General features: G+C 39.8%; 9 protein-coding genes and 3 long non-coding RNA genes across 23 annotated transcripts; 7 read left to right on the top strand and 5 right to left on the bottom strand.

Annotated features, from left to right (window-relative positions):
* Positions 1–7,913: 7,913 nt before the first annotated feature.
* Positions 7,914–15,761, bottom strand: LOC139633223 (uncharacterized). The gene is made up of 4 exons (XR_011693707.1): positions 15,629–15,761; positions 11,365–11,450; positions 10,325–10,458; positions 7,914–9,078 (listed from the first exon to the last, which is right to left on the bottom strand). It is a non-coding gene; the product is annotated as an uncharacterized lncRNA (long non-coding RNA).
* On the top strand, positions 9,390–16,475 carry nt5c1ab (5'-nucleotidase, cytosolic IAb). The gene is made up of 6 exons (XM_071498757.1): positions 9,390–10,187; positions 11,377–11,544; positions 11,862–11,991; positions 14,489–14,611; positions 14,783–14,967; positions 15,536–16,475. Exons 1-6 carry the CDS (start codon positions 10,038–10,040, stop codon positions 15,905–15,907), a joined length of 1,128 nt encoding a protein of 375 aa, XP_071354858.1. The 5' UTR covers positions 9,390–10,037; the 3' UTR covers positions 15,908–16,475.
* Positions 16,476–18,587: 2,112 nt separating this feature from the next.
* On the bottom strand, positions 18,588–21,365 carry LOC139633205 (uncharacterized). The gene is made up of 5 exons (XR_011693703.1): positions 21,201–21,365; positions 20,195–20,290; positions 20,041–20,064; positions 19,757–19,918; positions 18,588–19,538 (listed from the first exon to the last, which is right to left on the bottom strand). It is a non-coding gene; the product is annotated as an uncharacterized lncRNA (long non-coding RNA).
* Positions 21,366–21,621: 256 nt separating this feature from the next.
* Positions 21,622–31,347, top strand: LOC139633222 (cytosolic 5'-nucleotidase 1A-like). 2 transcript variants are annotated; one of them, XR_011693706.1, is made up of 6 exons: positions 21,622–24,696; positions 25,874–25,983; positions 26,144–26,261; positions 28,069–28,197; positions 28,346–28,493; positions 29,746–31,347. XR_011693706.1 is itself a non-coding variant. In XM_071498759.1 (5 exons), exons 2-5 carry the CDS (start codon positions 25,951–25,953, stop codon positions 28,441–28,443), a joined length of 378 nt encoding a protein of 125 aa, XP_071354860.1. In that variant the 5' UTR covers positions 21,622–24,696; positions 25,874–25,950; the 3' UTR covers positions 28,444–29,727. The 2 variants fall into 2 exon arrangements, 1 of the variants encoding a protein (XP_071354860.1); XM_071498759.1 differs by lacking the exon at positions 29,746–31,347 and having other exon boundaries at positions 28,346–29,727.
* A 10,075-nt stretch (positions 31,348–41,422) lies between these two features.
* LOC139632920 (cytosolic 5'-nucleotidase 1A-like) lies at positions 41,423–48,807 on the top strand. Of its 4 annotated transcripts, XM_071498205.1 has the most exons (7): positions 41,423–41,588; positions 42,264–42,354; positions 43,069–43,170; positions 43,539–43,659; positions 45,367–45,495; positions 46,528–46,712; positions 48,057–48,807. In XM_071498205.1, the coding sequence occupies exons 2-7, from the start codon at positions 42,337–42,339 to the stop codon at positions 48,369–48,371; spliced, it is 870 nt and encodes a 289-aa protein (XP_071354306.1). In that variant the 5' UTR covers positions 41,423–41,588; positions 42,264–42,336; the 3' UTR covers positions 48,372–48,807. The 4 variants fall into 4 exon arrangements, with proteins under 4 accessions (XP_071354306.1, XP_071354305.1, XP_071354304.1 ...); XM_071498204.1 differs by lacking the exon at positions 42,264–42,354 and having other exon boundaries at positions 43,072–43,170; XM_071498203.1 differs by lacking the exon at positions 42,264–42,354.
* A 2,107-nt stretch (positions 48,808–50,914) lies between these two features.
* Positions 50,915–56,029, top strand: LOC139633448 (cytosolic 5'-nucleotidase 1A-like). Its single transcript, XM_071499163.1, has 6 exons — positions 50,915–51,116; positions 51,887–51,988; positions 52,148–52,268; positions 52,793–52,921; positions 54,341–54,525; positions 55,347–56,029. The coding sequence occupies exons 1-6, from the start codon at positions 51,060–51,062 to the stop codon at positions 55,641–55,643; spliced, it is 891 nt and encodes a 296-aa protein (XP_071355264.1). The 5' UTR covers positions 50,915–51,059; the 3' UTR covers positions 55,644–56,029.
* A 1,428-nt stretch (positions 56,030–57,457) lies between these two features.
* On the top strand, positions 57,458–60,283 carry LOC139633452 (interferon alpha-inducible protein 27-like protein 2A). The gene is made up of 4 exons (XM_071499167.1): positions 57,458–57,584; positions 57,672–57,695; positions 58,817–58,984; positions 59,725–60,283. The coding sequence occupies exons 1-4, from the start codon at positions 57,572–57,574 to the stop codon at positions 59,826–59,828; spliced, it is 309 nt and encodes a 102-aa protein (XP_071355268.1). The 5' UTR covers positions 57,458–57,571; the 3' UTR covers positions 59,829–60,283.
* Positions 60,284–62,703: 2,420 nt separating this feature from the next.
* LOC139633453 (uncharacterized) lies at positions 62,704–63,203 on the top strand. Its single transcript, XR_011693739.1, has 2 exons — positions 62,704–62,866; positions 62,902–63,203. It is a non-coding gene; the product is annotated as an uncharacterized lncRNA (long non-coding RNA).
* On the bottom strand, positions 63,027–64,478 carry LOC139633450 (interferon alpha-inducible protein 27-like protein 2A). 2 transcript variants are annotated; one of them, XM_071499166.1, is made up of 4 exons: positions 64,343–64,478; positions 64,033–64,056; positions 63,718–63,888; positions 63,027–63,482 (listed from the first exon to the last, which is right to left on the bottom strand). In XM_071499166.1, the coding sequence occupies exons 1-4, from the start codon at positions 64,350–64,352 to the stop codon at positions 63,397–63,399; spliced, it is 291 nt and encodes a 96-aa protein (XP_071355267.1). In that variant the 5' UTR covers positions 64,353–64,478; the 3' UTR covers positions 63,027–63,396. The 2 variants fall into 2 exon arrangements, with proteins under 2 accessions (XP_071355267.1, XP_071355266.1); XM_071499165.1 differs by having other exon boundaries at positions 63,339–63,503.
* A 560-nt stretch (positions 64,479–65,038) lies between these two features.
* On the bottom strand, positions 65,039–70,290 carry LOC139633449 (interferon alpha-inducible protein 27-like protein 1). Its single transcript, XM_071499164.1, has 9 exons — positions 70,153–70,290; positions 68,481–68,504; positions 68,251–68,403; positions 67,713–67,742; positions 67,373–67,534; positions 66,045–67,274; positions 65,862–65,891; positions 65,584–65,745; positions 65,039–65,341 (listed from the first exon to the last, which is right to left on the bottom strand). The coding sequence occupies exons 1-6, from the start codon at positions 70,160–70,162 to the stop codon at positions 67,159–67,161; spliced, it is 495 nt and encodes a 164-aa protein (XP_071355265.1). The 5' UTR covers positions 70,163–70,290; the 3' UTR covers positions 65,039–65,341; positions 65,584–65,745; positions 65,862–65,891; positions 66,045–67,158.
* Positions 70,291–70,747: 457 nt separating this feature from the next.
* Positions 70,748–76,822, top strand: LOC139633447 (galectin-8-like). 3 transcript variants are annotated; one of them, XM_071499162.1, is made up of 9 exons: positions 70,748–70,862; positions 71,297–71,585; positions 71,883–71,971; positions 72,821–73,031; positions 73,163–73,282; positions 73,403–73,429; positions 74,723–74,811; positions 74,966–75,131; positions 75,285–76,821. In XM_071499162.1, the coding sequence occupies exons 2-9, from the start codon at positions 71,547–71,549 to the stop codon at positions 75,432–75,434; spliced, it is 891 nt and encodes a 296-aa protein (XP_071355263.1). In that variant the 5' UTR covers positions 70,748–70,862; positions 71,297–71,546; the 3' UTR covers positions 75,435–76,821. The 3 variants fall into 3 exon arrangements, with proteins under 3 accessions (XP_071355263.1, XP_071355262.1, XP_071355261.1); XM_071499161.1 differs by lacking the exon at positions 70,748–70,862 and having other exon boundaries at positions 71,025–71,585; XM_071499160.1 differs by lacking the exons at positions 70,748–70,862; positions 71,297–71,585 and adding an exon at positions 71,614–71,756 and having other exon boundaries at positions 71,788–71,971; positions 75,285–76,822.
* A 406-nt stretch (positions 76,823–77,228) lies between these two features.
* LOC139633445 (palmitoyltransferase ZDHHC14-like) lies at positions 77,229–120,289 on the bottom strand. Of its 5 annotated transcripts, XM_071499159.1 has the most exons (11): positions 119,672–120,289; positions 118,731–119,025; positions 105,485–105,645; positions 93,570–93,722; positions 89,475–89,612; positions 88,326–88,374; positions 86,550–86,652; positions 86,265–86,374; positions 83,610–83,715; positions 79,168–79,190; positions 77,229–78,420 (listed from the first exon to the last, which is right to left on the bottom strand). In XM_071499159.1, the coding sequence occupies exons 2-11, from the start codon at positions 118,970–118,972 to the stop codon at positions 78,369–78,371; spliced, it is 1,137 nt and encodes a 378-aa protein (XP_071355260.1). In that variant the 5' UTR covers positions 118,973–119,025; positions 119,672–120,289; the 3' UTR covers positions 77,229–78,368. The 5 variants fall into 5 exon arrangements, with proteins under 5 accessions (XP_071355260.1, XP_071355255.1, XP_071355257.1 ...); XM_071499154.1 differs by lacking the exon at positions 79,168–79,190 and having other exon boundaries at positions 77,229–78,465; positions 119,672–120,287; XM_071499156.1 differs by lacking the exon at positions 79,168–79,190 and having other exon boundaries at positions 77,229–78,465; positions 120,004–120,287.
* Positions 120,290–122,795: the final 2,506 nt, after the last annotated feature.

Genomic DNA, 122,795 nt, shown 5'->3' with positions numbered 1-122,795 from the left:
GATTGTTTGACCCCCTACATGCAGCTGTTGTCCCCAGAGAGCTACTTGTGAGAGTAGAAGAACACGGTCTATAGTAAAGGCAGATTTTTAATTTAATTTTTTTATTTTTAGTTTTGATAGATTAATGGTTTAGATTTAAATGAATATTAAATGAAAGTTTCTTATGCTGGACTGTGAAACATTTTAACCCTACCACGCCTCCATCAGGCAACATGAGTTCAGATTTGAGCAGGACAGCATGTTTCTGTTCACCCACCTTTGTGTGATTTATTCCACATAAAACTGAGCTGAATGCCTAACATGAAGAAAATTCCTGCATATGTGATGCTGCCTTATCAATGTCCTCATCAGCAAGTCTCTGCAAGTCTGGATGAGTCAGGTATGAGCTCCAGTCATTTGTTTAATAAACTCAAAACAAGCATTTGCTTCAAGTACGGCCTGACAGACGAGCCAGGCACACCCTGAACTCCAACCGTCTCACACCTCGCCGGCCTTTGTTATGGCTGAGACAAGCTGGAGTTTCACCTGCCTGTGTTCACTCTCTAGGCCCCATTTTCAGCCCTGAGGACACTATTCTCTGGCACAGCTGAATATGTCCGCATCAAATCAGCATTTGATCTCAGCAGGGTCAGTTGAAAGAGTTAAATGAACCCATCTACACACAATAGACATTAGAAACTCTTTACAACAATAATGACTTTGCTACATTTAATTAAGAAATCTCTTATGTTTCAGTGCTAGGTGATTTTTAGTCATCATACTTCCTATTTCCTTGACTGAGAACAAGGAATCAGCATATCAGCTCATACAAGCCTGTGTGAACTTGTGATGAAACAGCAAAGACTTCTTTGACTGACATCAGCTGCGGCTGCTGCGTCGTTTGTACTTCAGGAAGTGGAAACAAAAATCAGATATCAGGTCTTGGATCAGATAGGAGCAACCCGTCTGATACCTTTCCTGTTACCTTCCAACCACAAACTTCATCTGAAGTGATGTACAAGAGTAGGAAATTAGTCACCCATTGAATGATATATCCCAGGTTCAAAGACTATTTGCTGAAGTTGGTGGTTCATTTTAAGACCACACAACTAACCAACACCAACATACAAAGAGTTGAGACCACAGTCTGTTTCTGGAGATGCAAATGAAAATATTGCTAGCCTTTGGGGAGAGATCATATCTCGATGTTCTTTCTTTTTGAGGACCTAAAATGACAGGCTTGTTTTGAACAAGAAATTGTGGTAGAATTGCGTCAACACAAACACTTGGAATTAAAAGACCCCCCAACTTCCATTAGAAATCCGAATGAGGTTTTCAGTGGTTCACCATAAACACTCAGTGGTTAAGGTGCTCATACGTTTAAAAAAGCAGGGTTTTTCCTAAAGGAAACAATGAGGTAAGAGAATCTCTTTGTCCTGTGGGATGCTGTGTTCTGCTTTGACGGTTAACTTGCCAGACCAGATTCTCTGCTCTCAAGTTCATGCAACACCCACACAGAGCATATCTCCAGTGCATGTGTGATCCCTTTCACACACGTGCTCATACCATGGCCATTTCCTTTTAGAGCATATGTGTTTTATTCCCTCACATCTGCAAGCTGCATTTATTTTCTGTAGTAAAGTAAACCCTTTAGTCCCAAACAGCTGCAACCTGTTATGGTCCCCATTGCTAAATATCTGGTGTGTGTGAGTGGAGATCCGTGCACGGCTGTGTCATAGAGTTCTGTGAATTCCTGGAGTAAAAGACAACATGTGACCACTTTACTGGTGGGCAGACAGAAGTGTGTGATGTGTGCGATCAGGGTGGGACTGTGGAGAATTGATGATTTGGCTGGGTGGAGAGTAGCCTCTCTCTGATTTATCCATCTTCTGTCTTCACACACACTCACACGCTCGTCTTATATAAAAACAATCATTAATCTTTCCTTTTCTGTTTGAGTATATCTGCACTTCTTCTCTCTGACTCCAGGATACGCAATGGCAGCTATAGCGTGCTTTGCTGCTTGGGAAATGCTTTGATTGAATGGTTAGCATGATTAATAGGATAATTGGATGATTAATTTTAATTGTTTAAATTATGTTTAACGGAGCTGTGTAACTGGCTGAGCTCTCTGGAAGCTTAAAACAACACTGACACCTGCAGAGATAACATACTGAAAAATGTAATTCACTTTATCATATATAGCTGTGTGATAAACAACAAATAGTTTCCCAAAGAGTGAGAATAGTCAGTGTTTGTGCATGTGTTACCTTTGTCATACATCACACCAGAACAATGGCTCAATCTGTAAACATTTGCAGAGAAACACAAAAGCAGATGAGCACGTCTTATCTTTGGCAAGTTGCCCTGACAAGAGATGTTACCAGTCATACTCGCCGCTCTGGCATTTCTTGCTGATAAACCACCGCTGAGGTCAAACTAGTGCAGATTTATGGTTTCGAAAAGTCGCTGTCTGTGAGAAGTGCAGCTTACCTTAAAGGGCTTTTAATTGAGCAACTTATAAAGTGCATATGTGTTTCTGGAAAGTGGGAGGATAAAGTTTCGCAACTGTTAACATCCCCTTGCTGTCAGTGTGATGAACCTCTTACCTCTGCACTTTAAAAGAGAAAAAAACACACAGACACACAGACACATTGAGCAATGTTTCCACCATGTTAACTGGTTGTGTTCTGACTGGCCTGGTTTGTATGGTGTGTGTATATTGCGTGTTTACACAGAGGGGCAGAGGAGGAAGCGGACCATAAACGCACCACACTGGTTTGTGATTCTAAGAGCATGGTTGAACTGGCTGCTTATCCCTGACCTACATGTGGGGGAATATAGGACATATAATACAGGCGGAAGAGAAACAGGCTTATCTTAGGATAACCTTATGATCTCCTGTGGGAGAATGAGCTGTTGTGGAATTGAATAATCTCCCATTAGGAGGCTTGGTTCAGGTTTGTGTGGAGCGCTTTTGGGCGGTTACATGTTATGAGGGAATTGTAGTCATCTGGAGAGAGGAGAAGTGGACTCACTGTCATCTCTTTCTTACTCAACACTCAATACACACCCTTCCCCTTATTCTATTTTTCAAGAGGATGACGGTCAAGGAAGATGGGGAGAACACAAGCGGGAACAGACGCAGATACACACATCTGTTTGTGAGGGCGCACACACACACACACACACACACACACACATAAATAGTTGCAGAAACTTTCCCTGGTCCCAGTCCTTCATCTCTCTGCCTACTGACCCACATTCCAGCCTGGTTGTGTCACTGGAGCTCAGCCGGGGCTGTGGCGGCCACTGTCCATCTGATCCTAATGAGGCTGCGAGCCCACCACAGACAAACCACATGAGTATGCTGGCATTCATCATATTCTTTTACTCCCTTTTACTCCTTGTTTTCCTGTCTCTCTGTCTTTCCTACTGTTTCCCTATCTTTCTCGCTATGCCCCTTCTTCTCTGGCTGTCCCCCTCAGAATCAGACTGCTGGCTCCTGCCCTCCCCTCAGGTACTTATCTCCAGCATTTGCTGATCTAGGTCAGTCTTCTGAGCTCAGTTTCTCTGCCTCTCTGTGTTGCTCACCCTCCCCATCCTAAGGCCACAGTTACATAACAGTGATGATTCAATTGGAACAGGCTGTATATGTTCCTCTCTCTGGATACATCTGGCCCCAGCTGACTGGTGTCAACCCAGTGTTTTGCTTTAAACCTCAGCCTGTCCAACAAACTGGTCCGCCTTAAAACCAAATAAACACACTGGGAGTCATTAGCTCTTCTGCAGCACCTGTTGTCCAACACAAAGGAGTGTGTTGTGCTGTTGTTTTTTTTTTTGCCCTTTCCACAAGCACCTTCTTTATCCTCCCTGACTAACAGTGATCTTGTCTGCTGTAGGTTAGTAGTATCTGAGATAAATTTGGGAGGGTTAGCTTGCCTGTCTAATCTGGAGCTAATCCTAATCCCGTTAGTGTAAACACCGCTGCCATCTGGGCCCAGACACACCACAGCTCTGATTATAATGAACCCATCAAAAGGTCTTCAGACCATCACACTGCGTGAGCTGTCAGTGGCTCGCGCTAAACTCTCTGACCTCAGCTTATGACACAATCATGCTGAAGATGAACAGTCCAGCAGTTAGTGAGTAAACAAACAGATGCATAGCCAATACTGTACATGAGATGATGATGATGATACAGCAGGCAATTAAGATGGGCGACTAGAAAAAAAAGCCCCTCATATTTTGTATTAGCACATATGAAGACAAACATGAGTAATCTGTTTCTATAGGGTCTTTGGTCACTGCAGATGTAAGAGGGAGCATTAGCTGTTGGTGATGTAACCATGGTGCTGGTTAATGGATAAACAGGAGGAGAGAGGAGGGGGGGACCTCAACAGTGACAACTGCTGTGCTACCCTCACCCTGGCAACCCCCCCCCCCCCGCCAACACCACCCCTCCCAGCCAAACACACACATACAGAGTGGGTGAGGGAGGGTGAGGTGGCTTGTAAGTGAGTCATTAAAGCTGACAGTGTGCTCCCAGTCAGTATCTTTAGATGCGCATTAATCTCTTGTTTTTGTTTTCTTATTCTATTTTTTTTATCATACCAGGAATATAAGTATGAAATCTGGTTATTGATATTGCTGTATAAATAATTCATTATTCAGTCTCTGATTATCTGACTCTGTGCTAACAGTCCAGGCATTGTTGGTTGGTTTTGTACGGCCTGAGTTACTTTAACAGGTGAGGATGAACCCACTTTAGTTTCTGGCTGCATGGATGCTCTGAACTTATCTCTCTGCTGGGTTTGGCCTCTCCATCAGAAGATGAAAGCAACATGCAATAAAACTCATGTTTGAAGTTTCGCTAAACACAATTTAATATAAACAATTGATCAAATGTGTAATGTGAAAGGGGTTGTTGTACTGATGAAACAAAAAAAAAAACACCCCACTCTGCAGTTCCCCTCAGCTCCATGGATCAATTTGGTGTCCCTTAGCTCATTGTTTTGGTTTCCCGACCCACAACTCTAAAAAAGTACTCTACAAACCTACCACACACAACACAAGAAACAGACAAAGTTAGCAACTATCTGGTGAACATAGTGAGCCAGAGTTTTGGTGGAGGAATTGGTGGAGACCAAAACTGTGCTACAAGAATAAAAAGGGATACTGGGATTACATTCTTCAGGTGGACACAAACACAACTCCACATGAATAATAGTTTTACTCTATGTTAGTAAGTAGTATTACTCCTGCTTGATATGTAATTTTTTTTAAAGTTTCACTTGATGTGATTATTTAATAATATGTCTAACCACTCTGCAACTCAGGTTGAAGATGCCCTTGCACATATGACAGACAGGAATAAAAACCTTGATAAGATGTTTATATTCCGCAGTATCTTGGTTACGATTAGGATACCCCATACGCTTCTCAAAACTGGCAGCAGGGCCTCTCTGGATTTCTGAAGCCAAAAAAACATGATGTTTATATGAACCCACACATAACTTGAACATTTGAAAAGCAAGATTAAAACTGGGATACCAATAAATGCCCCATTTGACAAAGAATTTGACATCTTCCCAGACTGCTTTTAAGTAGAATCAGCTTCTACATTTGAAATTATATTTTTAAACTTTTGTATGATTTCATAATAAAGTGATGCAGTCTACCCAGAGGCACTAATGGAAGTTAGCTGATCCCACTGATCTAAGAAATACATTGAAACTTGTTGCCTCTGTTGGGGGTTTTGTCTGCTGAGTAGCAGTTTAAAGCAGAGCCACTGGTGCTCTCACAATGAACTGCCAGCTTTGTCAGCCAGCAGATGTTCCATTGTTTGGCTCGGCGGTGTAAGGTTGCTTCAGTTGAAGTTGGGACACTTGCTGCATCTTTTGAATTTAGCCCCATTGAGTGCCGTCACCACCAACCCCCGCCTCCTTCTGTCCCCCAAGCTACTCAGAGAGGGGCTTTACCCCTCCCCCCTATCCCCTTTAGCCCCCTGCAGACCTCATAGTTGTTGCCCCACCACCACCACAACTATATCCCCCCCTACTCTTTGTCTCTCCCTCAGTCAGGCCTTCACTAATCGGCACCCCCCACTACACACACACACACACATACACACACACACACATAGAGTGAGAGAGAAAGAGAGAGAGAAAGAGAGAGAGACATCAAAAGCCAATTTATTGACCAATTACTGCAGTGTGAGAGAGTATATGGAGAGTGCATTTGCATCAATATACATTTAAATGGTAAAATGCAGATTAACACACACACACACACACACACACACACACACACACAGTGTGTTATCAGGCTGACTGTTATCAGATGGAGAATGTATAGTGTATAGATGCCTCTGTTTGTCCTGCATGGTTACAATTCCTTCTTTTCAGCCTTGCGTCTGAATGTCGCTGCTGTTGTGGTCAAGGCCTGAGTCACCACCACTGTGGAGCTTATGTAATAATCAGTGCCCTGCTTTCCTCTTCCTTGCTATAAGCCTGTGTGTGAAACAGAGAGTGAGTGAGAGGCTGTTATAGTGCCTAGGAAACACACAGGCAGAACACACTTCCTGTTTTTGTGTTGAACCCAATGGAGGCAGGAAGTGAGAGGAACCGCTGTTCTGCTCTTTCTGCCGTCTGACAGATGAATTCTGCCAGATGAAAATGTGCTAATGCTCAGTCAGCTGCCACCCCCTTACTTACATTACAGATTTAGGCTATGGGATGGGGTGAATCTAAACTATTGCCTCTCTGAAAGCCAATAACAACAAATCCAATTATGCCACTTGAGTGCAATGTGGACGCTGTTAATGGTCTGTGATATGACTCCAGCAGATGACCTTCAGATGTGTCTTTTACCTTGGGGATGATCAATTGCCAGCCCTTATCTCAGCAAGAAGAGGAAGAAAGGCTTCTATTTGTGTGTGACATAAACACATGAGTGGGAGTGGGTGTGAGCTTTATCCATGGAAAATGAGGAAGGGTTCAAGCCAAAACCAAGCAGAACCACAGTAAAGACAAAGAATGTGGTGGTGGCAAACATGCCTGAGTGGTTGCTTTGAAGGACTGATTAAGGTTATAATAGTCATCCGCCTTGCCTCAAGCCTTCAGGCTGTGTGTTTGGGGGGTGGGGCCTGATAAGGGGTAGAAGGGTAGTCCAGGCTGTTACCCTCTTTGTTCTGGCCCGCTCCACTCATGCCTGCTTTTGTCTCCACCCACAGTCTACCACTGAGAGAGCATTATCTCTCTATCCGTCTCGCGCCAAAACAGGGAGGGGGCGTGTTGCATTTTGGTCCTGCTTTCTTTCTTTCTGTCCCTTTTCCAAGGTACATTTTGTATCTGACATGTTTCCAGGGCAACTGCAGGTACAGAGTAGGTGTACAAAAGCTCCTTGAGTCCAGCCAATGCAGTCCCTCTCTCCCTCTTTCGCTCTATTTCTGTGTCTCTTTCTTTCTAGCATTTCCCGCCACTCCAGGTTGCAAAGAGAGGGGAGGGGAGTGGTGTCACAGCCGGTATGAAGAAAGGCTGGCTCCTCTGAGCCTCGCGCCAAATGCCGGCGTTATTCAAATCAGCTCAGTGGGTGCGGCCCAACTGTCTTCATGTCCTGTTAACCCCCTCAGAGCTGCAGACTCGAACACAAAGGCGGACACAAGTGTAGGCTAAGGGCTTTGCAAGATAAATGGAAAATATATTGCTGCTGTTCCACAGATAAAGCAGAATGTGAAGTCTTTACTTCCACAAAACAGATTAAAACAATGTTATTAATGTGACTTGTTTTTTTTTGTTCCATAAGCTCTTATTAGACAGGAAATGCAGTATTTTATGTAATGTGAAGCTTTATAGTCTCAAATTTTACCAACCTTTCTTTCATGAAATAAAATGTTTGTCATTCATTCTTTAAACTTTGAAAAATATTGGCTTTATTCTACTAAAATCAGAAGTTTTGGGACATAATAATACATATTAGTTGCCACAGACAATGAAAGTTCCTACAAACAGGACAGCTACAGTTTCAGCATTCAAAGATTCAAAATATTCAGCCTTTCAGATCAACTTCCTCTCTCAAACAAGCAGAGTTTCTCTTTCACATCCTCTTTGTCTACAGCGCCTCGAGGAATGAATGAGGCAGGGAAGTATTCAGGAGCACCCTGGACAGCTGGGAGGCTGGCTTATCCTTTACTACGCTCTAGTGGCTGTGAGCATGAAATGCAAGAAATAAGTGACACAGCTTTCAATGCCAGCACGCTACTGAGAGACTTCAAATAATGAAGCAACTCAACTGGGAAGTGTAAATCATAATTAAATTAAATGTGTTGAAAAAATACACTCCAGGTCTCAGATTTGCTCCTATATCTAGATCATTGTTGGGACACACTATGAAGTGTGCAAGTTTAAGTTTGAATGATGTCTAGTACATCTAAACACAACAGAAAGACATAAGAGAAAATATATTGCATGCATTTACAGTTCCTAAGGGTCCAGACAATAAAAGACCTTTAGCTGTGCTCAGGTAATCAATAAAGGCTCTTTGCGTCTGGTCTCTGGAGAACCTGGAGGAGAGTGTGTGGGCATAGCCAGACACATTATTATCATTAGTCGGTTAGACTGGCACAATTGCAAATGGCACTTTGTGTTGTTGGTGTCATGTGTGCTGCCTCTAGGAGTATTGGATAGATGGGGTTAATTGACCCTTGCTGGCTGTCTGATGTCAGCAGTCAGTGTTTGCTACCTCAGGCTGTGTTTGTCATCCCTGTGTTCCTTGAGTCCCTGCAAGGATGTCTGCTCAGCATCATCCTCCCAGAAACCCTCTGTAGCTGGTAAATTGCCTGTTTGTTGCAATAAACTCATAGCTAATTTTATTAATGAGGCATTTATGCTCTTCAAAGCAAAACACATGCTTTCATCTTTGTTCCCTGCATCACCTGTCTGTTTCTCTGATTGATGCCATATTTGGAGGGCTATATATGCAGTCTGGTGTCCCCACAGCCAATCAGATCCTAGATATGGAAGTCCCAGGCAGTCTGACTCCCTGGCCGTTGCCTGGCAACTGGGAGTGCTGCTTCATATTTCAGTCCAGGGAACGATCCTGCAGGGGTTTACACGAGGAAGAGGCAAAAAGAAATTATCATTACATGCACAGGGGCAAGCAAATGACCCAGGGTGGACTCCATTTCCCACACTGCTGAGCAGTAATATGAAATATATATATATATATATATATATATATATATATATATAGGAGAAAGAGAAGGAGAAGGTATCCACAGCCAAAGCCAAGAAGAAGGAGAAGGAAAAGAAAGAAAGAAAGAAAAAGAAAGAAAGAAAGAAAAAATAAGATAAATTCCTGCTTTTGTAGAAATAACATCTAGAAGAAAAAGAATAACTTCTTCACTGCAAATGATCTATTAATGCACTATATGATTAAAATAGCTTTTCTTCTATATTCAAAGATACCGAGCTCCACCTCTCTATTGGGAGAACTGACGCATGAATACATTTCAAGCATCATGACACAGTGGTGCTTTGAGTGTGCCTGTTCTGCAACAACCAGTTGTCACTTACATTGAATTACATGCTCTGCTGCTGCTCCAGGGAATTAGACACTGAAAGAGTTAAAAAAAAAAGGGGGAGGATGCAAAATGGCTTGAAGTCAATAGTGTGTGTGAGGGAGAGGAAGGCAAGCACAGAGCAGCTGAACATAGCTGATTGTAGTATTGGTGATGCCAGAGACAGAACAGCTTGAATTTAGCATTTTCCTGAATCTCTCTCCATCTCTCTTTCACTCTGCAACATCTCACTCCTGCTCTGCCTTTTTTTAGAGCATTCAGCTGAGTGCCTCTGCAGCTGCGGTCAAATTGATCTCATCTCCTGCGTGCATCAGGATTGAATTCAAATGGTGAATGCGCAAGAGTGAGTAAGGACTTTGTTGGGAACTCCTGCCAAAGAGAGAGAGAGAGACGAGAAAAGAGAGCCATCAGTGGACACACTGAGAGACAGTGTGGTCCAGAGAGAGGGAGAGAGAGAGAGGTGAGCTGAGGAGGTAAGATGAGTCTAAACACCGGTCAAACTCTGACCGTCAGTGGACAGGACTTAACCAGAAATGGCAGCAGCAGCGGCAGCAGCAGCGGTCGAGCCCCCTGGGAAGATGCTAGGATGGTTTTGAAGCCCTCCACCCCCTCCAGGAAACCTAAACCAGTGAGTATCTCTGCAGCCTTCCTCATATCACATCCATGTATAGGTAGTTTCTACGTTAAGTATCAGAGTTGTTGACAGCAAAGTGTTACAGTACATAATCTTGTCATTATGTTAGAGCTGAATTATGTTGCTCTTACTTGCTGGTAACAGCCTGTCAAATCACAGTTGTCCTCAGGACCTATTTCACAGTAGCCAGGACTGATGTCACATGATGAGTGGCAGATGAGAGAAGACAGGCACACTGGCCTCTCAACTTTATCCGTGTGTAGCCCTGGTAAAAAAAATAGCAGGAGGGTCATTTACAGGTCCACTAGTGAGAGCTGCATCGTTTGAAGCCCTCAGTTAACTGAAAGGAAAGTTGAAGAGAGAGATGTAGTCGGGTGAAACAGGATACAGAGGCTCAGTGAGGCATTATTGTGTTGGCTGAAAACTGAGCAACAGATAGAGGAGTCTTATTTCAGATCAGGTGGATAGTTCTCCGTGGCCTCGCTTGGATTTCTTACCTGGAGAGGATGCATCAAAATACAATAATAATGGACACAGCAACTTCCATTTCAAGCACTTGCAAGATGCAGGGAAATGTCTTAGTTGTAAGTCTGGTGCAAATATGTCATAAACTGATTGTCTGTTTCTAATTAATGGTAGTAATTTTTCACATAGTCTCACTGGGTTTCACGTTGAAATATCTTACAATTTTTGTGTTTTTAAATCTAAAATCACGGTAATAATCAAAATCAAAAGTTTAGCTCACTCATAACCAATTAAAAAGTAACTTCTGTGTGCTGTCCCAGCCTCCAAAGAGTTAACAGGTGTCAGCCCAGTATGTGGGCCTGCACTATCAGAGTCTTCCAGAGGAAACTATTTCATATCACACTGTCGCTTCTATTCTGAAACAGCAGCTCACTCAGTGTACCTACTGTTGTTAGAAATGTTGGGGATTGGCAATAAAGTCTTTCATCATTCTCATGCTACTATGATATGAATAATGTACTCTGTCCTTGCAGGCAGAAAGTTACAACTCTGACCCTGATTTCAAAACATCTGCTCAAATCAAGTCCATTTGTGTTTATATAGCACCAAATCACAACAGAAGTTATATTCTCTCATTCATATAAGACAATCCTCTGTGTTTGTGAAGGAGCAAGGCAAGGCTGCATTTACATGAAACATTTTTAACCTCATCTTCCAGCCCAAACCGGAGAATGCCATCACCATCGCTGTGTCGTCCCGAGTCCTCTTCAACATGGAGAAGGAGCAGCAGATCTACGAACAGCAAGGCATGGAGGATTACATCAAGTATCAGGTGGAGCATGAAACAGAGCCTTTCAGCCCCGGACCTGCCTTCTCCTTTGTCAAGGTCAGAGACTATGTGGATGGTGAGGGGGAGAAACACATACACACTATATCAAACCAGATACGGAGTGATTCCCTGGTGTCAGTATCATGTGCTGGGTCGTGTGTCTGGAGGCGATGGATGAGTAATAACCATTAAAACCCCAACCTACTCAAACGCTCACACACACTTCCATCCCCACTGCAGTGATACAGTATTATCTTCTTTTTTTACACACACACACACACACACACACACACACACACACACACACACATATATATATATATATATATATATATATATACAGAGCTCAAATCTGTGTCTGGATTTGTTCCCAGGCTCTGGAAGCTGTGAACACTCGACTGAGGGAGCTTTACCCTGAGAGCGAGGAGCTCTTTGATGTTGTGCTCATGACCAACAACCACGCATACGTCGGCCTAAGACTCATCAATACCATCAATCATCACCGTGAGTTACCAATGCATGTGAATGATAAAAACTTTCTTTAAAGAGATACTCATGAAATAATCTTTTGTCTGGTGGACATCCTCCAGCATCACTTGCTTTATCTTTTTAGCTTCTTCTTTAAAACCACAATATGTAGAATTTAAATGTGGCTGTAGCATCTTTCAAATTATTTGCTGGTAACTTTCCTGCCCTAAAGAATGACTGTATAGATTATCTGTGCAATCAGCTTATTACAACCCATTGTAATGTTTTATTGTTAGGGCGCCCTGTAGCAGCTGTAGTAATTATGATGGGAGCAAAGCAGAAAGTCAGGTGAGGTAGTATAAAAATCTGCATTGAGAGAAGGCTGTGGTGGATGAGTCAACAAAACATATGACTCTGACACCTGGACCACTGTTGGTTTCCCCTTTTAAAGCAATAGTCATTGTTGTGTATCCCAACCAAAACAATTTCATTAATGTAACCATGACCATGAGGTCCAGTGCACTTATATACTCATATGGTCATTTAATGACTTGTTGCTTTGGTGGCACAACTTTTTGTTTGTAGAAATATGATACAATCCTGGTGAAATTTGGTGAAGTCCACTGTTTGTGTTTCTCCTATTATCTGCCACAGTGTGTTTTTGATAATACCACTTGATGGTGCTAAAGTTGGAAATTTTCAAACCCTGCATATGTGGCACATGGACAGATTGACCACTAACCCTTTAGAAAAGGGTTACAGAATATTTGAACCAAAATTAATTCATTAATATGTAAACAGCTGTCCATTGATGTATCAAACTAAAAATTTTTCTTATAAATGCTTTGACATTTTGGAGACACATAGTTTTTATAGATCATAGCCTAAACACAAAACAACAGACTTAAGGTAATAGTTTGACATTTTACAAAATATACTTATTCCCCTTCTTGCCAACAGTTGGGTGGGAAAACTGAATAAAGCTGAAGCTAACATAGAGTTAGCTTTCCACAAAGACAGGGTATGGGGGGGAAACAGACTGGCTCTGTCAAAAGGTCAAAACTGAAGTGTGTAAGCTTTTATCTAGAGTTGTATGCTGATAGCTTAAGTTACCTTAGGGAGCCAGCTGTTTTCCAGCTAGCTGTTTCCTCCTGCTTCCAGTCTTTATGCTAAGCCAACAAGCTGCTGGACCTTGCATTATATTATATTTCATGACCTGTTCTTCACCATTTACATCTACAGCAGGAAGTGAATGGGTATGGAGCTTAGGGATTTGAGAAGTCAGACAATAACTAAAGCTACAGGCTGATACATTGTAGGTTTTGGTCTTTTCATGGGATTTGATGACAATAAGAAAAATCCTTTACTGGTACAGCTGAATTAATCTGTTGAGTGCTTGATGGCTGTTGACACTGATCAGTTTTCAGGCTGGAGAGTCAATGAAACATTGATACGGCTTAAGGTCTGTCCTGCTGAGGAGGTTATTTCAGGTCAGCATTGTTACCCTTCCTCATGGCTTTTCAGACCACTAACAAGGCTTTAAACTGTAATAGATATAAGCATGCAGTATGTGTAGATACAACAGTGTAAATTATGCAAAGTATGGAAAGTTTGCAGACGAGTGAGTGATCTACCACAGGTCCATGTACTGACACACATACAAACAGACTGAGGGTGGGCTGGTCAGTCTGTAGATTCTCTAGCTGCTTTCCACATCTGGTCCTCTTGATTCCCACACTGTGAATGACTTTATGACCCAGTGTCCCTTCCCAGGTCACACAGACACACAAGTGTGGACATGAAGTCTACTCAAGACATCACAGAATCCTCTGTTGACCCACTCAGAGGAAGAAATAAAAAGACACAGTCAGAGAGAAAGAGGAAAAGAAAGGAACTGTCTGTAATCTATGAACGTTTTGTCCTGTCCTGCTCTGCCATTCCACCAAAGCTATTTCCTTAGTGAAGCCCCACGTTTTGACAGACTTCCACTCAGTTTAAGGGGTCACTCTCATCCCTGTGGATGAACACGGACTGCGGGTGCTTATGGTGGGATTTTTCTCATGGTCCACACACCACATTATGTCCCCCAGGGATAAGTGGGTGGGAGTTTGGAATCTGTGGCCCTGGTTCCTCACAGGGGTTTGGCAGTCCCTCACCCTGCTTTCACTGATGTAGTCAGAGACAAGCTCTCAGGCTGTCTCCTTTCAGTCTTCCCTGCTCTGCCCCCTAAAGCCACACAACATCACAGTATTTGATGCAAAAATAGGTAGTTCTGCACTGATTCTTTATTATTGTTGTCATTTGCTGAAATAGCAGAAATTTTAACTTCCTGGTATTTAAATTTTATTCAGCATAATTGTGACAATTTTTACCTTTAGCGTTATTTAACTTAAGCTTTCCTTGCTCTTCATACAGACACCTCAGTAATTCATATAAACGTCTTCACCAAAAACATTTTATGTGATTATTGGCTGACTCTTGCATAAATTCAGTTTTATGGACACTAACAGCTTTTGATTCCTTCTCTCTGCAGAGCTGTTCATCGAACGCTTCTGTATGACTGGGGGAAACAGCCCCATAGGCTACTTGAAGGCCTACCACACTAACCTTTACCTGTCTGCTGACCCACTCAAGGTTCGAGAAGCTTTGGAGGAAGGTCAGTACAAAGAGTGAGGAGCTACATGTTACTGAGAAGTTAGTCGTTGTCTCTGCTATGATGTGCTCATATGTACCTAATCTTCAAAAGTAAATTCAACAGATAAGACTTAAAGTCAACACACAGTGCAAAATGTGTGTCCATGTGTGTGAAATATTGTGTGTACACCAGGTATAGCAGCAGCAACCATGTTCACCCCAGAGAAGATGAAGGAAGTGTCAGACACTCAGCTACGTGTTGCCTTTGATGGCGACGCCGTCCTCTTCTCTGATGAGTCTGAGCGCATTTTCAAGGCCCATGGACTGGACAAGTTCTTTGAGCATGAGAAGGCCCATGAGAACAAGCCCCTGGACCATGTACAGTATACACACAGCGACAATTATCAGTATCACAGTGCATTCGGTACATTCAATTAAAGGATAGTTCTGGTTTCCTGAAATGTGCCTCTTACTCTTGTACTTGTGGCCCTTGTTTGTGGCACTAAAACAACCATATTAAGTACAGTAGGTCAAAGATAGAAAAAGAAGTTGGTCTGTAAACTCTAACGGGCGTTCACAAAAGACAGTTTGGGGGACCATTTTATGATTGCCTTTGTTTTCACCATATACATTCTGGGTTCTGTCTGACCACGTTTTTCATCCATCTGACTCCATTTTGTGATGTCATGTTATTTCTAGATCTCAGGAACTGGCTTGGTAATTACAGTGTTATTAAACCTATAGGATTTGATTGCTAACACTATGAAATAATATTTAAGTTATAAAACCCAGCTGGTAAACTCTCCATATAGAGCACAGTTTGGTATGTACTTTGGCTTTCCGTCTAGATTCTCGATTTTAATGTGTAATAAACAGTATATACATGTAGAAACTACCAAACTGAGACTGAAGGCTTAATGTCCTGCATCTTTCCATCTTTCTGCAGGGGCCACTGAAGGGCTTCCTGGAAGCTTTGGGAAAACTGCAGAAGAAGTTTTATGGCAAAGGCCAGCGCATGGACTGCCCCATCCGGACTTACCTGGTGACAGCTCGCAGCGCAGCCAGCTCTGGTACCAGAGCCCTAAAAACTCTGCGCTCGTGGGGTCTGGAGATCGATGAGGCTCTCTTTCTGGCAGGGGCTCCCAAGGGCCCCATGCTGGAGAAGATCAGGCCGCATATTTTCTTTGATGACCAGATGTTTCATGTGGAGGGGGCAGCAGAAATGGGGACAGTGGCGTGTCATGTACCCTATGGGATAGCTCAGCGAGTTACCAAGAAAGGAATAATGGATAAAGAGATTTCTTCAGGACCCAAGTAGCCTGGACAACATGGTGCAGGTCAAAAAATTAAAGGGACATTTACTTTGGCTTTCAGGGACTAAGAATGTTGTAACTACTGAAAAATGTAATCTATCCCTAACCCTATGATAGCATGTCCTGAGTTGGGTTGAAAATGCAATAAAACCCAGGGCATGCAATGTGACCAGTATATTGTAAGATAATGTCATCTCATTATCCAATTTTCTTTCATTAACAGTTTATGACATTTTAATCCATTCAGAGGGTTATTTCATCCTCCTGTTGTTACAGCCATAGTTCATAAAAACATACTAATTTCTAATGAGGAATACTTTATAAATTATTGTAAGTAATAACTTCATTGACCGAAGCTTTATAGCTCAGTTGTTAAGCTTACCTTATGAAAAAGTGGTACTCTGTGCTGTTTGTGTTCAAAATTTTCATGTGCAGCAGGAAATTTACCTCATACTCCAGCAGCATCCTGTATTATTTTCTGCACTGATATATTTTTACCCACAAAAAGTTTAATCCTTTGAAAAACAAACGTTATCACAATAAAGTATTATTAAAATAAAACAGAACTAAATATTTTAAAAAAATCTACAAATTCTAAACAATATTTATTTAAATGCCAGGTTGCTGAGGAAACGTCTGCAGCTGAGTGAAGACTATACTTTGGAGTCAGATGCAGTCTTGATGTGTGAAAATGTGCTTTACAGCTTAACTGAAGATATTCACTCAGACACTTTATGCAGAATCTCTATTAGGGTTTATACTTTTATCACTTTACTGCTTGCGTCTTTAAAAGTTTTTGAAACTGGTGCCTTTTTCTCACTGTTGTTTTATAGATTTTTTTTTCTTGCCAGTCTTGCATGTTGTTGGTAAATGTATGTTGTACATGTGGTTGTTTGATCAGTGTATATGAATGTATTTTAAGATTACAAATTAAGAATAGTGGTAAAAGTGGAATATTTTACTTATAAAATACATTTATTTATAATTTCTTCCTGTTCAAGACAATAAAGATACGTTTTGACATATTTCACATTTATTGTTATCCATGATGTGCAATTTTCATTTCTGCCACTTGTCCCTAAAGTGCCCAAAGTTCAGTGTCTTCCTTGTTGCCTGCCTATTTGTCTTTTTTCTTTTCTTTGCCAGGTTTATTGTTGTTGGTGTTGTTGTTGCTCTACTGTTCTGTGTGTGAGTGTGAAGCAAGTTTCTACTTAATGAGACTATTGGGTAAATCTGGGCCAACTATGAACTGTGGACTGTTATGCAATCAAGTTTTTCTTTTCCAAGATTGAAGTAAAATCTATTTAAAAAAAACTTAGTGTCCTGTCTTCCTGTTTTCCCCCCATTAAGAAACAAACTGGCTATTATTCATTAGGTTCCAGATAGTTTCAACCTCTTACTCTCAATCAAGAATTAAAATGAAAATCCTTTATAATAATAGTAGTAGCATAAAAAAAAAAAGGGCTTTACCTCACAGAGAGAGCAGCAACTGAACTCTGGTCTTTCCATAGTGAAAAAAAAGAACACTGATGGTGGATAAAGTTATTCTTCCTCTTCACATCAGGGGGAGACAGAGACCAACTAATTTGTCAAACAGCTGATTACAATCATCCTCAACATCACAGGCACACCAGGATGATTAACTTTGTGACTGTGCAAATATTTTTTGCAATAGTCAAGATTAATTACTAAATAGGAAATTGATATGTTAAATGACCAGCACAGTATTCTCCAGACAGTAGTTTCAATACACAACAGTAATTAGAGTCTGGTCACTTCTGTTTTGTCACACTCTTATTACAGCTTATACTTGGAACATGTCGTATTCAATATCAAACAATTTCAAATATTTCTTAGATGAATGTTTGCTGATAAAAGTATTGTTGTTGTTTGCATTTACATCAGTGCTGCTCATGAGTTTCAGTTTGTCAGAAATTATCCTTGTGGTTGTGGATGTATTGTTGTCTTCATACCACAGTGATGAAAGAACTGAAAACATAATATAATGCTAGACCTGCCAATGTGTGCTTATATATATATCACAGGCAAACACTTTAGTTTAGCTGAATCTCATCTCAGACACAGCTCTTGTGAATTATTTCTTTGACAACAGTGTTCCTTCATTTTGATTTGCAAATGTGTGCTGTTAATAACAGTGGGTTGAGAAAGCATTCCAGGTGTCTTCAAATTTTAGTCGGCAAGGAGTGTTTGCTCTAAAATATATTAAAGGTTCTGTGAACAAGATTAAATAAGATTTTAAACAATAATGTAGCAGTGAACAACTATTTTCTACGTAAAAACACTGAACAGAGGCCTGAAGTGTGGCCGATGAAGCATTTGTTTTGGTCTGAGATGCTGGTGGCAGTGATGACCCTTTACCGAACCTTTAAAGCATGGAGAATAATTTTCATCCTCTGCAAGGCAAGTTTATCCATGTTACACCTGTAAGAATATGAGTGCATGTTACCTCATCAGCTGTTGAATGAGCCAACAATGGTGAAACATGAATGAAGCAGATGATGCACGTGTAACTTACATAAGTACTCTGCCTGAACTAATAATACTTTATAATTGCAACAATGACAAAGTATAAATACCACTTTTAGTCCATGGTTTTGATCCTCATTCCCTTTATTTAATTATATCATCATTCAAATGCAGCAGATGATACCACTGGATGAATAGTTAACAATCAATGGCAGCATTCATCTAATAACATAATTATTACTTTAGTATTTGTTATATCATTACAACACAGTCAAAGGAAATGCTAATATTGCTAAAACAGTTTTCAAAGGATTTCACAATAAAAGAAAATCTAAATGTGGATATTTTCTCCTTGGTCACATATGTTGTGACGTGTATGTGACTGGTACAGGATTAAAACATGAGTTACCATTTAGTATTCTGTTTTTGTATTTATATATTATATGTCTTTTGTACAGGTTTTGGACTGTTTTGTTTTTGTGTATTTATTACACTTGGTTACTGTAAAATGTTCTGTACTGTAAAAGTACAGTACTGACACTATCAGCTGTTTTGTAAATTTTCTTGAATTCGTCTTGGTTTCTGTCTCCTCTCAGTGTTTTGGGCATGGACAATGTGGGTCATTATTATTTCTTCCCTCCCTGGATCGACAGCATCCACTCAAAACACACAAGAACAAATGCTCTTTTAATGTTGATAAACCAGTTGACAGTAATCAAACACATAAACCTAAATGAAAGAATATAGAAAATGAGACTTTTGTTCTATTTTTCATTAAAGTAATTTTGACCTGTATCTTATATCTCATCTTATATGTCTTATGACATCTTTGGAAGAGTTATATGATCAAAATCTAGACCCACCATGATCCCATATTGTTTCAGTTTCAGTAACCATCTAGACTTACACGATTGAATCCTGTCAGTGTTAAATCAAAAGCTTTGAGCAAAGATTTCCTTAGGCTTCATTTTGTCTTTGCAGCTGAATGTGAAAGTGACAGTAGTTTCTTTACTTGTGTCATCTTCAAGTCAAGTGAGAAGATGCATATTCATGTTGTAAATCTTCAGTCTGTTACAGTTTTGTTACAAATGGATGATATCATCCATCCTACTGCTTCTTCACCAGTGGTTGAAAATTCACCAGCTGCACCTGCAATGAGACATTGTATTACATTTGAGAATTTGCAACAGACCATTACCCTTAAGGTTAAAAATATGTGTGTGTGTGTGTGTGTGTGTGTGTGTGTGTGTGTGTGTGTGTGTATACATATATACATACATACATATGTATATATATTTCCAAATATAAAATATATTTTTTTTTTTCATAGACATCAAGATCAAAAATAAATACAATTATTAGTTTACCTATTGACTGACAGAATCCCACAAGACTTGCTAAAATTCCTGTATTAGTGACTGCAGCAAAGGACATTATTTTGGCAGCAAGGGAATCTGCTACTAGTCCAGCTGGGGTGAAACCAATGACGAGCAGAATAGCAGGAGTCAGAGTCACAGTCACAGCACCTCCTGGACAGGAACAGAACAGAAGAAACTTTGTTTCCATGATGAGAGTACAAAATTTAGGGGATTGTGGTATTTAAAGATATTAAATAGGCTATGTGTTGTGGTGATTCAGATCGAAATCTTACCTGCACCCACAACGGCGGTCTTACCTGTTAATAACACACAAAAGAAAATAAAATTTTTTTTCCTAGAGTAAATACTGTATATTTGCAAATTAATGCATTTGCTAATTAATACGAAGAAATTGTTCTAACTGTTGTATAAGAAAATTATACTCACATATTTCTTCCCTGTAATTCCATAAAATATCCCACAATGCCATCAGTAAATCCCATATCATATATGATCCAGTGGAAATCCATGACAGAGCAGCAACTGCAGTGAGGTTACATTACATTATATTATATTTGAGCATTCACAACACACCATCAGCCTCATTTTACACTTGCCTCTTTGTATGGAAAACTTTTGTTCCACAATCTAAAATGACTTCACTTTATCTGCAGAGTTCACCTTGAATCCACGATGCTAAAATCTACTGATCAATCCCCAAATCCTGGTGTAGTTATCGAAACAGGCCTTTCGACATTCAACAGCTACATGAATTACATACTCAGCCTACTACCTCTTTAAAAACATAGCAAGAATTAAAGTATTTCTGTCTAAAGAAGAAACACAAAAACTTGTTCATGTATTACAATAGTGTAATGTGTCTTCAGAGGCAAAAAACCAATGAGTTGCAGCCAGAGTCCTCACTAAACCACTGCACTGGCTTCCTGTGCATCGAAGGATGGATTTTAAAATCCTATTATTTGCCTAACACACTAAACGGTTCGCATGATCTGGCCTAGAAACATTCCTCTTTTATTTGTAGGTTATGAAGCATCCACACCCCTCAGATCATCTGGGACAGATTTACTCATTGTTTCCAGAACTGAATTGCCTTGTGTATGAATAGTGCCTTAAAACTAAACCTGCCTTGCAGAGGATGAAAAATTATTTTACATCCTGTCAAGGTTCTGTAGACTATCGTCACTGCCACTAGATGTTGCACTAGAGACCAACAGCATCTCAGACCAAAACAAATGCTTCACACATCTTTACATAGAAAATAGCTGTTTAAAATCTCTTTAATCTTGTATACAGAACCTTTGATATATTTTGGAGACCCACCAACTAAAATTTGAAGACATTATTAATGCTCCCTCGACAAATTGTTATTGCCAGCACACATTTGCTAATCAATATGAAGGAATAGTATTGTCAAAGAAATAATTATACTCACAAAGTCCTGCCATGTCAGCTCTGGGAGGGAGAAGAAACTTAACTGAGTTAAAAGGAATGTTTCCATCTTATAACCATGCATGGGCAGGTCAACAGTAGGATCAAGTTTTCAAAGTTTTCATCACAATGGTATGAAGATAACATCCTGTTTCTCCAAGAATCATTTCTGAGAAACTGAAACGCAGAGCAACAATAACTTAAATATAAATATTGTATTTTTCAATATTTTAATAATAGTACAATAATAAAAAATAAATAAATAAAATACAACAAAATTAAAAGAATAAGATACAAAAATGAATAATAAAATAAACAGGAACTTTATGTAAAATCAATGCATGCATTCCAGTAAAGGTATGTTTTTAGGAGAGATTTAAAAGAAAACACTGACTCAGACAGTCTTATCTCCACAGGCAGGTCATTCCAGGGTCTCGGGACTCTGATGACAAAAGCCTTTTGATGTGATTGTATATCCTGGTTCCTGTTAAAAGTCTAGCAGCTGAGTTTTGTACAGCCTTGAGTTGTTTTGAAGCTTTTGATTGATACTTGAGAAAATGTTGTTGCAGTAATCAAGGTATGGGGAGATAAAACCATGTAAAATTGTTTGTGCATCACTCAAATTTAAAATTGATTTTGTCCTTACAATGTTTCCAAGGTGACAAAAGCATGAATGTATAAGCTTAGTGATGTGTTGGTCAAAACTTAAATTGTTCAATCAAACAGGACACCAAGATTTCTAGCAATAGGCTTTACATATTGAGATAAGTAACTAGTAGATAGCAATATTTGAGTGTTGATCTTTTGGGGCCCTTTTACCAGAATTTCAGTTTTATTAGAATTAAGCTGTAGAATATTTTAACGACATACTGTTTTTGATTTCTGAGAGGCATGCATGTAGGGAGCTCAGCATACTGAGGTCAGTGGACTTAACAGGAAGGTAAAACAGCGTGTCATCTGCATAATAAGCATGCACAAAGAAAACAGGATTGGACCAAGCACAGACCCCTGAGGCACACCATGCTTGATGTGTCTGAGGATTCCATAAATATAAAAATTCCCATCCAGTGCTGCAGTCTATTGTGATCAAGTGTATAAAAAGCTGTGCTTAAGTCCAATAGCACAAGAATTGAGCACAAGCCTGCATCAGTGTGCATTAAAAGGTCATTTATGACTTTTAGAAGAGCAGTCTTGGTGCTGTGGTACTTGCGAAAACCCAATTGAAACTTTTTAAAGATGTAATTTTCCAACACAGCAAGAAACTGATTTGAGAAAATTTTACACCTAAGTTTTACAATTAAAATCTACAGCCACCATGATCACATATTTTTACATTTTCAGTTTCAGTAACCATCTAGACTTACACCACTTTGTCCTGTCAGTGTCCAAATAAAGGTTCACTGAGTAAATGAATTGCAGAATTTATGTATAACGTGCTGCTAATTGTTTTGGGTGGAGGAAACATTAGAAGTATCTTCAAGCTTCAGATGATGTGGAGCGTTTGCTCCAAAATAAATGAGGGCAGAGAATAACTTTTTGTCCTCTGTACATTATACTGAAGTCATTTTAAAGTTTGGAACAAAAACTTTACTTACAAACAGTCAAAAGCATCAGAAACTGTCTCTATTTTGCATTTGCATTGGAAGTTGAATTGCTTTACTCAAGGTTTTAGCACTCTACCAAGCACTGTTCAAATCATCATCTGTAATCTCTATGTTGAGTTCTCTTTCACATGTTTCCTTTCAGTGAGAAATACTTGTAATGTCAAAGACACAGACATTAAACTTCACAGGTTTAGTTCAACTCAAATTAAAGGGAGGAGTCCAAAGGTGGGTTCGGTCCGACCCACGAGTACGGAGTGTTATAACTAATGTAATAATGGAGTAACACCTACATTAATTTGTGAGTACTCATGGTTCAGACTCATGGGTCAGAACATCAATATGTTGACGGGCGTCACAGCTGCTGTGAACCAATCACAAGATGGTCTCTAGTTTGTATTTATGTTATTGTTTGTTTAAGTTTCAGTTTTTCAGAAATGATTCTTGTAGTTGTTGAAACAAACTGTTGTCGTCATACCTTTTTGACCAGAACAACATTTTCTGGTTCTCTGTGGCTGAGGTACATAATGTTGTGATGCTGGTTATCCTGGTACTCCATTGTACACTTTGTACGCAGGATGTAGGTGGAGAGGACATTGATAGTACATCAAACATACATGACAACTGTCATGTGAGTATTAATGTGCACTGAATATTATTATTAAAAGACTTTTTTTGAAAATCCTGATGTCTCTAATTTGTCTCTAATTTGTAGTGTAGGAGCTAATTATAGATTCCTCAATAGCCACTTCTTAGTTTTGTAGGAAGAAGCTTTACTTTGCTTGAGCACAACAAAGGTAAGTTATGGTAACCACGAGGTAATAAGGAATAATATGTTCTCAGTATGACGCACTGCAGGGAGGCACAAGAATGGTCAGATAATCATGAGGTACAGTACAACGATGTGCTACTTGTAATAGTTTAAGTAATTAGAAATTAGGAGTCAATACTAGTTTGTGTCTCTCAGCAGCTGCTTCAGAAATGACTCATGAAGTAGTCAGTGTGTTGATACTTAGGAATTAATCATTACCTAAATGCTTCATTAATATAGTACCCCCCAGGAATTTGTTTCATCAGATATTCTCCCATTTCACTCAATATTCTTGTTTTATTCAGTATGTTCAGAATTTCACGTTTTTCTTCAAGGTGCTGCTCTGCCATGTGAAGTTGATTACACCAAAGAGCCAGTTCAAAGTTGCCTCAAAAGGATGGTTACTCAATTATTTGTAGCCTGATTTTTTAAATTGTATTAGATGATTGTTCATTATTTTATACATATTAAGTCTTCTGGGGGTAGCATGGTGGTGCAGTGATGAGCAAGAAGGTTCACAGCAATAAGGTTCTGGGTTCAAAACCTGGGCCTGGGGCCTCTTGTTTGCAGATCCTCCCCCTGTCTGCGTGGGTTCCCTCTGGGTACACCCCCATGACCCTGTACAGACAAGCGATATAGATACTGGATGGATGAATGAGTCAAATGGGATAAATAAAACATAGGTAAAGATAGCATTGGTACATCTCTTAGCTTGAGGAGCTGCTGTTCCAATAATAGATTCAGGTGTCAGGTTAATTTACTTCATGCTGCATCATCACTGGCTCATACATCAGGTTACACAACATATTAAGAAGTAATACTCATTGCAGTACAAAGGGATTACAGGTTCAAGCTTGATCAACCAGTATTACATGTCTAAATATGCTTGAATTGATTCCAGTTAGTAATTAAATCAAGAAGGTTGAAGGGAGAGGTGAGAGTATAAAGAAGGGACTCTGTGGAGCTCAGAGAGCTGAACAGCTGAGATGAGCTGTAAAAGAAATCAGTGTTTGACCAGCCCTGGGAAGAACATGAAGGGAAGTCACAGCAGTGAAGAAAATGCTACGATGGAGCAGATACCAAAACGAGTGAGTTACAGTCTTACACAACACTGATTTACAGCTTTGTCCTTTTACCATAAGGACATAATTAATGAATGCATTGATATTATCAAGATGTGTCTATTACTTGATTCATTTAAGTTTAAATTTTAACTAAATTATTTCATGTACAAAAATACAGAATAAGGAAATGTGTGGGTTGTTTTGTGCGCTGATGATTATTTTTTGTTGTATATATATTACTTTTGTCAAATTTTAGTCAAATTCAAAGTCAATTCTGAGTTTGAGAGATCAAAAACTAAAGACATTTTCATTCACAACACAACATTTGCCATTTATGATTTCAGGAAAACATGCTGTGTCTCATGCTTCAAGTCACTGTAGACTTTTTTCTGTATAAAAACAAAGACCACATTCTTTCCCTAAGCTTAAGTGCTGTCAGTGCCTAATCATAACCATCAGAAGTCCAGTAACGCCGTTATTTCTGCAAGTGGATATTGTTTTGCAAAATCATACAGACACTGAGGACTTCTGCTGGCTCACAAGCAAAAATTATGTCAAGCTTGGTACACTAGCTTTAACTCCAACTATAGAAAACACACTCCCGCCAACATCTGAGCATGGCTACCTAATCTATCTGTCTCTCACCAAGCACAAGGAGTCTGTGGAAAAACAAATCAAAAAAACAAACCTTGGACCTTATAACATTTTAGTCATATTCAGCATAAATGCAGAATGTACTTTCTTTCTGTTTTTCATAAACATTATGAATAACCTTGCAAACATCCTGCTATCGACCACACTTTTTTTTTTTTTTTAATATCACAACCAGCATCTGCTGTACTGGACCACTGGTGGTTCAAAATGTATCTATTACATGTCTTCACACAGGAGCAAAATAAGAAGTAAAAAAGTTATTTAATCAATCAGCCAATGAGACCAGGGTAAAAAATATATAACATATATTCTATCAAGAGGTAAAGAATTTTACCATACTTTTGGATAATTTACCACAATGTTTCATTTTCACAGTTTATGTTCAAAATAATTAAATGATTTCTCAAAATGTGCATGAAAAATAACCCAATTAAATCAAAAACACTTATGTTTGGAACAAGTCAAAATGTTATTAAGAATAACTATAAAATAAGTCACTTCAAATTGACATTATTGTTAAAATATCAAACATTTGTTCATTCTCCAGCAGAAGCAAGAGATTCCCATCACCATTGCAATGTCATCAGAATCCTCTTCAAGGAGCAGCAGGAGAGCAGCATCTTTATGAGCCCTGGGCCTGCAGTCTGCTTTATCAAGGTGAGATATGGAAAAATAACTAAGGAACATACACAGGAATAGTTAAACACATAAGTAGTTACAAATAGAGTCACACACACACACAAACACGCACTTTAATTCCCAATGCAGTTATTCAGTCAATTGTGTTTTTTAATGTCATGAATTCTGTTGTGTTCAGGCTCTAAGGGCAGTGAATGCCAAGCTCAAAATGCATTACCCTGAGAGTGAGGAGCTCTTTAAGGTCGTACTCATCCATGACAACTCAGACTTGACAAGCAGAATCAGTAAAAACCACAGTGAGTACCTGTTACACCAAAACAATTTTGTCAGTACCTTTCTCATGCAAATATGATTGATAAGCAACCCATTTATTCAAATGGTATTTGAATAAGTGCCAGATATGTAGGTACCAACACAATGGTCCACTGTGGCAATGATTGAAATAAGCAATGTTTAAAACTAAAATAAATAAATAAATAAATAAAATAAATAGATCAATAGAAAAATGTCATTATGTCAAGGACATGGTTGTAAACCCTCACAGCAAGGTTCATGTCTCCTGAATGGCAGAGATATTATTTGATTTATTTTAGAAATCCATGTGAGATCCAACTTTTGTGAGTCTTCATCTGAAGAAATTGGGCAGGCAAACATTTGGCAAAGGTTGTCTAAGCAGCAGCAAAAAACACTTTCAGATACTCCAAAGCTGCAGCAGCACCAATTAGGATCATATGAGAAGTTTCCATGTCTTGAGTCAATTGATGCCAATGGTTTTGGGCTTCCTCCTTTCTCAAAACCATGTACCAAGTTTGATCTGGATACATATAAGCTCTTGCTTGATAAGCTCTTGATACGACCTCCTTTCCTGCATGGTAGCTTCACTGTCATTTTTGATTGGCTGTGATGGACAACACTTTCAAAATTCAAAAATATATCTGATAAATTTTGTAAGGCTTATTATGAAGATTATTTGTTCAAATTTAAGCGAAGATTGGACAAAACTTGTCCAAGGAGTAGCAAAAAAAAAAAAAAAAAGAACCAAAAAACAGTTTTTGATAAAATCCAAAATGGCACCTTGCCATGTCTCAGCCTTGGGTCCTTCTATGTTATTACTAGACACAAAAATTTGGATTTTAAGGAAAACACATAAATCACAGTTTTTCTTACTGCACTGCCCCCTAGAAGTCAAAGGGTCACAAATTTCTTGAGCCCCCTACTGATCAGGTCCAAATCCATGTAAGCAGTTTAGTTTTCTATTCATTCATTTTCATTTATTTCAAGTGTGGAATGAGCTCATTTCCTGTTTAGTGGTTGCGCCACCATTTCTGAACAGCTTTGACATACAAATTCAAATTGACACAGCAGCACAAAAGCGTATCAGCGCAAAGGAAATAGAATAAGATTTGCAATAGATTCTGAGATAAATACAATAAAATAGAGATACTATGTACCATATCAATATGCTTAGGACAAAATTTTTCAGAGGAGTAGAAATCCAATATAGCAGAAAATGTTCTCTTTCTTTATTCCAGTTGAAAAATCCTCCTATTCTCCTTTCCTCCCATTTCAATCCATCCTCGTTGGAATGATCTCAAAATTCTCTCGAACTATCGTCCAGGAAATTTGATGTTTGGTTTAAAGGGCTCCTCATTCCCTACACTGGTGGCCCTGGTTGTCCCAGGGCAGGCAGAGTTGCCGCAAGTGGTCTGCTGTTTCCCAGAGCCCCTGCTGCTGCTCTCTCCTGGAGTGACTGGCTGTGCTTCTGCTGCTCTTAACATTAGGTTGAACCTTAGCTGCTGGAGGAACATGTCTACAACTCTGCTTAAACCCATTCTATGCACAGTTTTTTGTTTTTAGATTTTACACCCTGGGCACGTTGCCAATCTTTCTTTCATGTATGCCCCACAACATCTCACAAATGTAAATTGTAATGCCTTTATATTATAATCAATGAACAGCATTGAGAAAAAAAAATTGTCTTTCATAAGTATCTGTAATGTAGGCATGAAATGATGCATCTGTAGTTTAAAAGTATCAGCTAAAACAAAACATCATTTGGGCAATTGATTGATCAGTGGGCTTGTCATTCTTTCTTAATTGCAGACCTGGAAGACATCATTACTCCCTTGTGTGTGAGTGAAGAGAATCTCATACATGAATTACAGGAAAACAATACTCATCTATACCTGTCAGCTCCACCAGGATTGACAGTCCAGAAAGTGATGAGCGAAGGTAAGTGTAGAGAGAGGACTAAATAAATGAGAGAAACTGAGAAATCTGTTTTGGTATTTGCTAAATGTTCTCAAGCTGATGCACAACTATCTTTCAGTAGTTGTAATTTGACTCTGTCTATATATATGAACTAATGTTCCTGTATCAGGTATAGCAGCAGCTATCATGTTCAGGAGACTCAGCTGCGTGTCGTCTTTGATGGTGATGATGTCCTCTTCTTCACCAACCGTGTTAAAGGGGGACTGAAGGGGTTCGTGGACAATGAGAACAAAAGGGTCGACGAGCCAATGACTGAGGTATGTGGATAGTGGTTTTCACTTTTTTCCATAATGATTATTATCTTTACATCATCACAAAAATCACAAAAAAGTGTTACACAAAAAAAACATCATTAAGACAATTACATTAACAACTTTACCTATGATTAACAGTAACTATACCCACAGTGCATTGCCTTTCCTTCTCTCTGAGGAAATTCTGAGGCCCACAAGCTGCTAGCTCCATATACAGACAGGTGACAAATTAAAGGAAAAACCTGAAAAATAAGTGGAGAAACAGGATGACAATGCCCCTGTCCACAGGGCATGAGGGGTCACTGAATGGGTTGATGACTATGAAACTGATTTGAATCAAACGCCCCGTGTTAGACAGCGCTTTCCACCACCATCGTTAAAACACCAAATGAGTATCTTTTGGAAGAATGGTGTTAATTCCTCCAGTAGAGTTCAGACTGAAGCTGTTCTGGTAGCACATCCTGGCTGTCTGTTTTTCCTTCAATCTGTCACCTGTCTGTGTATTTGGATATGATTTAGATGTTGAAATATACTATATTATCATTTAACTGGAGAGATCGCATACACCTTAACTTCCTGTCTTACTCACTGCTCTCTCCATCTCCCGCTCATCTTACTCTCTCCCTGTGGTTTCAATACAACAGTGTGAACATAATCATAGTACTCAAATGTCTTACTTTACTGTTAAGATGAGCATTTGTGTTAGAACAAACCTGAGTTGAATCAGAGAAGAAAAACACAGAAGCCACTTTGAGTTCTTAATATGTACTGGTCTGTTACAATGTACTGTTTCATTTTTCTCCCAAGTTGGATCGCCCAGCTCTCTATTGCACTTCTAACTTTTTCCTCTTTCATCATGCAAATCAATGACTAGTGCACAGAATATGACGATGTGATAATCCTGGGGGAATGCTGATGGTGGCTACTTTTACTTTGTTCCAAGCTATTAGACGACCTGGACTGCCAAAGAGGAGATCGGGGTGGTGGAGGCAGCTGAATCAGCAAATTCAGCAAATGTAGATGGCATACAGTATCGGCAGATAGATAGATAGATAGATAGATAGATAGATAGATAGAATACAGAGTTAGTTAATTGGATAGGGATCATTTTTGATAGATAGAAAACTAATTTATAATGGTTGTATAATGAGGTGAATTAACTATAAGGGTAAGATGTTCTTAAGATTGATTGAATTATGCACCAGCTAAACCTCCTTTAAGCTTTTTTTATTATTTCTTTTCATTTCCCCATCAGATGGCCTCAAGTCTCAGTGAGGGCAGATCAGATACTAGAGGTGGAAACTTCAAAGCACATTGGTGACCAGACAGTGACACACTGTATCATGGCTGAGCTAACAATGATGCTTTCACTCAGTAGCGAGGAGCTCCACTGCAAAATGTGACCTCTACAAACTGGATATACTGTTTTACAGTGGAGGAGGAAAGTTTATGTTGAACTTTTTTTTAAAAGCCTACATATACGACCAAACATGAACTGCATAGAGTCCTATTTTACTCTCTGTTATTCTCTCTTCTTTCCCACAGGGACCATTTAAGGACTTCCTGGAGTCTTTAGGAAGGTTGCAGAAGAAGTTTAAGGAAAAGGAAAAGTTTAAGGAAAAGGACTGCCCCATTCGGACCTACCTGGTGACATCCCGCGATGCAGGCAATGCAGGCTATAGAGCCCTAAACACTCTGAAGACATGGGGTCTGGAGATTGATGAGGCCCACTTTCTGAAAGGGTCATCCAAAGGCCCCCTGCTTAAGCTGATCGGCCCCCACATCTTTTTCGATGACGGTGAGGATCATGTCGAGGGCGCAACGAAGGAGGGCGTGGTCGCATGTCAAGTGCCAAAACAAAACCGTACCTAACCATGTGGTCACAGGGTGCAGCTAATGCACATTTTAACTGAAAGTACAAAAATAACAGTCAATGAAATACTGAATCATCATTTCAGAATCATCATGTTTTTGTTTTTAAAATTGTTTTTTTTTTCTTGCTGTCAGTTCAGTGTGTCTACTAATTTTTCCTAAAATGCCAAAACAATAAGATTTTACTTGAGTAGAAAAACTTGAAACTTATTCTGTGGTTGTGGAATCTGTGTCTACAGTCATGGTGGTGGTCTGCTTCATTTATTATTTAATCTAGTGTTTGGTGCTGCTACTGTTCAGTGTACAAATGTAAGGCAGGTCATTCTTGAATAAGATAATGATTTGTACAATGCACTATGGACTGTTATGCGATAAAGTTTTTTTTTTAAGATTAACGTCATAATTACTTTGTCATACTATACTATATTTAAACTAGGCTAACTCCAATGTTTCCCCCTGGAGGAAACAGGTAGATTATCATCCATTGGCTTATGAAGTAAAGATACTTTTATGCGTAATTTTACATAATTGTAGTCCTGAAATGTAAAGCCAATGACTGGTTGTTTAGTAAGTCAGGTGGATGCATATCAGGAGATGCATTGTAAAAATGCTTCATATAACCAGGTACTTGCCTGTATATGCCGAGGTTTTGAGATTTCTTTCTGTCAAATTTCTGCCTCCACCCCAATACAATGGAGGTGACTGAATCTCCACACAAGATACTCTACCTTTCATTAGGGGTGTTTTTTTTTCAGTAGAAAGTACATCTTTAAATGGTGTGCCCCCAGAGCAAACAGAGAAAATACGCTTTTGAGTAACTTGGATGAATTAACCCTTTAAATGGACGGAGAGGAGACAGGCTGAGGTGTGTTTGAGGGGAAAAAAGTTCACCTCTGTGAAGCGCAGTGAAGTCCCAGAACACAGTATAACAACTACTGACATACATCAGCACAAATGTGATTTGTTTGTAAAATAAAGAATAAATAACGACAGTAAAAGAAAAATCTGTTAAATCTGTTGCTATGTAATGTTGTAGAGCACCACTCCAGAGATTTAGAGTCTCTCTCTCTCTCTCTCTCTCTCTGTCTCTCTCTGTCAAATTCAAATCAGAAACACATACTGGCAAAGCAGTACAGAAAATGGGCACTAGTGATTAATATTCATTCATTAGCCAAGAGAAAATTAAGCCTGAGGAAGTTTTAGTGGTGGATGGGTGTCAAAGCTTTTGATTCAACACTCACAGGACTCAGTGGTGTCTTTGTGTTGTGTACATTTTGTGCTATATCCACCATATGTGGGTGAAGTTGGCACTGGGAGTACATTTAAATACCCTGTTAGGGAGTTGCTGTTCCAATCATAAAGCATTCCTGCTTTGGGCAGGGCACCTACGTCAGCTGCACTCACATCACCTGGGTGAGTGGGAACAGGGGACCATAGGTTTCGTTTCAGCTAAAACAGCAACAGGCTCTCAGGCTGTCTCATGGCTGTATTTAAATACTGGGTATGTGAGCACGGAGAGTCAGAGACAAGCAAACAGGTAAAAGGCTGAAACCAAATGACACTGGGCAGAAAGTAAATAGGACACGAAGATGTCAGTTGTTTACAGCTGTTCCACAACAGCTTTCAACTCCTCAGTTTGCATATTAACCATCGGTCCAACCATATACTAGGTTTTGACCCTAGTCTTGTTATCCAGGAGCATCATCTCCATTATCTGAATGAAAAGCTAATAAGCAACATTTCATAGTATATACAAAGTTGGCTTTACTATACAGAGAGACCAGCAAGTGAACTTTGAACTTTCTCAAGAGAAAATAAAAAGGATGAACATTGATGGTGGATAAAATGAGTCTTCCTCTTCACATCAGGGGGAGACAGAGACCAATTTGCATTCAAGCAAATTTGTCAAACGGCTGATTACAACAGTGTCAACATCAGATAAAGACCAGGAAACTGAGTAACCTTGTGACTGTGTAAGTATTTTTGTTATAGTCAAATTTAATAATTGTGTGTGTGCGCGTGTGTGTGTTGTCATAGCGAAATGTGTTTCCACATGGAGAACACTGTAGCAGTAAGTACCGCAGAGGTGGTTGTGCGTACTTTGGCAGGTGTTTATATGTCTGTGGACAGATGTTGACACTACGACAGTTTTGCAAAAATTAGATAGAAAGATACAGTCATGAAACTTAACGAGTGTGTAGTTGCGATCAAATTAAGGACTGAGTTTGATGATGAGTGTGGTCCACAACATCAACACATTGACGGGCGTCACAGCTGATGTGAGGTGATGGTCTCTGGTTTGCATTAATGTCATTGTTGCTATAAGTTTCAGTTTCTCAGAAATGATTCTTGTCTCAAGATGCAGTCATGCTGTTGTCCTCACACCTTTATTATGCAACAGTTGAAAACATAATATTACTTAGACCTGCCCATACATTGTTATACACACACTTACCACACACAAACACTTTCCTTGTGCTCAGTTGAGTCACATTTCAGACACAGCTCCTCACTCCTATTGTCAAATATCATTATAAATATGCCTGGGGGCCAATGTTCAACTGTCATTTGGCCAGATGCCTTTAAAACAATAATTCTTTAAACCAAAACATATGTTTTAATGGTGCTAACAATACTTTGCCATTTGCATTTTCTTGTCATCAGAACAAGGTTTTCTGCTTCACTGTGGCCTAAGTACACTATTGTACTGCTGGTTATCCTGGTACTCCATAGCATTGATAGTACATTAAAATAACAGATAGTTTCTCTTTCTCTTAATCTGTTACTCAGTATGCTGTTCCAAGAATGGACTGAGGTGTCAGGGGATTGACTTGACTTGTTTATTCAATTTATGCCTCACTATCACTGACTCATACATCAGGTGACTGGTTATCACCTATAGCAACATGTTCATACAGAAGTAACATTCATCAACCACTGTAGTGTGTCTACACAAGTTTGAATCTTAAATTGATTCAGTAATCCAACGCAAGAGAGAGGAGAGTATAAAATAGCCGTCAAGTGACACAGTGTTTGACCGGCCCTGGGAAGAACATGAAAAGAAGTCGCAGCAGTGAAGAAAATGCTACGATGGCACAGAAACAAAAACAAGTGAGTTACATTCTTATACAGCACTTATTTACAGCTCCCTTTACCGTTCTTAAAGCTTCAGGAGCCAACCTTTTTTATTTTTTTTGCTGAATCTGTCACTATATTCTGACGGTAGTACATGAAGCAGGTAATATTGGAAAAAATCCGGCTCCTCAGGCTTCACCTTCAACATGTAATTTGAGGAAATCCACCGCTCTCGGTTCAATACCGCCAACCAGACCCAGTGGGAGTGTTGGCTGACTGACAGCTCTTGCACACACTGCAGACAGGTTTACCCCCCACCTCCCTCACACACGCTGCCAGAAGCGCCTACTACGCGGCTCACGCTCGTTCCCGTCTGTCAGTGAACAGAAGCGGCTGAGGGGATGTACACTTCCTCTGAGGCCTGTGCCTCGGTCTCAAAACTTTATCCACATCAACAGGTCAAAATGTCACATTTATCAAAGTGCCAGTGAGTAAAACGCTGCAGTGAATGCTAACTATTACTTATCGCTAGCCTAGGCTATGTAAACAAGCTGTACTTTCAGAAACATCGCAACCTTACTTTTATCCCAAAGTTGACTATTGCTAAATAAGCAGTAACACTGAGTCTTACCTAAAGTATAAAGTCAATAGCTAAAGTTATCTGAGAGTAGTATAGGCTAGTTCTTACTTCCGTGTGTTCCGCACTTTCTGGCGTCTCGGTATGCTGTGGATACTGTGCTCGTGCACCCAAGCAAAGATGCATGCACGCTCCCAGGTGTGCACGACCTCCTCTGTAGTCGGGGGGGGGGGGGCTGAAACTTGTGTCTGTTCAAATTTTCCCAAGCCAATCGACTGCTGGTTTAAAAGGGAGTTTTTCCTCCCCCCCTGTTGCCAAGTGCTTGCGCTTTGTGGGGACTGTTGGGTTTTTCTCTATAATACAGTAAGGACTCGACCTTATCCTGTAAAGTACCTTGAGCTAATGTATATTATGGTTTGGCGCTATACAAATAAAATTGAATTGCATTAATTGAATTAGGTGTCCTCGTTACTTCCTTGCAGATGAACATATCTGGCAAATGAAATGCATTCAGAATTTTTCTTGTCAGCAATATAAGCAAGTCCTTTTAATACTCAAAGCTCCAGAACCAATCACTTTTCAATAATATAACAAATATAAGAGTAATGATTATAATATTATATGGATGCTACCAGATTTCTAATTGCTAATGTTTCTCCAGTGGCATCATCTGTGTAAGTGCTGTTGTATCTGTGTTAAGATAATCATTCATAATTTAATGTACTTAAATAATTTAGATAAAATGTTAAATAAGTAAATTCATGTTAATTTCACAAAGTATTTAATAAGTTTGTTTCTATCGGTGCTGTTGTGTTTCGGCCCGGAACCAATGTTTATTACTTGTGTGCCGCCACGGCAGACTTAATCGATGCAGCACTGTGATGCTAGACTACTAAGCATGGCCTAAAGCGTGTCAAGAACCTCTCTTCATGACCAGCGGCTAACGAGGTATTTTTCTTTGTGTTAGTGATGCATTTTGTTTATGTTTACACAACGCAACATTTATGATTTTATTTACTTCGTGTACAATCTTTGCTGTGAGCTGATATATTTGTATATTTGTATTAACAGTTCTCACGGCATGATGGCATAGATGCACAAGGCATAAGGGAATAAATGCAGAAGGCATAACGACATGAACGATGAAGAAGAAACAAAAATAAATGCCAGTAAGAACAGAACCGTGTGTGTGTCGTGACGAGAGCTATAATCTGCTTGATCTAAATGTGGAGATGTTAAAATAAAGGCAAAGAGGATCAAAATTGTGCTAATAAAATTGTAATTTACATTTTCTGGCTTTGGAACAAGGTTTTCTGGTCCCTGTGGCTTAAAGGATCTACTTTTACGTTTTGCTATCACTACCTTGCCAACATTAGCATTAACAGCTGTTTACTTAACCATCAATAAGAAACATTGTGAGTTCAGCATCAAACTTCATTCCTTTACTCACCAAGAGCTGTCTCCAGTGGTGGAAAGCAACATACTTGTATTTCTTTCACTTCTTTTCTAGTGCTGACGTTAACATGCTAACCAAAGATGCACTTGAAGATGCAGTGATCTTGGCACTTGTTGCTCTGGAATCCACATGTTGCACTTCAGCTAAAAACAGCAACAGGCTTTCATGCTACCAGCATATGTCATATGTCAGCTGCCATGGCTAACAAAGTAGTGGCGACAGGGAAACTGATGGCTGTTTTGCAGACAGGAAATAAAAGTAATTCTTACATATTTAAACCTAATTTATATCCACTAGCGTCATCTGCTTCATCTGAATGAAAAGAAAAACGAAAAGCTGATAAGCAACAGCTAACAGTATGTACAGTAAAAGGTGGGCTTTCCAACAAAGAGACCAGCAAGTGAAATATGGGCTTTTCCAAGAGAAAATAAATAAGGATGGATATTGATAATGGCCAACATTATTCTTCCTCTTGACATCAGAGGGAGATCAACATCACAAAAAGACCATGCTCTTTGTATTGCTCTTCCTGATTCAATAAGGATTTCTCTATGTGTATTTTGTACAACTGTCATGTGAGTATTAATATGCACTAAAAATTGATGATTAAAAGATTTTTTGAAAATCCTGATCTAATTTTTTTTCTCTAATTTGTAATTTAGGAGTAATTGAATTCTAAATTCCTCAATAGCCACTTCTTAGTTTTGTAGGAAGAAGCTTTACTTAGCTTGAGCACAACAAAGGTAAGTTATGGTAACCACGAGGTAATAAGGAATAATATGTTCTCAGTATGACGCACTGCAGGGAGGCACAAGAATGGTCAGATAATCATGAGGTACAGTACAACGATGTGCTACTTGTAATATTTTAAGTAATTAGAAATTAGGAGTCATTACTAGTTTTGTGTCTCTCAGCAGCTGCTTCAGAAATGACTCATAAAGTAGTCAGTGTGTTGATACTTAGGAATTAATCATTACCTAAATGCTTCATTAATATAGTACCCCCCAGGAATTTGTTTCATCAGATATTCTCCCATTTCACTCAATATTCTTGTTTTATTCAGTATGTTCAGAATTTCATGTTTTTCTTCAAGGTGCTGCTCTGCCATGTGAAGTTGATCACCAAATGGGGGCAGCATGGTGGTGCAGTGGTTAGTGCTGTCGCCTCACAGCAAGAAGGTTCTGGGTTTGAACCCCTGGTGCCTTTCTGTGTGGATGTTCCCCCTGTGTCTGCGTGGGTTCCTCTGGGTACTTCCTCCCACAGTCCAAAGACACAGTCTAGGTTGACTTGACTCTTAATTGCCCATAAGTGTGGTTGTTTGTCTCTATATGTCAGCCCTGTGACAGCCCTGGTGACCTGTCCAGGGTGTACCCCCCCCCTTGCCCAGTGTCAGCTGGGATTGGCTCCCCGCTGAACCACACAGTTCAGATAAGCGGTATAGAAAATGGATAGATGGATGAGTCTAATGGATGAGTCAAAGGGGATAAAACATAGGTAAAGATAGCATTGGTACATCTCTTAGGTTGAGGAGCTGCTGTTCCAATAATAGACTCAGGTGTCAGGTGATTGTTTTGTAAATTTACTTCATGCTGCATCATCACTGTGAAGAACATGAAGGGAAGTCACAGCAGTGAAGAAAATGCTACGATGGGGCAGATACGAAAACAAGTGAGTTACAGTTTTACACAACACTGATTTACAGTTTTGTCCTTTTACCATGTTTAATCAAATTTTGTGTGCTAATGATTATTTTTAGTTGCTGTTGGCAGAGTTAATTTTGGTATTTGAGTCTTTTAATTACAATATATCTTACTTTTGTCAAACTGCATGAGATTGATGGTCAAAATAAAGATGAAAAGGACTGCCCCATTGGGACCTACCAGGGGACATCCTGTGATGCGGGCAATGCAGGCTATAGAGCCCTAAACACACTGAAGACATGGGGTCTGGAGATTGATGAGACCTACTTTCTGAAAGGGTCACCCAAAGGCCCCCTGCTTAAGCTGATCCTTAAGCTGCAAATGTTCAGTGTACAAATGTAAGGCAGGTTGTTATTGAATAAGATCATGATTATGCACTGTGGACTGTTATGCAATAGAGTTTTTCTTTTTTAAGATTAATGTCATAATAACTATGTCATACTATACTGTATTTAAACTAGGCTATTGCTAATATTTTCCCCCTGAGGATAGAGGCAGATTATCATCCATTGGGTTATGACATAAAGATACTTTATGCGTAATTTTACTTAATTGTAGTCCTGAAATGTAAAGCCAATGACTGGTGGTTTAGTAGCTCAGGTGGATGCATATCAGGAGATGCATTTTAAAAATGCTTCATATAACCACATACTTTTGCCTGTATATGTATATATGTTTTGAGATTTCTTTGTCACAGCTCTGCTGTGACCCCCAGCTCTTCTCCAGTTCTCCCTGTGTCTGTCTTTTTCCCTCCCTTGTGTCTCCTCCCCTTCCTCTGTGTGTGTATGTGGCTCACTTTCCACAGGGGCATGGTGCAGCACTGGTAGTCCAACACGCCTGCATTCCATTAATCATCAAGCTCATCTGAAAAACCCTGGTCATCCTCACACTTGTTCCCAGATTGTTTCCGCCATCAACATGTCACCTGCTCCAGTGCTGCTTCACCAGCAGCTGCCATGTCACTTACCTGCTGCTTCCACGCTGCCACTCATCACCAGCCTCAAGATTCCCCTGCGTCCACCGCGCCAACACCACCCTCGTCAGCCACGCCATCCACCAATCTGCATTCACCTTCTCCCCTGCTGGGCTGCCCATTCCCCTTTACAACCCCCAAAGACTCACCTTTATTACCACAGCCAGAAAACATTAAATCCTCTTACAACCCTCATTCTGTGTCTGACTCTGCATCTGCTCTGGGGTCCAACAGAAACCTAAGGTCAAACGTACCATTCTTTCTGTCAAATTTCTGCCTCCACCCCAATACAATGGAGTTGACTGAATCTCCACACAAGATACTCTACCTTTCATTAGGAGTGTTTCTTCAGTAGAAAGCACATCTTTAAATGGTGTCCCCCCAGAGCAAACAGAGAAAATACACTTTTGTACGCTTTCTGTTAAATCTGTGTAATGTTGTGGAATAGCACTCCAGAGATTTAGAGTTGCACGGTCACAAAGTTAGTGGAGTCAGAGGAAAAGGACTTAAAAAGAAAAACCGATGTGGCAGAGGCCAGGTTCACTGACCCTTTTATGAGTCAACCTCCAAATTGCAACTGTTTTGTGTGGAGTTTGCATGTTCTTACTAATTTGTCTCAAGGGGCTTCACAATCTGAACAGTCCTCGATTCACCCTGGTTGTTGAGTCTGTGGTCCACTGATGCAGCAGTCCACTGGGATTTGGCCAGTGTGAGTCTGTTGCTTGGAGCACACTGGGCAATGCCTAGATGCTAGTTGTTAAAGCTAAATAAAACAATCATGACAAACATAGCATTATTTATTTACATTTAATAATCAGAGCATGCACAGTAATCACTCAAAATCAGGAGGTTGTGGCTTGAAACAACTGTTTGCAGCTCTCTCTCTCTCTCTCAGTCAAATTAATTGTTAATATGACAAAGTAGACCCTGAACTGTTGAGCAGTCGAAATCCCATATCAGACAAGAATGGGACAACATTTCACCTTCAAAACTCCAGCAACTGATCTCCTCAGCTCCCAAACGTTTAGAGAGTGTTGTTAAAAGGAGAGGTGATGCAACACAGAGGTAAACATGACCCTGTCCCAACTTTTTTGAAACGTGTTGCTGACATCAAATTCAAATTGAGCATTTATTTTTCATAAAACTATAAAATCTCTCAGTTTCAACATTTGATATGTTGTCTTCGTTCTATTTTCAGTTAAATATGGGTTAACATGATCTGCAAAACATCACATTCTGTTGTTATTTACATTTTAGACAGTGTCCCAACTTTTTTGGAAACAGGGTTGTAAATAAGGATGGCGATTGATAGTGGCATTATTCTTCCTCTTCACATCAGGGGGAGACCAATGTGCATTCAAGCCAATTTGTGAAACAGCTGATTAAAATATCTTCAACACCACATAAAGACCAAGGAATTGGTTGTCACTGTGCAGTTATTTTTGCAATACTCAAATTTAATAGCTAAAATAATGTGATATTATGTTTATTGACCAACGCAGTATTCCTCACAGAGAACTTCTTTTTTTTGTCACACTCTACACTTGGAACATGTAGATGTAGTAACTTCAACTATGTTTTACATGAAAGTTTGCTGATTTCAAAGAGTGCTCTCGTCAAAAAGTAATTTGTTGTTGTTACCAGCTGTGACAGTGTGGCTTGTTCTCACCTCGTGAGTCTATGTGTGCGTCTGTTTGTCTGTGTGTGACATTATGATAAAATGTAGTTCAGGACACAATTACTGTAGCAGGAACAACTACAGAGGTCGTTTTGAGTACTTTGGCAGGTGTCACAACATTAACAGGATACAGACATTAAACTTCACAGGTTTAGTTCAACTCAAATTAAATGGAGGAGATCAAAGGTGGGTTCGGTCCGACCCATGAGTACGAAGTGTAATAACTAATGTAATAATGGAGTAACACCTACATTATTTTGTGAGTACTCATGGTTCAGACTCATGGGTCAGAACATCAATATGTTGACGGGCGTCACAGCTGCTGTGAACCAATCACAAGATGGTCTCTAGTTTGTATTTATGTTATTGTTTGTTTAAGTTTCAGTTTTTCAGAAATGATTCTTGTAGTTGTTGAAACAAACTGTTGTCGTCATACCTTTTTGACCAGAACAACATTTTCTGGTTCTCTGTGGCTGAGGTACATAATGTTGTGATGCTGGTTATCCTGGTACTCCATTGTACACTTTGTACGCAGGAAGTAGGTGGAGAGGACATTGATAGTGCATCAAACAGGCAGTTCAGTTTCTCTTTCTCTCACTCTGCTTCAAACAGCAAACTACTCAGTCTGCTGTATAAAGCATTATTAGATCATTGTTAGTTATTATGATTGTTGTGTGGTTTTCACAACTCAGTAAAAGCCTTGTTGTGTGCCTGTGGTATGTGGCCTATCATCCTTTGTTCGTAATGCTCCTCCTGATTCAATAAGGATTTCTCTTGTGTATTTTGTTCAACATCATCACTGGCTCATACATCAGGTGACACAACATATTAAGTGGTAATACTCATTGTATTATAAAGGGATTACAGATTCAAGCTTGATCAACCAGTATTATATGTCTAAATGTGCGTGAATTGATTCCAGTTAGTAATTAAATTGATATAATTTTAAAATGTATATTATTTAATTAATTTATTTTTAATTTTTATTTTAACTAAATCATTTAATGTAAAGGAACAGAATAAGGAAATGTGTGGGGTTAATTTTGGTATTTGAGTCTTTTAATTACAACATATTTTACTTTTGTCAAACGGCATGAGATTGATGGTCAAAATAAAGATGAAAAGAGGACTGCCAAAATAATTAAATTTTTTTGATTAGAAAAATTTGAAATTAGGATGAACTGTGAACTCTCAACTGTCATTTGGCCAGATGCCTTTAAAACAATAATTCTTTAAAACAAAACATATGTTTTAATGGTGCTAACAATACTTTGTCATTTGCATTTTCTTCTCATCAGAACAAAGTTTTATGCTTCGCTGTGGCCTAAATACACTATTGTACTGCTGCTACTATCCTGGTACTCCATTGTGCACCACGTGCACAGTGTGTAGGTGAGGACAGCATTGATAGTACATTAAAATAACAGGTAGTTTCTCTTTCTGTTTTATACATCAAACTACTCAGTATGCTGTTCCTGAACGGACTGAGGTGTCAGGGGAATGGCTTGATTTGTTTATTCAATTAATGCCTCACTATCACTCACTCATACATCAGGTGACTGGTTATCACCTATAGTAACATGTTCATACAGAAGTAACATTCATCAACCACTGTAGTGTGTCTACACAAGTTTGAGTCAACGCGAGAGAGAGGAGAGAGTATAAAAGAGCCGTCAAGAGACACAGTGTTTGAGCTGTCCTGGGACAAACATGAAAAGAAGTCGCAGCAGTGAAGAAAATACTAAGATGGCACCGAAACAAAAACAGGTGAGTTACTTGTACAGCACTTATTTACAGCTCCTTTACCATGCTTAATCATATAGTTTTTAAACACATCTGGATTTTAAATTTAAATTTGAAAAAGTTTTTGAATACAAAAGTAAAAAAAAAAAAAAGATAGTTAGACAGAGTAAGGAAATGTGTGTCTTTTTGTGTGCTGATGATTTCTTTTAGTGATTCATTATTGTTGCTGCCTGCTGTATTAATTTTCTTATTTTTTTTATTTTGAGTTTCAATCTCAGTACATAGGCTAGGGATTAGTTTTTGTCAAATTTTTGTAATTAGATTATTTTTTTGAGTCCACAAAGCTAAAGATATTTTTGTCTGGTCAAATGTTAAAATGAATAAATTTAAAATAAACTTGCTGAGTCTCATTCTTCTCAAATCACTGCAAAATAAGGGCTACATTCTTTCGACTGCTTTCAGTTCAATCTTGAACGTTCACTTGTTATAATTAAAAATGAAAAGTGCTCTGAGGAGGTATTCTTTAGTCTCCATTTTGTTATGGAGTCAGTCAACATTTTAGAGATTTTTAGATGGGCCATGAGCTGGAAAAGGTTGGGAACCACTGAAGCAGGGTTAACCTACAAAATTAGTGGTCTGAGGATGAGAGTGGCCTGGGCTGGTGAGATTCCCGGACTGAATCAATCCCCTTTTACACAGGTCAAAAAGACCCACTAACATTTGGCTTTGTCAGCAATAAGAAGGGAACAATAGACGTTCACTCCTGGATCAAATGTTTCAAAATGTTGTGGTAACTTGGTGCATTAGCTTTAACTCCAGCTATAGAGAGGTGTTACATTAACTAAGCAATTCAATCAGAAAAGAAAAAACACACATGAGCCAATATCTCAGCTTGGCAACTTTAGACGACTCTTTTCTCATCAAGCACAAGAATCCTCTAGAAAACATATGAAACCTTGTCATGATTCAGACAGAGCATGTAAGTTGTGCTGCCATCAGCTGATTACCTATCCTCTGTTTCTTTCATGCTTCACCATCACTGGCTCATAAATCATCGGTTTGGCTACCAGCTGATGAGTAACATCCAGTAATTTTCTCATCATTGTTGTGATTACTATCATCAATTAATAAAACACCAATTGCAGTAATTAACATTGAGTTAACAGGTTAAAGATTTATCTATAACACACCCTCACACAAGAAGCAAGTTAAGGCATAAAAAAGCTATTTCATCTCCATCAATCAGCCAATGAGACCAGTGTAAAACTAATATATACTGAATAGAGTGTACAAGAATAACACCTTTACCATACTTTTGAATAATAATTTGCCAACTTTCATGTGCACAATTTGTGGTCAAAATAATTTAATGATTTGTCATGAATATGCATGAAAATTACCCAACTAAATTAAAAATATTAATAAAAGTGATTGTGTGAAATAAGTCACTTTAAAGTGGAATTATTGTTAAAATGTCAAACACTTGTCTCTTCTGATTCTCCAGCAGGAGATTCCCATCACCATTGCGATGTCATCAGAAATCCTCTTCAAGAAGGAGGAGAGCAGCAGCTCAATGAGCCCTGGGCCTGCCTTCTCCTTTGTCAAGGTCAGATGTAGTAAAACAACGAAGGAACATACACAGGAACAGTTAAGCACATACATAGTTACAAACAGAGCTACACACACACACACACACACACACACACACACACACACACACACACACACACACACATAGATGCATAGATCAAATCCAACTGCAAATAGTGATTTCTCAAGAAGAGTTATTAATTGTATTGTTGAGAATATACAGTATGACACGCAAAGCATCAACACAAACATGTACTCACACAAACACATGCAGAGTAATAAAGAGAGCAAGTATATATGCACACACACACACACACACACACTCACACCTACGGAGTTACTCAGTCAGTTGTGTTTTCTGATGTCATGTATTGTTGTGTTCAGGCTCTGAAGGCAGTGAACGCTAGACTTACAAACCTTCGCCCTGAGAGTCAGGAGCTCTTTCAGGTCAAACTCATCTGTGACAAATCAACAGACTTGTCAGACCAGTTCATCACAACCCATGGTGAGTTACTGATACAGCAAAACAACTTTGGCAGCATATATTTTTCATGCATTCAAGTACCTATGTCTGATAAGCAAACCATTTATTTAAATAGTCATTTGAATATATTTTACTGATTGGAGCTCAGTGTTTGTTGATATGTTAAGTCAGAAAGGCATCAACCAGCAATGTATGAATGAAATGTATCTAGAGGAGAGTTCATGTAGAAGTAATTAGACCATGAGGCTCAGAATAAAAATGTTACAATGAGTGATTACTTACCACTGAGATGAAAACATCTTTATGTGTATATAATTAATAAACAGCACAATGTGACTTTCATATGTATCTGTAATGCAGCATGAAATAAAATCAGCTAAAACAGAACAGACTCTGGATGACATCACCCTGGCCTCCAGTGCTACAGTCAGAAACCTTGGTGTCATTTTTGACCAGGACTTGTCCTTTACTTCACATATAAAGCAAGTCTCTAGGATAGCCTTCTTCCACCTGCGCAATATTGCAAAAATCAGACCCATTCTATGTCTAAAGGATGCTGAAAAGCTAGTTCATGCATTTGTTACCTCAAGACTGGACTACTGTAATTCTTTATTGTCAGGATGTCCCAAAAATTCAGTAAAAAGCCTCCAATTGGTCCAAAATGCGGCAGCACGAGTAGTGACAGGAACTAGGAAACGAGATCACATCTCTCCTGTGTTAGCGTCTCTGCATTGGCTCCCTGTAAAATCCAGGATAGAATTTAAAATCCTCCTCCTCACCTACAAAGCCATTAATGGTCAGGCACCATCGTATCTTGGAGAGCTTATAGTTCCCTATTTTCCCAATAGGACACTTCGCTCTCTAAATGCAGGTCAACTTGTGGTTCCCAGAGTTTGTAAGAGCAGAATGGGGGGCAGAGCCTTCAGCTATCAGGCTCCTCTCCTGTGGAACCAGCTCCCAGTGTGGGTTCGGGAGGCAGACACCCTCTCTACCTTTAAGATCAGGCTTAAAACTGTCTTGTTTAGTAAAGCTTATAGTTAGGGCTGGCTCGGGTATGTCCTGACCCATCCCTTAGTTATGCCGCTATAGAGCTAGACTGCTGGGGGATTCCCATGATGCACTGGGCTCTCTCTCTCTCTCTCTCTCTCCCTCTCTCTCTCTCGATGACTTCATGCCATTAACTTTGTATTTTTTTTCTCTCCCGTAGTTTGTGCTTCTCCTCTCTCTCCCTCTCTCTGTCCTCATTCTGCAGGTCTCTCTGCCTCTGGAGCAGCAGGATCCGGATCCACCACTACTCATCTTTACTATTAACCACTGTTATCTGTCATTATTATTGATAACACCATTACCTACACAGCTGTTCCTGGTCTCTCTCTCTCTCTCTCTTTTCTCCTCTCTCCTCCCCCCACCCCCCCTTTTTTATCTTCTCCTAAACCCAACCGGTCGAGGCAGATGGCCGCCCACCCTGAGCCTGGTTCTGTTGGAGGTTTCTTCCTGTTAAAAGGGAGTTTTTCCTCCCCCCTGTCGCCAAGCGCTTGCTCTTTGTGGGAACTGTTGGGTTTTTCTCTGTAACAAAGTAAGGTCTTGACCTTATCCTGTAAAGTGCCTTGAGATAATGTATATTATGATTTGGCGCTATACAAATAAAATTTAATTGAATTGAATTGAATTGAACATTATTTGGGCAACTGATTGTTCAGTGGGCTTGTCATTCTTCTTTGTTTGCAGACCTGAAAGACATAATTACTTCCATGACTGTCAGTGAGGAGCATCTTATAGAGAAGTTACAGGAAAACAAAACCATTCTATACCTGTCGGCTCCACCCGGGACAAGGGTTCCAGAAGTGATGAAGGGAGGTAAGTGTAATGAGGGTAGTAAATAAGACAGAAACTATCATGGTGTTTTTATGTGTTTGAGAGCTGATACACAACCATCACCACTGATAACCTGAACAATAAAGTTCATTCTGTGTTCTGTTGAAGAGAACACGGAGGTGTTCACCCAGAGAGTTGCCCCCTTTCAGAGGGGGACACACTGTCATACATGAGACTGTTTTTTACAGGGTGACAGAGCTCTCAGGGTGTCTTACAGCACCGGGTGTGCCAGGCCTTGACGACGCAGTGGGCCTGATCACGAGAATTAATGATCCCTTCTAAGTGTTGGCAGCGTCAGATCCAGACTGACTGCCTTCCCTCCCTTGCCCCCTTCACTTAACAGATCAGCAGAGGCTTCCCTCTTGATACATCAGGGAGAGGCTTCACTGTCAGGGACAGCCACAATGTAAATTAACTCAAACAGCTCAGTGCATACCCCAGCCTGTTCCTAACAAAGCCTCAAGGAATGCTTTGGGCCTCTAGCGTCTTATTTCAGACTTTATTGAAGGGAACTGCTAGCCATCATGTGGAGGGGGCTTACCTTAGAAACAGGTGAGGCGAATCAGACCTGGTTGGCGTGTGGTGCAGAGTTGTGGAAAAATCAGTAAGATTAAATCTCTCATCAAATTTTAAACCTTTTATTCATAAAAAGAGTCGTCCATCCATTTATATTTAATGTATTTAGCTCAGCTAAATTTATCATCAAGTGAATATAAGAGTATATGAGAAACTTAAAGATAAAATTGTGACATATGGATATGGTGACATGAGTCCATAAGCAAACAAAATAAAACTTGACTTATTCTTAAGTAACTACATAACTTGGATATAAAGAAGAGAAAAAAAAATCATTTTCTTTATTTACACCATCTTGACTCCAGAGTAAAAGCAGTGATATGGATTTGGTTGGGATGGTGAAGAGAGCTGAAATTTCACACTCTTTTCCTTTTGCAACTTTCAACACTATAGCTGTGTATGACTGTGTATTCATATGAACTAATGTCCCTTCATCAGGTGTAGCAGCTGCTGTCATGCTCACCCCAGAGAACACCATGGAAGTGCCGGAGACTCCGCTGCGTGTTGTCTTCGACGGTGATGCCGTCATCTTCTCTGATGAGTCTGAGCTGGTTTACCAAAAAAAACAACTAAAAGGGTTCTTGGACAATGAGAGAGAAAAGGTCAACGAGCCATTGCCCAAAGTATGTGGACAGTGATCTTCACTTTTTTCCACTGTGATTATTATCTTTGCATCATCATTAAAACTAAAGTTTTACAGCAACAAACATCATACGATATAACTAGATTAACAACAACAACTTTACTTATGATTAATCTGACCTATACCTTCATTACCTTTTTCTCCCTGAAAACAATCATAGTGTTCAGGCATTCAAGCTGCTGACACCATATATATTATATATGATTGTAATGTTCATATATACAATATGTCTATTAACTGGTGTTAGAGTATACACCTTAAACCTCTCATCCTAGTCACCTGTTGTGGTCTTCATCTCTGAGTCATCTTACTATCTGCATGTTTTCAACACAACAGTGTGATCATAATCACAGTACTCAATAACTTGATACTGTTAAGATGAATATTTGTGTTAGAACAAGCTTTAGTGTGAAAGAAAGAACAGCAGCCACCTTGAATTATTAACATGTGTTGGTCTGTTTGAATACACAATTTTAAAATATCAATTATTATTTTGTCTCTGTTTTATTATTTATTCACTGACATTTTTTCAGTTTTCATCCAAGTTGGATTGCCCTGTTATCTATTGTACTTCTATCTTTAGTGGCTACTTCTACCTTGTTCCAAGCTCTAATGAAACTTGGACTGCCAAAGAGGGGATTGGGGCATTGGAGGCAGCTGCTTGATGGTTTACAGTATTGTTAGAGTGATAGTGAGAAGTGTCAGGTTACAGATAATACAAAGGAATAACTGGGTCACTTATAGTAATGCATACATACATGAGCGACAATGAGGACAGAGTGGCAATTACATTGACAGGAGCTTCAGAAAAGAAATTTATTATCATCTGTAATGGTTGTATAACAAAGTGAATTAACTATAAGGTGAGAAATTTTTATGTTTTATTATGCACCTTTTTTTTCATTTCCCCACCAGGGGGCCTCAAGTCTCAGTGAGGGCAGATCAGATAGTAGAGGTGGAAACTGCAAAGCACATTGGTGACCAGACAGTGACACACTGTATCATGGCTGAGCTAACAATGATGCTTTCACTCAGTAGCGAGGAGCTCCACAGCAAAATGTGACTGATTTGGTCAGTGACGGTCAGTGCAGTTTGAAGATTTGTCGCCCCCTGTACTGAAAATCAGACACCCTCAAATCCTCCTGCAGGCCCGTCCTACATAACTATAAAGGACCTCTACAAACTGGATATACTGTTTTACAGTGGAGGAGGAAAGTTTATGTTGAACCTTGGTTGAACACATTTTAAAGCCTACATATACGACCAAACATGAACTGCATAGAGTCCTATTTTACTCTCTGTTATTCTCTCTTCTTTCCCACAGGGACCATTTAAGGACTTCCTGGAGGCTTTAGGAAGGTTGCAGAAGAAGTTTAAGGAAAAGGAAAAGTTTAAGGAAAAGGACTGCCCCATTCGGACCTACCTGGTGACATCCCGCAATGCAGGCAATGCAGGCTATAGAGCCCTAAACACTCTGAAGACATGGGGTCTGGAGATTGATGAGGCCTACTTTCTGAATGGGTCACCCAAAGGCCCCCTGCTTAAGCTGATCGGCCCCCACATCTTTTTTGATGACCAGATGCGTCATGTTCAGACTGTAATGAATGAGGGTGTTGTGGCATGTCATGTGAAATACTGACAGAGTTCCTAAGCCATAAATTAAATTTTAATTTGTTTTTTGTTTTTTTTCTGGCTACTGCTTTCTGCATATACTTTTCATTTGTAGTGTGTAGGTGGTGTTAACTATGTATTGCCTGTGCCTGGTGCTGTCTTAACTTAGCAAATTTAAGGCAATGTGGGAAACAACAGAATTCAGAGATGTTTTTCACTAAGATCAACTGCAAAATTAATTTCCAGTAAATGTCCATAATATGCCAAAATGAGAAGATTTTACTTGAGTAGTCTGTGGTTATGAAAGCTGTGTCTACAGTCATGGTGGTGGTCTGTCTCTTTCATTATTTAATCTAGTGTTTGTGCTGCTACTGTTCAGTGTGCAAATGTAAGGCCGGTTGTCATTGAGTAAGATAATGATTGTTATTGTGGATTGTTATACAATAAAGGTTTACTTAATTGTAGTCCTGAAATGTTTAGCCAATGAGTGGTGGTTTAGTGGCTCAGGTGGATGCGATTTTCTGCATCTTAAATTGCTTCATCTAACTGGATATTTTTGCCTGTATATGCCGAGGTTTTGAGATGTCTTCAGTAGAAAGCAGTTTTTTAAACAGTGTTCCCCTGAAAACAGAGAAAATATGGTTCTGAGTAATTTGGGTGAATTAACCTTTAAATGGACAGAGAGGAGCATGCACAATAATCACTCAAAATCAGCAAGTGGTGGCATGAAACAGCTCTCTCTCTCTCTCTCTCTCTCTCTCTCTCTCTCTCTCTCTTTCTCACTCAATCAATCAAATTCAAATAAGGTTTATTGATTTGACAGATCAGAAACACATACTGCCAAAGCGGTACAGAAAATGTGCACTAGTGATTAATATTCATTCATTAGCCAAGAGAAAATTAAGCCTGAGGAAGTTTTAGTGGTGGATGGGTGTCAAAGCTTTTGATTCAACACTCACAGGACTCAGTGGTGTCTTTGTGTTGTGTACATTTTGTACTATATTCACCATATGTGGGTGAAGATGGCATTGGGAGTACATTTAAATACCCTGTTAGGGAGTTGCTGTTCCAATCATAAAGCATTCCTGCTTCGGGCAGGGCACCTACGTCAGCTGCAATCACATCACCTGGGTGAGTGGGAACAGGGGACCATAGGTTTCGTTTCAGCTAAAACAGCAACAGGCTCTCAGGCTGTCTCATGGCTGTATTTAAATACTGGGTATGTGAGCACGCAGAGTCAGAGACAAGCAAACAGGTAAAAGGCTGAAACCAAATGACACTGGGCAGAAAGTAAATAGGACACGAAGATGTCAGTTGTTTACAGCTGTTCCACAACAGCTTTCAACTCCTCAGTTTGCATATTAACCATCGGTCCAACCATATACTAGGTTTTGACCCTAGTCTTGTTATCCAGTAGCATCATCTCCATTATGTGAATGAAAAGCTAATAAGCAACATTTCATAGTATATAAAAAGTTGTCTTTACTATACAGAGAGACCAGCAAGTGAACTTTGAACTTTCTCAAGAGAAAATAAAAAGGATGAATATTGATGGTGGATAAAATGAGTCTTCCTCTTCACATCAGGGGGAGACAGAGACCAATTTGCATTCAAGCAAATTTGACAAACAGCTGATTACAACAGTGTCAACATCACATAAAGACCAGGAAACTGAGTAACTTTGTGAGTATTTTTGAAATAGTCAAATTTAATAACTGTGTGTGTGCGTGTGTGTGTTGTCATAGCGAAATGTGTTTCCACATGGAAAACACTGTAGCAGTAAGTACCGCAGAGGTGGTTGTGCGTACTTTGGCAGGTGTTTATATGTCTGTGGACAGATGTTGACACTATGACAGTTTTGCAAAAATTGAGAGATACAGTCATGAAACTTAACAAGTGTGTAGTTGCGATCAAATTAAGGACTGAGTTTGATGATGAGTGTGGTCCACAGCATCAACACATTGATGGGCGTCACAGCTGATGTGAACCCATCACAAGATGGTCTCTGGTTTGCATTAATGTCGTTGTTGCTATAAGTTTCAGTTTCTCAGAAATGATTCTTGTCTCAAGATGCAGTCATGCTGTTGTCCTCATACCTTTATTATGAAACAGCTGAAAACATAATATTACTTAGAGCTGCCCATACATTGTTATACACACACTTACCACATACAAACCCTTTCCTTGTGCCTGGGGACCAATGTTCAACTGTCATTTGGCCAGATGCCTTTAAAACAATAATTCTTTAAAACAAAACATATGTTTTAATGGTGCTAACAATACTTTGTCATTTGCATTTTCTTGTCATCAGAACAAGGTTTTCTGCTTCGCTGTGGCCTAAATATACTATTGTACCGCTGGTTATCCTGGTACTCCATTGTGCACCACGTGCACAGTGTGTAGGTGAGGACAGCATTGATAGTACATTAAAATAACAGGTAGTTTCTCTTTCTCTGAATCTGTTACTCAGTATGCTGTTCCAAGAATGGACTGAGGTGTCAGGGGATTGACTTGACTTGTTTATTCAATTTATGCCTCACTATCACTGACTCATACATCAGATGACTGGTTATCACCTATAGCAACATGTTCATACAGAAGTAACATTCATCAACCACTGTAGAGTGTCTACACAAGTTTGAGTCAACGCGAGAGAGAGGAGAGAGTATAAAAGAGCCGTCAAGAGACACAGTGTTTGAGCTGTCCTGGGACAAACATGAAAAGAAGTCGCAGCAGTGAAGAAAATACTAAGATGGCACCGAAACAAAAAAAGGTGAGTTACAGTCTTGTGCAGCACTTATTTACAGCTCCTTTACCATGCTTAATCATATAGTCTTTAAGCACATTTCGATTTTAAGTTTAAATTTTAATTTATAGTTATTGTATGTAAAAGTTTAAAAAAAAGATAGTTAGACAGAGTAAGGAAATGTGTGTCTTTTTGTGTGCTGATGATTTCTTTTAGTGATTCATTATTGTTGCTGCCTGCTGTATTAATTTTGTCTTTTTTATTTTGAGTTTCAATCTCAGTACATAGGCTAGGGATTAGTTTTTGTCAAATTTTAGTAAAATAAACTTGCTGAGTCTCATTCTTCTCAAATCACTGCAAAATAAGGGCTACATTCTTTTGTCTGCTTTCAGTTCAATCTTGAACACTCACTCGTTATGATTAAAAATGAAAAAGTGCTCTGAGGAGGTATTCTTTAGTCTCCATTTTGTTATGGAGTCAGTCAACATTTTAGAGATTTTGAGGTGGGCCATGAGCTGGAAAAGGTTGGGAACCGCTGAAGCAGGGTTAACCTACAAAATTAGTGGTCTGAGGATGAGGGTGGCCTGGGCTGGTGAGATTCCCGGACTGAATTAATCCCCTTTTACACAGGTCAAAAAGACCCACTAACATTTGCACAATTTGTGGTCAAAATAATTTAATGATTTGTCTTGAATATGCATGAAAATTACCCAACTAAATTAAAAATATTAAAATAAATAACTTTAAAGTGGAATTATTGTTAAAATGTCAAACACTTGTTTCTTCTGATTCTCCAGCGGGAGATTCCCATCACCATTGCGATGTCATCAGAAATCCTCTTCAAGAAGGAGGAGAGCAGCAGCTCAATGAGCCCTGGGCCTGCCTTCTCCTTTGTCAAGGTCAGATGTAGTAAAACAACGAAGGAACATACACAGGAACAGTTAAGCACATACATAGTTACAAACAGAGCTACACACACACACACACACACACACACTCACACCTACGGAGTTACTCAGTCAGTTGTGTTTTCTGATGTCATGTATTGTTGTGTTCAGGCTCTGAAGGCAGTGAACACTAGACTTACAAACCTTCGCCCTGAGAGTCAGGAGCTCTTTCAGGTCAAACTCATCTGTGACAAATCAACAGACTTGTCAGACCAGTTCATCACAACCCATGGTGAGTTACTGATACAGCAAAACAACTTTGGCAGCATATATTTTTCATGCATTCAAGTACCTATGTCTGATAAGCAAACCATTTATTTAAATAGTCATTTAAATATATTTTACTTTATTGGAGCTCAGTGTTTGTTGATATGTTAAGTCAGAAAGGCATCAACCAGGAATGCATGAATGAAATGTATCTAGAGGAGAGTTCATGTAGAAGTAATTAGACCATGAGGCTCAGAATAAAAATGTTACAATGAGTGATTACTTACCACTGAGATGAAAACAGTAATGTAGTAAAATCAAACCCAGCTGTCAGCTCCTATTATATCCAAGAACTCAGCTTTCTTTCATATATGTCCCACAAAATCTCATTCATTCCTAATGCAAATCTTTATGTGTATATAATTAATAAGCAGCACAATGTGTCTTTCATATGTATCTGTAATGCAGCATGAAATAATATCAGCTAAAACAGAACGTTATTTGGGCAACTGATTGTTCAGTGGGCTTGTCATTCTTCCTTGTTTGCAGACCTGAAAGACATAATTACTTCCATGACTGTCAGTGAGGAGCGTCTTATAGAGAAGTTACAGGAAAACAAAACCATTCTTTACCTGTCGGCTCCACCCGGGACAAGGGTTCCAGAAGTGATGAAGGGAGGTAAGTGTAATGAGGGTAGTAAATAAGACAGAAACTATCATGGTGTTTTTATGTGTTTGAGAGCTGATACACAACCATCACCACTGATAACCTGAACAATAAAGTTCATTCTGTGTTCTGTTGAAGAGAACACGGAGGTGTTCACCCAGAGAGTTGCCCCCTTTTAGAGGGGGACACACTGTCCTACATGAGACTGTTTTTTACAGGGTGACAGAGCTCTCAGGGTGTCTTTCAGCACCGGGTGTGCCAGGCCTTGACGACGCAGTGGGCCTGATCACGAGAATTAATGATCCCTTCTAAGTGTTGGCAGCGTCAGAGCCAGACCAACTGCCTTCCCTCCCTTGCCCCCTTCACTTAACAGATCAGCAGAGGCTTCCCTCTTGATACATCAGGGAGAGGCTTCACTGTCAGGGACAACCACAATGTAAATTAACTCAAACAGCTCAGTGCATACCCCAGCCTGTTCCTAACAAAGCCTCAAGGAATGCTTTGGGCCTCTAGCGTCTTATTTCAGACTTTATTGAAGGGAACTGCTAGCCATCATGTGGAGGGGGCTTACCTTGGAAACAGGTGAGGAGAAGTTGTGGAAAAATCAGCAAGATTGAATCTCATCAAAGTTTAAACCTTTTATTCACAAAAACAATTTGAACTTCTTCATACACATTTGGCACATCACATCAAATGCCACTGTAAATAAAGGTCTAGTCTGCGTAAATCACCATGGCAACAGGCTCCTTATTGCACAACATCTGCTCATTGCAAAAGGCAACAGGCCTTGAGTTAAATACAATTCCTTTTTTTTAATATCAAGAGTTACAAAAGGCCTTCTTTTCAAAGTATAACATGACAAAATAGATAAAATATGACATTTAGCATGTAGGATGAGTAATAAACAATAAACATAATGAGCAATGAATACTTCTGCTGAGAAGCATGAATGTAAAACTTAAAATTACATATGAATAAAGTTGAAAAAGGTACATATGGTGCATGTGGTAAAAGAGCATATTTGAATCATACTGACTATAACTGTAGCATAACTTACTGAATACATTAATTAAGCACTTTATTAATGTATTGAGCTTGGCTCAGATTTATCATCAAGTGAATATAAGCGTATATGAGTATATGAGAAACTTAAAGATAAAATTGTGACATATGGATATGGTTACATGAGTCCATAAGCAAATAAAATAAAACTTGACTTATTCTTTAGTAACTACATAACTTGGATATAAAGAAGAGAAAAAAAATCATTTTCTTTATTTACATCATCTTGACTCCAGAGTAAAAGCAGTAGTATGGATTTGGTTGGGATGGTGAAGAGAGCTGAAATTTCACACTCTTTTCCTTTTGCAACTTTCAACACTATAGCTGTGTATGACTGTGTATTCATATGAACTAATGTCCCTTCATCAGGTGTAGCAGCTGCTGTCATGCTCACCCCAGAGAACATCATGGAAGTGCTGGAGACTCCGCTGCGTATTGTCTTCGACGGTGATGCCGTCATCTTCTCTGATGAGTCTGAGCTGGTTTTCAAAAAAGGTGGAGTGGAAATGTACATGGACAATGAGAGAGAAAAGGTCAACGAGCCATTGCCCAAAGTATGTGGACAGCGATTTTCACTGTGATCATTATTTTTGCATCATCACAAAAATTTACAGCAAAAAGCATCATATGATATAACTACATTAACAACTTTACCTATGATTAAAACAACCTATACCTACATTACCTTTTCTTCTCTCTGAAAAAAATCAGATGGTCTGTTAGAATACACAGTTTTAGAATATGAATTATTATTATGTCTCAGTTTTATTATTTATTCACTTACAATTTTTTTTTTTTTTCATCCAAGTTGGATTGCCCTGTTCTCTATTGTACTTCTATGTGACTGTAGTGGCTGTTTTTTGTCGTGGCTGATTTTATCTTGTTCCAAGCTCTAATGCAACTTTGACTGTCAAAGAGGAGACTGGAGTGTTGGAGGTAGCTGAAGGCTTACAGAGTGATAACAATGGAGCTTTCATATTGTAGTGAGGAGCTCCACTGCTAAACGTTAAATGCTGATTTGGTCAGTGACAGTCAGTGCAGTTGACACTGTATCATGGCTGAGCTAACAAAGATGCTTTCACTCAGTAGTGAGGAGCTCCACTGCAAAATGTGATTCATTTGGTCAGTGACGGTCAGTGCAGTTTGAAGATTTGTCGCCCACTGTACTGAAAATCAGACACCCTCAAATCCTCCTGCAGGCCCACCCTACATAACTATAAAGGACCTCTACAAACTGGATATACTGTTTTACAGTGGAGGAGGAAAGTTTATGTTGAACCTTGGTTGAACACATTTTAAAGCCTACATATACGACCAAACATGAACTGCATAGAGTCCTATTTTACTCTCTGTTATTCTCTCTTCTTTCCCACAGGGACCATTTAAGGACTTCCTGGAGGCTTTAGGAAGGTTGCAGAGGAAGTTTAAGGAAAAGGACTGTCCCATTCGGACCTACCTGGTGACATCCCGCGATGCGGGCAATGCAGGCTATAGAGCCCTAAACACTCTGAAGACATGGGGTCTGGAGATTGATGAGGCCCACTTTCTGAAAGGGTCATCCAAAGGCCCCCTGCTTAAGCTGATCGGCCCCCACATCTTTTTTGATGACCAGATGCGTCATGTTCAGACTGTAATGAATGAGGGTGTGGTGGCATGTCATGTGAAATACTGAAAGAGTGCATCAGCCACAGGGTGCAGCTGATGACCATTTTAACAGCAAAAGCAAAAGCAAAAAAATGCTTTGTCGAGATACATAATCATTAAATTGCATTATTTTAAATGTTGATCTAGCTTGTAGATGGTGTAAACTATGTATTGTTTTTCACTAAGGTCAATTGCAAAATTAATTTCTAGTTAATGTCCCTAAGATGCCAAACAAGATTTTTCTTGAGTAGAAAAACTTGAAAGTTGGAAGCTGTGTCTACAGTCATGGTGGTGGTCTGTCTCTTTTATTATTTAATCTAGTGTTTGGTCCTGAACTGTTCAGTGTACAAATGTGAGGCCGGTCATTATTGTGCACTGTGGACTGTTATGCAATAAAGTTTGTCTATTTCAGGATTATTGTCTTAATTACTATGTCATACTATACTGTATTTAAATTAGTCTATCTCTAATATTTCCCCCCTGAGGAAACAGGTAGATAATCATCCATTGGGTTATGAAATAAAAATACTTAAATTTTACTTAATTGTAGTCCTGAAATGTAAAGCCAATAAGTGGTGGTATAGTAGTGCAGGTGGATGCATATCAGGAGATGCAGTTGCCTACATTTTAAAAATGCTTCATCTATGCAGATATTTTGTGCTGTATTTGCCGAGGTTTTGAGATGTCTGTCTCTCAACTGTCACATTTTAGTGTAGAAATCTTTCATTGGGAGTGTTTCCACCAGAGTGAACACAGAAAATATGCTTGTGAGTAATGTGGGTGAATTAACCCTTTGAATGGAGAGAGTGGAGACAGGCTGTGCGGTACTTGAAGGGAAGAAAGTCCACCTCCCAGAACAGAGTAAGATAACATCCCAAATGCTGACATATATCAGCACAAATATGATGTGTTTGTAAAACAAAAACAAACAACTCTCAAAAAAACTCAAACACAAACAAAAACTCAAAGAAATGTGTTTTCATCTGTTTGTAAGTTATGTTGCAGAGGGGCACTCCTATGGTTTAGTGATGTACTGTAATCAAGTTATAGGACTCAGAAGAAACAGATTTTAAAAGAAAAATCAATGCAGCAGAGGCCAAGATGCCATGACCTTTTGTCCCTTGTATGAGTCAAGTCTCTCTCTCTCTTTATTTTTATTGCCATGACAAATCTGAAACATATATTGCCAAAGCAGTACAGAAAATTATTAACACTGACAGATGATTATCAATAAATATACAGTAATATACAAATATCAACCATCATATCAAATACAATATGACATTAGGCTTTAAATAACAATTATATTTTATTCAATCATGACCATGACCATGCCACCTCATGGACACAAAAGTTGTCCATGATCTATGGAAGGAGTCTAGTAGATAGAATAACATGGGCAGCTGTGATACATTTATCTTTTCTTTAGTGTATGAAAACAGTTAACATACTGGACACTGACTTTTCTCCCCACATAGACAGAGCTGTCTGAGCTATCAGAGAGATGGATAAACTCAAGATATACTGCATATCTTTTTATTTTTTCAAAGAAAACTCACTCAAATCCTCACATTTCTCACTGTATAGTAGTTAATAATGTCTCATCTTCTTTTTTATGACATCTCTGTGTGACCTGAGTGACTGACATCTCTCTCTGGTTGTTTTTAATTAGGTCTAAATTCATTCCAAACAGGCAAACAAAAAAAAATAAAAGTAGCGTCAATGGGTAATGACAGAACGACAGAACATTAAATGTTACTTCGACTTTATTTACAGATTTGGCAGAGGAGGTTCACATGGGCGCTGGTCCCAGAGTGGGAGGTCCCCCACCGCGTTTAACCCTAACCACCGAGGGGGGAGGGCAAGCCACTCCCATGCACCATGATGACCATGAACATGTAAACACCTACAGTTGAGCTCTGTGCAGCCTACAAGACATCACATCCTAAAACTGAGATGGAAGAAGTGTGTAAGTATATTTTCCTCCATATCAGTCAGCTTGATGAGCAAATATATTTAATAACATTTGTTTTCTTTTGTGTTTCATCACCAACAGGTAAGGCTGTCGTTATAGGCGCAGGTAAGAGTAACACTATAAAATACAGGGCGCCTCTTGTTCACAGAGGTGCTTCGATTTAACTTTCGAGGAAAGGAGACACAAATGAGGAGCTGGGTGCCCGCAGAGTGCAGAGCAGCGGCACACAGAGCCGAACAGCTGACATCAGTGACACAACAACGATGACAGCCTGAGTGAAGCAACAGGGGAAGTTCAGCTAAAACAAATGCGCCGAACAAATGCCTGTGCTCCCAGAAGGTGTCAGTCATCTTTTCACGGGCGTTAGAGACGGGTTTATTCTGCATGTACTTCACGGTGTGCTTTGAAATAAGAACAAGTCGGGATTTTGTTTCTCTTTATTGAACATTATAAGTACGTTATTCACAGATTCGAGCATCGCTCAGTGCGATATTTGTCTTAAAAAATATGCGATATGGCGACATTAACAGAGTAATAAACTGGTAATAGTGAGGTAACAGGCTGCTGTTTTCACAATATTACAGGCTACTATTTGTGCAATGCCGTCAAAATCACGTGAAGATTCTTGGACATCAAAATACATTTAGGTTCATTAAAAACAACAACAACAACAACAAAAAAAAAAACAACAACAAACTAACAAACACATTTCTCCAAACTGGGTGTTGTAGTATAATCAACAGGAGACCATTGATGAATGGAATGATTTTGGTGACACTACATATTATAATAGGTAAAAGTAAAATAAAAATAGCCTTTTTCTATCCCCAAAACTAAATGTGGCAGTGTGACCAACAGGAGAATATTGATGCATGAATAGATTTTGATGGCACCACACAACACTCTTGACAGTGTATAAGAGTGAAGCAGCTGATAAGGGGCAGGCTGGAGTAGAAAACAGACTTTTGTTTCTCAAGCGCACAGCTATGCTAAAAAACTAACATACTGTAATACGGTAATCTAATAATGTCACATATACTGTGCACAGTGGCTCCAACATAGCTAAACTTACCTACATTTACGTATCAGTAAGAAGCAGTAAGTATTTCATGTGTACTGATTTATCGGACAAAATGACATTCGGAGGAATTACATAGTAAATGTTAAGATTTTTTGCTCTTATCATTAGAGACAATGTTTTTTTTTTCTGCTGTGTTCTTGTTCAGGAGGCGTTGTGACTCTGGCCCTGACTCCTGCTGCTCTGGCCGCCATAGGTTTCACCTCAACTGGAATAGCAGCAGGGTCCCTTGCTGCCAAAATGATGTCTTATTATGCGATTGCTAATGGAGGAGGAGTTGCAGCAGGAGGTCTGGTGGCAATCTTGCAGTCATTAGGTCAAGTGAATATTTTATTTATTTTTTTGTCTTAATCTATAATCTTAATCTTAGTCTATCTGCATAAACGCCACAGAGAGGCTTTTTCTGGCAAGGAAAAAAAAACAACCTTGAAATATTTTAACTTAAATAGAATATTTTTAAATATTTTTTATTCTTGTTGTTTTCACAGATGGAAAGAAAAAAAAAAAAGTTATGTAATGTATTTTTACTGCAATGCCATTATAGCAATCGCATCAGCCAAATGAGTAAATGTAAATGTTATGTTAGGAGGAGCAGCCTGGGCTGAATAGTTAAACTAATAAGTGGTAAAAGATCAGAGTGAGCATCAATGTAATGATGAAATGTTACTCCACCATTAGGTTTAATGTTTGTCTAAATGTTTGATTTAAGCTTTGGCTTTTATTGTCCTGTGTACAAAGGGCACTGCCACCTGTACCATGGAGAGTGAATGCTCTCATTGGACATCCCTGTATAAATAAAGGTTCAATGAGTAAAATAATGAAAACACATGCACTGCTAATAATAATGGGTGGAGGAAATATTAGAAGTGTCTTCAAGTTTCAGTTGGTGAGGAGGTGTTGAGGATGGAGATGGACCTTTTATCCTTTGCAGATAAACTGAAGTTATTTTAGACTTTGGAACAAAACATTTACTTACAAACAGGAAAGGGTCAAATGAAACTGATGGTCTGTTGTGAATCTTCAAATGTGATATAATGTGATGTAATCTCACTGCAGGTATGGGTGGTCTGTCAGGGACTGCCACTGGAGCTGTGGCCACCGTGGGAGGAACACTGGGATGGATGTTATCAGCCATTTGTAACCAAACTGGTACCCAGTGAGGACCTACAGCATGAATACACACCAAATTTTCTCTTTACCCAATAAATACATCCTCAAACCATGTATTCTGTAAAGTGATGAATCTGAATAACCTAAAAAAATAAACAAATAAGGGATCACCAAAATTAATACAGCTCATCCTGTGGGAAACATAAATAACTGCACTAAGTTTCATGGCAATCTATCTGTCAGATCATTCAGATGCATTCAGTCATTCCCTGCCAGCCTTAGCCATCCCACTGACTGTCCTGTTGTTTCAGATCCTGCCACTTCCACCTGCCCTGCACTCAGATGACTGTCTTACCAGTCACCTGACTTCTACAAACACTTCCTTACCTGTTTTCCATTTCCTCATTTGCATCCTGTCTGCTGACAGGACTTTGTCCCTCACCATTCCCCCTTACCTGCTTTGTCTGCAGTACCTGTTGAATAAAGGTGAACAGTTTACACGTTGTCTCTGAATTGTGAATGTGAGTTCTGTGTTTCTGAGTCATCCAATAATTGTGAACACATTTAACTTAAAAACCAAAATGTTATCTTCATGGTGGTGCTAAATGAAAAATCAGGGTACCAGCAGTCAGTGGGATTAATTCTCTGGGGACCGTACATGTCTGTACAAACCCAGCTGTCTCACCCTGTATGATATGGCGACCTGTAGCTTTCCCAGCATAGAGATTTCCATCATTTGAATTCTAAAGGACTCTTCATGTCTTGGACACTACCTGTTTGAACTGTTGCCCTCCAACTAGTGCTACAGGACCATCAGTGCACAATCCACCAAACTAAAAGACAGTTTATTTCCCAGGGCCATAAACACTGAATGATGTGCAATATGATGAGTGTATGTCTACTGAGTCTCTCTCTCGCTCTCACACACACACACACACACACACACACACACACACACACAAATAGCTGTGTAAGCAAAAGCTAATTTTATAATCTGCTGTCAAACCTTGTGCTAGGTGTCTGAGGAAAATGATCATCAAAACACATCACAGGTTTTATTCAGCAAAATCTTTCCTCAAAAGATATAAATGTTGAGTCTGGCAGCTCATTTGTAAGAATTCAGATGAAAATGTTTCACATCTGTCAAGGAAGTAAAAAAATCCGTGTGAGACTTTCTCCAGTTGAGTTTGTCTTAGTCATTGAAAAGCTTCATGCAGTTTTTTAGCTATAGCTAAAATTAACATGTCAGTATTTTGTCCCAGTTTACAACACCATGAAACAACACTGTTGCTTTTGCTGAAAGATAATTGAACTGAAGTAATGTAGTGAGGTGGTAAGTCTAACTTAATGCTCTGTTTTCCAGTTGGCAGAAAGAGTCATAAAAGACTTTATTCAGACATTTCTAGAACCACGCTCTAAGTTCACCGTTTTGTTGTTTGCACCAAACTGTTGCACAGATGCATTGTTAATGACAATGGGGATTTTTCTATAAGGTGTGACACATAAAAGGCACAAATTATATAGGGTGTGACAGTTTCTTCTCCATTTAGAAACCATGACAAAAGGTTCCTTGTGGTGTCTACATTTTCATCCCATATACCAAACACTCAAAAAATGTTTTGTGAGAGATATTTCAAGACAAATATTTATTTTGTTCTACATGGTTTTTCAGAACCTGCACTGATATTAATCCTCAGCGGCACAAAAGTAAAGACATGAGAAGGTGCAGAGCAAGAAGAGCAGGGACATGGTCAAAGAGAAGACAGCATCAGTGAACCTGCATGTTTACACTCATCGAGAAGAGCAGTGACTTCAAGTGGGACTTTGTTTGATCTTTCATTGTAGTAGCAGTAGTAGTAGTAGTAGTAGTAACTGTACGATAGTAACATACTGTAAATTTACAGTAATTTACTGACAAAACTGTGAACAGTATTGTGTTGTAAGTTTACAAGAATACAGTAAAGAACTACACATGTATTTCCAGTGATTTGCTGTAATTCTAATACTGTAAGGAACTGTAAAAAAAATACAGTACCTTATGGGCAAAGCTGCTGCCAGTAAATTACTGCAAATTTACACTAAAAAGTCTGACAGTGGGATCACACAAATATGCACGCACACCTACTTGTACTTCTATCTTTGTGAGGACACTCATTGACAATGCATTCCCAGCCCCTTACCCTAACCTTAACCTAAACCTAATTCTAACCCTGACCCGAAAACCAAGTCTTAACCCTCAAACAGCCCTTTGAAAGTGTCTCAGGAAATGAGGACTGTCCAAAATGTCCTCACTTTTTCCAAAACGTCCTCACTCTGTTACAAAAATATTTTTTTTTTGTTCTTACGATGTAGCATTGACAAGTGAACACACACAGTGCTCCTTGAAATCAGCAAACTTTCATCAAAAAGATATTTGAAATGATTAGATCTATATGTTCCAAGGAGTAAGGAGTAATACAAGTGTGACAAAATACAAGCAACCATGGATTTAAGACTGTTTACTGTAGTGTAGTGAATTGAATTGAAACTGGTGTGTGAAGAATACTGCACCTCATTAAATGTTACACTCTTATATTATTAACAAAGTTCATAATTTCCCTGCTCTTTGTGTGATGTTGAAGCTGACTGTAATCAGCTGTTTGACAAATGTGCTTGAATACATGCTGGTCTCTGTCTCCCCCTGATGTGAAGAGGAAGAATCGTTTTTCCTTTTTAATTTCCCAGTATATACTATCAGCTGTTGCTTTTCATTCTTTTCATTCAGATGAAACAGATGACGCTGCTGGATTAAACATACAAACCCTGTTAACAAGAAATTAAGTTTATATATTGCCAAGTTGTTCTTATAATTTTGTTGCAGAGACAAACACAATTGCTGTCTAGATTTAATTTTGAGACAACATTTTTGGAGGGGGGGGGGGGGGGGGTAGTTGCAGGGAGGTCATTGACCCCAATGATTTTCTGTATTTGAGATTCCATTTCCACAGTTTTTTTACAATGTGAAGCACGATGAAAGATGATGAGTGTGAGGATATGTGTAGATTTAGAAAAATCACATTTCTTGTAGAAACCAGCAACGCAGCTTAGTGTCAGCTCTTCCAGAAGCCAGCAACCCCTCTGCAGCTTCCTCAGAAACTGTATAGTTTTCTTGCATTGATGCAGCAAATACTACAAGAGTAGACAGCAGCTTTTAATCGGGTCGGTCAGTCTGACTCATGTCTTTCAGCTAATGCAAAATAAAAAAAAAAAACATTTAACACCTTTATTGATGATAAGGGGAACAAAAGACAGAAATACAAAATACAAAAGTATTGGTAAACCAGTTTAGTTCTGACTGCTCCTTCGAACTTGCAGTCAGGACAAACTTTCATCTTTTACTAAGTCACAATAGTGTTATTATACACCTGAGGGTTAAACCCTCATATTATTACTGTGTCTGTAAGGTCAGATAGATCAATACTTGAAAAAGATGCATTCAGACGCATTTTATTTTTCTCAAAACACAAAAATGCGGCTTTATTATTTCCTTCATTAGAGTGACAGGACGTACAATTTATTAAAAAAAAAAAAAAAAAAAGAATAATAATAAGCAGAAAATATATGAATCCGTAAAGATTTTCAGCGAACGAAGCTCGCCAGCCATCCCACCGCGGCCCCAGCGCCGGTCACAGCTGCGCCGGCAGCCCCAGACACACCCGCCGCGCCTGCAGTCACATGACACACATCTGAAGATCAATACATGTTATCATGGTATCAAGTGACAGAGAAACGGAGAAATCCTCGTTGTAAGTTTAAAAAAAAACAGCACTCCTGTCATCACTGTATATATATATATATATCATAATTTTATCTGCAGACTGTCTTTTCTTGAACTTAAATTATCCACGTGAGGATACAGACGGTTAAAACCAAAATAAAACATCGACTTATGGTGTTTACCTATCGATTGGAAAAGAGCCACCACACTTCCCGATGCCACTCCGCCTCCGTTGGCAACTGCGGCGGCCGACATCACTTTAGCCGCGATGGAGCCCGCTGCTACCCCAGCGGAGGTGAAGCCCGCGGCCCCCAGAGCGAGAGGAGCTGCGAGCACAGCGCCTGCTGCACACGCTGCAAACGGAGGAGAGCGCAGCAGAGATGGATCATGCACGATTTCAAAAAAAAGCGCACGTCTATTGACTTTTCTAGATGAGTGTTTTTTTAAACTCAGGGGAAAAGGTAAACACGGGAGACAAATCTGTCTGAATGTCTTACCTGCTCCTGCTACTGCACCTGTCACTGAAACGCAAGAGAAGAGCGAACATTGACATCTGGTCACAGACTTTTGTTATTCTGATCGCTGCTGGGTTTACTTTTGTTTAGGCGAAAACCCTTCAGGTTCTGCACCCATGCCCTGTCTCACATAAAGGTCTCCTGGGGGGTGAAGTTCATATTTGGTGCACATCTGTTCTACCACAACGGCTCCGGAGATCACCTACGTCTCTACACTATCACAAATCACATCTCACAAATTCACAGTAAAAGTTTTAATTTGCAAATAAATGTGTGGAGGAGTGGTACTCACCAGGGTCCATGATTTTCCTTGTTCTGTTCACTGCTCTTCTCTGTTGTGACTGACCAGCCTTGAGGTGGGCGTCTTTTTATACACCGTCTATGAACTGGGCTGAATGTCCTTAGTATTGTTAAGGTTTGTTTCTTGAGAAACGAAACTATGTTACAATCTGAGCAAAAGAGGGCGACAGAGAATCACTTTATCCATGTGACTTTGTTGTGACAGGCTCAGTGCAGTGCTTAAGAGGCTCAGAGATGTGAAGTCATCACTGTAACTAGGGCATAAGAGAAAAAAACAGATGAAAAAAAATAGTTTTGGCTCTAATGAATATTAAAGTCATTGTTCTGACAGTACAATATAGGTATTTGTGCAAAGAACTCATAAGGGTGGTGAGGTGGTCCACTGTCGCCTCACAGCAACAAGGTTCTGGGCTCCAACCTTCCGGCCGGCTGGGGTCTTTCTGTGTGGAGTGGGGACGTTTTCAGTCAGTCCAAAGACATGTAGGTTAGGTTAGCAAGAGACTGAATGGGGACGTGAATCGTTGTTTGTCTCTATATGTCAGCCCTGTAATAGACTGGTGACCTATAAGTCCTATAAAGTACCTCGCCCACTCCCAGTGTCAGCTCAGATAGATAGATAGATAGATAAATAGATAGATAGATAGATAGATAGATAGATAGATATTTAAAACGACAATGAACCAGTGAAAAAGTTTCGAATGCATTTTATTAATTATTTTTCATTGTTTGAAAGTTGGAGTACTTGACAATGTAAATGTGTTTTGTAGAAACAAAAACAAAACATTATCTCAATGACCCTCACAATTCAAATGCTCTGCTTCATTAACATAGTCTGCTGTTTCTCTGTAGTAAAAGTAAACATATTCTTCCTTCTATTTTATTCCTTCATGACTTTCAGCTTGGTCTCAGATGAGTATGGCCAGCAATCCTCCTGCTGTCCCTCCAGCACCGGCCAAGGCGGCAGTGGCAGTTGTTGACAGACCAGCCATACCTGCAGCCAGACAACAACTGTTTATGACCAGCAGAACATCAATGGATTTTATTAATCATCAAACTACAGAGAGGATGACAAAGTCCGGCTTATCTTCAGTGTGACATAATGTGACCTGTTTCTTTTAGGTCCCAGGTTGGTCAGACTGAAGTTTTTGTTGCACTTCAGAAAGAAGTCGATGAAAGTTTGAGGGTACATGACGCCCCTTTGATTATCATTCCAGCAATGGTTATGGTTTTTACCTGCTGACTGCAAAATAGCCACCACACTTCCTGCTGCCACTCCACCTCCATTAGCAATTGCAGCAGTTGACATCATGGTTGCAGCGTAGGACCCTGCAGCTATTCCAGCCGAGGTGAAACCAATGGCCCCCAGAACAATGGGAGCAGAGACCACAGTGCCAGCTGGACGCAGACAGACAAAGTTTGTCAAATACATTAGGTGATCTGAACTGTTAGCATGTTTAATCTTTTAATCTTTATTCATGAAAAAGGTGATTCATAAAGGTGTTCTGTCTTACCTGCCCCAGCGGCAACGGCCATGCAGGTCACTGAAACACGAGATGAAAACAAAAATGAACATAGAAACTACAGCTAGCCATTATCAAAGATATTTGCTGTAATGACTATCATCTAATTATGAAAAGCAAGTGTTAATTATCAAAGAAATAAATCAATATTGTCAAAGGAGCAGTTATACTCACAGAGACCCATTTTTGCAAAGAACAACGAACACAAACAGGGTGTGGTGCGTCCAGTACAGTAGCTGCTGGTGCAGTATGAGAGCAGCAGCAGTGGCAGCTCCCTTTATCTGAGGCTCGGCTGTGATTTCCACAGAAACGAAACTTTGCCAGCATCATAACAGCAGAGGGCACCACAGAGCACTAGTCTCCATTTTCCCCTAATAAATTGTATAATATTTGACCTGATTTGAACCCATAGATCTAAAGGCCAGATACATAAATCTTAAAACCCCCATCCTCTTATTTAAATCACAAACAACTGTGAAATCACCATGATGCAATACTAAGCTCTTATCTTATCATATTCTCCTGCTGCATAAAAGGTAACAGTGGCAACAAACCCTCCCCAGTTTTAAGCCCCTTTCTGTTGCCTTAGGTTGAAAACGTAAGGTCATTGTCTGCTTAGAGAGAGAGAGAGAGAGAGAAGAAATCTTTGGTGTTCAAGTTGTCAAGAGCGTTTGAATAAATAAATAATTTTGCTGGAATACTGAATCGTTTATAGTTCAACACTCTGCGGTCCCCCTCAGCTCTAATTTCATTATTGAACAGTAGACAATTTGATCAAAAGCACAATTTAAATTAATTTCAACATAGTTGCGTCAAAACAGAGCCTATCAACATCCTGAAAAATTATACCTGGGCTGAACTTTGTGTCAACTGTAAAATGAAGCTTTGGCACGTTTAAATAAAATGTTGTATCTCATGAAGAAACTGGGTTGAATAATTCCAACACACACTGGACAAACCTGCTGCATTTATAGTTATGATGATCTATGATTTATGATCATACATGACAACGTCAAGGCGAACTCTTTGTGTGTGAGAACTTGCTTGGTTATAAACCCGTTTTTGATTTGGCTGATTTGGAACCTGCATAGATGTAAAGCTGACTCATGCTGCTTGATTCAGTCGATAACTCACTGACTGACTTCCTTTCTGGTGGACATCATGGAAATATTTACAGACAACGCAATGAACCAAGGTCTTCCACAGTACATACAGATTTATTTCACACTTCAAACATCTGAGCTCATGATACTGCTCTCTAATAAATGAACGATTGAATCGGCTCCTGTTATTCATCTTTATTGTCTTTAAGTACTTTTCGGCTGACGAAGCTAGTCAGCCATCCCACTGCTCCTCCAGCGCTGGCCACAGCTGCAGTGGCAGCCCCCGACAGACCAGCCGCACCTACAGTGAGATATACAGATTTTTTTTCAAGTTTTTGAGCCACAGAGAAGCTGAGAAAACTAAATCAAACATCAGCAATTAAAACCATCTTAAAATACCTGCTGATTGCAAAACAGCCACCAGACTTCCTGCTGCCACTCCACCTCCGTTAGCAATAGCTGCAGCTGACATCATATTAGCAGCAATGGAGCCTGCTGCTATTCCAGCTGAGGTGAAACCTACGGCCCCCAGAACGACAGGGGCCAGGGCCACAGCACCCACTGCGCATGGACAAGAACACAGCATAGGACAATTTGTTTCTGATGGCAGTGGGCTGATCTATCAGATCATGCACCACATAGGCTTAGCATGCAGGCCAAATGGCTTTTCTGCAATAACATGTTAAAAATCATTTGAATATAACTTTTTATTGATCCCATAAAGATTTTCCAGTCTTACCTCCTCCTGCCACAACAGAGGCAGCCGTCACTAGAACACAAGATGAAAACTGAAATTAACATTTACAGCTCATCTGGCTGAAATAAACACATATACTATAGTTACTATTAGTATTAAATGTTTTTTATGACGAAAACATATATGTGTTTTGGTAAGAAACAGTGACACTCACAAAGGCCCATCCCATGTTTATTTTCCTGGTCCAACGAGTATGAATTGTTGTAAAGTTGTATTTTGTATGTATTTCTGCATCCAGCATGTATATGCCATTATCTTTCATCAAAAAAAAAGTTGGCGTCGTGTAACCTTTCACATGTACAGTCGCACTATAACCCATGGTCACCAAATTTTTTCAGCGGTGTTTCAGATCCTGATCGGTGATCTATACAAATAGTGTTTATGTCCCAGCAGTGAGCCCTCTCCCCATTCATTTAGATAGGGGCTTCATCTATTTTAACCCGAAATGTATAAATACAATTTCTATGGAGATGACTGGCCATGGGTGTTTCCATGATGGGTGCTGAGTGGCAAGACTTACCTATAATGCTTTTGGCTGAGCTGCTGGGAGCTTTTTTCTCTTTTTTATCTTTTTCTTTCTCTTCTTTTTCTTTTTCATCATCTTCTTCTTCTTCTTCTTTTAGTCTGATGTCTTCCTCTTCTTCTTTTTCCAATTTCATTGCAATTGGCCTGTCTATGATAAAGTGTGTTAAAAATCATTCAAGAAAGTAAACACCTGAAAATCACATGAAACGTTTTCCAAAGTCTTACCTGTTCCTGGCTCAATGGCAGCAGCTGTCCCCAAGAAACCCAAGATAAAAAAAAAGAAATCAACATTTACTGCTCATCTGGCTGAATCAAAGACATTTGTTGTGGTTACTATCATCATATATTTTTTTTCATCACGATTATCTTCATCTTCATTTAAACAGTACCTTCCATAACATAAAATGCAGCTCAAAGTGCTTTACAACAAGAAAGTTATAACAAAACAACAGATGCTTAAAGATAGGACACATTACAGCAATAAAAGACAAAACAATAACATCCTGAAAAAATAAAAGGAAATAAGATCGTAAAGAGATAAAGAGATGATACTGGCAGTAAAAGCAATTTAAGTTATAAAAAACATAAAAGGGAAATAAAATAATTCTCAAATAAAAGGTTGAATTAATTAAAAACAGCAATATAAATCCACCATAATAATTAAGCATCAGTACTTTCAAAGAGAGGTGTAGCACTATTTGTTAAAGTACCGGAGCGCACCTATGACCTCAGCTGTAATGGACCACAAGATTAAAAAAGTATCAGCTAGCATTAGGCTAATGTTAACCATTAGCATGTCTGATGGGGTGAAAAAGGCTCTTATTTTCATTGGCCCCCACAAATACCACTTAAACCACAACCAAGTACTGTGAGTTTTAACATAGCTCCTGTTATACTGATGATTAATTTGTGTGAACATATGTTTGACAGGCAGACTTTTTTTTTTTTTTAAACATAAACTCAAACTGAAAAAACTACAATGAAGTTGGCGGCTCAAGAAGCATCTGATTCAAAGGCCATTGCAACAGTTTATTCTCAGACAGTGGATGGAGGGATGGGTGATGTTTTCTGCGCAAGAAGATTAAATACATAAAATAAACACAATTGCATATAAACTAACAAAATAACTCAGCACTACAAAATAAGGTAAATTCTGACTTTGAAGAAAGTAATAAAAATTGTCTAAAAAAAATCATTTTCTCATTATTCTGGCATTTAACAAATAGAAATAATTGTGGTAATCCTAATTGACCAAAAACAGGAAAAGTTTAATCTGATTTAATGTTAGACGGTGAGAAAAAAAAAGGTTATGTGCCTTCTTATATAGTGTATGTAAACGTCTGGTTTCAACTGTACCTTCCCGTGTGTGGTTAGTGGGATTTGTTGTGGTGGTTTCAAGTAAGGTCAACTTGTGATTTAACTCAAACTGTGGTTAGCTGTACTGTTAGGCTAGATTATAAGAGTAGTTTGGATAAAGAGAAACCCTCAAAAACCTCTTTAACTATATTTTCTGGGTGAGGTAACTTCCCAAGCCTCCTGGATAGGCTGTTTGGACCTGACTTAGTTAATCATGGTAAACGAAATTAATGTTACTTAGAAATAAATGTCTGCCCTGCAATGTAAAGTCATTTAACTTTGAATAACTACAATTAAACTTTTTTTTTTTTTTTAGTAACGGCAGAAACCAGCGCCACACCTTAACCAGCAAGAAACGAAAGTCATGAGCGAGCAGCCCACACACCGCTGCCACTGTGTGTTACCATGAACTGGGAATAATACATGTATCTGAAATAAATCATTCAATCTGTCTGTCGTCATTTCGGTGCGCTCCGGTATCACCTCACACACGCGTTCAAAGAAATGTGTCACCGGTTCAGTAAGAAACAGTTCAACTCACAAAGGCCCATGTTTTTATTCCCTCTCGTCTGAAGAGGCTGAAACTGCGCAGGAGCTCTGACAGGCGCTGGTTCTTCTTCTTCTCCGTATTTTGTCGCTTTCGTTTTTCTTCTTCTCCTTCTTCTTCTTCTTTCCTTTCTTGGTATTTTTGGTTTTATTTTTCAGCATTTCGTGGCGGGTGGCAGCCAGCGTTAAGATGAATTACCGCCACCTACAGCGTTGGAGTGTGGATAAAATAAAATAAAATAAAATAAAATAAAATAAAATAAAATAAAATAAAATAAAATAAAATAAGATAAAATAAAATAAGATAAAATAAAATAAAATAAAATAAAATAAAATAAAATAAAATAAAATACTCCTGATGGAAAATACATGTTTTAGATTCCACTCCAAGTTTCCTGATTTAACTCTTTGATGTCTCCCAAGTACTTTTGGCCTAATGTTTATGTATTAAGTTTGGTATGTTCTGTTCACTGTGCTGCTCAAAGGTGTTGTGTTGTGTTCACTGTATCCTAACACTGCTGCCACTCTAATGAGGTTTCTTTTGATTATTAATGCAGAACAAACCTTTCACATCCGCTGTGATGCTGCTGCAGACGCCAGCGTCTCGCCTGCAGACAGAGGAGCTGCTGTTAATCCCTCCACAGACAGTTGTGAAGCTGGTGAACTGAACCTTCGCTCCCTGTGTTAGGATCCTTGGACCCATCAGTGTGTATTGGGACAAATGTTTGATAAAACGTTTGTAGACTATCTTCAACCAAGACTGCGACATTTCCAAAACTTTTATGTACCTGCATTTTTTCCAAAATATATAGCCACCGTGAGGATAAAACGTCTTCATCATTTATGTCAATGGTTTCATGAATGATAACAATGATGATGAATGATAACAATCTAACAATCTTTTGAGTCACAGACCAACCAGCTGCTCTACAATTTAATTATATTTACCATCTATTTCCAATATAACTTTTTTTCTTTTTAATGAATACTAGTGAGCCTGTTTAAACAAAACAGATCATATGTGAGATGTTCACGTCATGTCATCGCATCAGTTTTAGTCAAACGGGAAATGATCCTGGTAAATGATGGTGGTCAACTGACTAATTTGTTTTCTTTTGTCCTTATTGGTAAAACAACAGTTTAGCAGTGCAATCGGTGGAAATGAGAAAGCAGGCCTCCGTTGTTGCTGCGTCCAGACCCGATCACATGGTAGGATTTGCGCATGCGCGGGGGATTGGCCTCTGATGGAGAGAAGATGCCCACTGCCATCGTCCCTGTGTAGCGCAGGAGAGCGGCTCCCCGGTCCTGACGGTCCTGATCACCGCAGACACCACACTCTCTGTTGTCTTTCAGCTCAGCTGCATGTTGTAGCCCGACACAAGAAGCCCGATGTCTGTAGCAAATGCGAAACACACTGTCCTGAATCCGGTAAGAGGCTTATTATTGTTATTAGTATTATTATTATCTACATCAGCCCTCTGATGCCATCATGCAATGATCAGTAGACCCTCCTGCAGCTTCTAATGCAGCGAGAAACTCTGTGCGAGTCGCTGTGTTGTCAGCATGTGTGCAGCCCCGGCCTGCACGCCGGACCGCTCAGTCTATATTCTAGACAACGCACGGAGCACAGAGACGTTTCATTTTAGCTCCCTCGGCTTAGGCAGCATGTCATCAGTTGTTGTCAGTGCAGGTGTCCAGTGCTTCAACGTCAGCTCTCCACCTCAGGTGATCCCATACACAGGGCCCATACCTGGAGGCCTGCACCCTGGGGAGATCATCATCATCCAGGGCACTGTGCCCCCAGATGCCGACAGGTAAAATTGAATGAAACCAGATAATAAACTGAAGATGAGTTGATGTGTCTTGATATTTGATTAGTAAACTCATAGCATTTACATTTTTTTTTTTTTATCTGGAAAAACGTTAAATGCTGTATTGTCTATTTCAGTGGTTCCCTGACTTTAGGCACTCCTTCATAGTTATTTTCATACTTCATACTTACAACACCTACAAACCAGCAACCTTCTCAGCTAAAAATGACACTGTAGGTATTTAAAGTAAAGGCCTATTGTCATTCTCTCTGAAAATATTTACCTCAAAATATAAGGAAAAAATCTATTAAATATATTTTTTCAGTTTCATGTAATTGTTGCCTTGTTTTTAGGAGGTGAAACATTATTGAAAATATACAGTAACAGATTGAAATGAACAGATCTTGCAGCACCTTTGTCCCACGCTCAAGGCAACACCTGGTGTATTTGCATGGACACAGTGGAACAGCATCTGATCACCAACAAGATGATGATAGGAACTATTAAAGTCATTAAGTTCACAAATGATCAGCTTCAACCACAACATGGCAATAATGATAATGGCTACAAGATGAGTTTGGTTTAATTTTAACTTAGCTGTGACTTAATGGGTCTTTTAAGCTCCTTAAATCATAATTTATTCATTTACTTATTTGTTACACTAAAATAATAAAAGTCTTAAAACGACATTCTAAAATATCACTATACAACACCAGGCCACTAGATGCAGTAATAATGCAGGACTTGCCTGTGTTGTTATACTTAAGTGATGTAAATTCCCAATCAAATTAGCAGTTAATCAAATTGTAAAATCCTTATGACACACAGTCAACCTGCGCGTCCTTTCTGCAGGTTTCAGATCGACCTGTCGAGCGGCTGCAGCACCAAGCCTCGCTCTGACGTCGCTCTCCACTTCAGCCCTCGCTTCAAAGGCTCGCCCTGTGTGGTGTGTAATTCCCTGCTGGAGGAGAGCTGGGGCAAAGAGGAGACGCTCCATCAGCTGCCCTACAAACGCGGAGCCCCCTTCGAGACCATCATCCTGGTCCACGATGACGTCTTTAAGGTCAGTGACTTCATGCTGCTAAGGATGAAGGCAGTGACAGAGTCAGTGTTGCACCTAAAAACAGCAATGGCACAAACTAATTGAATTAATGTGAAAAAATAGCGTTCTAAAATATTTGTCTTCACCCATAGGTGGCAGTAAATGGTACTCACCTGTTGGGATACAAGCACAGAATCCCACTCAACAGGGTCGACACGTTTTCTATTTCTGGGAAAGTCAGGGTTCATGCTATCGGCTACATCCCAAACTCAGTAAGTACATTCCCACCACTTATTTTCCCTCATTTCTTCTTCACCAGCTGGTTTGATGTGTGTTTCTTTTATAGACACATCTGTTTATTCATTTCTAAATGTGTTTTTTCTTCCTCTTAGGCAATATATTCAGAATCAGGTGACTTGGTGAGTTTTTCCTCTTGCGTCATCTACATAAAACCCCTTTGCCTTAATGAGCCCAGCATCTTGTGATGCTGCTAAAACAGGATCACACTTCCTAAATGATTCCTTTGTTTGTGCACTATCAACCTTTCACTACAGCATGACCTTTTAAAGAACAGCTCTGGTTTTTTACAACCTTTATCTCATTTCTGTGATATCACTGTAAACACTAAAGTAATTACTAAGATTTGGGAGCATGTCTACAGCAAAGTCCAGTTGGGCAAGAAACACAAGCCTTCATGCAGTTAGACAGGTTGTAAATAAAGTTTTGCCTGATTATCCAAACCTCTTTATATGGAGGGAAAACCCAAAGTGAAAGTACATCTTCTTAATGATGATGCTCCGTTCCTACGTCTGAATGGAGGGATGGCCAAAACCATGAAAATAAATCCAAAGCCTTTGCAGATGCATCAACAAATAGTTTGGAGTAACTTGAAATGGCTCATAGATATCATGATTGGCCATATCTGCACACCAAACACCAATCCAATAGTTGCTTCGGATGTGAACACAGAATGCTTTTTCTCACATACATACATACTTTGACTCATACACACACTCTCACAAAATATGCCAATGAACACAGTCATGTAGAGTACATAGACATATAGAAACATGCTGCTGTTATTATCCTGTTTTGTCTGTTTTGTTCACTTCTCTGTTTAGCTGAATTTAAAAGCCTAACCACGGATGGTGGCAGCTAATTAGCTCCAGCTACATGTGATATACACACTGTATCTGTTGAATTGCTTCTCCCTGTGTAACATGGTCAATGAATAAAGAAATTGATCAAATAAAATCAACAAAAAGGTTGCCAAACTTAAGATTAAAAAAAGAGCCCTCGTGATGAATGTGGATTTTTAGAGAGCACGGAATTAGAGCTGCAACCCTTAAATGATTCATCAGTTAGTCAACTGACAAAAAGTTAACTAAGCAGTTATTTTGATAATTAATTCATCATTGTGGTCATTTCTGTCCCCAAATGACAAGCCGAACATTTGTTGGTTGCATCTTCTCAAACGTGATGATTTACTGCTCGTCTTATTGATGTATGACCGGAATGATGTCTTTAGGTTTTTTGACTGACTTTTGACTAAACAAATAATCTGAAGACGTGGCACTGGACTGTGGGAAATTATACTGGGTATTTTTTAGTATTTTTATAGATCTCTATCCAAACGATTTAATTGAATAATCTAGTAAATAATCTGCAAAAAATGAGAATAAAATGTATCAGCAGTTCTGCTGTCATTTCAGAGCCTCCCTTATAAAGGCAGTATACTCAAAGGACTGAGCCCAGGACAGCACATCACAATCAAGGGACAGGTCAGCATGTATCCTCACAGGTAAAGTGACACATCTACCTCAACATGACAAATAAAAGCAGCGTATATGTATGTTACTGATTTGTTTGGACTACGAATGTAAGTTACATTTCTCTCTGGTAACTCTCCAGTTCTTCTCTAAAAACGATTTACCTCTTATCCATGTTTCTTCCAGTTTCACAGTAAACCTCTGCAACAGCAGGACGGAGAACATCGCTCTCCATCTGAACCCCCGCATGAAGTCAGGTGTGTTCATCAGGAACTCGTACCTGAGTGAGTCCTGGGGTCAGGAGGAGCGGGAGCTGCCCTTCTTTCCCTTCTCGTCAGGGGAGTACTTTGAGGTAGAAACCACCTGCAACTTGACTTTACTTTGAAAGGGTAACACTGTCAGGTGTTTTATAACACACCCTTAAACCATGATGTTGTGTCATGTATGTTTGCGTATTGAGTCATGACTGTTCCTCAGTGGGTTTTTTTGTTGTTTTTGTTTTCAGATTCTCATCCTCTGTCAGCCGCATCAGTTCAAGCTGGCAGTCAACGGCTCACACTTGTTTGAGTTCAGGCATCGGGTGCAGGACCTGAGCAGCATCAACCAGCTGGAGATCATGGGAGACCTGGAGCTCACTGATGTTAAACTGTGGTGACTCTTGACTATAGACTCACATAGAAACCAGCTTTACAGACACTGTTGTGTTCTGGTTATCAGTGCTTAACTAGCTTAGCCACAATGACCCAGATATAATGGATGCTAAAAACATCACAAACCTGTGCCGAGTTCAGGTTTGAATTTCAGGTCCAGTTTCTCTTCAGCAACCACAGGTCACTGATCTTAAGCTAGTCTAGCATTTTTGGTGGCCAAGGATCCTTAACAGGTCCCACCATAGACTCAATGATCCATCTCTCCAGCCCCGGCTAGAGGACTGATGCATGAGAGCTAGCTGTGTTGGAGCATCAGGCTGTGAGCTACCATGACTGTTTACAGCTACAACTTAGGTTTGCCTTGGTTTATTTCTTACACTGTCTCTAGTGCATCTCTGCTGTGATACGCCGTTAGCGCGCTGTATAATTAAAAGAGGAAATATATGTAAATGTTAATAAGCACTTAACTACTGGCTTTGTTTAAATGTCATGACAATAAATACAAACAATGAATGAGACTGAAGAGCTCCATTTTTTTGGAGCAAGGCCAAATAAAGACTAATTTATTGTACAGCTAATTTAAATACGTTCAAAACATTTTTCATAATTACTACATCAACTGTAGTGGTTATACTCTCTATTGGGGTGGCAGTGTTAAACACAATTTATTGAATTGTCAATTATCATTTTCATCTGCAGATTTTTGACATAAAATGTAACTAAATGCCCAGTTCTCGATTATTTTTATCAAGTTCATATTCCTCAGGATTCTTTAACATATGACAATGTGCTGCGTACTCAACATTTAAATCGATTTATCACGTAATGGTGCAGCAGAACTCAAGCACAGTGCAGTACAGGGTCAATTTAAAACATCGCTATTTAAATAAGCTAACTTATGCTGTTTTTGCAATCTTTATGCAAGCTATAGAGTATACTGGAATCCTGCATCTGTGACCACCTCCTGTCTCACTGTTCTCCCACTCCTGCTCCAAATGAGAAGAAGCATCCCAGGTAATATATATATATATATATATCTGGGAAATTTCTTTTTCAATGTTACTGAGGTTTTTTCCTTTTTTTGCATTGTCTGTTGTAATTGTTGTAAAATATGTATGAAAAATCTTCCCCGTGTATGATAAATGATTTAATAATAAATAAATGTGTTACTCTTATTTTTATTTCCACTGTTTGGGTTGGCATGGTTTTATGTTGGGCTGTTTAGACACCTTGTACTTTCAGTCTCTGAGAATAAACTAAAAAACTTTTACCTGCAGTATTCATGGGCAACCACAAGGTGGTGGAAGAGAATTAAAAGTTGACTGTCCTTTATTACCAAGACACCACCAACCACCATGTGTCAGTGAACTCCAATCATTTTTTGGCTAAACCCCCCCCCCCCCCCCCCCCCAAAAAAAACCCCAATAATTCCCTCTTTAAGGCTCCAACGAATCACTTTCCGTGATAGTGCGAGTCGTTGTTTTAGTCCATACATCTCTCGCTGAAGGTTAGTGCCTGAGGCCTTACTAGGACTCATATTATATTATTATATTACTAGGACTCCTGTGAAGATGATTGGGGGACTAAATGGCCTAAGGAAAATCTCAACCTTGTTTGAGCATCCATAAATCCATAAACATTCATCAGACAGGCTGTTTTTTAATCTGTCTCATTTACATCTAATGACTACATGCACTGGTCACAAGATAAACCTTAAAGGAAATGTCATCACCACATGACTCTCACATTAGCACATACTGTGTTATTCCTCTGAACCTCGATATTAATGACATCATATCTGATAAAAACTTGGTGTTTTATTAACATCCACAGGAAATATAATAATTTGTCAGAGTTGTAATAACCATGGTATAGTACAACAGTCTCTTATTTTTTAACATAGAAAAAGCAGGATGATATGCAACATGATGACATCAACCATTGCACTGCTGAGAATGTCCAAGAAAAAAAAAGGCAAAAGACACAGTCCAGTCAGCAACAGGCAAATAGGCTTAAGTTTGCTTTACAAAAAAACTGTCAGACCTGTGACGTCAGAACTGACAGAAATTCAGCCTTCTGACCAAAATGTCATGAACTGTCTCAAAAGTTTTTTGTTTTTTTTTTTTTGTTTTTTTTCTTCTTGCATGTAATGTCTCAGACATACGCCATCTTGAAAAAGAAACTCTCCTGTCCAGTCTCCAGGAGCGAATGGATTATGTTTCCCTTAAAGTAAAAAAAAAAAAAAAAAAAAAAAGTAAAATAAGATAGAGAAGCGTTTCATCTCTGAGTTGTCATACACTCCACTACACAGGGAACCATCTCTCCCAGTTCCAGTGGAGAGGTTTGGCAAGACAGTGGCTGAGGACAACTGGTTTCACTTCGGTTCAGTTATATTCCACAGTTTCTAGCAGCTGATTTCAAACCACAGCGTTTTGTTTTTTTTTAGTAAAATGGCAAATTCATGGGGAGAGTGATGTGGTCCAAAAGTGGCACAGGACAGGTTCAGGGGTTGGATGCATGTTTTCAGGAGGGAGGTGGTGGGAGGAGGGGGTTTATATCCCATTGTCAGACAGAGCTGAGCTTTACCAATCCTCTGACAGAGTCCTCGTGTAGTGAGTCTTGGCTGGCTGGGTTGAAAAAGCCGGCCTGCATGGTGTGGCTGTGACCCAGGGGGCTGCCACAGGGAAGCATACCTGGCGGTGAGGGCACTTCCTCTGGGGTAAGAAAGTGGTGATGGGCCACCGGCTCCTGGAGGGGGTGGCTGTGGTTGTGTGTGTGGCTGTGTCCGTGGATTGGTAACATGTCGGTGGCCTCGTGGCAGCTGAGGCTGGGGGTGGACGTTGGAGGTGTGGGCTGGCCGAGGGGGAGTGAGGTGCACGGACCGGCAAGAGTGAGGGAGGTGCGGCCGGGTAGAGACCCTCCATTTTCAGGAGAGGCCGTCAGGATGACTGGCTCACTGCTCTGCTGCTGGAGGAGAGGGGTGGCGGCAGCCTGCAAAACGAATTTGGTGCTCTGAATGCACTGGTCTTGGTCACACTGAGAGAGAGCAGCAGAAAGCAGAAGGAAAAACAATATGGGAGGGGATGTGAAAGTCAAAGAGATAGATAAGGTGCCAGAGGTGGAAGACGGAAATAGAAAACAAATGAGAGAGAGGCAGTGTTGAGAATTAGATAGAGAACACGGAAGAAGAAACGAGATAGGGGGATCAAGGAAAACAGAATAAGTGAGAAGACAACAGAGGAGAGGAAAGTGGTTGGATAAGGGAGAGAAGAAGGAGAAAAGGATGTTAGTGCCCATGTTAGAATGCAGAGCCACACAGAGAGCCCGCACCAGCTCGCGCATCTGCCCCAGTAAAAACAGCTGAAGTCAATCGACAGAGTTGAAAACACCGGGTTATTAAGTCACTGCTTCATGGCCTATTGCCTTGCTTTAGAATGGGGATCACACATCTAGAAGTGGAGCGCAGTAACTGGGTTAGGACACAAAGAGTCATCAATACCACACATTAGCTACAGGGAGTTTAGCTTTAACCTCATTAGCCCCTTATCACCACAGAGCAATCGTGCATTAGAGACCAGTTACAGATGAAAGAACACTAGTTGTACAGAGATGACAGGAATTAAAAAGCCAAATAAACAAACGGGAAAAGTATTTTGATGCCTCCCTCCGTCCCACACCACTCCCACAGTCTGACTGACAGGAAAGTTGAAGCACAAAGATTTGTCCTGGTAATCTCACCTTTCTGTCTCAATCACACTGACCTAAAAAGAGCAGATTACAGATGTGATTTAAACAGCTGTTCAGCTACATTTGACAGTGGAAGAGATGAGATTCCCAGTATTATCAATCCTCTTATCAGCCGCACGCATCAGCTGCTCTCGACTTATCATCACCTTTACAAGCCTGGCTTCTCTCCAGGCTGTCGAAAAGACTTACTGGAGCGAGGGTTACTGGACTGAAATGACAGAAACCTCACTCCTGCCATGTTAGCACACAGCTACATCAACAGCACTGGATCGAATCTCGAATAACAATACAGGGCTTTGTCCTTTTCTTTCTACTTTCTGGTTTCATAAACAGTCTTAGCCAAACTGACTGAGCACTGTCAATCCCATACAGCGGACACACACAAACAAACAAGGAACAATATATATACCTAGACTGCTGATAGGCTAACCTTGGATAGCAAATAGCAAGTGAGGCAGCAGAGGCCCTGTTGTGGTTGGCTTTCACACGTAGCAGTGATGACACAACAAGGATCCTCATCAAAAATTTAATTCTGTATTTACATTTTATTCTTGGCACATACCACAAAGGTATGTCCAATGAATCTGACCTTGTGTAAAAAAAATAAATAAATGATTTCCCAAAGCTGTCGCAATTTATGTTAATCTTTAAACAAGTCTCAAGATGAGACAGTTGAATCCAGCAACAAGTTGGGAGATTAAAGGTGTCTATGTTATTCCTGACAACAGTACCACAGAGCAGCTGACTGATAATAAGTTGTACATTTGGCTGGGAACTAAGGTGGTACTTTTGGTTGAACTGATCTGGGCAAGAAAAACTGAAATCTACTTCCTTTCTGTTAAATCCTTTCATCTCTTAAAAACGGACTAAACAAAGTCTAAATATTGATTGGATCCAGCTCTAAGGGAAACAAAGAAACAAGTTGGGAGCAACACCATCAGTCATGCAGCTGACTGTAAGAATACTTAGTGACTTCTTACTGAACTAAGAGCGAGTCGTCAAACTGAAACAAGGCTGTGGGGAGTCAGTACCCCATACCTCCCTATCAGCCAGGAAATGGTGGTTGATCAAGTTGCACTGTGTGTGTGTGTGTGTTTTGTATAAAAATAGTTTGAAGCTCAAAAAAGGAAAGAGACAAAGGAAGACAGGAAGGAAGGAACAGAGAAACATTTACAAGGCCAAATGCAAACTGTGTGACACGAGGTTAACAACTACAGGCAAATTATAACACTAACCTACAGCAGCATCTACCCATCCAAATAATTGGGTTTTTTTTACAACAGAAATGAGTGAAATTGTGTTTGTCATGCACACAACAAATCCCACATCTTTTAGATTAATTGATTCATAATTTAGTCAAGAAAATATCGAATAATTGCGAAAAACGGCCGCCAAACATTCCCAGAGCCCAAGGTGACGTCTTCAAATGGCACATTTAGTCCAAAACCCCAAAATCTTCAGTTATATTAATAAGATAAAAGCAGAACATTTGACAAGCTGGAACCAGACAGAGTTTGGAATTTTTGCTTGATAAATTACTTTAAAAGATTAACTGAATATTAGAATTGTGGCCTATTAATTTTCTGATGATTGATTGGTGATGATCAATTAATTGGCAAATTATTTCAATATAATACAAGAAAACCTGAGATAATACAGACCCAAACTACATGAATGGCAGGAAGCCAATAGAGTCCAGTGAGAAAATCTATTGCTTGTAATGTGGGTGAACTGACCCTTAAACTGACGGCAACGATCACTGCTTTCAGCCAAATTGTGTCTATTTTCCCCCCTAAGTGAAATCCCAAATGGAGGTTTTATGTTATCGAGGTGTAATGTGACATCACATCACACAGTGTTACCATGGCAACCACTTACACGGCTTCTGCATACCAGGCTGGCGTTTTAAGCTGCATCACAGGCAAAGTACCTCAGAAAGAAACAGGGCTTTCGTTCCCTGAATGTAAATGCAGCCTCAAAGCATTTGCAAACACAGAACTAAAAAAAGACAGGATTAATGTGACGGACACCAGTCAACAATAACACTAAGATATAAACACGTTCTGTTTCCTTTACACCATGTCTCCTCAAATGACAGATCAAGTGAAAAAACATCATCAATCTTGTGCTTTATTTTCACATTCTGCTAAATCCAAAGACTGACTGAATGATTAGAGTTGTTCTTGATAAAGGACATTTAAATATACTTAGGAATTGATTATTTTTGCTCAACAATTCCTAGTTAAAATGGTAAAAACCAGTGCAAAAATCTATATTTCTTCCCTGTTATCTTTAGCTTAGATCTGTGCACTATTTATTTCATGTGACATGTCTGAGTTACAGTATTAAATATATGGACTTTCCTTTTCTTTCTACAAATTCCAAGACGTAAACGGTTGATCTGCTGTACTGTATTTTCCACACTCAGTATAATCTTACATGAAAAGGGGAAAAAACAGTGATAATGATAATAATATTGACAAAACATATGAATCAAATATGATACATTTCTTCCACTGTTCTGCTCTCTTTATCGCCTCTTCATCTCTCTTTCTCGCACACACACACACACACACACACACACACACACACACACACACACACACACACACACACACACACACACACACACACACACACACAAAGTACTTTCACACACTTTCTCTGAAGAACACCCACCCACACACTCCTGTAGTAAACAGACTGAAGTGATAGGAGACTTTTACTCATCGTGGTTCGAACTATTCAACTAAATCAAACCGTTTTAAAACCTGCTAGAAAAGAGTCACTCCTGATGTCCTCTCTATGTGGCATGTTACAGAATAAAAAATGTATACGAAGCACAGAGCTGACTGTGGATCAGTGTGCAGATAAAATGGCCAGCAGCCGGCACAACAGGACAACTCTAGCTGCTCATCATGACTGCTATAGTAAACAGATGGTAGTTATTTCTGAATGTGCTAACATAGGGAGAACGTTCCTATGGCTCTCAGCCCATTACAATTACTCCACACATTTAGGACCTGAAGACACATGACATTCATGCTTGACGTCTCAATGAGAATGAGCAGGATGAGGTCGAGCTTGGATGAGAACAACAAGATGACTGTGGAGCAGAGGGAGGGCGCCAGTCAAAGACGTATAGTAGCTGTGTGTGAATGGGTCTTAAATCTAGCATGTAATGTGTGAGGTAAACAGCTAAAGTGAACAACAGGAGACTTGTTGCTTCTATTCAGGCACCAGAGAGAAGCTGGCCAGTGAGGTCAGTACAATGTCCTCTTCACGACACAAGCTGTTCTCTCCCAGGGACAGCTTAACATTGCAGAAAATATCTGTTTACAGTCTTTGGTGTACTTTCTGTTTAAGAGGTTGCAAGTTTGCACAAAATGGTGTTATTCATTCTACATTATCTCTCTGACTCCTGCTCATTCTTTTTCTTTGGCCCACATCAAGACTTGGATTATCAGCCTGATGAGAAAACACAGTCACACACACACAAAACCCTTGATTTTACACATCCCGATGATGAGCAAACCCGTGACAAGAGAACGGCTCAAATCAGGGGGAGAAAATCTTAACAGTGCAATCTGTGATGCCACCTCAGCACCAACACACACAAATGATGCTTCATAGCTACTGGTGACCTGATTTACAGAAAACATGGAGCGATGCATGCAAGACTCAAAAACATTGCTGACTCGTTCATTGCAAACCAGAGCAATTTTATCAGTTTCAATCTAGAGGAATGAGAAGCTGACTGGCTTTATTTTTCCAGTGCAGTATTTGTGATTCTGTGGTATGTTGGAAACACTAAGAATTAAGTGACTTTGTTGATCATGTTATCTAGTCCAATCCTTAAACCAAAATCTGGTGTTTACTATTACAAACCAAAACAATGAGACACTAAAAAGACAGGACAGGACATCCACAGATTCAATTCCTCAAACTGACAAATTCTACGTCAATTTGTGAGATTTTAGTTTCTGTTTCTGGCAAATGAACAAAAGACGACACCTGAAGATTCACTCTCTTAGAAAGACTGCTGTTAAAGATGCTTTGTCTGTGTGTCGTGCTGACCAAGCCCGAGTCCTGCAGGAGTTTTGTGAGGGCCTGAGTGAGGCTGGGTCAAAAAGTACATAAACCTAAGAACCAGTGAATTTAGACGACTACAAATGTCTATTAAAATGTTGCTTTTGAGATAACACCAGAATGCTTCTGGGACAAGAGGAGAGCCAGATCTACTTGAGCTTCATCCGTCAAGTGACCTGCCCAATCTCAGTCTCTGTAAATACACTGAACAACACTATGAACATCTTGCGATGATTGTGATCCCTCGTGACAACTCGTCACTCGTCTACATTTTTACACCAATAAACTTATCAACCTGATACTCTTGTAACTTTGAAAAAAAGACAGTCAAGTCAGTATCTTACCATGTGGCTCTGCTGAGACTGTGTGGCCCCATACATAGTGATGCCATTGGTTGGTGGCGCCAGCTGTGGTGTGTCTGATTGAATGAAACCCCGTCTGTCAATTAGACTAGTGAGACAAAGAGAAAGGCGAGAAAAGGAGAAAGGTATTTTTCATTAGCATTCATTCACAACAAATGCTATTACCAGCTAACAGATCAAATACAGTAGAGTAACATCCCAAAATGGATTCTTTGGAGCTCTGAAGGGTCTTTAAGTACAGATGTACAAATGAAACTGTCTGCAACTACAAGTGTAAAGGATTAGCATCATGCTAATGACCATGTGTGTCAGTAGCTGTGGATACATCGACACATTCTGTATGCAGTATGGTCTGGTGTTCAAATGCACAGACGCACAGCTGTGTGGCATGCACAAAAGTAATGAATACATCACCTGTCGAGAAACATACAGGCATTTACGTCAAGATGGATGGCATGCACAGAAAGAATGCAGCCAGGAAGTAACCAGGTTAAATTGTTTACATGGTACAAGTTTTCTTTTGATCGGTTTTATGAAAAGTTTAAACTTTGAAATGTCAATCATTTGCTTATTGTGATTGAGGTGTTTATCTTTTATATCCCTTGGGCTTTTAAATCTAATCTAATCTGAATATTAGACCCCATGTAAACATACCTAGTGATACCAAACTGTAAATGGTTGAGTGCAATATTTTTTGTTGTGTACCAGCCTCAGTATTCAAGTATTGCCTATGCAGAAGACACAGGGAGTGCACACACTCATTTTTTCACTCACACTCAAATTCACACAAACACAGAAAATCACAAGTTTGTGATAAATCACTGAGGCCCTGCTGTGGAGCAGTGGAGTGAATCATCGTTTCTGTCCCATCGTTAATGCTCAGACACAGCTGGTTAAGCTGTGTCTGAGTTCTGCAGCATTAACAATAACAACCTGCTGAACATAGTGCACATTTACATGTGTGCGGTCAGATATCATGATAGTGGCTATTTATCAGCCAGATACAGGTTGATCTGACACAGAGCAGTCTCTACCACACACACACACACACACACACACACACACACACACACACACACACACACACACACACACACACACACACAGCTAGTTGAGGTGTTAATGATGTGAGCGGGGTAATCATTTAACAGAAAGTGCGTTGACAGTGAGCTCCAGTGAGACTGAGCTGGATTCAGGTGGTTTCATAAAGACAAAGTCTGGGAACCTACAGCAGTGGCTTGTGCTGCTGATGATGAATACTGGAACGTCTGCACATGTGGTTAGGAGGAACCGAGCATAAAAACATGTAGGGTGATGCATTAGAAAATGTGAGTCAAGGTCTCAGCAGGGAATGAAATGCAAGAGGCTTTTGTCTGTCTCTGTCTGTGTGTGTGTGTGTGTGTGTGTGTGTGTGTGTGTGTGTGTGTGTGTGTGTACGCGCACAGCGTTGTTTGCATAGTCCGAGGCCGAGTTGAAACATTCTTTCCTTACTGGTGGATCCAGCTGTGTGATGCCTGTGGCTGGCCACAAACACACACACACACACACACGCCCACACACACACACACACACACACACACACACACACACGCCCACACACACACACACACACACACACACACACACGCCCAGATGGCAGCCACCTGTGCACTGAGGACTCCTTTACCACCCACTGGAATCATAACTGGTGACTTATGGCTTGTGATGGCCAGGGAACAATCCAGCCAAACATATTAGACAAATATAGCAGGCAAAAGCTGCCAAAATCCCCAATCACTCTTCTTATTCTTTGTAAAAGTGTGTGCGCGCATCTATGAATATGTTTAGTAACTTGACAAGGCTGCATATGCAGGTGCTTAACGACAGACTGTGGGTTCCTCAAAATGTCTGTTTGTACTTGCAAAATGCAAAGTTAAAGGCTGCGACTTCCAAAGACTAAGACATGCTTGTGATGTCTTCACAGTGTCAGTGTGTTGTATCTTCAAAGTGGGTACAGTGGCCAGTTAAGATATAAACAGAGAGCAGGTATTTCTGTCCAGTGGGTAACAATGAACACATTTCTAACCATGATGGAAGAAACAAAAGAACATTTTTAAGTCAGGAAGAGCGAGAACTACAGCTTCACAGATGAGTAATGAGAATTTCTGAGCAAAAAGCTGAAGTGAAAGAAGCTGGGAAGGAACGTGCAATGCGTACTGACATTTACAGTCCCATGGCCACGAGAACGTAGCTGTGACAGTTGGCCTGTATTTTTGTTAAATCCATGAACGGCAAAAGTGTGAAATCTAATATATCTAGCCAACTTTGATCTTGGACATGGTTAAAATGAGCTTGAAATGATTTCTGCATTTCTGTATTTTAGGAGCTATGTATAGAGAGAAGACTGTAGGCAAGCTCATTTCAAAACAGCTCCTCATATCAAAAGCAGTCTTGACTAACAGTTCTATTTCAGCCTTTGGACAAAATGGAAAATTACAATGGGGAGGAAAATAACAGGTGCTGTGACCTATTACAGAAAAATGAGTGAATGGGATTCTCAGAGCAGTCTAGGACAGGGCTTACATGTCATCATCTGGGCATCTGACAATACGTAAATCACCTCATAAAAACACACATGCACATTCACACATGTCATACCTCGGAGGCAGGGGTCCACACAGTGCTGCACAGCAGTTGGTGAAAATATTGCCATGGCTGTAGGGATTGTGGTTGTCCTTCCCTCTTTTAGAAGACCACGAACCTTTTATCTGGACGAGACCACACACCATCATCAGTCACAATTTCAGAGAGACTCAGCTCACCACAACGATGATGATTGTATATTGTGTTGATAAAAAAGTTTTGATAAGGTATTTGCAGTGTACATTTCAAGTTGTACAATAACATGTAGCATAAAGATATCTGTTTTATGTTTCTACTCACATCTTCATTGGTGGTCTGGTTGGAGCTGATCAGGTAGGTATGGAAGCCTGAGAGGCCCACTATAGACCAGACAGAAAAGAAACACACCACCACCTCCAGCACAGTAAAACGATAAAGTCAAGGAATAAATGTCTGCCACAATTTTTATTCAATCCATTCTTACATTACATTTAGTAAAAACTGACAATAGTGATCGCCTATATAGAAGCATACATCCTTCACGCATATGGTGCCAGCATGAACCAAAAAAAAAAAAAAAAAGGGCAGGGGTTCTGACAGCTAGCATACTGACCTACAGCCTCAGGGCTGTCCTCCTCTTGCCAATAGTTCCTAGTTACCAGTTCATTTGTCTGGGACTGCAGAACACTGCTCATTTTCTCTGCTCCACATAAAGCATAAAAAACAGACACTGTTCGAGACAAATCCTTCTGCCTTTAAAAAATGAATGACATCTTAGAATACAGTTTCTAAAAGAATGCCGTTCATAAAATAAGATCTACAAATACCGACACACTACAGTTTCACTATTTAGTACTACAGACAGGTCCCTGTGGGCATATTGGAAAAAAATAATTTGCTAGGTCAGTACAATACAAACTCAAGGACCATGAGTCAGTCTGTTAAACTTTACTGTAAAAATCAAATGAATACCCTCTCTCTCCTCATCTCCCTCTCTCCTTCTTTTTTTTACTCTCCTCCTCAGCAAGGACGAAACATGTCATCATTCACCTAGTACAAAGGACTGCTACGACACTATTAACTCCAATTCCCCTTTATTAAAGTCCTGATGGACACAGGTTGTTATCAGCTCGGCTTGGCACACATTTCTCTGCTGGAGAAACAGTTATCTTACTCTGCCATAGAGAGAAGGGCACAGAGAGAGACAGTGTCATGACCCTGTGTTCTCCACTTGATTTGTGACTCAGGAATAGCATTAGGTATTATTTAGATTTGATCACTTCTGATCCAAACTTGCTCAGTCCAGTTAATATTGGATCCTGGTGCAGATCTTTGTATTATTTAAGAAAGAGAAGAAACCAAAACATACTGAAAGCAAAAAGTCACCTTTATCTTCAGCAGACATATCTTAGGCTGTCATTAATAGTCAAAAGACAATGGTGAATAAGGTGAAACAAATTTCACTCTTTATCCAGAAGAAGGTGGGGAGGTGACAATAAATTTAAAATATGATGTTATGAGACTGCCTCCTATAGCTAAAGGCTGAGGTCAACTGGTGTGAAACTAAACTGTCCTGAAATGACAAAATAAAAATGATTGACTTGCCTGGATTTACCACGGCCCATGTGATCATCACTGATGTTGTGTTGAAACAATAAGCTGACTTACAGGGCATTTGTGACAGCTGTAGCTTAAGACGTCTCACACACACTTGGAATCTATCACACAGACAGACACACCAGCGCTCATATCAAATCTCACTCACGCAACATCTCTGTGGAGGGAGGGGCCCATGCTAGAGCTGGATGAAATCAAAGAGACTGAATCAGTCAACAGAGACAGAGCGGAGCTGCCTTGCGTGCTCCGTTAGCCCGATGGAAGAGGACTAATCAGATGCACACCAGTCATGCAAGTACTGCAACTATGCAGAAAATGGCAGGAGCAACAGATGGAAATGCTTTGAAAAGGCATGTCATACAAATTAACTCTGAACTACAGAATAAGTGCGACTGAAAAACTATAGACAGGCATGTCTACATAGGAAATCAAGGACAGGCAGCAGCAAAAATTAGACAATCACATTTAAACAAAGGATATCTGGCAGGACTATCTTTAAGTGCACTGAGGAACCCACTTTGATGGGAGCCTGTGAACAGAGAAAGACAGTGTTTCCATTAGACTACTATACAATTGTGTTTGCCATTAGATACACACTATCTCACACAATGGTGCATATCAGCATTAAAAAACACCAACTGAATGCGGGAACTTTTTTTTAAATCAGATTTTGGGTACAACACAGTCTGGAGCCATTACCTGCTGCAGACCCTCTGCTTGTTAAAGTTTAAATGTCAACAAGATGAACGGAGCTGGGCAGATTGTACCCACTGGCCAGCTATGTGTGGCTGTAGCAGACATCTCTGTGGCTTTAATCAGTGACACTGATCAGGTAACTAAGTTTTAATTGCAGCTGAGCAAAATTCAACAAGTGGGTATAAATTGTGCAAAGGCATGTTCATTTCAAATTACTGTTCACAGGGTAAATTAAATATTGGGACAAAATTGAGGTGAGATTTTGGCATCTGAAGTTAATACTAGAGGACTGTAAGTTTGATTTGAAGCTTGGTCAGTGAAGTTTTATCTGTACCGCACTGTACTATTATAAGCTGACAAAATGAACCAATTATTAAACCACTGTGATGTTCTCTCACTTGGTCTGAGCCCCACTAGGAGGGGAAAAAATACAAACCAAAGAAGTCAAACTGCTGTGATGCCTTTCTGCCAAATCTGACAGAACTTGGACTCAACACAGCATGGTTAGCATCAAAGAGAACAGAACAAGCTCAAAAGAGTTTTCATCAGCACTACAATTTTCCAGCAGCTAATCTTGGCTCATATTTCGTTCCCAGAGCAACATTGATCCACTAACTGTCATTTATGCAAACACATGTACGTACACACACACACACACACACACACACACACACACACACACACACACACACACACACACACACACACACACACACACACACACTGATGGGGAGCCCAACAGTCCACTGCCTGCTCCCAGCTGGAAAGATGGTAACAAGCCAGAACACTGCAGCTTTTCACATCGCCCACTTACAACCTGCTGGCTCAAAAACACGCCAAGCACACAGCCAGGAGGAGTGTGCGTCTGTGTGTGCGTGTGTCTGTACCATATCTGAGAGCACATGTCCTTTTCCTCTCGTCACAGCTACTTACGTATAATGATGTGTGTGATGACAAAGGCGAAGATGAAGATGGTGAGGAAGGAGAGTGAGAGGATGAACATGTAGAAGAAACGGTAGTTCCTCCTTCCCACGCAGTTCCCCACCCAGGGACAGTGGTGGTCAAAACGCTCTGGATGGACAGGGAGAGACACAAAAGTTTATTTTGGATACAAGGACACACCTACGACTTTTTCCTTGTATCACACCACACTGCTGTGACAGAAATACTTCCCCCGTCTGAGGTCTTTGTTGTGCACATGGGCTCATGTAAAAACCCCATTAGAAACCTGGTTTATTACATTTTATTTAGAAATCTCCAGAAGACGTTTGGTATTCTTGTTGCCTGATTAAGAAAACCAGGTTCCTCATTTACAAGACAAAAAAAACAGGTTACTTAAGTGCAAGTAAACATTATGAATCCAGAACTGTTGGAAATTAGGGAAAAAGAAAAGTGTCCCTCTGGGTCTTGGCATAACAATATATACATTTTTCACATAGTGCAAACTGGCTATTTATATAAACTAGCTAATAAAAGTTACAGGCTGGCCAACATGACTGTGTATGGCTGAAAAAATTGGGGGCTGAGCAAGGCTGAGAGGATAAAAGAAGCACTTTGCTGGGTCAACAGATAAAGTGCCTCCAGTAAGACCTCAATATGAGAAGGTTTGAGGACGTTTGAGAAAATGAAGACAAAGGACAGGTGGTAAAGTAAAAGTGCTGTTCAGACTGTCATGTCTCCACTACAGAGATCACACAGCTAAAAACGGCTGGGATTTTCTGATATGACACTGACCTGAGCCTTTAAGCCACTTTGGTACTGAGTGTGCAACTTTATGGAAGTGAACAAAGTGTTACCATGTAGCACAGATGAGCCTCTTTCATCTCTGTTAAGTGAATCAAATGTCTTGTATGCAGAAATACTTCCTGTGATAGATTCAAAATACAAAACATGTGTCTGAGTGCAGTCTGAAATGCTGAACTACTTGAGAGATTTTATGTGAAATGTTTTCAAATGAAAACTGGTCAGTGGTATTTTATTAAAAGAATCAATGAGCAGCTCCAGGAAACTTACCAATTCACCGATTGCTTTGAGAGAGGAGAGTTTATTGTTGGTGTGGTTATTTAATCAGACCCCACTATGGTGTCCTCTGGACTACTAGCTGTGCACGGTGGTAGCTACTTAACTAATTAATCAGAGACATTATTTGTTTAGTGAGGTGAAATGACCTGCTTTTGTCTTCATTAATCAGTGCATGGTTGAAATGTGTCTGGGAAACACAGCCTCCAGTTAGACAGGGCAAAAGGGGACAGCTACTATTAGTCAAATCTGATTATGACCACAGCCTGCCTCAGTGGTCATTAACATTAAGTGACCAACAATGCTTGGATGAAGTTAAGAGAGACTTTGATATTGTTCTGTATTCAGGGTATATGCAGGAGTCCTGAAGTCAAATTCAATACCTTTTAAGATTTTTAAGAAGACCTCTACAATATGTTTTAAGAACTCAACGAGCTGTGAGCAGTTACGTCAGGAACACACCTTGAACTTACTGTAAATTGATTTTGAGATCGCAAAACTAAACGGTCTTGTTTTGTGATAACTTCTATGGACCCCTGCATTAATACAACAGCATTCGCACAAACTTTTAGCATGCAAACTTTTTGGACAAATAGGCTATTCACATTGTAAGAAATAGTTACAATATATATTAGATTGTACAATGGCTATTAAGAAGTTTTAACACTTTTTAAAGGCCTTCATTTTTACTAAATTGACTTATTACCTTTAATACTTTTCAAAACCCTGCAGACACCCTGGTAGGTGTACATTGTGTCCTATTCCTGTGTGTTCATATGAGGGTGTTTTAACAGTGAGCCAGGAGATCCACTGATATTCAAGAAACGTAAGGATCAACTATCAACCTCATAATCAGGAGGAGAAAGAGGTAGCAGAATCAATGGTTAATATATGCCAGGTGTAGCAGCTATATGCTCAGTTACATTTCCTTCTGGTGATTATTTTAAAGTAAAACCAAAAGCTTGAAACACCAACTCCTCTAGTTTCAAGATGATCCAATATATTCAGATTTAAGTGCAATCTTCTTTTAATGTATTTTATAGTTTGCCTACGTATCAATATAATTTCCCCAAGAGGATCATTAAAGTGTCATCTAATACTCTGTAATTAAGCACATGGGAAAAAATAAACAGCCAACAGACCTAAAATTACTCTAAAAATCAATCACCAAATCCCAACCCTCTGCCCACACATAAACAAGCACCAGTGCTTATGAACACTTACAACTGGAATTTAAAAACAAACAGTCACACCATCTTGTCCTGCTGTATATGCTGTAAAGAAAAAAACAGAGCATGACTGCAATGGAAGAGAAGGGGAGCGGTGTGTGTGTGTGTGTGTGTGTCATAATTCTGCACGCTTATAAGCTTCTTCTATCATAGGGGAAGTACTCGCATCACTTTTTCATTCTCCATTTCCATCTTAAGAGAAAGTGCCAGTCCAGTTACTTACTAATACATATTATTAGAGATTTAGCAACCATGCTAAGGTTATCCAAAAAAAAAAAAAAAAAAATCCAGTGTTTGTAAAAGGGAAGATTGGGAAGATGTTGGTCCTTTTTCCTGCACAGGATGTAATTCACTGTAATGTTAGTCATGCAGTTTTATCTCTAAGGCTTCATTATGAACGCTGCACTGACTGAGTCCAGATTGCACTTTGGGGATGTGAAGCCATGTTGGGTGGAGACCTGGATCTTTGAGATCAGGCTGAAAAGTAAATCTTATAAAAAAAGGACACTAGTGACATCTGACAATCATCACTGGAGTTCACTCCCACCCACCTGCAGTATGGAGAGTCCATCTATATGTCTGTTTCTCATTTTTCATTTCCTTCCCATCTGTGGCTCAGAACTATGATCTAGACATATTTTCAAACCGTATACCCAAGGATTTGATTTATCAGATCATGATGCTCTGTGTCCATGTTTGGTCTAAAAAGTCTTTAAAATATCTCCTGTGATTGCAATGGTTTAAGTGTGTTGCTCATTTACTTAATCCCATTTTAAAGACTGGATATCTACAATACATTATGTAAAATTTTAATTAAAAAGTGAACTGCAACGCTTTTAACGTTTATGAATTTAACATCCATTTAAAATCCACCTTTCTGTAGCGACATACATAGCCTGTTTGTGAAAATGACTGCCCTCCCCTGTTTTTGTTCAGCTGCCAATCGGTCCTCTTTCCTGCCAGTGTGCATCTGCTGCATCTGATTACCACCTCCTCATCTTTTTTCCTGTGTTTACTACTTCCTCATCTTTGTCTCACAGATTTTCAGCCAGTTCCACTTCTGACAAGGAAACAGACATTCAGAGGAGGAGCTGTTTCTGATGAGTGAGCAGCACAAAAATCCTGATGAGAAAGATACAGACACAGGTTTCTGTATCTCTGTCTCTATCTTTTAGTAATTGCCTAACTGTGCTCCTCGCTTTGTCTACAGAGACAGAGCATGTGGTTGTGAAGAGCAGCAGAAAACAACCATTATGCTGCTGTTTTCTTTCTGCTCGGTCTAACTATTCCCTTCCTCTCCTCTGTGTGGATGCCAGTTCCTCAAAGCATATGTAGTGTAAATACCCTGTAGGTCTACATCACAGACTCCACACTCAGCTCTGCTTGTGTCCTCACAAACAGATGTGTTTTTTTATGTTGTGAGTGGTTGAGGGCAGGAAGGCTGGATAGGCTAGCATTTTAATCAACCCCAGTTTTGTTATATAAAAATTGTAATTATCTCAAAAAGGCCTACATACTAGGATTAGACTGATATGGCATTTGGCCTGTTTATCAGATCTGTATTGACCTATTATAAAAAATACATATAGACAATGGTTAGAGAGATATACAGAGGATGGTTTGGTGATGGACTGTTTGTGTTTATTACACTATTGTCTCAGAATTAATTAACTGATAAAAAACAAAAAAATTCTTTACACAGAATACTGACAGAAAATATCAGAAAACAAACACACACACAACCAGAAAACATCCTTCACATCACATTAACATCACTCACCCACACAGTTGTCACACAGGCTGCAGTGAGAGGCACGTGGCGGTCTGAAGATCTTGCAGGTGAAGCAATACTTCAGTTTGACTGTCTGGCCGTTGATAACCACCTCCTTGGTCCTGGGAGGCGGCCTGTAGCCCGTACTGCCATTAGCAACATCTGGCAAAAATAAAAAGGAGAGAAAAACAGGAGATACATAAGAATCTAAGTCAAACGACCTCACTACCACACTGTTTTCTCTGAGTTTCAGAGAAAACTACCATATATATACAGAGAGTCCCACATACAGTGCTATTGTGTGCATGTGAAATGGGTGATGCAGGTGTGTTAAGATTATTCCAGTGGCACAAAAACACAACAAATGCAATAAAAGTCAGGAGGAAAGGCTACAGTACAAAGTCAATCATTTCCACCGTATGAGGAAAATAACAGTCACTGGTAATTAGCTCAAACAGAGCGTAGGTCATGATAAATGTAATATACTGTATGATAAGGGAAAGACACTGGTTTCAACTCAACACTGAATGGCTGAAAATATATATATATTTTTTTGTAATCTACTTTTTATTAGTTTCAAAATTGAAAAATATTTTTAACAATTACAGTTATGTTACATGTTATAATCTCTTTACTTTATAACCTACTAAATGCTTTTTACTCTGTATTAAGTCAAACATCACTGTTTCTTTAACAACCTCTACTTTACATGCTGGACAAATAACACAGCCCAAATGACAGACAGCAGCACTCTATATGAAGGCCACAGGTTACTAATGCTTAGAAAATGTCTATTTGCAATGCAGTCTTGCTAGAGTACATGTCACGCTGCCTTCAAAACCTAAAAATGTCACAATCTACCACGATTTTCATGCTTTAATCATTATTTTTTTGGCACAGGGAAATGGAATTTGTAAAATCAGCAGCTTGAGACACTTCTAAAAAAGGTATATATTTTACATTTTTTTTATTTGTGAGATAAGCCAGTTCAGGTTGTCTGCTTTAATTTGTCTTGGGACTGATGAATCTCAAAAAGGCTATGGTACGGTGAAATCTTTACTGATCTGCAATTATCCTTATCCTATGATGAAAGGTAGGTGTCATGATATCAGTAGCTTAAAAGGCTTGAACATGGACAACCCACACAGCTGATTATTTTTAATTAGCCCCACCATTATAGCTCTTTTGCATGAGCTACACAGATTCTGCTGCTGTGTGTCAAACCAGAAAGAACCTTTTGTGCAGCTGATAAAACGCTACCCCCCTAAGACTAGTGGTCCTGTCTTCTGAATAAAATGAAGTCAGTGGTTATAGTTCTTAAAATTGCGATCCAGTCCAGGTAATGTTAACAACAGTCTGGAATTTAACGTGCACTTGACACCACCATCCTCACACTATAATACAGAAAAGAAAATGGTGGAGTAAGACAGCAGTGATGACAGGCTAAATGGTAAGGATAAGAGCGATGATAGTGATTTTCAAGCCATAAAAGGTAGAGCCTGTATCCTGTTATTGCTCCGTTCACTTTGAGCACTCTCACGCACCATGAGAGCAGGAGATTGTGTGTGTGGGAAGATCATTTTGAGATCATTTACACAGAAGCCCACTGCATTGCTAATAGAGTGGCTTATGTGTGTTATTTGGGGGGTGGGGGGGTAGAGAGAGCGAGAGACTTGTGTGGGTGTTTGACATTTCTTAAGGAGAGAAGAGGAAATGCAGCCAGTGAGTTCTGTTCTATTAAATTCGTCTCTCTTGTGATCACTGCCCAAAGTGAGCTCTCCCCTCCTCTATACTTCCTCTGTCCCTGCGCCCTCTCAGCAGACTCCACTGAGGGAGACAACCAATGAAGCGAGCGTGCAAACAATTCAGAGCACAATGCAGTTACCACAGTGTTAAGCAACAAGGAGATGTCCCATTGTTTAGTATTTTTTTTGTGCAGTAAAGTTTACAGTAACACTAGATCCTGTCATGTCAAATACAGAGCTACACCATGCCAACATGGCTTGAAAAGAGCATAAGGCAACAGTACAGGTTCGCTACAAATGAAGGCAGACATTTAGCAGCATCAGATCATCTTATTGAGCTAGCAACATTAGTAGTATTATTATAATTACCTGCAGGCTGGCCAAAGTAGATTCAACTCATTCTCTATAAAATGAATTTAATTTAAATGGTACAAGAGAATCACTCATGTCTTTATTGTAGAAAATAATTCTGAACACATGAAGTGGAAACAATCAAAGCAACACTAAAGCATATATATATACTACCATTTATAATATCATTAAAATATGTCTGGTAATATTATTGTTCGTTCTCAGGTGGACATAGACATCACAAGCTAATACCACCACAAAGTATGTTAAGCACTGTAATCTTCCCATAGGTAGAAGTCATAACTGGGTTATTGAACCATATTGCATTATACTGTGCACATGTTGCTGTTCGTGTTGAATTCTTTCAACTCCATGAAGCATGCAGTTGTATGTGGTTTGATATAGTGTAATTTCAGCATTTACATCATAATACTATAGCTTTTTCCCCCACTGGTTAATGTTTTAAAAGGTTAAGATCGTATTTCTCACTTGTATAGAGAATGCTCATCTTGCCTCAAAAATAAGAGTAATTCAATTGAATGAAATTTACATGAAGAGTAAGTAATATGTTTATGTACACACAACAACGATAAAAACAATTTACAGCCAGTCTTTCGTACTTGACTCGAAATTCAAGTATAGCCATACAATGTCCTGTAAATCAGATGTGGTCACACCTTAAGTACAGTCCAACCAGCCCATCAACATTCACTACACTTGTTCACAGATGCCTGCAGTAAAGTAGAGGGTGGGGGGGTGTCAAAGTAGATTTTCTGCTGAACAAAGCCGTTTGTACATTTAGCCATCCTGGCAGCCAAAGCTTAGCCTTACACCAGCGGCTAGTGGGAGATCCCTCAGAGAGATAGGCCAAGCCTAAGTGCTGGGGGCTAGAAAATAAGGCCAGGTAACAGAACACAAACAGATACACACACCCTCCGTACCCACACACACCCTCAGGCACAAAGTTAAATGAGGGTTCAATGTCAGCCAAACTGCACTAGGCGTTGCCTGGTGAGGTATAAAGGGAATCTAATTGCTATCCTACTGTGTATGTGGAGGAGAGAAAACTGGAGTTTTTACCTTGGCAGATGGAAAAGAGGACTGGAATATAGTACAATGATGATGGCTAACTGACCTCAGCCTTAATGATGAGATTGAAGACCACAACCAGAGAGACACAAGCAAGTTCTGTTCGGTCAAGCAGCCTTGTACACTTATAGCCAACTGGATAAAAAACAGTTTCATACTTATCATACATAATATATAACATATGGTCATGTGATGTCTCATGAAAAGCCAAAGTGAAAAGCAGAAGGTGAGTTGTTTTGAGTTGTGCTGGATGATTTGGCAGGCAGAGGTGATCAGTAAGTGAAGCCTAATATTGCAGTTTCCAATACAAATAGAAAAAGGCATTGTGATGTAGATTAGGGTTTGGAGTGAAGTCACTTCATATTGATGTCACTGCAATTTTTCAGAACAATGACCGAGTGAAGATTAACTGATCAATCAAGGCTAATCATGGCTAAAGACGCAGCTTTCTATATTGAATATTAAATCTAACCATAGTGCCTAACAGTAGTCTGTCTAGAAAAATCATTGTTACTCAACAGGTTATATCTCTTCTCTGACAAAGCTATTGTATGTGGATAATTATCAAAAGTGTTTTTGATAAGTGCTGAAGAGCAGGAAGAAGGTGTGAGACACGGACCAGCCATGAATAAATCTCCCAGCTTGCAAAGATGTTTATTATAAAATGATCAATCATCATCTGCCCTATAATAGCAAATGGTATTGTGTGCAGTGTCCTGCTGTTGTTGGAAGCCAGACATGAGGCAGGGTGGTAAAGAAGTGTGTAGGAGAACAGTGTTTACAGCTAAATAGAAGCAGACAGATAATTCTGTCTGCTGTTGATTTCTTTAAAGTAAATCATACCAGTTATAAAAAAAATAATTAAACCAACTCTGGTTGCTGACTTCATCAAGTGCAAAAAACATCATTACATTAGAGGAAGTTACTCTGGAGTTGAGCGACATTCAACTTGTGCAGCTTAAGTGATGTTAACAGAGCAAAATACTGGAAGAAGCAGAGGAATTTCCTGTTCGATCTTGAAAAGTTACACCTGTCAGTTCAAACGACAGTCAATCTTTTTCAAGATAAAACAATTTTTTTATAAAAAGGCGCTTGAGGAGCAGCATGGTAAATGAAAAAAAATAATAATTTGGTTATACCGATCTATTTAAAGCAGTAGAGCTTCAGCCCAGGACAGATAAGGTATTTCAAAATATTTGGTACAATGCAAAGCTTTCTGGATGCCTTTTAAATAGATATAATTTTCTGCTGAGCATCATTTCAGATGTGGCCACATCACAAAACAGGAGAATTATTATAGGCCTACAATGTGAGCAAAACACTGCACTGTTTTCAATTTTCTTCTAGTCTGTGCTTTTCCACTGTTACTGTGAAGTAGGCTGAAGTTATGTAAATGTCCCAATTTCTTCAAAACAAATTTTGACTAGCTGTGTAGATTTTGCAACTGTTTTTATTAAGTCAAACATATACTTTGGCCTATAAAATCCAACACAGTATAAAATATGTGGAGCAGTCTGCATGGGACCAGTGTTACGAGCAGCCACCACTGACTCTAAGGCAAGTAACAGAATCAAAACACAAAACTTGCAGTATGAAAGCAAAGTGAATCGTCAAAGTGACGATCAGGAGATGGTGAATGGTGGATATAAACAATGTGAAATCTCATGATAAACTGTGCCACTTTTAATTGTTAAATCTACTACAGGGATTTATTCTGTGGTACCCAGACCAAGGCAACCTTAAGCTGAATGTCTTGCCATGTCACTCTGAGTTGAACTGAAAAAGGCCTTTGCCAAGACTGTGAGGACTCACTAGTCTGGATACAGAGATGTGACATCTCTCTGAGTGAAGGATTATAGTCAGGAAGAAGGCCTGGTCAGGTGTTGGATGAAGCTAGAATATGAGAGCAGCGCCAGGGACACACAGCTGCTGCTTCACCCTGGACTTCTCACTGGTTAATGAAGCCTGATGAGATCCACAGGGAGACAGAAAGACACACAGCGATAGCCTATTGAAACACTATTTCTATAGTTATTAGTCATATATTAATGCCTTTATTATTACCTAAAATGACCCATGTATTAGAGCATACATATAGATTCTTTCAGCTGAAGTGCATTAAGCTGAAAGAGAGAGAAACAGAGGAAGCATAATGGATGGAACAAGAGAGTGAATGATCAGCATATTATATCATCCTGGTGAATCCAGGTCAGTCTAATTTCGCAACAAGTTTGTTTTCTTTTCTTGTTGTTGTTAGTTCTATTCATATACATTTCTCAATTTCTGCCCCCTGTAGCTCCATCATCCACTCACATAATTTCTTTATCTGTTGTCTTTTCACATCTGTCACTGAAAGCCTGGGGACTAGTCCAGAACGAAGGAACGAAAGAATGTAATTTTACCTTCAGAGTATAAAATGACTCTTTAGAGCACACATGATCAAAATTTCATAAATAGCAGATTGCAGGAGAAGATTTAATTTGTAAAGAGTGTTTATAAACCTAAGACTATGTTACATAACACTGTCCTGGATGTTGGGGGTTTTGCGAACAGATGCTAAATGAAGAAAGCTTCACTTCAGCAGGGAAATCAAAGATACAATTTCATATTAGTGAGCGCAAGCAACAGCCGGCACTTATACCTTTTACTGACCTGGGAGAATAAAACACAACAGCAAGATTAAGTTTCTTCTGCAAATGTTTAACATAATTCAGCTTATCTAAATTCAGTCATCTACTCACACCTTCTATGATACCTTCTTTCAAGCAGTTTCCATCTGTCTCTGTGTCATGTTGAACAGTGCCAGGCTCTTCCTCCCTTGCTGACATGCCCCCTTGTCAGTCATAATAAGGGAGGGCAGGCTGAGGTCCATGTACCAGCATTTCACAAATGCAGAAGTTGAGATGTCAAGTGGCTTAGTAATAGAGTCTCTTTCCGCTTGCTGCACACCTTTTACTTATTATGCAGCCAATAACAATGAAGTCAAACATGAATGTGACCTCAGGTGGTTAGCCACACTGAGAGGGGAGAGAGGAGGGAGGAGGAAGGAGGCCAGTCACAGTAATGATTTAAGCACCAGCAGGAATTATGATTGGGCTGTCATTCAAAACAAGGTTTTAATTATTTACAGTACAGACATCACAGCAGTGTGTCAATCGACAAAATATTATTATGCCGAGGGCAAAAACATGAGTTACGCAGACCATGCTTCTGATGTACCTGGTCAATGTGAGGTTATCTCTGGACTACATCAGTGTATTTTGCCTGATTTATTTCACTTTTTAATTTCTAGAGTTGGAGCCCAGCTGCAGGTCAGAATTAATACAGCCCTGTGAACTGCACTCTCTATGATGATTTAAATTGGTGCCAGCTTTTTAATCTTTAGTGGCATTTAACAGTGCAATGGTCAGCATTTAAGGGACATTAATGCCAAGATGGAAATAAGTAGCCACCTCTAACATCTTTTCTTGATCAGGACATGGCTGTTAATCAAAAGGGCCTTAGTTTATTCATGGTACAGTGTCAAATTTGCCTCCAGCCAAAGCAAATTCAAAACTACAAGCAGATATACAAGGTGTTAAAGCAAACAAGCATGTGTGCGGAGTCTTATCATTGCAGAGAGTGGAAGCTGTATCTAATGTGATTAAAGCTAGTGCTCATCGTAGAGAATGGCTCGAGCCAGTCTCTCTGCCTCTTTCTCATAATGGGCTGTGTGCCATTTCAATGCACTTCAACAATAATGATAAACACAAAGTAACTGAGTATTATGTGGGTCTGGTGGTGAAGAGCACAGAAGTATGTTTAATTGCTTTGCACCTAAAAAGATAAAGGAATAAAATTTGAGCATAAAAGAAAGAAAGACCATGTGACTAGATAACCTCTGGTTAAAACTTAATGTTTGGTTTGTAACTTTGATAAGTGCATGACCCTGGTGCCTCCACAATGCCTCTGTTGTCTGCCAGGCTGCCATTGCAAGAGGAGTGGAAATATATTTGAAATGAAAAATCAAGACAGGCTAATTGATGGCAACAGAAAGGAGAAAAAACTTATAATTAAGCAGAAAAAATAATACAAATTATATTCAATTGTGTAATATCAGCATTTTATAATGATTCCAACAGCAGATTTTACACTTCCACCAAGATTTTCAATGCCCACATTTACACAGTATCATCCAATCGGCCAATCAAGTATCTGTGATTATATCAGCAGCAGGGTGTCCAGCTTTTGTCCCCTCAGCAAGGCTCAATATCTGTACAAAGACTACACTTCACTCAATATTCAGTTTATTATGACGTTACACACTTTGGCGGAGTAGAAAGAGTCAGGGAACATTACCAACGGTGGTGGGGTGCCAACAATAAAGCATAAGTCAAAAGCGAAGAATAAGGCAGGTGGAACTCCTAGCACAGATGAGTTTGTTCATCAAACATTGCAAATACAACATCTTTTTTTAGCGCCTAATACCCTGTGAGGTTCATCATACTTCTACAATGCCACAGTTTTCATGCCATACATATTAAGACATGGAAATATTCCTGGCTTTACTTAGCATGCGTTCAGTTTCTATTCAGACATACCACCAAGAAAAAAGAAAGCACTGATGTCCTCACCTTCAAACACCCATACTGGATGCTCCTGCAGTCATGAAAAGCCTAAATGTCATTGCATCCTCTACTGATGTGCCCGTCCTCCCTCCAGCAGCTCGTGCTCTAAGCCTTCCAAAATCTATTTCCTCTGCTGGCCTTGAGTCTAGCTGGCAGCTTTGGAAAAAACTGTGAAGCTGTCCTGACATTCAGCAGCTAGCTCGGACCATATTAGGTGGAAGGAAGGAAACAGGCAGTTCTGACCATCTTTCACTCTGATTAGTGCTTTAGAGAGTCTTTTGGATTTGGCATGTGGTAGCTGAACTGATGCCAGCCTGTCTAGTCCTGACATATTGGGCAGGCAGGCAGACATGCATAGACATCAAACGTGGCGCACTGAAGAGACATCAACTCTTGTCTCCATTTCAAGCAGGGATAAACAACAAGCTGTGCTACCTTTCTTGACTTCCCACTCTTTCACCAATCCATCATAGGTGCACATGGCATTTCTGCTGCATTAAGAGTACACTGAAGAGTGACAAGATACTGAGAATGAAGATGACATATACAGTGTTATCTCTCATCTGTTTTTCCATATATTTTCACCTGTGCAAACATGCCACATTTGATTTTGTTTGAGGTGGGCTATACTTCAGGCCACCCACCCCAACCTCGTTTTCACAGACTAAAGGCTGAAGCATTTGGCAGACAGCAGAGATATCTGCTCGCAATGATGACAGCAGAGGCCTAGCTATCAGCTTTCCCTCCTGAAGTACAGGGAGGATGAGAGACCTTAATGTCTCATATTGTACTAACATTATTTCCTCTGTTGTTTGGTCAACAGATCAATAAGACTGGTGTTGAACTTGAGCCTTGTAGCACTTGGACTTGAAAACATCATTACCTATTTATGAGCCTGCTGGTGAATTACAAAACTCCTTGGGCTACTGGTGACCAACGTAATCAATCATTTTTGTTTTAATTAAGATAGCTACATGCATACACAGATTACAGAAGCACAAGATGGCTGAAAAATATAGTCAAGTGTTAGTTTGTTATTAGCAGCACTCAATAAATGTTAGTTATACCTTCTAATTAGGATTTTTATGGAAATTCTTATAAGAGGTGAATGGATGGTACTTAGATAAATGATGTAAGCAAGTGCTGTATGTCAAATTGCAAATCAAATAGAACAGCAGCTGAGCATATGAGAAACAAAGCATGAAAGTGGTTAAGAGCCATTACATTATGGCTTTGCTGACGTGTATAAAGGTTAAGTATATCAGCTGCTTTCTTAGTATCAGCGTCTGCACAGTTACATAAGGACATATTGACCTAAAAAAAAAAAAAAAAAAAGTTGTATTGGTTAGAAGAGGAAATAAAAAAAATTAAGAAATGAATCCAGTCATAAGTAAAAGAATTGGAAACAGGGAAGAGAAACGAAGAGCACTGGCATGAGAATGCATGTACAAACACACACTCACATACTGAATACATAAAAGAATAAACATGAGGAATGAAAGCAGACATTGTAAACTATTTCACAACTTCAGAAGGCATTTTAATCACTGCTTCAAGACAGATGTGCAAGAAGCAAATACAAGTGGTAAAAACAGAGTGAGGCAGAGAGACATAGAAAGAGACAGGCATTAAATGTTTTCTCCTGGAGGTCATTGTGAGGCTGGTTGGTACTGGGGCTTGGGATGGGGTAAGATGATCAAGCTAAGAATTTACAGATGTGCTACTAATATCTTGCGTGCCAAGGTGCCACGCCACGACTAGAACCAAACAGCAGAGTAATGCACAGGTCTGGACAAAGCAACCAGAAAATGGAAGCAAAGGATGAAGGGTGTTTGACAATTTGGAAATACAGAGCAATGGGGTGTGTTTGTAGAGAGACTACTATATAAAGACTGATAGAGACTGACAGAAAGAAAGAGAAAGCAGGAAGAAACAGCAGCAGAGCACAGTAGGCAACTCAATGAAGAGAATGCATTTTAACAAAGATTTTGTACTTTTTTGCCGGATGTGGGAAAAGGCAGCGACCTTTACCTCTCAGTATCTTAAATCTTACATTCCTCGCTGAAGGATACAAACTACCTGAAGTATTTATGTGCATTTGTGTGTGTGTGTGTGTGTGTGTGTGTGTGTGTGTGTGTGTGTGTGTATAAAATCCTTCTGCTATTACAAGTCAGGTTCTTTCAAATGGAAGATAATGGTAGCCATAATGGCACCATCACTAAAGCAGTCTATTAGTCTCCTGGCAGCATCACAAATGCCATGGGATGTGGACGTTTCAGGGAAACACTACCAAGATCTAGGGGCATTGCAACCATTAGAGCTATTCTACAATTCAAACAGTCCTCACCTAATCAATCTAAACATTCATCTAAACATTTCCTTGAAACAGAATATTATGGTGAACACTCCCAAATTGTTGTGGCCATGCAATTACACAATTACACAAGTAGTTTGTGAGAAGAATGTTACTATAACAAACACAAATGAGAGCCAAAACAGCAAAAAAAATTTAAAAAACCATGTTGTAGCCTAATCCTATTATTTCACCACCCATGCACACAAAGATTTGGGTACAGGCAATCAATATGACAACAATCATTTGTCTGTCAACGAGAGATTCCAGTTTAGAAACAGCCAATAGCTGTACTTGCAAATGTACAGAACAAAAGCTAATTGGAATGAACTGATGGTAGAGAGTGGGGGCAGGGTGGTATTTGGGTCAACAATGTTCATATTTTCAGCCTTTAATTTGTTTACCCTCTGAAGAAAATGCTTGCCAATACAACATGGTACTCATGCATGGTGCTGTTTCAGCCCATTGCTCGAAGCTCTCTGTGCTTTACCTTCCCTCCAAAAGCTTTTAAGTCTCCTAATGAGATTAATTAAGCCAGTCCAGAGTTTGTTTAATGAGGCCCCAGTGGCCTGAAGCACGGAAAGGACCAAAGCTTGGAAACAGAAGCAACACATTCCAAATAAAAGGACCAAAACTTTAAAGGAGGCTTTAAAAAGAGGGTTTAGAAAGTTAAACCTTGGAGTAAAGTGGTGATAATCCATTTAGCTACAGGGCAGCAGGACACTATTGGGGACTGGTGAGTCAGTCCTACAACTTACTGGTGAATAACTAAACCGCATCTATTACCACTGTAAATTTCAGCATGAAGTGCCTTTGAGCATGAGTCTCCCTACCTCTTCTGAAAGGGTCCTCGTGTAGCTGATTGAACATCTTTATGTTGGACCCATACAATTTCCCAACATGTAAATGAATTTAGTTGCTTTGGCACTGCCTTTTACAATGGCTTTGATGTTTCAAGTTAACAGGCACAACTTTGATATGCAACACCTGTCCATTATCCATGGGTTCTGTGTAATTTGTACAGAAAAGTAAGCCTTGAATGGCTGATCATCCTTCTGAAATTCCATCAGTGATAACACAATCGATAAAAAAAACTATAGATTTCTTTAAAGCAGTGTAATATAAAGTAAACAAAGCGAGAGCTGTGAGTTTCCTGAACAGACTGAATCCACATCACAAACTGCAGTCTTGGCTGATTCTGACTCATGGCGAGATACCGTCAGTACTGTGATGCTGGTAATTCAGTTACTCCATATCAAGTGGTTCCTAATGCACCAACAGTTTTACCTTTCACATCATAAATTAGATTCTGAAGTTATCAAAATGCAATTTATGCATCAGGTAATACATCAAATGGGGGCCCTTGGATAAGTTGGAGCAAAATAAACAGATCAAAGGCCATTTGGTCAATACTTCACCTCAGCCTAAATGTAGAGTGCCTTTAAAGTCAGTGGAAGTTTGATCCCCATTTCTTTGGCTATACAGACAAACTCCAGACACATCAACCAGATAATCTGGCATTTTGTATGGGAGGTTGTAAAAACACAGAAGCTATTCTGGATCAGTACCATGCAGAGAGGCTTACTCAGAGAAAATACAATATCTAAGATAGTCATAACATAAACTCAGACAGGGAGAGAGGAAGAGAAATGGATGAATGGGGGGATTTAAAAGACCCTTCTTTGACCTGCTTAAAAAAGGAACAACTCAATATGGTTTAGTGGCTGGTCAAGGAATATATTTTAAATCTAAAATCATTTAGTTTGAGTGCAGTCTTACCTATTTGCCTCTCAAGATCAGCTGCTTCATCTGGGGTGGCCCTGGGCAGCACCCCTGGGTCACTGAAGCTGGTTCTCAGCAGTGTCCCCAGTACAAACAGAAACAGCACACCTCCTATGACTGGGATGGCCGGGGTCAACTGCACCGCCAGGAACCGACAGCTGGTAGGGCAGGAAGAGATGGAGAGAAAAAGATAAATAAGCAACAAAAACTGTGGTTCTGTCAGACTGGACATGCCTATCTGAGTGCTCAAAACCTGGACTTTTAAATAGTCTTTGGGGATTACTGGACAAACATCACCTGATGGCTTGAGGGGCACATGTCTGTCTACTCACATACAAACTGTTCTTCTTAATATAAACATTAGTACACAACACTGAGCCTGCGCAAACAACACTGTGTGGCAGTTGACACAAGCCCTCAAGTTTAGGAAGTGGTAATACCGGCGAATTGTTGCTTAATGACCAGTAAGTGTACATATCTCGTTAACAGACAAACAAACGCACACATGAGGCTCTGTAATCTGTGTTGTAATCTGTTCAAATGAAACAATTTATCATAATCCCATTAAACAGCCAACAGTGCAGATGGTTATTACAGTAATCACATTTACTCCAATAGAGGTGGGGCACAGGCTGCCACATCCCATTTTATTTGCAAGTCTGTGGTCAATTCGATTGGATTTGGGGTCAGCAAAGAGGTTCCATTCCAGACAAGGGAAACTAAAGGAACATGTGGTTCCCATATGTTTTGAGGGATGTTGTTGAGAAATGCAGAACAGTACTGCGACTTGAGCCAAGGTTTTCAATAAAATCTCTGTTTATACAAAGACTCTTGTTCATCTGTTTATCTATTTAAATAAATGTCTCAAAAGGAAACATCTGTAGTCTGGGTCTGTAAATCACACCTTTTAGTATCAGTTCTTTATTATTTACTGAAAACACATCCTATCAATTGCTTTTTATCAACTGACTTTAATTGGAGAGATTTTAGAGTTTAAAAAAATACAAAAACCATACATGAATTAATTCCCAAAATGGCTCATTTTAGTGCAGGTACAGGTGATTTGTTTATTCTATGCTCTATATTACTGGCTCTAACAGGGGAGGCACATTTGTTATGAATGGATCACTGATGAACAAAAATACTGATTTTTATTTTAAAATCAATGCAGACATGCAACTGCTGCGGATTATTAACAAACTGAGGATGTTTAAGTGACACTGATGGCTATAGTAGCCATAAGCAACAGTGCTCAACCAGGGTGTTTTTCAAAGAGGTTACATAATTTACAGACCTCATGTCTAACTGTACAGCCCTACTTTGAATTAATCAAAGCACTATTATTTAATTTATTTTTGAATAAAATGTGCAACACATTCTTGTTGGATATTATAATACATCACAGCTTTCAGATGGTAACACCTTGGGAGGGCAGTTACATCCGCTGATCTATGCCAACACCAGTTAATCTAATAAACCAAGCCAAACTATATTTAGGTTTGCCATGCTGGGCTCCACCAATGATAGAGGAGCAGGAGGCTGTGAATATGGACATACAGAATTGCTAACTGGACTTGCACATACTCTGTGCTTTCATGTGAACTGCTGGAGATGCCTACCCCTCAGCCAGGGGGAAAGGTCAGCCAACACGACACCTTCGCAAAGACCACAAAACCTGCAAATTTCTAATTTTATAAACACCAGTGGCTGGCATTATGCCATATTCCCAAGTAAGGTGCAACTTGCCTGTGAGCTGAGTAAGCCAGTTCAAAAAAAGATGCGCCCAATACTTGTGACTCTTTGACGAACAACGTTTGAGCTGTGACACCCCATCTGAGTGGACACTGACCAGTCCTGCTGCTCTCTACATCTGGAGTGAGCCTGAACTAAGCAAAAAACACACCGGGTTGTCTGGGACATCAGCAGGGGGCTCCACGCAAGACAACACTGCACAGCACAAACATTTCTCCAGTTCAACACTTGCCTGGAGTTTCCATGGTCATCATTCTGAACACTGACTGCGTCCATGTACAATATACACAACTTAGACATTTGCTAAGAGGACATTCATTTCATAGCCCTCAGTGCTTTGTGATTCTCCGCCAGCCTCAGGCAGCTGAACTGGGCAGGGAGGAGACACACCATCCAGCACTGAGTCTTGAGATTGTAATCTAATACAGGGCATATTCCTATCACTGGCTAGGATGGTGCTGCAGACAATCTTTCTGCTTATAATCTTCCAAATCTGACTGCCACTGTTTAAACAGAAAACTGCTCTGTTGCTCCTGCATAGCAAAATACTTTCATAGTAAACACAACCAGTACAAGTTGTACAAATCTGCTGCACTGCACCTTGTCTTTAATACTGCTCTAAATATAATATTAGGCTATATGATGTCATATGATTACTTATGCAAACATAATGCATGTCTTGGTAATACAAGGGAAAATAGGCATTGGGCATCTTTTTTGGCCAATAACTCTTCAATTCATAAGCTGAATCAACATCCAGAGAGGAAACAAGCAACAAAAGAATGCCTGCAGATTTCTGATCATTTAGGCAGTGCTGAGAGGACAATTCCTTAAGAAATGCTGAAGAGAGATGACTACTCCAGTCATGCAGAGAGAGAGCTCAGTTCTTTGTTTCTTGTCTGGGGGCTTAAAATGCTTGAAAAATGTAACATCATCAGCACATAGCAAACACAACCCACCCAGCTGTTAGCTAGCTAAGTTAAATACAAATATCCACATTACAACCTGCATGATTTCAAGTTTCTCTTTCAAGTCCTTCTCTGTATCCACAAAGCGAAGATCTAAAGAGAAACAGACATTAACCAATCAACATCTACAGCAAAGTATATTATTCTATGTAAAATAATTCTTATTCTTATTGTTGTACCTATTACAATTAATTATGAAGAGCTGACAGCTGAGTACCTAGCTTCATTTTACAAATTCATGGAAGATTTTTAATAATTAATAACAAAACTAGTAGCAAGTATCAATAGTCTGCAGCTTGCCACTGTCTGTCTGCATTTGCCCCTGAAAAAAAAAAAAAAATGTATGTCTAATGTCATTACGCGCCATCTTTTCATCTACCAACTGAATCTATTCTCTATTGTGTCTGTTAATTGTCTTAATCTCATCTATTAATGAATCCATCAATTAGAGGTGTTAATGGAAAATCACTACAGTTGTAAAAGAAATCTGTAACAACAAGCCCAAAGCCAAGATTTGAATGGTTTCAAGTAATCAATGAGAAAGTCAAGCTCCCCACTGAAAAGTCAAATATTAACAAAGGTCATTTAGAGCCACAAAGCCACAGAATCGTATGAACACACTGTGTGTTCTCTCTTTCTGCAGGGAGTACCTGAACATGCCATTTTGTGCACTCTTCCATAAAAATATTACTATATTACAAAAATTGTCATCTGGCAAGTGGTGATGGAGATGGCTGAGAGCAGCACAAACCGCTGCCTCTGTCCTCAAAAGCCTTGTCTCAATGTGTCGGACATTGGGAACCTAATGAAAAGGCAGTCATGTGTGATAGAAAGTGGCAGGTCGGTAGAAACGGACAGAGATTAAACACTGAAACCATTAGAGAGCCTGCCTGTCCTACAGACGTGGATCAATAGAGATACGTGGACGAGCTGCAGGTAGGCAACAACTTGCCTGGTTTAAATTCCCCCTGAAGACAATGTCCCGGAAATCAATTTTTATCAGTCACTGAACATGAACGGTAAAGACCGTGAACAATTTTTCAACAGCCATCTTTTCTGTTAAGGACAGTAAAGAGTGGACATCAACAAGGAAGTGGACATTTCTAAAGTTACACCTTCATTTCCCTTTTAGTTTGATACCAAATTTTATATTTAACTGGGACTTTAGGGGCTTTGTTGCCATGGAAACAGACAGTATCCAATGTCAGACATGGTAAATTTCGAAAGGGAATGTGGTTACCCTGGAAACAGCCACATGAGTGAGCTGAAGCCTCCAAGGAAGAAAAAAAGAAACAAAGACACTCAACAAGATATAGGTAGTATGATACCATTTATTACAATCCTTTAAATGTCGCAACAAACCAAATGGGTGATGAGGATGAAGGCTGAATTATGGTTTGATTTGATGCAGAAATACAGTGACCACACTGACCACTGAAGAAATCTGAGTGGAGGACTCTGGTACTCAGATATGTTATATTCTAGGCATAGTTCTACATTTCTTAAGTTTTAGCCTCCAGGACAGTAAATACATGGACTGGGACATAGGTTCTGTACCATCCTCAACACACACTGTATATTAAACCTGCACACATTTATATGGCAAACATAACTTGGGGTCAATCCTTCTCGCCTAGTCAAAAGTTGGAGTATATATTGATTTTCCAGGGTTGTTTTTACTACTTCAAATGGCTAAAATCTTATTTCATTTTTCATATTAATTTCAATATTTCCTTATTTCGTAAAGCTGTGTGCAGTGCATTGATGCACTCAGCCTCTCCTTGCCTCCCTCTCTCACAAACACATTGACAATGGACCTGTCTGTCAGTCAGACTGGTCATCAGGAGCACCAGGAGAATTCCTGGCACGAGTAAACAGCCAAAAAAATCTGCGACATTTTTACCATCCCCGTCTTTGCCGGCCATCTCTGTGTGCCTCACATTTGGGGTGCACATGTAGGCTTGCTGCGAACATGTGCTGGAACTTGGCTCCCTTGCCAATCACAATTTGTAATCAGCTCTCGCCGACTTGGGTATTTGCTTTACACAAAGTGAAGCAGCAATGGAGCTGTACATGCGGTTCAGTTATTAATTCAAATCTATATAAATCATATACAGTATGACCACCATGCCCTGAGCAGCCAACACACAGACTACAATACAGAGAAGTTTGAAAAGTCAAGTCTATCATTGCTTCACATGGGATCATCTGAAATAAACTAAACCAAACATTCTGTATATATATCTATCAGAATCATTTTTGCCAAAACTTTTTTTTTTTTTTGTTTTACAAACAACTGAAAACACACTGGAGCAACAGGCCAACAAAAACAGTCTTGTTGGTCAATCAAAGCTGAACTGAAACTGTATATCACTATGGCAAGTGTAAGACAAAACACTGACCAAGGTCTGGGATGACTGCTCTTTGACAGTTTGTACTAATAACTACTAGAGATAGGTACCCATTTATAAAAATGGAAAAGCTTGACTGTCAACGTCTGTGTAAATTAGTGAGTGCTGATGGCAGTGCAATAAAGCTTTGATAGTTAATTCCTGAGGCAAACAACATTAACTCAGCTGGGAGTTAATGCATCTTCAAGAGATATTGGTACATGTCAATGTAGGGCAAAGAGTAGCATAACACACTGTTGAGTAATGACTTTAACCACAGGATGATGGTTACAAGCATTCTGATAGCAGTAAGCAGCAGCATGACGCATTTGGTCTCAGACCGCACTGTATCTTATGTTTGAAAATCATGAAATATTGCAAACCTACTACTTAAAACAAGTTAATTCATACACAATCCAGTAAGAAAAAAAAATATGAACTCCACTCTCTTTCCCTAAACCAACAGACACACAAAACACTCAAAAAGGGTCAAAGATCACAAAGACAGGTGAGAGATGCTAGTTTAGACTCGGGTTGAATGCCTCTTAGACAAGCCTACTTAAACATTAAGCTTCATGCTGAGCAGGAAGGACTACAGTTCTCAAACAGGACAGGAGAGAGCAAAGCAAAAGTCAATCAATGTTTAGGATGGGCACTGTCTCATAAAACCGATCTGTACAAGCATCCACTCAATCACGTCTCTGAAGTTCAGGTCTAATACCAACCTTGACAGTTAATATAATAAACCAGAAAAGAGTGTATTTTTCATTCCAGTTTCCTATTTGTTCTTACATACTTACAGCAAATAGCATGTCAATCAGAAAAAAGCATGTAATTATCTAAATTCATAGACTTCTGGTATAAATTCAACATATGTAATTTATATGCAAGCTATTGTCATGACATAGAAATAACATACAATGTGTTAGTAGTATCACTCTGGTAAATCTGATATTATAGCTCTTTTTCAGCAAGTGTCCTCTGAGCACCAGTGGGACGTGTTGATTACTTCCACAGAATACTAAAGGTAAATCTTTCTACCTCAATAGGGTCTCGCAAGGTTTCCCAATTCATTTGCCTCTCATAGAGTGTGCTAATCTCAACAATAATCCAATCCAGATTACCGTTATCACATTTCCCTCTAAATCCTCTTATGGTGCCAACCAGTTTTTCAAAACTCAGCTGGGAGTTAAGCTTCAGGGACTTTCATCTCTGCTTGATGCAACCATGTGACTGTTTGCTTCACCCGGCACTGTTCACTGGGTGTCCTTTCAGCGTCACCTGAGATAAACCGTACCCTCGTTTATTTTCTTCTTCAGCCATACAGCTTTGAAGGCAATCAATATGCTGTGATCTATAAAAAAAAAGTCTGTCAAGCATAGGTCATCCATTCTCCAGCACACACAGTATCTGGGCCTGTAATTCTCCTCAGTACATTCTTGTGAAGAGGTGTAGTTTACCCAGAGATATAACTCAACACTGACGCAGCAGCAAAGATGTAGATATGTTTAAAATGTGCTTAAGGTTGTGTTAAAATGCATTTGAAGCACTTGGCTTTGTGGCCTTTCATTCTAAATTCTCATTACTCATCTGGGCTACATGGATACGAGGCTTTGTCAGCTTTGCCTTTTATTACATTTTGATTGCTTTAGATGGCAGGCAAGGGCAGAGAATGAACCCCCTCTGAGCTGTAGGCCAAGTCATTTGTCAATGAAACGACTCAACACGACATGCTTTTGCAAATGGTTACGTTTTCGCCCGGACTACTTCATGGAATCACAATTTCCTTCCACCTTTCAGACAGATGTCAGTAGTGCACAACACAGTCTCAGAGGACTGCAGTGGTTCATGTATGCATGTGAGAAGCCTCCAAATTCAGAAGCACAGCCTTCCAACCAACACGTGCCATGCACTCAATTACCCCTGGCACAGGGAGTGAATGTGCTAGTACGGGAAAGCTGTGTGACAAACAGAGGGTGCAAGGTCGATTGAAGGCTTGGAGCTAGTCAGGGAGAGGAATCCCACTACAAAAAAGCAAACAGCTGGACATGATTCCTGGTTTCTGTGAGCCTAGGTGACAGCTCTGCCTCTTGCTTCTACAGCAGAACAGACAGCAGCAATAAAGTCTCTGACACAATGTTCTGTGAGGAATTAAAGTCACATCCAAAACATATTCACTTCTAAAATGACCTAGATCTGGCTAGCTGATATTTATACATGAGTAAACAGTCAAGTCTAACATGTCCATTGTCCATTGTCCTCGTTTACCCACCTAAATAAGGAGTACACTGTAGCAAAAATCAGAGCATTTCATGCTCTTATGTTGTCCTTATGTGTGAAAACTTCTCTTTCGCCTATTCAATTAAATGAAAGACTGTGAGATTAAATCAGGAATGGCAATGTATTTCAAATACTTTTCAGCTCGGCCTGAGAGGAATGCTTTTCTTGTCTTGGGAAACCATGTCTACCATGGGTGTGACTGTTCAAATTATGAGGACAAAGACTCTTTCGCAATAGTTTGCCTTATGAGACTCCAAAGCTTACTTTTTATTTTGTCCAAGCATACAGCAAACCCACTTGCTATTCTTCTGGAGTATGTGCTGAACTAACATGGTACAAGAAAGAAAGGGTCACCAATTCACTGATTTCACTGTATCAAATTTGTAACAACAGGAGAGCGAAAAGATGGCATGCTTGAGTGGGGTCTTGAGAGCTGCTGTACCCTCTGAATAAAGCAGGCATACAAAGCCTGGGGTATTTCATGGGGTTACAGGGTTGTCTTTCTATTCACAAGAAGAAATGACCAAACACCATTTGTAAGGAACTTGACCTCGGCCTACTGGTCCATTTTAAGTGTTGGTCACTTTATTAAAGCAGTGGACAAATATGATTGATATGATATGATCAACTTTAAGTGGTTTTGCTCCATTTCAATATCTGAGCAGGTTTCTTTCCAACAATTTGTATAGCATCTAAACAACAAGGATTGCCTGCTGGTGTGAATGGAGATATTAGGACACAGTTTATCACAAGACTAGACATCGGTTTGTGAGTTGATTTACATGACAACTGCTGACCCAGCATAAACACAGTTCTAATAAAACACAGAAGCACACATTGTGTAGATTACAAGTACTCAGGCCAGTCTTTGGTATGAACCAGTCTTTGGTCTGAACCAAAGACTTGGGTGGGGGGGGGGGGGGTTTACAACCTGCAGTGTTGCCAATATAGCACATTTGAAACTGACGAAACTTCTCAAGGAGGTGGAGGAGCCCGCACTGCAGTTGGCTTAATCTGTGCATTGTGAATACAAAGTGCTTTAGGTTCACTTTGCCCCTTTGCAATTGTACTTAAGCCCTGCTGTAGACAGATCACGTGCTATTGCCCTGGGACACTCGAAAAAAACATATAGACGGGACAATGGCCACTAGTTACGTCAACGAGACTGGTGGATGAAGAGCAGTTTGGTTCGAGGAAATAACCACTGTACAGATCTAGAATGAACACATCAAATGGCAACTGTCTTTTCTAGTCAAAGTAGGAACCCGTCTGTCTTGTTTATAAGCTACAACCCTCAGATGGCATTCATGACAGGATCACTATGGCTAACCTCGTGCCAAAGTGGCTCAAATTTTCTTCAATTGAAACCAGAGTTTCATTTTCTGCGACAACTTCCAATAAATCAGTTTTGTCATAGTATTTCTGGAAAAAAGGGGCTGGTTTTTATAAAAAAAAATGCAATTGCCACCCTTTTAGTTATTTTGCAATTATCTGCACTAATATTTAAAAACTACCAGGAAGCAGGAACTGTGACTGTTTAAAGAACTTGATGCATCGTAAACATCAACAGTAAACATCATTTCCAAATGTTTTAGAGCAAAGTTTCTTGCCAGGTAAATGTAATAGGTTTTTGAGCATTTCCGTTGTACTCCATGCAGACAGCAAGATTTTCCCTTGTGAATTAAGCCTGTCAGGCTGCACACATTCCAGAGCAGTGTGCTGTTCCCAACAAGCACCACAAATTAAATGGTTACAGGCTTTACTGACGGACATAAATTAGATGTGACTAAATGCGCAGGACACTTAAAGCAAAGCCCGACACATTTTTATACCACTCAAACAGGCTGCCTATACATTCCTGTATCAAGTAGGTGTGCTGCCCAGATCTCCTGATGGACTTAAGTTTTAGTCTTTTTTTTTACCCCGAAGAATAGCATTTCTTCAATGTAATGAGTGATCTGTACATGCAATGTCATCATTGCAAGATAAAAATTATGAACTTCAGTTCTGCAAGAAATAATACTGCAGGAAAAAACAGTAAATGAGGAATAATTAAAGTCTGGGTGAACTCAAACCTCCAACATGTTATCAAGGTAACAACCACCCTATACAATTCCTGTTGTATGGAAAACATTCAACAGTTTACAGTTGCTCACAGTGAAGCAGAGCATGTAATGCAAATATAAGGAAATTAAATAAATCCAGCCACTGAAAGCATCAGCATGAGTGGCACAGTTTTGTAGTGAATGGCAAGTATATTTATGCGAGCACTGTGTGTAGTAGACTTTTTTAATGTATTCTTTATCAATCAAATTCTAAACTCAACTTATCTGAATACTCCAATGTCTTTTTTTGGTCCAACCTTTAGACAAAACTCCAAATATATTCACTTTTCATATATGACACAGAAGATGAGCAAACATTTGAGAGAGATTGGTTTCTTGCTTAGAAATCGTCACAAATTTTCTGTTGATTGACTAATTGATTCAGCGGTGGTTCAGGAGGTAGAGTGGGTCATCCACAGTAAACGCTCTTTAGCATTTCAATCCCCTGCTCCTCCTGTCTATGTGTAAGTATTCTTGGGCAAGACATTGAACCCCAAATTGCTCCCAATGGTCAGGCCAGCACCTAGCTCACTGTCATCACTATGTGAGCATGTGTTCAAATGGGTGAATGAGAATTTGTAAAGCTCGTTAGATAAAAGCTCTATATAAACACAGCCATTTCATCTCTGCACTATGAAGGTCCTTCAGCAATCAGCGCCAACACACATGTAGCCACTATTCCCTGCATCATCTCACAACCCAGTTCTAATGACTGCTACATTACATTTTACAGTTGTGTCCACATAAAAATACAACTAAAACCAAAGTGTTTCGCCTTCTCTCTGCCCAAAACTGTAGTTCTTGAGATCGATTTTCACATCAAACAAAACAGCGTAACAGAACACCACTTCAAACATCTGTCTGAGTGAACTTTTACTAGGCATAAGGGAAAGCAGGCAACATGTGCAACTACAGCACACATGGACGTCTGGAGGGAGCCAGCAACAGAATAATAAACAGACCAAAATCTGCCGGTCACTAACAGGGTTTATTGTGCATGGCTGAGCACCCCTTAGACAGAGACAAAGAAAACAAGCAAAAAAAATATGGAGATGTAGAAAGGTCTCAGCTAAATGTACTGTGCATGTCTCCATCCCTAAATACTCACCATCTGTTGACTCTTTCTGGACTCCACACACAGATACAGACCACGTGTGATCAAACCACAGCCTTATTTAAAGTACCATAAAAGGACAGAGGCAATTCAAAACACAGAAGAAGCCCTTACAAACTGAATGAGGAGCTGTTCTCCACTATGCTGACGACTTGTGCGAGGGGTTAGAAAAACACATCTAATCGAAACGCATTACAGTTAATGACAACAGAAGCCAATGTGCAGGTCTGCTGACTATCCCCCTGTCCAATAAATGTCTCCTTTCAGCTGATGGGAGTAGGGTGGGGGGAGAGAGAGGACAGTCAGGAGGACTCTGTCTGCTTGGGGGCATGGACAGCTGAGCAGGGTGGACAGTGCTAAGTTGAAAAGTGGCTTTGTGGTAGCACGGTGTTCCTGAAAAATGTCCCCTGTAGTCACAACAAACAGAGGACAGTGCATTGGTCTCAGCCTCACTGACTGGTCATGGTGTAGGAAATGAAGCTATCTGAGGGAGAGAGGTATCATCAGGAAGCATCTGGCATCCTCCATCTGGATGCTGGGGAACATCCAGGTTCAAATGGACATTGCGATAGGTTTCCCTCCCATTTCAATACTTTACCAACTGCTCCATAATATGGAGGGTTGGAGGTTTAAGCCTGCAATGCCCTGTCTCCAGCAGTCTGCCCTTTGGTCATGGGTTATGTCAGTATCTTTGCTGAGGTGACAATGCATTGAAAGATGAAGTGGTCCAGAGGTCACTGCTGATAGATGTGTTGCATTGTGCCTGTGAAGGACTTCACACACAGGGCATTCAAAAAAGCTAACTGGTAGTGGTTTGGAACAGGACATATCAATCATTCTTATTTATGAAATTAGTCGCTAAACACCATTTTAGCCAGTTATTTTCATGTGACTGATCTGTCAAATATTTTTCAATTTGATCAATATAATGTCAGAAAAAGTGTCAAGTGTATATGTAAGTATAAAATACACAACTTCCAAGAGTTGTTGTTGAACATCAATACAATATCTCTATCAAATAAAAGTATTCTATATATTATAGTAAGTCATATAAAAATGTTGTGAGGTGACAATGTTTTATACACAAACTCACAAAGTCAGTTTGTTGATTATTATAGTGATTGTATGCATACTATTCACCGACTTCCCTACTTTATTAGTTACACTTATACAATCTGATGTAATCAAATAAAAAGGCCCCACAATGAATTCTACTTTTAGTAATTGCAGGTGATGTCACTGTAATGGACTATATTATAATATATAATATTCTGTTGACCCCATTCACTTTCACAAGGGGGGGGGGGGTATTAGAAAAAGCTTTAATACAATGCAGTCCAGTACAACACAACCACCAAAAACAGAATCATCACCTTTTTGACAATGTCACTAAAGACTTAAAATATATAAGCTTTACACAAGTAGAATTTATGGCTGAGCTATTGTATTAGATTGCATTAGATGTACACATGTAACTGATAAAGCGGGCAGAGAATGTGTATCATTAAGCATGGACTATCTTTACAGTGCAGATACTGAACAGCAGCCATCAACCACTGCACATATTCTGCCTATTAAGCTCTCTCTGGCACTGAAGCACTTTACCCTGATAAAGACTGTCCGATTGAGCAACACATTTCATGATGGAGCAGGATTCTTATCTAGTACAGATGGGGTTTCTGAGATGATATACTTCATAGTGATTACTCAGGACTAACGAGGAGAGAGGCAGTGCACTCTCTCTTGCAGTACACTCCAGTGTTGGCACCATTAAGGTCAGTGTCCGTGTCCACATGCTGTAACATGCACTTCAGTCACAGTGGGTCAATTTGTCCAGGATGAGTTCAAGATGACGGGCTGGATGTGACAATATGGAGAAGAACATGCTGTCTGTTGATTACAGAGATTACAGATTACAAAGACAGAGAGCTCCTATGGGGATAGTGGGACTGTGCTTAAAGTGCAAGTGGCAGGCAGGGCAGACAGATAGACACTGAATGGTCTACTCTGTAAGCAATTAATGACTTGTCAAGAGAGAAAATGCTAAGCAGAGCACTGGAGGGACAGCTGGTTATCTGGAAAATTATGAGAGCAGATAATTATCACCGTGTAAGGTAAGCAAAAACTAATTGTTAAATATCATACCTAGGTCAGCTACAGGGCAGCAACACACACGATTAAACACCTTGCTCAAGGACACCACAGCTGGCACAGAGTACAGCCTACCCCCTTTTTCAGATGAATACATCTTGCAAGGGCATATACAAGCCATAAACAAATTAGGGCTGGAAACACACAACTTTTCAAAGGAACCACAGAGTTTCCATAAACAATGGCCCCTGGCAAAACACACCTCCTACTAGAGAGTTATATTTTCTGTACTTCCTCAAAACAGAGATGCCTATGTCTAATCCCCCAACCAGTTTGTACTGACATCTCCCTGAGTCCTGAAAAGATCACAGGAAACACACCCACTCAACAGTGATGGCGGTGACATAACTGACCTATATCTAAACTTTTCCTCTGACAGCTGAGCCCATGAAATGAAATCCCTGATCCCCAATGTCAATGTGTTCAAGTAAATAGCAGATGGGAGCATACAGAGAAAAGGAAAAGAGCTTCAACAATACTTACTCAAAGGAGAAAAAAAGTCCACAGGTCACTAGGATGAGGACAAGGGTGAGGTAGAAAACCCCTGTCTGCTTGGCCATCATAATCCTCCCATCGCAGTAAAATTTATTCCGACCTGGGAAGGACTCCCACTTCCTCTTTTTTGGGGTCCTTTTCTTGTAAGGGGTCTCCATTGGTGTGGAGCTGCGAGTGCTTATTTGGCTGTACTCGCACTCTCTCATGGACTCAGACACCCCGAGATGCATCAATTGCTGTTTAAAATCCCCACAGCTGAATAGATCCCGGGGCAGATGTGCCTCTGTGAAGAAAACAAACCAGTTCAGTGAAGCTGGCAGACTAACTTCTCCATAGTTGGAAAAAAAAAAAAAAAAAGTTTGTGTAAAGTGCAACACACTGCTATTAATAATATCCAGCTAACGCACACAACACACTTGTACTGTTTTCTAAATAACTATCTCGCCTCAAGTGAGCTGTAAGTAAAGCTAGCACAGCAGGTTTGGCTAATGTCACGTTAGCTAACTTGGCAAATAACTTCACCAGCAGCTCTCACATACCATGGCGTTTCGTTAACAGCACCTTTGTTAGCAAGCAACCCGGCTAGCATCCCGCAGAAACTACACCTTAAATGTCGCCATGGCTAACACGGCTAGCAAGTTAATGAGGTGGCTGGTGAGTTAATGTTAGCACGCCGGCCAACTTGTGCAATTAAGGGCTAGCTTGCTGGCAACTCTCCTTCACCCGCATAACTACATGGCTATTTTACTCTCAACTCTCCCGCTCAAGAGGAGCTAAAAAAAATAAAAATAAAAATAAAAAAAATGAAGGTTTGAGTGAGCTCTTCGCCTGCGCTGTCAACCACGTAACCCCGCAGACACCGAGGCTTCACGCCCCGGCGGTGCTGGTCCGCTGTGCCCGCCGAGGCGACGGTTGAAGCGCTGCCTTACCGAGGGAGAGCACCGCCGGTCGTCGCGTCGGGGTGTTGTCACGTAGCGACTCCTTTCGTTACCCAGGTTTGTTGCGAGTCGAGGACAAAACGAAGAACACCATTTTCGGAAGTTTAAAGGGTAAAAAAAAAAAAAAAAAAAAAAAAAGAGTTTGAATTTGGCCGCCGCTCGTCGCCAAATGAGAAGTTGGTTTAATGAGGGGAATCCGGAGAAAGAGCACACGGCGGGGGCTCTCAGACCAGCTCCAGCATCCTGACTGGCCGTCGCTCCGAGGAAAAAACAAACACACACTACGAGTGTTTGCGCACAACACAAACGAAGAAGGACCTCACAGCCATATCTCCGAGTATTTCACAGCAACAATCGGCGAGTGATCGTCGGAAAAAGTTGCAGCATTCCCCGAGAAGCGTGCAGGCAGGCCGGCCGACGACCCTCCGCTCACGGCGCTGCCTCCCTCGCCAGCGACAAACATCAACACAGGGGCAGAGCAGAGCCTCGCTGCCTGCTCCTCCCCCTCCAACCGCGGCCGAAGTCACCACTGAGGAGGCGCAAGAGGAAGACCGGGCTGTTAAAGGAGGTTCCCAAACCGTGGTCCACGGACCTCCAGGCGTCCGTTTTGGGAGGAGGAGGAGGAGGTTGATGAGGGGAGGGGCCCCATTAGCAGGGGTGTGTCCAGGGAGGGACCTGGGGTGACACTGGGGCTTTTGTTCATTCTGAAATAAACATTTACAAAAACCCACATGTCCCCTCATTTTTTTTTTTTTTTTTTGTGAGTGAATCCCACATAGACTCTCTTTTGCAGTAAACACTCAATAGTGCTATAAAGAATAAAAAAATAACAATAAATAAAATAACTAATAAAATATAAAATGTATATATTTTTTTCTTTTTTAATTGGTGGCAGGTCCAGAGTCAGGGCCCAATCCCTAGGCATTATTTACTTCTACCACAACTTGATAAAAACTACAGTGCCCATCCGTCCTCTATTCCATCTATGTAAATATAATTAGATATACTCATGACCCAGTCAAAAGTTTTATGTTTTCAACAGGAATGAATGTAAATGGGATAAAGTGGGGAAATTCAGAAAGTATTGAGAGAGCGACCCTTTTCAAGTTTCCACTCGTGAGATTTCGCATCATCAGACAACCCAAGACCCAAGACCGTGGCTGCCAGTCCTCTTGTGCTATTGCTTCACACTTATCACTGCAGATTCCACCTGAAAACAAAAGCTACATTTCTTCAAAGGGTGTCATACTATTTGTCAAGCAAATTATTAGCTAAAAATCACTATTACATCATATACATCAGTATAATGACGCAGTTGGATGTGTGAGGGTTAAAAATACTGTGCTTTCTTCAGTATAGCAGTTATAGTGTTTAATAACCTTTACCAATGGATTTGGCGACAAGCCAGATATATCAGAGTTTTCAGGAAAAAAATGGACAATCCCAGTCATAATTCCCAATGGATGCTGAGGTGAACGCTGTTTACAGCCGGGAAACTGATAATTACAGTAACTCTGATATGATGTGAATGTGGCCAGCTGCGGTACTGCAACAAAAAATCTCCTTCAGCACATAAACTGTTGAGGAGACACCTAAGACCTTAAAAAAAAAAAAGAGTTCATATTATCTGTATTCTGAATCATTGAATATTTATGAAACTTTCCCAGAACCAAGTTGTAATATCAGTTAAATGCCTATTGGACTAGTGGACAGGGCCAAGGAGAGAGACATTGCTCTATGTGCAGAGAGCCTCATAGCACTGAACAAAAAATGTGGTCACTACAATAAATGAGCGCCATCTCTGAAATCCATTATCCCACAGGCATGATCTGGACCCCCAAACTACTCTGGGTCCACCCCTGACTCCAGGAGGTCCCCAGAAAAATTCAAGATGTTGGTTTTACACTTTGGATAGAAGGCAGGATAGTGAAATATTGTGTGACTATGGACATTTGTGGATGCCCCCCCCCCCCCCCCAATTACTGAACGAATCGACATGATTCAGGAAGATAATAACACAACTGAGGAGACTGAGAGAACAAATGTTATTGACAGTAAATTATTCAATACCTGGGGGCAGTATTAGTCATATTAACTGTGTTTCTCCTGAAGACAGACACGCAGCGATGTCGCCTCATACATGCCAAGTTCAATTCTCTGATGATGCAATTTCCTGTTCAGCTCGATTAGTACAGATGATTGCACCATCGGCCTACAGTTCCTCTGTCATCTGTCCTCCTCTTAGCACCTACGCACACACACACACACACACACACACACACACACACACAGGTACACGTGCACATGCACACCCACCTCCTCATCTACCTCTGAAGTCACCCAGGCTGTTTGGCTCCTTCACTCCCACAGCCACACAAGTATCCGCTCCCTCTGAAGAGAAGTCTGGCTGCACTTCTTGTTATGTGAGAGGACTTAATTGTTCAGACTCGCACCACGCACAGAAGGGAAAACATTTCATCTCACTGCACTTTTATGGTCTGCCAATGCGTTTGTTTTTATGAAAATAGGATGGAAAAATTCAGACATATTGATCTTAGTTGTCAGATTGGACGTGGCGCCTCGGCTATCTGACACACACACACACACTCACACACACACATATACAAACTGCATTACTTCATACAACCAACTTTGGTATGAAGTAATGAAATGACAGAGCGCATCTCAGGCAGTGGTAATGTACAGTAGCGTAAGCTGTCCCTGTTAAAGCTGCGTCAGGCATCTGCAAACTGTCTGAGAGCATGATTGGCCGCCACTGCTGGGCATGTGAAGCTATCAAGTGGCACATGTTTCACTTAATCTGTTGGAAAGCTGAGGATGTTTTCAATGGCTGTTAATGATCTGTAAGCCCTCCAGACTAATTCCTTAACTATGGGGCTCGTTAAGCAGCGTGATGACATATGGCTGAGGCTGTGCTTGTGTCGGGAAATGGGTGGACATGATAGGGCCTTTGAGTCTCAATCCAAGAACAACATGGGCCTGAATCACATCCTGCCAAGGCCTCATCCAGGCAATATTGTTTTGTTTAGAAAGCTGGACGTGAAAGAAAATAGTGAGATTAAAGCCTCATCAAGAAAGACCAATGTATTCTTTA

Source organism: Trachinotus anak, unplaced genomic scaffold (genome assembly GCF_046630095.1).
Source record: "Trachinotus anak isolate AG129_WGS33_773 ecotype Australia unplaced genomic scaffold, CSIRO_AGI_Tana_v1 ptg000015l, whole genome shotgun sequence".
NCBI lineage: Eukaryota > Metazoa > Chordata > Actinopteri > Carangiformes > Carangidae > Trachinotus > Trachinotus anak.
Note: the sequence above shows the minus strand (reverse complement) of the source record. Positions and strands in the feature narration are given on the sequence as shown.

Bases quoted from the DNA above. Each gene is read 5' to 3' on its own strand.
- LOC139633448 (XM_071499163.1), top strand. From the start codon at position 51,060: ATGAAAAGAAGTCGCAGCAGTGAAGAAAATACTAAGATGGCACCGAAA. The intron at 51,117-51,886 runs GTGAGTTACAGT...CTGATTCTCCAG, and splicing joins TGGCACCGAAACAAAAAAAG to CGGGAGATTCCCATCACCAT. The intron at 52,922-54,340 runs GTAAGTGTAATG...TCCCTTCATCAG, and splicing joins TCCAGAAGTGATGAAGGGAG to GTGTAGCAGCTGCTGTCATG.
- LOC139633452 (XM_071499167.1), top strand. The intron at 57,696-58,816 runs GTAAGAGTAACA...GTTCTTGTTCAG, and splicing joins GGCTGTCGTTATAGGCGCAG to GAGGCGTTGTGACTCTGGCC. The intron at 58,985-59,724 runs GTCAAGTGAATA...ATCTCACTGCAG, and splicing joins GGCAATCTTGCAGTCATTAG to GTATGGGTGGTCTGTCAGGG.
- LOC139633449 (XM_071499164.1), bottom strand. The intron at 67,743-68,250 runs GTAAGTCTTGCC...CTTGTGTTCTAG, and splicing joins CTCAGCCAAAAGCATTATAG to TGACGGCTGCCTCTGTTGTG. The intron at 67,535-67,712 runs GTAAGACTGGAA...GTCCATGCGCAG, and splicing joins CTCTGTTGTGGCAGGAGGAG to TGGGTGCTGTGGCCCTGGCC.
- LOC139633447 (XM_071499160.1), top strand. From the start codon at position 71,681: ATGCAGCGAGAAACTCTGTGCGAGTCGCTGTGTTGTCAGCATGTGTGC. The intron at 71,972-72,820 runs GTAAAATTGAAT...TCCTTTCTGCAG, and splicing joins GTGCCCCCAGATGCCGACAG to GTTTCAGATCGACCTGTCGA. The intron at 75,132-75,284 runs GTAGAAACCACC...TTTTGTTTTCAG, and splicing joins CGTCAGGGGAGTACTTTGAG to ATTCTCATCCTCTGTCAGCC.
- nt5c1ab (XM_071498757.1), top strand. From the start codon at position 10,038: ATGAGTCTAAACACCGGTCAAACTCTGACCGTCAGTGGACAGGACTTA. The intron at 11,992-14,488 runs GTGAGTTACCAA...TTCTCTCTGCAG, and splicing joins CAATACCATCAATCATCACC to AGCTGTTCATCGAACGCTTC. The intron at 14,612-14,782 runs GTCAGTACAAAG...TGTGTACACCAG, and splicing joins TCGAGAAGCTTTGGAGGAAG to GTATAGCAGCAGCAACCATG.
- LOC139632920 (XM_071498203.1), top strand. From the start codon at position 41,532: ATGAAAAGAAGTCGCAGCAGTGAAGAAAATACTAAGATGGCACCGAAA. The intron at 41,589-43,068 runs GTGAGTTACTTG...CTGATTCTCCAG, and splicing joins TGGCACCGAAACAAAAACAG to CAGGAGATTCCCATCACCAT. The intron at 43,660-45,366 runs GTGAGTTACTGA...CTTTGTTTGCAG, and splicing joins CCAGTTCATCACAACCCATG to ACCTGAAAGACATAATTACT.
- LOC139633445 (XM_071499154.1), bottom strand. From the start codon at position 118,972: ATGCATCTCGGGGTGTCTGAGTCCATGAGAGAGTGCGAGTACAGCCAA. The intron at 93,723-105,484 runs GTAAGACTGCAC...TATTTTTGCCAG, and splicing joins TGATCTTGAGAGGCAAATAG to ATGTTGCTAATGGCAGTACG. The intron at 86,375-86,549 runs GTGAGTAGAAAC...GGTCTCGTCCAG, and splicing joins ACCAGACCACCAATGAAGAT to ATAAAAGGTTCGTGGTCTTC.
- LOC139633450 (XM_071499165.1), bottom strand. The intron at 63,889-64,032 runs GTAAGACATTCA...CTCCGTTTGCAG, and splicing joins AGGTGCAGTAGCAGGAGCAG to CGTGTGCAGCAGGCGCTGTG. The intron at 63,504-63,717 runs GTAAACACCATA...ATTGATCTTCAG, and splicing joins GGCTCTTTTCCAATCGATAG to ATGTGTGTCATGTGACTGCA.
- LOC139633222 (XM_071498759.1), top strand. From the start codon at position 25,951: ATGAGCCCTGGGCCTGCAGTCTGCTTTATCAAG. The intron at 25,984-26,143 runs GTGAGATATGGA...TGTTGTGTTCAG, and splicing joins CTGCAGTCTGCTTTATCAAG to GCTCTAAGGGCAGTGAATGC. The intron at 26,262-28,068 runs GTGAGTACCTGT...TCTTAATTGCAG, and splicing joins CAGAATCAGTAAAAACCACA to ACCTGGAAGACATCATTACT.